Raw genomic sequence first — 144,179 nt, 5'->3', positions numbered from 1 at the left:
TATAGGGTCAAATATATCAAATATGCAATGGGAAAAAATATGCAATGAAAATCATATCTGGTTTCTTTTTTTTAATATTTTATTTATTTATTCAACAGAGAGAGACACAGCGAGAGAGGGAACACAAGCAGGGGGTGTGGGAGAGGGAGAAGCAGGCTTCCCACCGAGCAGGGAGCCCGATGTGGGGCTCGATCCCAGGACCCTGGGACCATGACCTGAGCCAAAGGCAGACGCTTAACATCTGAGCCACCCAGGTGCCCCTTATATCTGGTTTCACCTAATGTTAATAAATAAGCTTTCCTACTTGTGGAATTTAATGTATATCAATGAACACTAACACATCCACTTCTACATAATAAAAACCATACCCTTTTGCATATTCAGTGTTTAGACAGTTGTAGAACTCCATGGGATGCCTTGTATTTAAGAATATTGTCTCCATATTTGAATTACTTCGGAATAATTATTGTCTTGTTTTGTTAATGTTTAGATTCTATGACCTAGGTCATAAAATCAAATATATCAGATATAGTCATTCTAGAAACAGAATCCCCTATTCTATAATCCTTTCTCTGCAATAGATTATTCATTTTTTAAATTTTCAGTTTAACTAAAGAACGTTATTGATATATAACTAGACATTAACTATGTGACTCCCCAGGAACTATAAACCCTGAATATCGTTGCAAATTTAATGATGGTAAGAAAAATAAATGAAAATTTAAAGGGGGGCAGGATGGTTCAGTCGGTTAAGCATCTGACTCTTGGTTTCCACTTAGGTCATGATCTCAGCCCCCACATCAGGCTCTGTGCTCATAGCAAACTACTAGAGATTTTCTCTCCCTCCCCCTTTACCTCTCCCACCCCCCAGTGTGCACATTTACAGGTGCCCTCTTTCTTTCTCTCTCTTAAATAAATAAATAAATAAATATCGTTAAAAAAAAGAGGAATAGCTTCATTTTCTATTTCCTTGTTAGACATATCGTGGTCCATATATCAGACACATTAGCATCCCTTGGTGTAACTTCCTAAAAATGCAGAATCTTAGGCCCTACCCAAAACTTATCAAACCAGAATCCACACTTTTGTAAGATATTCATGTGATTTCTGTAGGTGCATTAAAGTTGGGAACACACTACTTTTTACCCTAGGGTAATACTTTGATATAAATGAGAAGAAAATAGGTCATAATGAACTTGGTTCTGCAACCTAATATTCCCTAAGTAAATTTATAAAAAGAAAAAAAAAAGACGTTAATGGGACTTCAGTGAAAAGAGAAACATCTGCCCACCACCCTTCCATTCTTTCCTTTGCTTGTCACAAAACTAATGTATTTCTGCTTCATTACCTATTAATAGTCTTTGCGAAAATACATTACACATCAACTTGAAATTCCTGACATAATAACTAATTTCTCATCTCTTAAGTTACAGTTTCAAACTTGATCATAACTTTGAAAAGGCATTTATGATCTCAAATTAGGAATGGGGAAAAAGAAGAAGTGATATCTTCTTTGCCTTAAGTTGGGTATTCATATTTATGATGCAAAGGGAAAAGAAAGGATGATATGTATACAGTGTTATGGGAATATATTGTGTACAATATGCTATTCATTCTGCTACTCTCTTTTCCAATCATTCAGAGAAATCTAAATTTTATTCTTTGTGGAGTCAATGATTTGTATAAGATTATTTTTTTATAAAAATGTTGAAGCAACTGTTTATGTAAGGCAATTAGGAACTTGCCTAGATACAAATTCATTGAACTAAAAAATATGTTCTGATTGCCATTCAAGCTTGAAAACAGCAAAACATCAGTTTGCAGAATCAGAAAAGGGCCTTAGAGAGCAATAGGAGAAGATGAAAATCATCATTCTAAGTGCACTAAGGAAATTAGCCCTAAGATAGCCCCTCCCTTCTGATACTCATTTACATCTTAAAAGGAGCCCTAAAATTGGTTTATAGATGAAAACTTTTTTTTTTGACAAAATTCAGGAGAAAAGAAATACTGGATTATAGTACTTGACTTTCTGCAGGTAAATTTCACTTTATTTTTAGAAACACTCCTTTTATTGTTACCCAATTTAAATTAAGGAAAAAAAAATGTCATTGTGACTATTAAGTTCTTTGCCTGTAAAGTATGTTTGTGAGATAATGAACCATATTTTCCCACTGTGTAAACTACATCATAGGGACTAAGAAGCACTTTTAGAAGTTGTGCAAACTCTTTTAGGTCACTGGGATACCACTTAGGAAATTAGCACTCATTATACTAAATGATACACTAGTGGCTTGGAAAGGTCAACATAGCTTTCAAAAAATTATAACTCTCCAACAGTGTATTGTTCAACTATGATCATATTATTTGCAGTGCATTTAGCTAGATGTTTGTAAATAAAGATCTTGTATAAAAATAATAGAGTATTTTTGCTGTATATGAGAATAAACTAATTCAGTTTAAAGGTGATTTTTACATTATATGTTTAAATAAATAAACCAAATGTAGTTGATCTCTTTACTTTCAAAGACAAATATTTTTATATGTTCATATAAGATCACAACTAGCAGTTTCATCAGATCTCAGTTCTGTACTTTACTCATAGACACAGATAATTTATGTATATAGAATGACAATATGCATTTGTAACTCCTGTATAAGGGTATTAGAATGTGATTCATACACATTATCTCCATCCTTATGAAAATATTTAGTATACATTGAAGTGACAGAATCTAAGGGTTATGTTGTATAATATGCATAACTAACATTTATTGAGATTTTAATATGTACCAGGTACTCTTCTAAGCACCTTGTATGACTGAACTTACTTGTTCTTCCTAATCATTCTATAATATAGGGATGACTACTATATTATGTGCTTGCATATTTTTTTAAAGATTTTATTTATTTATTCATGAGAGACAGAGAGAGACAGAGAGAGAGAGAGGCAGAGGGAGAAGCAGGCTCCCAAGGAGCAGGGAGCCCGATGCGGGACTCGATCCCAGGACTCTGGGATCATGACCTGAGCCGAAGGCAGACGCTTAACCATCTGAGCCACCCAGGCGCCCCTTGTGTGCTTGCATATTTAAGGACAGATAAGAAAACTGGCCTTTGAGAGCCTGAGTTGAATGTCTAAGTTCTGATAGGAAATTGAAGGCGAGTTTCCAAAGCCAGGTCTGTCTTAAAGTTGTTTGGATTTTTCTACCCTACATTACAAAGAAGTAGACAACTCAATTTTAAGGAGAATTAGATATTTACAAGAAGTTTTCTGATGCTCTAGAAATTTTCAAAATCATATCAACTATGGGAAAATCCATTCTAACTGTATTGCTTGGGAAGTTTTGTACAGTCATCTTAACTTGAATGCAAATGGGCCCTTCAAACACAGCTTCACTGCGCATTGTCTACAGCTCAGTGATTGTTACACTTGTCCCTATCTTAATAAAAATTTGTATTCCTTATTTTGTACCATAGCCCTTTTAAAATCAACACTAAATTTCCAACACTATTGTTATCTTAGTTTAAGACACCGGCCTCTCTTATTTGGATTACAATAGTAACTTCTTAGCTAATCTCACCCCTCTCTTGCTCCACCTCACACCATTTTCCATTTCCCAGTCAAAGACATAATTTAGGAATGTAGACTGAAAATTTCCTCACCCTTTGAAGTACTTATGAGTGTATACACAGTACATCCAAAGTGGTCAAATTCTCTATTTCTTTGTTTTATGGTCCTTCGTTATTTCCAAAATGATTTTCAATCCAGTCAAACTACCAATCAACTATAAGAGTAGAATAAATACATTTTCAGACCTACATTTACAAAGCACCGAAAAGGATAAAATAAACCCTCACGTGTATGGCCAAATGATCTTTGACAAGGAAACCAAGACTACATGGGGAAAGGAAATGTTCTTCAGCAAATGGTGGTGGGCAATCTGGATATCCACATGCAGAGGAATGAAGTTGGACCCTTACTTTATACCATATACAAAATAACTAACTCAAAATTGACTAAAAGCCTAAACATAAGAAGTTGATTTACTGGAAATGACACCAAAAGCATAGGCAACAAAAGAAAAAAAAAGGAGAAATGGGAGTACATTAAACCTAAATTTCTGTGTCAAAAGTCAAAGTCAACAAACTGAAAAAGCAGCCTACAGAATGGAAAAAAAATGCAAACATAGATTTGATAAAGGGTTAAAATCCAAAACATTAAAATACCTACAACTCAACAACAAAAACAAATAACCCAACTAAAAAATGGAAAATGGATGTGAATAGAAATTTCTCCAGAGAAGTTGTATAAATGGCCAACAACATATGAAAATATGTTCAACAACACTTATAAGAGAAATGCAAATTAAAACCACAATGAGATATCTCACACCCATTAAATGGCTAATATAAGGAAATGGAAACAGAAAGAATTGTGTTTGCCGGGGGATTGGAGGAAGGGAAAAATGAGGGGTTATTATTTAAAGGGTACTGTGTTTCAGTTTGGCAAGATGAAAAGTTCTGGAGAACTGTTACAAAACAATATGAATATACTTAACACTACTGAATTGTACACTTAAAAATAATTAACGTAGGGGTTTTACCCTGGGTGGCTCAGTTGGTTAAGGGTCCATCTCTTGGTTTCAACTCAGGTCAAGATCTCAGGGTCCTGGAATTGAGCCCCACATCAGGCTCTGCCCTCAGCAGGAAGTCACTTGTCTTCTTCTCTCCCTGCCCTTCCCCCCAGCTTATGCCATTTCTCTCTAAATAAATAAATAAATAAATCATTAGAAAATAATTAAGATAGGATAAAACCTCTAATATTTGTATTGCATTGAAAAAAATGTAAGTGGACAGGTAGGCAAGGATGGTAAAGTAAGGACCACCAGAAATACTTTTTTTCTACAAAGCAGCAAAAACACTCAAAATTTATCCAAATTAACATTTCAAAACTCTGGAAATTAACAAATGGCTTTCAATAATCTTGGGAGTAGTCAAGAAAAATGGTGGAATTGGTAAGCCATGTGGTATATTTACTTGTTCCTTTCCCAGCCCCCTTTATCTAGCTCTGCAGAAACTATGGAAACAATCCCACAATCACAGTGGAATCTCACAATCACAGTGGAAACCACAGCCTAGCAGTTATTAGGAGGGGCAAAATGGCATTAATATTCTTCAAAAGCAACATTCTTAGAGAACTGTAATTATTTGATTTGTCTGGCAATTCCCAGAAACCATTAATGCAAGGATTATTTTTATTTGATCTGACTCAGAAGTTAACCAGAAGTGAACAACCATTTCCCAAAGGTGTTTGTTAAAAATAATCAGTGCATTTTTTTCCAAGAGGGAAACTCTAAGAACAATGTTTCACTAAATGAAGGATGACAATAAAGAGATTGAAATTAAAAAACATATATAAAGCCCAGAATTGAAAAATAAAACAGAAATGTAAAATTCACGAGAGTGGCACAACAGCAGATTTCAGCTGGCAGAAAGAATAATTTGTGAATCTGAAGATAAGTCAATTGATATTATCCAGTCTAAGAGAAATAAAAAAAAAAAGAATAAATACCTCAGATACCTGAAGGACAGCATCAAAGTATGAACATAAGCATAATGGGAGTACCAGATCAAGACACAGAGAGGTAGAAATATATGAACAAATTTGTTGCTAGCAGAGCAGACCTATACAAAATACTGAAGGGAATCCTTCACTGCAAAAGGAAAGGACACTAGACAGTAATGTGAGTTCATACAACAAAATAAAGTACACTGATAAAGGTAACTACATAGGTATATTTCACATAGAGCACAATGCATTTTTGTTTGTAGTTCTTTTTGCATAAACCAATAATTGTAAAATCATGTTGACAGTGTTAAAAAGTGTAAAGATGTAATTTGGGTGATAATAAATCACAAACAGTGGGTGTGAAAAGAACCTATATTGGGAAAACAATTGTATACTCTTTTTTTTTTGAGAGAGAGAGAGAGATAGTGAGAGAGAACTCGATTAGGAAGGAGAGGGAGAAGCAGACATCCTGCTGAGCAGGGAGCCCATTGTGGGGTTCAATCCCAGGACCCTAGGATCAGGACCTGAGCCAAAGGCAGATGCTTAACCATCTGAGCCACCCAGGCACCCCCAATTGTATACTCTTGAAATTAAGTAGGTATTAATGTGAATGGATTATTTTAAATAAGATGTAATCCGCTGAAGCACTAAGAATAATTCAAACAAAATATAATTACAGAAACATTGAGATTAAAATAGTCCACTGGAAAATATCTATTGGGCACAAAATAAGTCAGTAATGGAAAAATGGAGGCTTCCCCACAAATTTAGACATATAACAAATAGCATGATGTCAAACATAAATCATACCTCATCCATAATTACATTAAATACAAAGGAACTAAAACTTTAGTTAAAAAGCATAGATTGGCAGAATAGACTTTTAAAAATACGACCGGTTTTTTGCTGTCTTAAAAAGACACATTTAGATTCAAAGTAAAGATAAATTAAAAGGAAAATGATGGAAACATATATGCCTTTCAAATAATAACCAAAGAAAAAATTGAATAGACATATTGATATCAGATAACATAAACTTTAAGACAAAAAACTGTTACTACGGACAAAAGGGATTTTTTTTTGTAATAAAGTTACCAATCTTTTAGAAAGGCAAAACAATGATCAACAAATATGTAACTAGAAAGGAACACCAAAATACATATTGTAAAAAAAGAATTGAAAGGAAAAATAGACAATTCAACAAAAATTGTTGCAGATTAATGACTTACTTTGAATAATGGAATAACTGATCATAGGATCAAAAAATAACCTAAGATTTAAGCAACACTATACCTAACACATCTATAGAACACTCTAATCAATGACATCAGAAAATTCATTTTTCTAAAATGAATCTGGAATATTCTCCATGAAAAACATCTGGTGGGTCATAAAAAGCCTCAATAAATTACACTTCATCAAATGAAATGTTTTACTTTAAAAAACATAATTATGAAAAGATATGCAGGAGAAAACATTTATTTATCACTTATCTGATATGAGCCTTGTATTTAGAATATATAAGGAAATCTTAAAACTCAACAATTAAAAGACAAAAAACGTAATTTAAAAATGGCAAAAGATTTTAATAGATATTTATCAAAAGAAAAAAAGATTGAGAGCCTCGGAGACATCTGTAGGTATTTTTTATGGTTCTTAAGTATATTCCCCCACCTACATCTCAGAGTCAGCAATGGAATATCAAATTCTCTCAACTGGAATATATCTAATTATCTTATCTGTAACATTTCTCTTACTCTTCTTCTGCAACATTTCTCTCAACCTAGCCAGAGCAAATTCTCTATTTTTAAAAGCTTTTATGATTATATTGGACTCTACCCGCCCCCATATAATCTGAGATATCTCTCCATTGTGAGCCTATAATTTTAATAACATTGGCAAAGTCCCCTTTTCCAGGTAAGGTAACATATTTATAGATTCCAGGATTAGAGTATAGATATCCCTGGGAGTGCTTGCTGCTTACTACATATAGCACCACCATTGTGGGTTCCAACAGGTTAACCAAGGAGCTGCTCTCCCACTCCACCCTGCACCTTACTCTGCAGAATCAGGCAACAGCACTCTGTAGTATCCAACTTGGTAGTTTGGGTGGAGTCTAGCAGAGAATTTATCACTTATCCCTTTCCCATGGAAATAAGTGATGTTCTGATTCTCCTACTAAGGTAGTGTTGGTAGGTCTGAGAGAGAAGCTGGTATACCATTTCCTGTTTGGGGGAAGCAGGTAGTACTCCAGTTTCTCAACCAGGGTAGTATCAGTGAGGTGTGGTGGCAAGCTGAGCCTTTACTCCTATTCAGCAGCAAGGAAACTTAACAACACAGCAAAAGGTTGAGCTAGTGGCCACTCTGAATTATACCCCTTCACCTATCACCACCTAATGTAAGGAAGACTAAACAAGGCAGTGAGAGTCCAATCTAATTAGCATCCTACTTTCCACACACAAATCTGGGATCAGTGGGGCCCAGTGAATAGCTGACCTTCAACACCCACAGGTAGCAGTGACACTGAATGAAGCAGTGTGAGTCAGGACTACTGAGTAGTCCCCCCAGAAGTACCCCCCACTTTAGAATGGCAAGGCCCAGTGGGGAGCTGAGCCTCCACCATACACCTTCTTTGAAGACAGAATAAGGTGGTACAAGAAAGGATTAGTTGGCACTTAGCTTCGTCCTTTTTGAGTCTCAGCAGGAATGATGAAGAGTTAAGCTTATATCACACAGAGATAACATAGTATGTAATCAGCTATATGGTTCCCCTTTCCCTCAAGTTTGTGAGGCTAGTAGAGAAGTAAGTTACTTTCCCACTTGGAGGCAACAAGATGGTATGAATAATTGCCTGACTTTTTCCAGGATAGAGTTGGCAGAGCCCAGTGGTAAATTGAACATATGCACCCAAACAGCCATAGTATCACAGCTTAACAGAGTTCCCAGCTTCAAGGGGAGAAATAAAAGATACATAGTTCTTGTATAGAATACCAAAATGTCCTGATTATAATTGAAAATCACTCTTCATACCAAGACCCATAAAAATCACAAGTTGAATGAGAAAAAACAAACAAACAAACACAAACACAGAAACCAATGTGGAAATGAATTAAATGTTTGAATTATCTGTTAAGTAGTTCAAAGCAAACTTCATAAAATTTCAAGAAGCAGTTAAGAATTCTTTTGAAATAAATGGAAAAAAAGAAAATCTCGGTAAAGAAATAGATGTTACAGAAAATGACAAAATAGAAATTATAAAACTGAGGGGTGCCCGGGTGGCTCAGTCGGTTAAGCGCCTGCCTTCAACTCAGGTCATGATCTCAAGGTCTTGGGATCGAGCCCCACATTGGACTCCCTGCTCAGCAGGGAGTCTGCTTCTCCCTCTCCCTTTGTCCCTCTCCCCACTTGTACTCTCTCTCTCTCTCTCTCATGCACTCCCTCTCTCAAGTAAATAAATAGAATCTTTAAAAATTTATAAAACTGAAAATTACAATAAAAATAAACTTGCTGGATGGAGCAAATACTAGAGTGGAGATGACACAGGATATAAGAAGTGAACTTGAGGATAGTTCAGGAGAATTTATCCAATCTGAATAATAGAAAAGAAGCTGAAATAATAAAGTGTCAGGGACCTGTGGGACAAAAACAAATGAGCTAATGTTTGTATAATGTGAGACCTAAAAAGAGAGGAGAAAGTAGAATTGAAAAAATATTCAAGGACACAATGGTAGGAAATTCTCCAAAATTGGTGAGATACATAAACCTATAAATTCAAGAGATTGAACAAGAGAGGCAGACCAAAGAAATCAACACAAAAATATATAATAACTAAAATTCTGAAAATTAAGGCAAAAAAAATCTTGAAAGGAGCTAGAGGTTAAAAGGAACACCTGTAATAATTGACAGTGGGTTTCTCATCTGAAACCATGAATACCAGAAGAAAACGGCACAACTTTTTTCATGTGTTAGAAGAAAAGAACTCTCAACCACAAATTCTATATCTGGCTAAAATATATTTTAGGAATTAAAGGGAAATAAAGACATTCTGAAGCAAGAAAAACTAAGAGAATGTGTTGCTAGTAAATATAGTCTTAAAAAGCTGCAGTAAGTTCTCAAAACAGAAAGATGTTATAGGAAAAAAATCTTGATACTTTAGAAAGGCATTAAAGGGACCTCTGCTCTGAACAAGATGGTGTAGACCAGAAGCTCTCTTTCCTACTAAGTAAACCATAAAATTTAAAATATTGTGAGAGATAACCGAAGGAGAGCCAAAGGTAGTATGGGGAGGGAAAACTGTGAGGGAAACTGCACTTCTGGAGGAACATCAAAGCACTAGGGCATCTTAAACTCCCTTTCTCCCCAACAGAAGACGGTGAGCCAGCAATGGCATTTCTCATCTTCAGGTTAGTAACAGAAGGCAGCTAGGTAAGCTTGTTTCCCACCAAATCAAACATGATTCTCTCTCACAGTATTAGATAAGTTTGGCATCACTAGCAAGGTAGATCAATCAAAACCCTGCTTACAAAAGCCAGTAGGGGAACAGTTATTATCCTTCCCTTCCAGGTCTGAAACACCTCCTGTCTCTGCTGAGACACTGGAGTGCCTGGGGAGGGTACATGTAATGGGGATCCTGACCTAATAAATAACCCAAAAAGACATTCCATCCACCACAAATGATTGAAGATACTGCTACAAGTACCCATAAGGGAAGCATCTTCATTTTTATATTTAATAACTGAGAAAAAATACCTAATACAAGTAAGATTTCTACACTTTACATAAGGTAAAATTTTAATACACTATGATAAGTTATGCATGTATGCTATAATAGTTAAAACAGCCACTAGAGAGGTGCCTGGGTGGCTCAGTTTGTTCAGCAGCCAACTCTTGATTTCAGCTCAGGTCATGGTCTCAGAGTCCTGGGATCAGCACCAGATTGGACTCCGTGCTCAGTGGGGAGTCTGCTTAAGGATTCTCTTTGTTCCTCTCCCTCTGCCACTTCCCTGGCTCATATTCTCTCTCTCAAATAATTAAACCTTTAAAAAAAATGTAAAGCAACTATGAGAAGACTTTGCAAAGCAATATACTAAAATGAAAATAACAACAAAACATTGAATAAATCAAGATGGAATTCTAAATAAAACATTCAAGTTTTCACAGGAAAGTAATATATATATATATATACATATATATATATATATATATATATATATATATATGAAGCAGAGGAATTAGAAGTAGAACAAACAGAAAGCAAATAATAAAATGGCAGACTTAAGCCCCAATACTTCAGTGAATACTTTCAATATAATGGTTTAAATACACTAGTTAGGGGCACCTGGGTGGTTCAGTCAGTGAAGTGTCCAACTCTTGATTTTGGCTGAGGTCATGATCTCAGGGTTATGAGATTGAGCCCCCTGTTGAGCTCCATGTTCAGTGGGGAGTCAGCTTGGAGACTCTCTCCTTCTACCCCTCCCCCAACTCTCTCCCATGCTTACACTCTTTCTCTCTTTCTAAAATAAATAAATAAATATTTAAAATAAATAAATAAATACATTAGTTAAATGACACAGATTAGCTAAGTGGAAAAAACTTGTTCCAAGTATATGCTGTTTACCAGAAAATTAATTCAAATTCAACAATATAGGTAGGCTAGCTATAAAAGGGCAGAAAATGATATATTGTCCCTGCATTAATTTTAAAAAGAAGCAGGAATGGTCACGCAAATATCAGATTAAATGGATTTCACAGCAAAGAAAATTACTAGAGACAAAGAGGCAATTATGTAATTATAAAATGAAAAATTTACCAGGAAGACATAAAAACCCTAAATGTGTAAAAGAACCAAAGAACGGAGTCAAAAAACTCATTAAGCAAAAAAATAATAGAGCTAAAAGAATAAATAGACAAATCCACATTATAGTTGAGGACACCAACTCCCCTCTCTCAGCAATTGGTAGAACTACTAGACAACATCAGCAAGAAAGTAGAAGAACGGGACCATACAGTCAACAGAATCTAATTGACATTATTAAACACTCCATAATAAAAACACATACGATATTCAACAGTAATAGAATACCCATTTTTCAAGCACCCATGGAATGTTGATTGACTATATCCTGGGCCATAAAACAAACCTTAACAGAATTAAACAAATTGAAATCATACAGGATTTTTATTTTTTAATTATTACAGAATCAAACTAGAAATAACAAAAACAGAAGGAAAATATCTGAACATATGGAAATTAACAACACACTTCTATATAATCTGGGGCAAAGAGGAAATGGAGTTGAAAGAAGATGGAAATAAAACATTAAAATATATTGGAAGCATCTAAGGTAGGGCTGAAAGGAAAATTTACAGCACTAAATGTTTACGCTAGAGAAGGATGAATATCTTAAATCAATACTTTTCTACCTTAAGAAATGAATATAAGGAGAGCAAAATAAACCCAAAGCAAGTGGGAAAAAGAAATAATAAACATCAGAACAGAAATCAATGAGATTGAAACAGAAACCCAATACAGAAATTCAATGAAAGGCAATGTGGCAAAAATCTGTTTGGAATGGTTACCTAAAACTTTTGCAGCAAAGTCGATAGACCTTGACTCCATTCCCACCAAAAATGACACATTCTTTTTGAGACTGAGAGCTCATAACCTGTAATGGACAAATAAAACAGCATATCCACATTTGGGTGGATGGATACTGGAAACTGAAATACAATCCTCCACAGGCAAATCAATGGAAGTAGAAGAAAGGAGCTGCTTTGGTGAGTAAGGCTACTCGGTAGGGCTGCCAGCGCTTTTATTTTCCATACTTATCACAGAGTTAAATGAACAACAACAAAATTTCTTAACACATTGATCTGCAGAGGTTTACTGCCTATCCCTCAGACTGTCATGCACATACTTTGGTTCACATTATTATTTTATGGGATTATTGAATGGCAAATACTGTGGCACTTGGGAGGGATTTAAACCAAATTTACTATTTAGCAATAGTATTCTTAAACCTAGATTTATAATTAATTGCAACACAGTTAAAATCATTGCCCTCTTCACTTGTTTTAGTATCATAATTTTCCCAATGTTTTATTTTAAGGCATTTCTTAATTTAGTACTGTAGGTGAACATCTTGGTTCAGCAGTTAGAGAGGAATTATTTATGACATTTATTAACAATATAGAGCAAATAAATTTTATTAGATGCATGTTATTGGTAACAAAATAAAATAGAAAATGCAAACTATGTAATCTTATATACCTAATGAATTTGTTCTCAATTTGTGTTTCATTTTGGAAATAGTGATAAAAGAGAGTGGACATAATTAACCATATATGGGATATTAATGTATGCCTGTAATAAGGATAACAGCTTTTATAGACTGGGATGATTACTTTTATAACCCAATTAAAATTTAAGAGTTAGTGTTCCTTCATTATTTAGATTGGATATTCTTTAATCCAGAAGTTTCACATATTTTGCTTTAGAGTTTATGTGTGTGAAGTGCACATTTGGAAAATGGAGGCATAATACTAGTGTTTTAATTTCTATGTAATCAGATGAAATTTAACATTGTCTTTCCCCTTTGTTTTAACCCTATGAAAATGTAATATTTCCCTGTTAATCATTTGCTTCTTAATAAAAAAGAAAAAAAATATTTCCATGGCTGAAGACCATGTCCACATAATAGCAGGTTTATCCAGACAAACTGAATGAACTAAAAGTCTGTCAAAATTAGTTTTATTTAGTTAGCATGATCTTGCAACTTGGTAGGGAAATGAGAAACTATGTTATGGGTCATAAATATCAAAGCAACTGAACTTGTCTTTCTGGATATGCATTGATTTTTAGTTACTAACCGGTCTTGTTTCTTTATATTTTTAAAAAAACTATTTTAAATATTGCTAGTTTTTTGGCTCACTTTAGAAATTAAATTAACTAAAATACATTACTCCCTAAAAAATGAATAGGGATTAATATTTCAGGCAAAATACAAATATAATATTCACTTGGAAAAACAGTGTCAACAACTTGATAGATATTTATGAAGAAAAATAGGTCTTAGATTCTGGGGGATATGTAGTTGAAACACTGCATTATATCACTAAAAATTATAGTTATGAAGTCATATGGATATGAAATATGTGTGTGGGTACACACACAAACATATACATCAAACCTATATAATTATGAAAGAAATTAAGGTTATATTTAATTCAGGTGAGGAGGTAGTCTCCAACTTGGAGAGAAAAGATAATTTGGTACTCTCACACTTTTATAAAGCTATCATTTTTTTAAAGATTTATTTATTTACTTTAGAGAGAGAGAGAGAGAGCATGCATGCACGCACAAGTTGGGGAAAGCACAGAAGGAGAGAATTTCAAGCAAACTCCCTGCTGAGCTTGGAGCTGGAACAGGACTCCATCCCACAACCCCTGAAATCATGGCCTAAGCCAAAATCAAGAGTCTGACACTCTGACCGAGACACCCAGGACCCCTATAAAACTATCTTTTAAATATCTAACATTTATGGGCACTTGGGTAGCTCAGTGGGTTGAGCATCAGAATTTCAGCTCAGGTCATTATCTTAGGGGTTATGAGATTGATTGAGCCCCTCAAATCACTCATATCATGCAGAAATTCTAAGAAATGCCTTGCAGAGAATTTAAAAGATGACAATTGATTATTAGGGCTCAAATTTATTATAATCTGGATACTTAAGTAATATATATATGTATATGTATATGTGTATGTATATATGTGTATATATGTGTATATATGTATATATGTGTATATATGTATATGTATATATGTATATGTACAGATACGTATGTGTATGTGTGTGTGTATGTGTGTGTATGTGCTAGAATTGCAGATAGACCAATCCATGGATAATAACTTCTACACTGAAACCTGTAACAGCTCTTTTACACGTGTTTTTCCACTATCAGAATGGGATATCCTCAACTGTATTTTTAAGTTTTTTAAAATACATGTTTGGAAACCTTATTTTAATTATCAAACATTTATTATTGTCATTGTGCTTTTCTTTCTTATTTGTACATGCAAAACCTCCTTGACTCTCTATAACTATTAATCACCTCCATTGTGTTTTCTCTATATTTTTCACTTATGCTACTAGATTTTCTCATCTGTCAGTTGATAATTCCCTATTCAAAATTAATTACAGATATGAGAGTTGAAAATTATAATAAATTAATTTGTTATAAAGATGATGTATATAAATTAAATTAAATGTTCATCATAGAGATAAATAATCAACATTTGTTAATCCTAATCAGAAATTCACACTTCTGTGTGTTTATTTAGTTGTAGAATTCAAATCCCTATAATTGAGAATTAACATTTTAGAGGTGGCTATAAAATGATCAACATATCTTCATCTAAATTTTCACTGGAGGATGTATTAACGGCTAATAATAACAATTTTGTTTTGCTAATTGTTTCAATCAAGACACACTTTTGCTTATGCAAGAAATTAAAATGTACATTTTCATTTGTACTAGTCTTACTCTTAAAAATACTGCTATTAATTACAGGATAAACTCTTCTATGACATAACAAATTAGTTTTACAGAGAAGACCCATTGTTGGCACTAGATGGAAAAACAGTTCATTTAACAGGCTTGTTATCATCCTAAATATACACCTAAAGTTGTGTATTACTTACTCATAAACATTAGAATCCTCAATACAAAATGTCTCCTCAACAAATACGTATGATTGCACCTCAAATACTAAACCATATGCTTTTTATCATCATGGTTGTTATTTTCTGATTTAGGTTCGGTTTTCTCTAGAGGCTATTAAAGAACACATACATTTTTTGCTGACATTTTATCACAGCAATAAAATGAGATGGGGATCTATACTCAAAAGGCCACTAAAATCCATTTGCAAGTTTACTGCAGAAAACAACTGCTTGCCAAACACTCTGAAAAAAATTTCAGTAAAGTATGACCAGATTTATGGTTAAGTGTATTGTCACACAAAACTCTCAACTCTAACATCTTATAATATTATAAATATATGTGTATGAAAGACAGCATCAATTAATACTATTATTTTAATGACATGCTTACCTTAGCATATGATAAATCATTCATGGGAAGTCAGGAGAAATTGAATTATTTTTAAAGTTTTGCTTATCAAGTCACATAAAAACCACACATATGGATCAATTTTCTTGATTATGTTCTTCCAGTTTATACTAACGTATGTTTTCATTAGTAAGAATCCTTATACCTGTCAATGTTAGTACAGATTCTCATACGATTGCTTTTATAATTTCCAGGAAACAATTGGCAGTGCTCTTAATCCTATATAATTGAGTCCATCTACAGTAGGAAAAAAAATTATTTAGAACATATTTTCCTAAGTGTAGTATATTGTGGACAGAGCTGAAATACTTAAGTAGCAAGTGCATCATTATATAATTTTAGGCAAACTTTTTTTGTATGTTTTCTTCTAGGAGTTTTAGAATTCAATCTTTAATCCATTTTCTTTCTTTTTTAAAAAAAGGTTTTTATTTATTTATTTGAGAATGAGCAAGAGAGCATGAGGGAGGGGGAGGGGCAGAAGGAAGGGCAGAGGGAGAGGGACAAGCAGACTCCCCACTAAGCAGGGAGCCTGATATGAGGCTGGATCCCAGGACCCCGGGATCATGACCTGAGCCGAAGGCAGATGCTTAACTGACTAATCCACTCAGGTGCCCCTCTTTAGTCCATTTTCAATTAAACTCTGAGTAGTGTAATTAGGGGTTGAGTTTCATTCTTTTGCATCTGAATATCCAGTTTTCCCAACAAGATTTGTTGAAGAGACTATCCATTCCCCATTGAGTATTGTTGACACTTTTGTCAAATATTAGTTAACAGGATAGTCAGAAGTTTATTTCTGGGCTTTCAATTCTATTCCTTTGGTCCATATGTCTGTTTTCATGCCAGTACCATACTGTTTTGATTACTATAGCTTTGTAATACTGTTTGAAATTAGGAAGTGTGAGACCTCCAGCTTTGCTCTTCTTTCTCAAGATTTCTTTGTCCATTCAGGGTCTTTTGTGATTCTATAGGAATTTTAGGATTGTTTTTTCTATTTCTGTGAAAAATGCTATTGAATCTTGATAGAAATTGCATTAAATGTATAGATAGATGGCTTTGGGTACTATGAGCATTTTAACAATGTTAATTCTTCTGATCTATTGGCATTGGATTTCTTTCCATTTATTTGTGTTCTTTTTTTTAGTTTCTTAAAAGAAAATGTCCTATAGATTTCAGTGTACAGTTTTCACCTCTTTGGTTAAACTTATTCCTAAGTATGTTGTTTTTGATGCTGTGGTAAATGACGATCTTTTAAAAATTTTTTTAAAGATTTTATTTATTTAATTGACAGAGAGAGAGAGAGAGACAGAGAGAGAGGGAACATAAGCGGGGGGGAGTGGGAGAGGGAGAAGCAGGCTTTCCGCGGAGCAGGGAGCCCGATGCGGGGCTGGATCCCAGGACCCTGGGATCATGACCGGAGCCGAAGGCAGTCGCTTAACCAACTGAGCCACCCAGGCGCCCCTAAACGGCGATCTTTTAAAAATTGACGTATTTAAAATACTAAAATTTCCACTTCATGAACAAGTTATGCCTCACAATTTACATAGGTTTCCTTTAAATTATTTCAGAATGTTATATCTTTCTATTTTAGAAGTCTTGCAAGTCTTTCATTAAATTTATTCTTTTATTTATTTACTTATTTTTGAGAGAGAGAGAGAGTATGAGCAGGGGTGGGGGAGAGAGAGGCAGACGGAGAGAGAGAATCTTAAGCAGGCTCCATGCCCAGCATGGACCTCAATGCAGGGCTCCATCTCATGACCCTGAGATTACCACCTGAGCGGAAATCAAGATTGAAACACAAACGATTGAACCACCCAGGTGCCCCACATTAGATTTATTCTTAAGTATTTGGTGTTTTAATATTTTTGTGAATGGTTTCAGTGAGTTTAAAAATCTATTTCTCTGGTTCTAGTATTATAGAGTCTAATATTTTTTTATTGGATTTGTATTCAAAGAACTTACTAAATGAACTTAACTCTAACTTTATGTGCGGGTGCTTTTGATTTTATATATATACATTGTTATGTGCTGATTACCATAATATTATGTCTCCAATCCCAAATCTTATCACTTTCCTTTATTTGTCTTATTTCACTAAGAACATTAACAGAAATTGCTGAATAGAAGTAACATTTTGCTTCCAAACTTGTTTTCCTTCTAATATCAAGAGTAAAATGCATTTTTTGAACATTTGGGATGTGTTTGCTTAACTTTATTTAAATCAAATTAAGAAAGTATTGATTTTTCTAACTATTGAGATGATCAGAGTTGTCTTATTTATTCTACTGATACAGTGATATGCATTTGTTTTTGAATGATAAATATTAAATTTCTAGTATAAATTGATGTATTATGTGTTTGTATGTAAGTAAACTGGTTGACTTTTGTTTTTTAAAATATGTCATTGTCTATATTCTTGAAAGAGTTTACTTTATATTGTTTTATGCAATGTTATGGTCAGAAATTTGTGTTCAGGTTATCCCGGGTCTATAGAACAAGTTGGAATTGGTTTTATGTCAGATCATCTAGCTCTTGAGCCAATAGGTTTTGAGGGGGAATTCTCTCAGAATAAGGCCATAGAACTAATTTAGGCAAGAATGTGATCTTGGATGAGACAATTTCAGTCTGATACCACAGGGAAGTCATGGAGTACATATTGCACTACAAAGGAAAACATTCTACTAATTTTTTGGAGAAGACAGCAGCTGCAAATTTCATTAGCCAACAGTGCCTGAAATTGGGGAATAACTATGGCATTTGGTAAAGGACACTCTGGTGAAAGATTTTACCCAACACAGTCTAACTCCTTGGGCCACACAGATTCAGTTGCTTCTCCCAAATTTTTTACTGTGTTTAGGCTAAGCTTCACTAAGATTCCATTTAATTATAATTTCTGGAAAAATTAGCCAAGGAAGGTTAATGTGACAAACCATAAGTCCTGTTGCTGCAGTTGGTCCTGGGGCCATAACTGATGATCATAAATACTATTTTCCAGTATCCAGTGCAGTTCCACCTCCCATTTAGTTAACATTTCTGATGATCAGAATTGGCTTGCCATCTTGGTTGACTCAGAACTTCATATCTGATATCCTGTTTATCATATTCTCATTAGACTTTATTTGTTGAACTTGCTCATTTATAAAAAAAATGCCAGGCATAGGAAAGCCAAGAATTGCCTCAATGAAACTGCAGTATTAATACTTTCTGCCCCCATTGCATAAAAGCTGACCTACCTACACATGGTGATTAGGGCCAATTATCCTCTCTCCGCTGGTTTAGTAGCAGGTGTCACCCCAAGTGGTCAGGTAGCAGATGTAGCTTTAAGTTTATCTGGTGTAATTGCTAATCTTGCCATTCATTGTTTTGAACATATTTAAGTCTACTAATCAGATTTGTTTTAAATTTCATGCCTGATGACTTAATTTTCTGGGTCACCTGTGGATCAGTTTCATTTGCAAGGTTTTCTTCTTGGTTTTGTCTTTCAATTTTTGTTTCGTATTAATACTGGGGATGTTTTATTGTATATTGTACTCTGTATATGAAAAACCTAAACAGGTCTAGATAGCTTTATTTTCCTTCAGGGAAGAATTAACTTGCTCTTTGCCAGAACGTAGAGTAAGACTGTATTACTGTGTCTCAATAAACAACCTCAATTTTTTGAGCCTGTGTTGTAAGGCTTGTCTTTATTTGGTTCACATTTTATTTTAGGGCATAGCTTTTTATTTTTTATTATTTTTATTTTTTAAAGATTTTATTTATTTATTTGACAGAGAGAGAGAGAGATGGCGAGAGAGGGAATACAATCAGAGGGGAGTGGGAGAGGGAGAAAGCAGGCTTCCCGTGGAGCAGGGAGCCCGATGTGGGACTCGATTCCAGGACCCTGGGATCATAATCTGAGCCGAAGGCAGACACTTAACAACTGAGCCACCCAGGCGCCCCTAGGGCATAGCTTTTTAGAAGACTCAATGGAATGCACGGGGTGTTTATTGCTGTCCTTTCTCCTCACCCATCTTACAGTCCAATTTTGCTTTCCCTGCAACATAAGACTATTGAAAGGTCTTAGCTTTTAGCCACTTAACAATTCCTTTCTGAATGATTTTTTGGCCTCTTGCCCCCAAGCTTTTTAGGATTTACCAGTGACCTACAGTAACAAAGCACTCAGAATTCTGGGATCACTTCACTGGGTCATTTTTCTCCGAGATTTCTGTTTCTCACATCTTGGATGTCTTATTACTTCTGGAAACAAAAAAATTGCCTCCCCCATAACAATATCTCAAACTCAAGTTTTCTGCTTTCTGCCAGGCCTTTATGCCTTTTTCTGAGATTTAGGGAAAAAATCCCCAGCATAAAAAGTAGTATAATTCTGGCCCACTGCAATTTGTTTATTTTCTTTTCACAATCTTGTTGCTTCAAGTTTCAGTTACTTGTGCTTTCTGATAGTGAATACCAGATGTTTTTGGCACTTCTTCAATTTTATGGTTGTGCTTTTCTGATTTATGCTACTCAATGGTAATCAGTTGTGGAATACCACTCTATGATTCCAATACAATGAAATCCTTTGGGACTCTTTTTAATGGGTCAGCATAGGATTTGTGTGTGTGTGTGTGTGTGTGTGTGTGTAATTATTGAAAAAAGACTATTCTTTGAAAACAAAACACTATTCTACAATTACTACACACTGGTTTTCACATAATTAAATCCTTGGTCCTATTCAAGTCGAATGAGACTTCATTTCTTTAATCAGTATTTCAGCACCACCAAAACTTTAGAGTGTATATAACTGCATAATTGGAGGTTTCATTTAAACAGCAATTCTTAGGTTATTGTAATATTAAAAATTATTTTTTAGGGGCACGTGGGTGGCTTAGTCAATTAAACATCTGCCTATGGCTCAGGTCATGATCCTCAGGTCCTGGGATCAAGCTTCACATCAGGCTCCCTATTCAGGAAGGAGCCTGCTTCTCCCTCTCCCTCTCCCTCTGCTGTTCCCCCCTGCTTGTGCTCTCCCTCCCTCCCTCTCTCTCTCTGTCAAATAATAAATTAAATCTTTAAAAAACGCATTTTTTTAAGAAACAGGTTATAATCATTAAGTAAAATCTTTGTAATAGATAGCTATTATGGGAAGAACTGTGTCCCCGCAAAAGATGATGCAGTCCTGACACTTAGGACCTGTTAATATGGCCTTATTTGGAAATATGGATTTTGCAAATGGTCAAGTTAAGATGCAATGATTAGGCCCTAACCCAATTTGCTGTCCTTATAAAAAAAAAAAGAAATGTAGAGATACAGACACCTGGGAAGATGGTATAAAGACACAGAGATAATACTATCTACAAACCAATGAATGCCTAACACTACCAGAAATTAAAATAGAAGCATAGAACAAAGTCTCCCTTGCACCCTTCAGAAGGAACTAGCAAACCTACCAACACCTTGATATCAGTTAGTCTTCTAGACTATAGAACTGGATTGCATAATCCACCTAGATTGTGGTACTTTGTTGAGGTAGCCCCAGGGAACTAATATAATAGATCAACCACCTGGAAGGTATAATCTCTAAACTTAGAACCCAGGAAAACTATGAATCCAAATCTCCCTGAACCCTTTCACTCTAGGATTCAAAGAGACAAAACCATTAATTGGTCTTTGCATCAGCCTCCAAGGACAAGTTTTATAGTTGGTGATAAAATATGGGAGTTTCAAATGCATTTCTTAAAAAATGGAAATAAATATAGGAAGATGAATAAACTAAATGGAAGAATTTTTAAAAGTTAACAGGATTTAAAGCAGCTTATATCAATAGCAATAGTAAATCAGAGTAAGAATATAAATATATTTAATTATAGTTAAAAATAGGTTAGGTAGACCAGCCTTGCCTCTCCCACCTCCTAAACCCATCTCCTACAACCACCCTCCAACCGAGGCCCCACACAAAAAGGAGATAATGTTCTCCTACTGTAGGTGAGGATAATGATTCAGTGACATTAAGCACATTTCAAAGTTCACATAGGTTTTATGAGGGATATTAGATTCAAATGCAGTACTTGATGGCTCAAATAATAGAATATTTTTTTTTTTTTAGTTTCCAAGAAAGTCAGGCTGACCATCTTATTTTGAAAGCCATCATATCCTTAATTTCTTCCGTGTTGAATTATGTTCCCAGTTATGCATATGTAGTTTCTATGGTCCTTGACATTAGGAATTGAACTCTAACTGCTATAAATATATAATGTGAAACAAATGTCTTTCATTATCCAATTATATTTGAATATATAATGAGTATGTCAAGTACCAGAGATTTTAATAACTAATTAAATATATTTCCCCATTAGGAGAAGCTACTATAACCATTCATTATGACTGAACATTGGAACAATTCTAGATGATCAAGAAGCTTTAGTCAGGAGGAAAAGGAATTAAAGAATTTTCTAAGAAAAGGAAATAGCAATGTTATGCCCCAGAATCTGGAAAAATATTAGAATTTAAGAGAAATTAGGGCAAGCAAGAATGGAAAATTTGGAAGTGAGCTGGAAAAACCACCTAATAAGAAGCTGAAAGAATTGCAGAGGACATAACACATAGATCCTTGTAGATCATGCATAGTGCTGACCATGCTGAGACATATAATGACTATACGTTAAGGATTAAAAGGGCAGGTCATAATTTACTTAATTAAAGGAAATTATAGGATCATTATAGGTCTTTAATTTTTAATTATTAAAAAATAGCTGATATGTTATAATCTTGTTCAATTTGTTGGAAGTTGAAACAGTACAAATGATATTCTAGAGAAATAATATTCTAATTTCTTATTAAACTATGTTCCCAGTTTGCATGAGTAGTTTGAGACCCTTGATATTATAAACTAATTTGTATTTGCATTTCCATAATTATTTGATAGTTTCTAAAATATATACATATACATTTTAGAAGGTGTATTTCCCTATCTAATGAAACATATAGTTATATTTCCCTTTAGAAAATTGTTCAACTTATACTCTCATCAAAACTGTATGAGTAACTTTGTTTCTAAAACCTCTTTTACAATTTTATTTTTAAAGTGTGTTTGGGCTATGAAGTTTTTTTTTTTTAATTAATTAATTTATTTGAGATAGAGAATGTATGTGTGCGAGAGGGGAGGGGAGCAGAGGGAGAGAAGGAAGCCCAAGCAGATTCCCCGCTGAACACAGAACCCCATGCAAGCTTGATCTCAAGATGCTGAGATCATGACCTGAACCTGGAAATCAAGAGTCAGACGCTTAACCAACCAAGCCACCCAGGTACCCCAGCTATGAAGTTTTTTTTGTTTTTATTTTTCTTAATGACTTGGTTGCCATTCCACTTTTATATTGTTTTTTTTTTAATTTCCTTTAAGTGTAGCTTTACATTTACAATAAAGTTGAGAGAAAGGTACAGAGATTTCCAGTATGCCCTCTGCCCCCACACATGCATGACCTCCCTCATTATCCACTACCCTACCACAGTGTTTCATTTGTTATCATTGATGAACCTACACTGACACATCAAAATCTTCCAAGTCCGTAATTCACTTCAGGAGTCACTGTTGGTATTGTGCATTCTTTGGAATTTGGACAAATGTATAATGGCATGTATCTGCTATTATGGTTTCATATAGAGTATTTTCAATACTCTAAGAATCCTCTTGTGTTCTGTTTATTCATTCCTTTTTCCCAATCCTGAGCCACCACTTATCTTTTTATTGTCTCCATAGTTTTGCATTTCTCAGAAGGTCAGATAGTAGGAATCATAGAGTATGTAGACTTTTCAGATTAGCTAGTTTTATTTACTAATATACATTTCCATTTCCTCCATGTGTTTTCATGGCTTTTTGTTTTATTTATTTTTATTGCAGAATAATATTCTATTGCCTGGATCTACCAGTTTATCCATTCACTTACTGAAGGACATCTTGGTTGCTTCCAGGTTTTGGAAATTATGAATAAAGCTGCTATAAACATCCATGAGAATGTTGTGTGTGGTCATAAGTTTTCAGTTATTTTAGATAAATACAAATGAGTGAGATTGCTGGATTGCCTGTTAAGGATATGTTCAGTTTTGTAAGAAACAGGCAAACTATTTTTGAAAGTGTATCTATCATTTTGCATTATCACAAGCAATGAATGAAGTTCTTGTTGTTCTACATCCTCAACACCCTTTGGTGTTGTCAGTGTTCTGGATTTGGGGATTCTAATGGGTGTGTAGTGGTATCTCATTGTTATTTTAATTTGCATTTTCCTGATGACATATGATGAGGAGCATCTTTTTGTGTGCTTATTTGCAATCTGTATGTCTTCTTTATTGTGGTATCAAAGTTTCAGCCTACTTTTTAATCACGTTGTTTGTTTTCTTATTCAGGTTATTTATTTTTTTTCTGTAGTTTTTGTTAGAACTCTTACTGTAGAAAGTAGATTACAACTTCATCATATACATACCAAAATGTCCCTTTTAAAATAATGTTTATAATTATTGCTTGTTAATAGCACATTAAATTTTTATGACCTAGTGACCATTGTCTCTATGATTTCAGGTATTAATATCATATTTTAGGCAGACTTTTTTCCCCTAGACTTAATGTTGTCTATTTTATTTTATTATAATACAATTATGGTTTTATTTCTTATATGCAAATATTTGGTCCATCTATACATTTTATGATGATATGTAAAGAACTGTATAGCTTAATTGTATTCCAAATGTTTATTCAATTGCTGTAATGCCAATCACTAGAAAAAAATATATATATTCATTTATTTTAAATCTTATCCCTATCAAATAATTGTATATAATTATAAATAAATATAAACTTATATACAATTAAATATATATGTTGTTTGTTTTTGTTTATCTATATTTCAAGTGTGGGTAAGTCTGTTCATTTTGCATCAATCCCCTAAAGTTTATTTTACTATATATTTTTAGTATACTTTTTGATCTATGGTATGGACTGAATGTCTGTGTCTCCCCCAAATTCATATATTGAAGTTTAATCCCCAATTTGATGGTATTTGGAGATGAGTCCCTTGGGAGGTAATAAGGACTTGAGAATGGGGTCTTTGTGAATGAGATTAATGTCCTGAGAAGAAGAGAAAGAGACTAGATTTCTCTAACTGTGTTTTCCCCATGTGAGGATACAAGAAGGTGGCTGTCTCCCCACACCTGATCTGCCAGTGCCTTGATCTTGTACTTCTCCACCTCCAAAATTGTGAGAAATAAATGCTTGTCATTTAAGTCATCCAGTATATGGTATTCTTGTTATAGGAATCCTAAATGACCAAGACAATCTGGTAGGATTGTTTTTCTCTAAAAAGTTATGAAGTATGTGATGATTAATTTTATCTGCCATGTGTACCCAGATATTTGTTCAAACATTATTCTGGGTGTGTCTGTAAGAATATTTCTGATTGAGATTAACACCTGAGAAAATACAGTGGGTAAAGCAGATTGCCCTCCCTAAGGAGGATGGGTCTCATCCAATCAGTTCAAGATCTGAATAGAACAAAAAGACTGAGCAAGACAGAATTTATTATGCCTGACTGCCTTCAAGCTGTTTTCATATTCAGACTACAACTTCAGCTCTTTCTGAGTCTTCAGCCTGCAGGCTTTCAGATTGATTAGAACTGTACTATCAGTTCTCCTGAGTCTCCAGCTTTCCAACTGCAGATCTTGGGAGTTGACAGCCTCCATAATTGCATGAGTTAATTTCTTACAGTAAATTTATTTTTATGTATGTATATAGAAATATATATATATAGTTTATATTAATTAAGATAAATATTCAAATATACCAAAGACACTTAGGCAGATGAATATCATTAACATAGAAATCTCCTAAGAAACAAAGCTCATCATTTTTTCTTTTTGTTCCTTTCATATTTAATGATAACAAATACACATTTGAAATTTTACTCACATCTGGAAGGAAACAATATTATTATATGTACTTTTATGTAATCACTTATAAAGAAAGGCAACAAGAAAAGGAGATTTTTAAAATTATTTGGTACATGCCTTGGATACATATAAAATAGAAATATATTTTTAAATCTTTTGATGTATGCCTAGGGTAGTTTTAGGTTCCTTAAAAATCAAGCATAGGACAATAGCTCAATTATAAAATGACTGATATGAAATGTTATTCTTAAATATAGCAAAACTATTACTTTTGGAATTCTATGCCTATTAAAAATTATATGGCTATCACTTAAACAACTTTTCCTAAGTTATACTACGTTTTAATTTGAGATTATTTTTACCATTTCCTTTAAACAAAGAGAATATTTCAACTAAAATACATATATCTACTCCAAAACTAGGAAACCAAAACAATATAAACTTAACTTGTGTTTTCTTTTTCTTTTTGCAAGACAAGAATGTTGGGCAACCTTTAAGTTATAGAATAAACTATTAATCCCAAATAGCTATTAATTTCATTAACATGCAGTGAAGAAACTTGAATCTTTCTTAGACTGCCTATAATATTTTCCTCTCCTCTTTATGTTAATATGAAAGACTAAGCTGTTCATCTTGATTTTATGTATTTTTGTCATTAGTAGTCCAACAAGCAACTCTGTTAAGTGCACTTAGTCTTGGAACATTGGGTTTTGACTCTGGAGAAATCCAGTTTCATTTTTTTCACTTTTATAAGAGGAACAGTTACCCAGTCTTTTTGCCTTTTCAGACATTTACAATTTAGATAGTTACAAGTAATTATTTTATTTCTAATTATAGGAAGCCATAATCCCTCAGTTACACATTATATTTGAGTCATCACATTTATAAGAGTTTAAAATGTGTTGAAAAATGAAAAACAACATATCTATGTAATAGGAACAGTGTAGCATATTATCTGCATCTCCCTCAAACAGGTAGGATGCCTTGTATCTTACCCAATAATGGCTCTCCCCAAACACTTTTATTACCTAAGGAGAGGTACTAATGTTACAATATGTGCTGGCTTTGAAAAACATATATTTTTCTATAAAATAATGGAGCCATGTGTAATACTTATATTACCATTTACAACCTTTTTTCTGAGTCACAATTTCTGTACCTTTAGAAAAGGCATTAAAACAAAAATATTCTTGATAGACCTGTGAGGCATCAATGAAATATGTGACATACAATTTGTTTTTCACAATCTTAGATTTTTATCCATTTTACTAGATCATTGTCTCTAAGACACTGGATTTTTTTTTTCCAGCTTGGCATTTTCCACATTTCCTATCATCTATTGTTGGGTTTGGCCAGCAAACCCTGAGATGGTGAATGAAAAAATTATTCCAGAAACCTAAGTAGGAGAAAGGAGAGGGCGTGGGGACCAGATGCTCTGGTGGCAGAAGTCCCCAAGTCAAGTTCTACCTCCATTTTTATTATGCATATTACTGTTACATCAAAAAATCAGGATTAGAAAGGAAAGTAAAGTTTCAACAACTAGGGCAGTGACATTTACTGCATTGTGTGATTAGAACTATCTGTGTTCATGACCTGCAGGCAGGGAGTAGGTGACTATTAAGGATTTATCTCTAACCTAAGTTAAACATCTGTCCCCTGGGAGATAGCATGGAGCCACAATTAGGATCTGGCTGTTTTCGGCCCAGAAAGCTAAAAGCAAGCCCCGTTTTCTGGTCACTCCTTTGCTTTTGAACTAGTCTCTCCCAAGGAGGATTATGTTTATCATATCTTAGCTACCCAAGCATTGTGAATTCCCACAATCTATCGTTCATCATTGGCAAATAATAGCCAATTGATAATTATTAGCTAAATATATTGGATCTGAGAAAATTATATTCTTTTTTTTAAAGGTCTATTTGTTTATTATTTGAGAGAGAGCACGAGCGAGCATGGGGTGGAGAGCAGAGGAAAAAGGAGAGAGAGAATCTCAAGCCAACTCCCCATGGAGAGCGGAACCTATTATGACATGGAGCTCGATCTCCTGAGCCAAAATAGAGTCCCACGCTTAACCGGCTGAGTACCCAGGTGCCCCAGGAAATCATATTCTTAAAATTTGCTGCTCAAATATGCCTTGTAATCAATACCAAATCAAATTAAGTAGACATTGGAAATAATAAAGTAATTCACATTCCCATTTATCAACTAGGGGAAGAATGATTTTAACAATTCCAGTGGTGTCATACATTCTTTTAGAACACTAACCAAACCAAACTCCACATTTATGAATGCATATATTTTAACCAGGTACTCAACAGTAAAATTATTTTTGGTAAACTGCTACTTTCCCAATTTAAACGCATACACTTAAACACATACAGAAAAAAATAATGTTTTTCAACTCTGATCAAAGTCGTTGCTTCTCTCAGAAATACTGGATCAATTCTTTTTTATGCTACATTTTTAATATATTAAATTGAGATAATATTAGTAGAATGAGAGATAAAGATATACACAAGGCATCAGAAAAGGACTTTATAACACTCTAACTTATAATGTATATGTTTGTATATTTATTGCCATTCTCTTTTAGAATATATACTCCTTGGGTTCCAGTACTCAGTTTATTTATACTGTGAGCACCTAGGACATTGTTTGGTACATAATATGAACTTAATAATTACTTGTTGAATAAAATAAAATTAATGTTAAATGAATGAAAAATTAATGAATATTGCGAATGACAGAGAGAGAAGACAAGTGATTACAAAGGAGGAAAGGATATCATGTAACTCTAATAATGTAAATTTAGTTATTGAACACCTTTTAAGTGCCAGGACCTATGGTTTGTATTTCACCTACTGAGTTCCTTCCAAGTGGTATACTTACATGTTTTGCATTTCAAATAACTCATATAATGCATAATTATTTTATATATATCAAAATGCTATATATTTTTATTATCTTCATTACATAGTTATTAAAACTATCACTTAGGTAAATAAAATAGCTTGTTCAAGGTTAAATGATTGGTAAATGTAGAATGATGATACTATGTTCATATTTCTATCCTCTATAGACAATTTTCTCTGATTCTCCCCATATGTAAATTAAATTGTTTCACAAGTCCCAACTTCACCCACAAAATCTACTTCTTGTGGGACATGGAACAAAATCAGTTATATTGACATTGATGATGCCCAAATCATCCCTAAACATATATGACTGATTATTTGTAAGTGGACTACGAAGTCAAATTGGCTTTGGTTCACATGTTTTTTCCTATCAAGTTGTGGGTTAATTCAAACATTTTATTTGTTTTCTATTGCTGCCACAGCAAATTGCCACAAACTCAGTGACTTTAAACAATAAAAAAAAAATATTGTCCTATATTTTGTTGGTTATAAATATGCCCCAAGTCTCACTGGGCTACAGCTGAGACATTGGTAGGGTTGTATTCTTTTCTAGAAGCTATAAGGGAGAATGTGCATCTTGGTCTTTTTCAGCTTCTTAGAAGCCACCTTTATTCCTTGGTTCATGATGACATTCCTTCATCTTTAAAACCAGTAATGCTAAAAGAGAGTCCTTTACACTCTGTCTTCTCTCTGGTTCTCTGCAGCTGGGGAAGATATTCATCTTTGTGGACATTCCTGGCAGCCTGGAGAAAAGACATGTCAAGTCATATTCGTGGAAGTTAAGAAATCTAGTTTATTGTTGGGATTCTAAAGGATTTAACTTGGTGTTTAAACCTGATAGAAATACATTTTGGTATGGGGTGAGATGGTTTTTTCTAGGTTAGAACTTATCATAAAAGAAGAACTAGTCAATCCTGGTCAGGTGAACCTAGAAAAAAATTCTTCATTAGTGATGTCCACTGCTCAGGATTATAAACCATGCCTGGCCAATGCTGTGAAGCAGAGAAGAGAAACCATGTCTAACAGGGCTGCAACAGCCACTCTAAGCATAACTCTGTGTACTGCAGCAGAAGGGGAAAGCACATATTCCTGTGTGCATGTGTAATGTTCCTTTGGGGCTCCTAGAAAGGTTTGTTTGAAGTTGGAGGGGGAGATACTTTGTATATGGACTGGAGCTCCTTCTCAGAAAAATGCAATTGATTGGGGTAACTTGATTTACAATATTTCATGGAGTGTGCAACTCAGTCCATTGTCCTGACAGAGAATTAAGTTAGGTACTTTCAAATGTAGTTTTATCATAATGATCAGGGTCAGATTTAGCATGGATTATTCTATACATTAAATATGCTAGGGAAATCCTGCTGTAAAGACTAGGGTCATTGTTCAGTGAGTGATGAGGAGATTGGTCCCCAAATTTATTTTCATCCTATAAGTCATGAAATTCAATTGATGCTACCATGGAGAAAGAGGCTCCACAATGGAGAGATATTTTGAGTCACAGTAATGGCAGAACATAGTGTCCCTTAGTTTCTGCATGCAAGAGAAATGACAAAACTGGCAAAAGTTAGAGCTATTAGAGCTGATTTCAGTAGAAGTCCAGGGACTATATAAGCTATGGACTGGAAGAAAATATTTGCAAAATATGTGCAGGATAATACTAGTATCCAAAATATACAACAAACACTTAAAATACAACAGTAAAAAAAACGAAGAATTCAAGTAAAAAAATGGACATTTCACATATTCAACCAGAATTTAGAACTTTGAAAAAAAATAATTTAGAATCTCATATTGGTCTTTCTCTATTCACTATACCATATACAGGGCTGTGTTTGATTCCTCTTTGTGCAATGTCTATCACATTATTTTATTCAGAGTAGAAACAGAACAGGAACTTTTAAATCTAAAGTATTTGCTAGATTTTTGTTTGAAATTAAAAAAAACCATAATATTTATTATACTTTAGAAACATACACACATGGGTACCAAGAACTTTGAATTTTCCAAGTCCTGAGGTAATCACTATTCTCAGTAAGCAGAAGAGGGCACTGAAGAACATTTACATATTAGTAATTACAGGAGCCAAGAGCAAATACACAAGATAAACAGGGAAAGAGTTTACTTAAGTGAAGGAGAAATTAGAAAGTCTTACTATATTTCACATCATTCCTGGTTCTTTTATTCAATAATAAAGTCCCTTTTAAATTTCCTTGGAATATAATTTTTAATAAAATATGTAAGCTCTTATAATTTTTATTTAATCTATGGAATATTATTTTGTTAGAAAATGTAATGGGTTGACATGTTATTATACACTAATTTTATTAAGTTCACCCATCACAATGTAAATTATGCGATTATTTTGTTAGAAAAATATCATATTCTATGTCCTTTTTTTTTTTCTTTCAGTGATATAAATAAACTTAACGATAACTTCACCAGTTTTGAGAATTCTAACTTAACACAAATCCTGGTGTCTTCAACATGAATAATCATTTACAATTATCAAATGAGTAAATCAATTAATTAAGGACATTAATAAGCCACTGTCATTGTCAGGGTCTATTCTGAATTTGATTACAATCTTAGCTAATACAATTTTGGAAGGAAGGCCATGATGCCTTTTATAGATGCTCAGCTCTGATGAATTTATTTGTTTGATGAGGAGAATGTGACATACAAATAAATAAGTCTCCTTCTATGCTTTAATGGTGATATCCACTTGTTCTATTTATTATTTGTAGTACACTTTGAGTTTAGTTTAGGTCAGGATAGTCCTCTAGTCCATGACTAATTACTGCTTAATTTGTAGTGCTGGAAAACAATTTCCCACTTATAACACAAAACTATTTACTCCCTGGGGAGTACTGACTATCATTGAAATGAAACACTGCTAAGGCAATTACCATTTTAAAGAACCAAATCCCTTTTAAAGAATTTCAGTTATATTTGGAACAGAACATAACAGGTTTTTAAAAATTATGTACACTTGACATTGATCCACAGTCTCCAAAAAATTAGTTGATCAATAAATTAGGTAATTACTTATTTATACTTAGTGATATTGGTTCTTCTGCTTCTAGGAAACCATGACTTTTTTTTAGCTTTTGAAAATTGTAGTTGACTTACAATATTATATTAGTTTCAGGTGTACAGTATAGTGATTTGACATTTATATACATAATGAACTGATCAGCAGTCCAATTTAAGTCTAATTACTGTCACCATATAAAGTTATTACAATATTACTATGTTCCCTATCCTGTATCTTACATCCCTTGATTTCTTTATTTTAATACTGAAAGTTAGTATCTCTTGACTCCCTTTACTTATTCTATCCATCCCCCATAACCCTTGCTCTCTGGCAACCACCAGTTTGTTCTCTGTATTTATGACTCTATTTCCTTTTTGTTCATTCATTTGTTTTGTTTTTTTGAGATTCCACATATAAATGAAATCGTACAGTCTGGTTTATTTCACTTAGCTTAAAACCTTATAGTTCCATCCATTTTGTTGCAAAGGGCAAGATTTCATTCTTTTTTATGGCTAAATGATATTCCAGTGTATATATTTACCTCATTATCTTTACCCTTTTGTTTTCTGATGGACATTTAGCTTATTTCCAAATCTTGGCTATTGGAACTAATGCTGCAATGAACATAGAGGTGCATATATCATTTCAAATTAGTGTTTTTGTTTTCTTCAGATAAATACCCAGAAGCTGGAATGCTGGATTGTATGGTACTTTATCTTTAATTTTTTGAGGAAACTTTATACTGTTTTTCGTAATGGCTACACCAAATTACCATCCCACAAGGAGTGCACAAGGACTCACTTTTCCCTGTATTCTTGACAACATTTATTTCTTGTCTTTCTGATATTAGTCATTCTGACAAGTGTGTGGTAATAACTCAGTGTGCTTTTACTTTTCATTTCCCTGATGATTAATGATGTTGAGAATCTTGTCATGTATCTGTTGGCATTTCTGTATGCACCTGTTGGCATTTCTCTGGAAAAATGTCTATTCAGTTGCTCTGCCCATTTTCTAATTAGATTGCTTGTTTTTTTGTCTGAGTTGTACAAGTTCTTTATATATTTTGGATATATTAATCACTTAACAGATATGTCATTTGCATATATATTCTCTCATTCAGTAGGCTGCCTTTTTGTTTTGTTGATGGCTTTCTTCACTGTGCAAAAGGTTTTTAGTTTCATTAGTGCCATCTGTTTATTTTTGCTTTTGTTGCCCTTGCCTGAGGAGACAGATCCAAAAAACAAAACAACAACAACAAACATATTGCTAAGCTGATACTCAAGAGTTTACTGCCTATCTTTTCTATCAAGAGTTTTATGGTTTCAAGTCTTACATTTAGGTCTTTAATTCATTTTGAGTTAATTTTGTATATGATGTAAGTGGTACAATTTTATACTTTTCTATGTACCTTTCTAGTTTTCCTAATACTATTTATAAAAGAAACTGTATTTTTCCTATTGTATATTCTTGCTTCCTTTGTTGTAGGTTAATTGACCATAAAAGTGTGGCTATAATTATATCTGGGAACTTCATTCTGTTCAGTTGATCTACATCAGTTTTCATGCTAGTACCATACTGTTTTGATTTTTGTGGCTTTATAGTATAGTTTGAAATCTGGGAGCGTGCCCAGCTTTGTTCTTTTTTAAGATGGCTTTGGCTATTCAGGTTCTTTTGTGGTTTTATACAAATTTTAAGATTGTTCTAGTTCTGTGAAAAATGCCATTGGTATTTTGATAGGGATTGCATTGAATCTGCAGATGGGTAGTATGGTCATCTTAACAATATTAATTCTTTCAGTGCATGAGCATGATATATATTTTCATTTATTTGTGTCATCTTCAGTTTCTTTCCTCAATGCCATGGTTTCCAGAATGCAGGTCTTTCATCTCTTTGGTGAAATTTATTCCTGGGTATTTTATTCTTTTGATACAATTGTAAATGGGATGGTTTTCTTAATTTCTCTTCCTGGTAGTTTATTATCAATGCATAGAAATGCAGCAGATCTGTATATTTATTTTGTATCCTGAAACTTTACTGAATTAATTAATTTTAATAGTTTTTTGGTGGGGTCTTTAGGTTTTCTATATATAATACCATATGATATGGATATAGTGAGTTTTACTTCTTTTCATCAATGTGAGTGCATTTTATTTCTTTTTCTTGTCTGATTACTATGGCTAAGATTTCCGGTACTTCATTGAAAAAAAAGTTGTGAGTTTGGACATTCTTGTCTTGTTCTTGATGTTAGAGGAAAAGCTTTCAGCTTTTCACAGTTGAGTATGATGTTAGCTGAGAGTTTGTCATATATGGCCTTTCTTGTGTTGTGGCACTTCCTCTATACTCGCTTTGTTGAAAGTTTTTATCATGAATGGATGTTGAATCTTGCCAAATGTCTTTATGCACCAAATGATATGATTGCATATTTTTATCCTTTATTTTGTTAATGTGGTGTATTGCATTGATTGATTTACATATATTGCACTATTCTTGCATTCCCAGAATAAATCCCATTTGATCATGATGTATGATCCTTCTAATGCATTGATGAATTCAGTTTGCTAATATTTTGTTGAGGATTTTTGTGTCTATATTTATCAAGGATATTGGCCAGAAATTTTCTTTTAATGTTCTTTTTGGAGTGTCTTTGCCTGATTTTGGTGTCAGGGTAGTATTGTCCTTGCAGAGTGAATTTGGAAGCATTCCTTCCCCTGTAATGTTTAAAATAGTGTGAGAAGGATAGGTATTAAGTCATCTTTAAATCTTTGATATAATTTATATGTGAAGCCATCTGGTCCTGGGCTTTTGTTTGCTGGGAGGTTTTTCTTATTATAATTCAATTTCATTACTACTAATTGGTATGTTCAGATGTTTTATTTCTTCCTGATTCATTCTTGGAAGCTTGTCTGTTTCTAGGAAATTATCCATTCCATTTAGGTTATCCAATTTGTTGGCACCTAATTGTTTGTAGTAGTCTCTTATAGTGCTTTGTATTTCTGTGGTAACAGTTGTAACTTTTCCTCTTTCATTCCTGATTTTATTTATTTAGGTGACCTCTGTTCCTCTCTTTTATGAGTCTGGCTAAAGCTTTATTAATGTGACCCTTTCTCAAAGAACCAGCTCTTAGTTTCACTGACTTTTTAAAACTTTTTTTAGTTTCTACTTAATTTATTTCTGCTTAAACCTTTATTATTTCTTTCATTACAATAAATTTTGATTTTGTTTGTTCTTTTTCTAGTTCCTATAGGTGTGAGGTTAGATGGTTTATTTAAGAGTTTTCTAATTTTGTTTTGTTTCTTTTGAGGCAAGCCTCTAATGCTCTAAACTTCCTTCTTAAAACTACTTTTGTTGTATCCCACAGATTTTGGAATATTGTGTTTTACCATTTTTGTTTGTCTTAAGTTTTTTTTTTATTTCCTCTTTGATATCTTCATCGACCAATTGATTGTTTAGTAGCATACTGTTTAGCCTTTACATGTTTGTTTTTTTCTATTTTTCTTATTGTAATTGATTTCTATTTTCATACCATTGTAGTGGAAAAGATGCTTAATAGGATTTCAAGCTTCTTAAATTTACTAAGACTTGTTTTGTAGCCTAACGTGATTTATCTTTAAGAATGTTTCATGTACACTTCAAAAATTGTATATTCTGATGTTTTCAGATGTAATGTTCTCTATATACCTATTAAGGCCATCTGGTCTAATACATCATTTAAGGCCACTGTTTCCATATAAATTTTTTGTCTGGATGATCCATCCATTGATGTAAGTGGGGTGTTAAAATCCCCTGCTAATATTGTACTACTATCATTTTATCTCTTTATATCTGTAAATATTTGCTTTATATATTTAGGTACTCCCATGTTAGATGCATAGATATTTATCATTGTTACATACTCTTGTTGGATTGATCCCTTTATCATTATAGAATTTCATTTTTTCTCTCTTATTAAAGAGACTTTGTTCTGTGGTGACTTTTAATTCTTTTGTCTCTGCTTTCTCCTCAGGAAGTTAAGGTTGAATCTCAGGCAAATTAGAATTAAGATCATGAAAAAAGAAATACAAATGAGATAAATGCACTAATATATTCCAAACCTGTGCATTACAGTCCCCCCAAATTGGAACATTGATTCAAAGAGTTAAGCAAGAGTAATCAAAATGTAGAAAATAAAATCTAGTTTAGTTTAGAAAGCAGAAAGACAAGCTGATGGAAAGGTTCATGGTAGAGAAATAGCTCAGTCTGGGCCCAGTGTTTCCTGGTTGTGACAGTCCAATGAACAAGGCCGCATCATACAGTATAGGAGATTAATTAAAAGGAAGTACAGAGAAAATGCAGTGGAAGATATTAAACAGTAGTGATTTAAAATCTGAACTAAGAATTCAAGCCTGAAGAGAATGATGGAAAAAAAGGGGGGTGGGAGGGGAAAGTACAGTGATGAGCATTTCAAAACAATAGAACTTGGGAAGTCCAAGGTAGATGAGTATCCCAGGGAATATCATTTAAGAAATCCATTAAGCAAGAATGTGCATTTCTCTAAAAGACAAAGCCTTTGTTTGAATGGTAATTTCAATGAAGGAGAAATACTTACCAAGTTATTGAGTGGGAGGCTGGGTAACTTGGCATTGTTTTTAGCAGTTGTCTGAGAAGCAGTTGATACAATTTTCACAGCAGATTTTGCTCCAAGTAAAATTCCACCATCATCTTGCTACTAAATAAGCTCTAATCAGTTCCTGATGAGGATTCTTTTTGTAACAACTATATTGAGTTGTGAGTCACATACCATATAATTTAACAGTTTTTTGTATATTCAGAGTTGAGCAACCATCATGACAATGAGTTTTAAACTATTTTAGAAAAATTTATAACATTACCTCTTAAAGAAATCCCACACCCATTAGCAGCCCTTGGCATTTCCCACCAAATCTCTCAACCACAGACAACCACTAATTTCCTTTCTGTCTGTATAGATTTGCTATTCTGGGCATTTCATATAAGTAAAATCATACAATATTTGGTCTTTTGAGACTGGCTTTTTTCACTTAGCATTATGTTGCATTATGTTTGCAAAACTTATGTTAATTTTTATTATAGCATGAGTATATATTTGATTCCTATTTATTGATATATATTTCATATTTTGAAGAACTACCAGACTATTTTACAAAATGAGTTCATTTGCCATCTTCAGTCTATGGACATCTCAGTTTCTCCACAACCTCACCAGCATTTTCATTGTCTGTCTTTTTCATTATAACCATTTCATAGTAGATACGCAATTATATATCATTGTGGTTTTGATTTCCATTTCCCTGAGAGCTCTTGATTTTTAGCATATTGTGTGTGCTTACTGGTGACTTCTATGTCTTCTTTGGAGAAAGGTCTGTTCAGATACTTTGTCCGATTCAGATCCATTTTTTAATGGGTTTTTTTTGCCCTTTTATAATTGAGTGTACTATATATTCTAGATTAACTTCCTTTTCAGATAACTAATTTAACAATTTTTTTTCAGGTTTGTAAGCAGATTTTACACCTTCTTCAAAGGGTTTATTGAAGTGTATTTTTTTTTAATAGATAAAATTTAGCTTAAATTTTTCTTGTTGCTATTTATGCTTTTTTAGACCTAAGAAACTTTGCCAATCCGTGTCCAGGAAGATTTACTTCTATATTTTATTCTACGAATATTATAAATTAGCTGTTATACTTAGGTGTTGATCCATTTTAAATTAATTTGTGTGTATAGTGTAAGAAAGTGGTCTAACTTCGTTAAATTTACATATGGATATTCAATGATCCCAGCACAATACATTAAAAATACCATTCTTACCATAAAGGGGATTAAGAGTACATTTATCATGATGAACACTAAATAATGTATAGAATTATTCAATCATTATATTGTATACCTGTAACTAGTATAACACTGTATGCTATTTATACTTCAATGAAAAATACCATTTTTTTTCCCCTGAATTGTCTGGAATCATCGTTGAAAGTAAGTTGACTATAATGGGACTCTCAATTCTATTCCATTGACTTATATGGAATCTGTATATCTTTATGGGGTTATGTGTTATGCCAGTACCACAAAGTTTTATTTATAGTAGCTTTGTAACATACTTTAAGTTTTCAAGTTTCTTTTTGTTCTCATTCCAGTTTTGTCAGTGTCTCTTCCATTTCCACATGAATTTTAGGATAAACTTGTCAATTTTTCTGCAAAAATTAGTTGAAGATTGAGGGAGATTACTTTGAAACAGTAGAGCAATTTTTGGACTATTGGCATTTTAACAGTATTGTCTTACAATCCATAAACATGTGATATTCTCCCATTTATTTATGTGTATTCTAATTTCTTGAAAAATATTTTGTAGTTGTCAGTGTATATATTTGTACTTAATAATTTATTCTTTTGTTGCTATTGCAAATAAAATTGTTTTATTTATTTTATTTTTGGATTATTCACCATTAATGTGTAGAAATAAAATTGCTTTTGTGTGTACGACCTTGTATTTTTTTTTAAGATTTTATTTATTTATTTGACAGAGAGAGACGCAGTGTGAGAGGGAACACAAGCAGGGGGAGTGGGAGAGGGAGAAGCAGGCTTCCCGCGGAGCAGGGAGAAGGGAGCCCAATGCAGGGCTCCATCCCAGGACCCTGGGATCATGACCTGAGCCAAAGGCAGATGCTTAACGACTGAGCCACCCGGGCGCCCCCTGACCTTGTATTTTATCGTGTGGCTTCCTTGGAATTTTTTATGTACAAGATCATGTCTCCTGCAAACAGGTAGTTTTACCACTTCTTTTACAATCTTGATGTCTTTCAATTTATTTTCTTGCCTGATTTCCCTGAATAGAAACTCTATGCTGACTATAAGTAGCAAGAGTGGACATCCTGTATTTCTCCTGATGGTAGGGAGGATAGTCAACCTTTTATCATTAAATATGTTATTAACTGTGGAGTTTTTGTGATGTTATTTATCACATTCTGGAAGCTTCTTCTATTCTTAGTTTTGGGGTATGTGTGTGTGTGTGTGTGTGTGTTTTAATCATGAAGGGGTGTCTAGTTTTATCCAGTGAATTTTCTGTGTCTGTGGAGATGATTGATTTTTCACCAGATGAAATCTACTATTGACCCTGTCTAGGGAACTTTTCATCTCAACACTAGAATTACCAATTAGTTCTTTTTTTCTAATTTCTATCTCTGTATTTGATAAAATATCATCATCATCATATTTTACTGTGTTTTGTGAAACATGGTTTCTTTTCATTAGATTTTTTTTTTCTTTTTTACATATCAATAATGGCTAACTAGTAGCTTTTGTTCAGTATGACATCTGGGTCCTCTCATAATTTTTGTTGCCTTCTCCCCTTACTTGTGTATTGCTCACACTTTTTTGCTTATATATATGTCTCATCATTTCTTTTCCAACCTGGACATTTTATAGAGATATTATAGTAACTCTGGCAACTAACTCCTCCTTTCTTCCAGTTCTGGTGTTGCTGTTGTTTGCTCCTATATTTGTTTAGTGTCTTGGCTGCATTCACTAGCAAAATCTATTTCTCCTGCTTTGTGAGGCCCCAAATCCACTCCTCAGAAAGCTCACCTTTGAGCCTGCAGTCATCCTGGGAGAAAAGTGGTTATAACCCGGCTTTCTTTGAGCATCTCTTTCTCTCTTTTAAGCCTGCTGACTCTGTTGGTAACAAACCCAGCAGTTAGGCTCCACTTACTGCTGGATGATTGCTCTATTTGTTTTTCAACAATCTTCTATTTCCTTGGAATTATTTGAGAATGCCGAACTGGTCTGTGTTTTAGCTTGTTGCTCTCTTGGAGCTACCAGTCTCCTCTTACTTGCTCAGTACAAAATCTCCACTGTGTTCAAGAGTACCCTTAGATTGAATTGGCACACATTATACAATAAATAAAGTGAGTTCTTTGGAGGAGAGCTTAGGAGCTTTGCCTTATGGTCTGTCTCTCACCTTGTCCAAAGCTCTGAGACAATTCTCCAGAGCTGAAAATGGATACAGTTGTTCTCTTCTTTCAGAGTGATGTCCGATTTTAGAAGCAAGATACTGAGGTACTGTTATGGACTAAATGTTCGTGGTTCCCCCAAATTCATATGTTGAAATTCCAATCTCCAATGGGATGGTAGTAGGAGGTGGGGCCTGTGGGGTGTGCTTACACCATGATGATGCAGTCCACATGAATGGGATTATTGTTCTTATAAAAGAGACCCTGCAGAACTCTCTAGCTCCTTCTACCATGTGAGAATACAGCAAGAAGTAGGCAGTCTGTAACCGAGGAAGAGGCCTTCTGCAGAACCTGAGCATTCTAGTATCCTGATTTTGGACTTCCAGCCCCTAGAACTGTGAGACATATGTTTGCTGTTTATAAGCCACCCAGTCTGTGGTATTTTGTTATAGTAGCCTGAATGCTCTAAGACAGGTGGGGTAGCCCCTGGTATTCTCAGCTTGCCTTTCCAGGCACGGAACCACACTCTGTGAATGAGCTAAGGCAAGGACAACTGGAATTCCAGTGTTTCTTGCTTTTGGAACCGCATGTAGGGCCTTTGCTCTGCATAAGGGGCTTCATGGAGAAATGGAGACCCTAAACTCTCAGCCACTTTTGCTTGAACTTTAGTCTCTGCAGTGTGTAGTTGGAAATGATGATATATGCTGGCTGGCTGCCTGTCCTGTGGAGATACTATTGCCCTTAATTGGGAGCTGGGCAGAGCAGGCATCCTACCTTCTTAGCCATAAATACCTGGAATGGGACTCTTTTTCACCGAGCCAGGATTGGTGGGGCAGATTATGGCTCCAATGCTTCAGACTTCTTGATCTTCATGAAAATATGTAAATATTCCTGAATTAATGTTTCCCCAGATACTTCACATAATTTTCAAAAATACTTTTTACCAGTTATGGTTATTTCATTAAGGAAGATGTCTGTAGAGCATCCCAGAAGCACATCTCCTCCCCAGTGATGACTTTTGTAGCTTTAGAATATACTTGATATAAATCATTCTAATTCATTATGTAATTATTTTATCATTGTGGGAAATTATATATAATATTTTCAAATTTTCAAAGCCTTTTTTAGCAGATATTAACTCTTAACAAGTAATCTTCTGTGGGAAACATGACAGTAATATGGTGTACAGTAATTATATGGAACTACTTTTCAAACTTATAAACAAAAATGATGCTCTAAGTAAAATCATTACTATAAAAATATTTATCAGACACTTAAATTTGTACAGGCTAAGAGATGTAAACAAAAACTTAAACACACAATATAAAATACTTTCTTTTTCAAAAAATTAAAATCCTTACCTAATAAATTTGTTTGTGCCTAATATTTGAAAATAATATGAACAATGTGACTGATGAAAAGTGAAGGCCATATTTGAAAATAATATGAACAATGAGATTGATGAAAAGTGAAGGCCATACAAGTGTTGGAAATGTTAGATTACCCCATGGAATTTGAAATTTTTCACAATATGTCCTCTCTCTTTCTTTCCTGCAAGCATGGAAAAATTCAATTTCAGTATTAAATGATAAAAGTAATTGCCTATCTTGATATTCATTTCACTAAGAAATTTTGACAGTTAGTATAAACAAAAGCATAGACATAAAACTTTTGATCACATCAAAGTTATTGTTACAGAGGAAGACTAGAAGTCTGCTAATTTCTCCTGTCAAAGAAATGACTCAAGTTGTTAAAATTTTTTTAAAATGGTATCATTTAGATAGATATCTATGACATAACAGCGTGTTATAAAAACATTTTGGAGGATATTTTTTAAGCAAATCCATGGTACCAAATAGTGTTTGGTGTTAGTGAACAAAAGTAAGAACAGATGATATTTTAGTGCATTAAGTGAAATAAAATAAATGACAGATATTTATTTCAGTTGCTATGTGAACTTTGTGACTGGATGTTAATAAATATGTCACCTGATCCAGCATGAATGCTTGTGTCATTCATCACCAACTCTCTGTATACAAAGGCAAATCTGAGGCAGAATATTTGGTGTCTCATCACCCGGAAGGTAAATAAAAAGTATCAAAAAGAGAAAAAAATCTAGGATTCTATCTCTATTCTATTTTGATTCTAGTTTATTTCTCTCATTGTTATTTTGGGAGATTCATCGGTATTTATGAATGTATCCAAAGTTCATTCATTATCTTTACTGGTTAAGTAACCCTTGCTTAAAATACACCACAGTACATATTTATTTATTTTTACTGTTGGTGAGTTGTTTTCAGTTTTGTGTTATTATGAGTATAGTGATGTTATAAATCCTCTTATGTATATTTTCATGGGATATGTATATATTTCTTTTGTGTAAAAGTCAAGAGTCAAATTCCTTTATCAGAAGTATATATATATGTGTGTGCAGCTTTAGTAGACACAGTCAAGTGTTTTACAGAATAATTATACCATTGTACCAATTTACAATTCCACAAATAGAGTATGTATTCCAAATAGTTGATATTCTTGCCAACACTGGTTATTTCCCGTATTTTTAAATAATATAGTTTTTAAAAGTTTAACTGTTCTGGTGGATATTTAGTTGTTTTATATAAATGTTTAATTTTAATTTCTTTTATGACTAATGAGCACATTTTCATGTTTATGAACAATTTAGGTGAACTACCTTTTACAGAAATCTGTCCATTGTTGTTGGGCTTTATTTCTTTTACTTACTGATTTATATATTTTGGAAATTAGTCCCTTTGCAGATTTCACTCGATCTCAGTGTCTTGGGATAGAGCCCAGCTTTGGGCTCTGCACTGAACAGGGAGTCTGCTTGAGGATCCCTCTCTCTCTGTCTCTGCCCCCCCCACTCACGTTCTTTTTCTCTCTCTAAAATAAATAAATGTTAAAGAAAATAAAAAAAATAAATGTAGTCTTATTTATCAATATCTCATGTTTAGCACTTTTTAATTATAGTTTAAAAATAATTGTTTATATAATTATCATAAACATATTTTCCCACATTTTAATCTAAAAACCTTATTGGTTTTTAATATTTAAATCACAATCTCTCTTAAATTGATTTTTGTGCATATTGTGAGTTAGGAATAAGATTTATTTTTCCACGTGAATATGCTATTGACCTAACACAGTTTATCGGAAAGACTATTCATTACCCATTGCATTTCAATGTCACAGTATCAAATATAAGGAAGTGATTAATGTAAGACTATTTCTAGACTATCTCCCAGGATCTATTTATCTGTCATTGTGCCGACACTCATTGTATTGATTAGTATAGCTTTAGGGTGAGTCTCAACATCAGGTAGTTTAATTCCTGTAGACAATTCTCACAGATTGTTCTGGGTTTTTGCTCTTTATATTTTCATAAAACTTATAGTAGTAGCCTGTCAATTTTGACACAAACTTTCCTGTGATATGATTGGGATTGCTCAAAGGCAATAAAAATGCATAGTTAAGAGCTGAAAGTAGTCTAAATAAGAAAGCGATTATAGGGGTGATAACTTTATAAAAGATACTTGTTTTATGAGTTTTCCTTTATATCATAGCATAGTCTTTGCATAATTAATGAGAAGAGAAAGAACATCATGAAATAGAGAAGACCAGGGGCGTGGGGGTGGCTCAGTCATTAAGTGTCTCCTTTCAGCTCAGGTCATGATCCCAGGGTCCTGGAATCGAGCCCCACATTGAGCCCCACATTGGGCTCCCTGCTCAGTGGGGATCCTGCTTTTCCCTCTGCTTGTTCTCTTTTCCTCTGTCAAATGATAAATAAAATCTTTAAAAAAAATAGAGAAGACCAGCAATGATCTTGAGAAATAGTTTTACATCAGCCGTAAAAATGGTCTGGAGACCTTAGATTGATATTAAGGAGGCTTGATTGAAAGAGATGGTTCATTGGTGCATCATCGAAAGAGAAGATACTATCAGTAAGGGCTGGTTGGAGGGTCCTAGTGGCCGAGGGTGGCAGCAGCAGAATGAACAATATTGCAATAAGCTTAGGGAAAATGTGATATGGACCAGATTATACTTTGAAAAACTTTTAAAAATCTGATTTTTATCACACCTTTTGCACAGAGGTCTAAAAAAGAACTGTATTTATTCTTTATTTTTATTGGTGTTAGATAATCTGTTATCTATAACATTAAGTATAATATCATTTATGTACTCTGTAGTCACACTATTTCCAAAAGTGAGCAATGAATGTAACTTAAATATTGCTTTTTAATGAAAATTAGTAAGAACCAGAATAAAATTTATATTGCTATTGCTACCCTTCCTCCTTTCTGCAGTCTCATGCCATTTTTAAATTTGGTATGTGTTAAATGTCTTAATATATATGAAGTCTCCATATCATCTTTGTTTCAATAATTGAGCAGACCATACAACAGTATGGGGGTAGGTAGGGCAATGTGGTTTGGGGAAGGTAACAGAGGGAGGGGAAAGGAATGAAAATGATTTTTTGTTTGTTTGTTTGTTTTTAAAGATTTTATTTATAGACACAGGGCTCAGTTCCAAGACCCTGAGATAATGACCTCAGCCAAAGCCATACATTTAACCAACTGAGTCACGCAGGCGCCCCAAAATGAAAAGGTTTTGTGTTAGAGGAGAGAGCATTTGGTACAGAGCATCACCCATGCGGAGGGTCCATGAGAACAGAGCAGCCTAAGGGCATCAGTGATGGAAAAAAAAAAAAAAAAAAAGACTAGAGAGAAAAGTAAAGAGAAAATGAGAGAGAAATAATCTACTTAAAAATTTCCTGGGGCTGGATTCTTAGATTTCTGCCATACTTGAAGGAGGATAGAAGAGAGGAGGAAATACAGGCGACTCTTTCACATACTCTCTGAATTTCACAGATGGACAAAATTACTCCAGATATCTAATCCTGGGAGAGGAATTCAGTGAAATTCCATGAATTTAATTTTCAAGAAAACTATTTTCAACTTAACAATATGAAATTAAAGCAGAAATAAAGTAACCTCTTCCACTGAAAGATCACTGACCTCCAGAAGAGAAACAGATTTGTAATATAATTGTAGCTTTTGCATTTTGTAAAACATTTGAATGTCCAAACATTTTATGGTCACAGTAGTCCTTTGAGTTTTTGTGAATGAAAACCCTGTTATTCTTAAATTGTAAATAAAGTTACTGAATATCAAATTAAGGAGTTTTGTAGGAATATATAGCTAACATGTAGCAGGCCATAGTTTAGAACTTGCATTTCTAACTCCAGAATTTACTTTCTAGTTCCTCAGATTACAATTTTGTAATTTATATTATTTTGAAAAAATATAAAATATTGGATCTCTCTTTTTAAAGAGTTGGCTTTATAAAGTAAATCTCTTTTTTTAAGATTATTTATTTATTTATTTATTTGAGAGAGAGAGAATGAGCGAGAGAGCGCACATGAGAGGGGAGGGTCAGAGGGAGAAGCAGAGCAGGGAGCCCGATGCGAACTCGATCCCGGGACTCCAGGATCATGACCTGAGCCGAAGGCTGTCGCTTAACCAACTGAACCACCCAGGTGTCCCTATAAAGTAAATCTCTTAAAAACAAATCAATAGTTATATTCAATTGCATAATATGATGAGACAGAGTTTTAAGTTACATAGAGACAAAGATAATTAGTAAAGGATGAAAAGAATAAAGGTTGAATGAAAAGAAAAGAAAGGAGAGCCAAGAAATACTGACTCTGCTTCTTGGATAGAAGGAAGTTCTGCTTTTCTCTGCTGACATACTGTGTGAGCGCAAGGATTAGACAAAGGAGAAATTATGAAGAGAGGTCTTCCATTTTAACAGTTGGCAGATCTATGTCATGTTTCTTATTTTAATTTCTAGTAATAATTCTAATCATCATTAGCCCTTCCCGAATGAAATTAATTAGATTATGATTACAATTAACCCTTTTTAAAGATAACTTGTTTATACTATATGTTTTGGTGTAGTTTACCAGTTCCTTAATAGGCTGCAAGTTTTAATAGGACCCCAGGTTTAAGTGCATTTTGGAGAAAAAAAGAAAAGCATGGCTGGAATATTTGAAAATAATCTGTTTTAAAAATAGTTAAAAGTTTCAGTGAAGCAAAGATTAATAACATATATTTGTATTCACAAGAAGACTTTGTTTTCTATGAGTAATGATGACATAATATACTGGTCACCAAACATGGGAGAAATCTACAAAGAAAAATCAAATTTTACCTGCCAGAGAACACCAATGTATTTCTTCAATATAGTTTTTTTTTTAAGTTATTCATGGATAATCTGAAACCCACTAAAATGTCTTAATTTCAAGTAATACTAGAGGTTCAGTCCCTCCTAAATATACTCATGGAATCCATATTATCACTATTTTTTAATGATCACATGACAAATTGGCTTTAATTAAATTATATTTTTAAAGTAGTTTATTAGGGGTATCAGTAACAAGAATCGATTCAGAAATTGGGTTTAAAAAGCCCCTTTGAACTCTCTATGTTGGAAAAGTTTTGCAAGCAAGAGATAACATTTTTGTAGTAAGCATATCTTGGAGGACAGAATTTCACCCACCACCCCCACAGAAAAAGATAGTAATAGCCAACCACACCAAAAAAATTCATGAAAATAAATATATTTGCAGAGACACTTCACATAAAAACAAATTGAAAAAAAAAAACAACTTTGGACACAATTAAGCTCCAAATATGATAATAATGATGGCAAAGATGTTATGTTTTCCTCACCATCCTTGCATTTGAATAATATATTTAAACTTTAGACTCAGATATTTCTTCAGGCATTGGATAACTATTCTGTAAGAAGCACTGACCTCTTTATATTCTTCAGATAGTGATGTTTCTCAACATGTAATGCTAAAAAGATATCCCTGCTATTTGTATAATAAAATCAGTAATCATGCTGCCTGGAGGATCTTGCTTTTCAATACTCTTCCCTGCTATAAACAGGCTGTAACAGGCTATCTTTGATACATAGCACGTCAAAGTAAATTCAAAGAGATTGCTTTCTTCTTCTTTTTTTTTAGGTGACTACTGTTTAATTTATCATCTTAAAGATGGTTTAAAAAATTCTAAAACCACATAGTTTAGCATGGGGTATATTTGAATGTATTATTGCATATAATCCTAACTTACTGACATTCCATTCTTCTTTTTCTTACTTATCCATTCATTCAACAACTAATTATGGGAAATCCCTTCATGAGGTAGGAATTAATAGGCCCAGAAAAGTCAAAGATACATCACTCTCTGAAGTCTCACTGCCTAGAAAGTGCAATAATGAGCACAGTAAAGTATTTTGGTATAGTGACAACAGTGTACCAACATAGAGACTTGTTTTGCTTTTTATATTGTCATTTAAATATATATAACACATAAAACACAGGCAGATCTCATTTTATATTAGATTTATTGATCAGAAGCTGGGTACCTTTTTAACTACTCTTTTCCAATTATCAACATCAAAATATTCATTAGTGATTTAGACACTTGTCTTAGTCTGACTGCTATTAAAAAACATTCCATAGAGTGAGTGGCTTAAATATAATGAACATTTATTTTTCACAATTACAGAGGCTGGGAAGACCAAGGTCAAGGGACCAGGAGGTTCAGTGTCTTGTGAGAGCCCACTTCTTGGTTCAGAGACAGTGATCTTCTTGCTGTGTCCTCACAGGGCAGAAAGGGGAAAAACCTCCCTTAGGGTCTCTTTAACAAGGTCCCTAATCTCACTTAGGAGGGCTGTATCTGCATGATCTAATCATCTCCCATATGTTCTACCTCCTAATACCATCACATTTTGGGTTAGGATTTCACATATAAATTTTAGGGGAGCATAAACATTCAATCCCTTGTAGCCTCGTTAATATTTCCTCTTTCCACTCATATTTTTATCACCTCAATCTCTCAGCTGTATTATTCTGGTGATTTTCTGCCTTTTTTTCACTTGCTTTTTTCTCTGTTCAATTTCTACTCAACTTTACAAATGGAGTTACCTTTTCAAAAAAGTGATTTCCAGTAGAATTTCTGTGATGATATAAATGTTTTATATCTGCATTGCCCAGTTTGGTAGCCACAAGCCACATACTGGTATGGAACACTTACAATGTTGTTAGTACAACTGAGGATCTAATTTTTAATTTTAATCAATTTAAAAGTAAACAGCCACATGTGGCTAGTGGCTAACATATTGAATAATACAATTCTAGAGCAAAAATGTGATTATTTACATGCTGATAAATGTGAAGTCCAATTATTCAACATGAATAAAAATATCAACGATGGCCTTTGATTATATATTCACTGCATATCCACTCTTTCTCCCTTCATGCCACACAATTTATGGTTCAGCCAGACTTAATTTAGTTTCCTGAATAGATTATACATTTTTCTATACTTAATAATCTACATGTCATTTTGTCTGCTTGGAATGTTTCCCCTTTATTCACAATAGACCTGAGGAGCCAGACAGTGGATTCTCCTCAGTAGAATAATTTCAGTGCATTATGAAAATGGGAAGAAAGTCACTATATTAATTTTCTATTGACTAGAAGCCAATCACAGGTTCTGACTGCACTCAAGGAGAAGGATTCTACTAAGGTGAATGCTAGTGAGTCAGAAGAGTTAGAAACAAGGATGTGACTTGTTAATAGTCACCTTAGTTCCCTTAAGTTGCATTCTGCCTTCTAGCCCCCAGTGTTTCATAATCAAATGCAAAATACATTTATTTCACCTCAAGTCTCCAAAGTCTCGTCCTATTTAACATTATTACTAAGTTCAAAATCCCATCATCTAACTCTGGTCCAGGAGCAAATGAGGCACTTGGTTATAGTGGCTTAAACACAGCTTCTGGGCACAACCTCACTCTATTGCTAGACGTGTAAATCTAAACAGACAAATTTATCTACCATAAAAAAAAACCCAACATACAATGGCAGTACAAGAATAGGACTCCAGCTGTAGATATTCCAGTCCAAAAAGGAAGGAAAAGATGATAAAGAGTCCCTGGTCCTGGCAGTTTGGAAATACAGCTGGAATAACCCTAAGTGGAATTCCTTGATTAGGTTTTAGTACCTGAAAAATCATCCATGGCTTTCTGCTATGCTCTCTGTGGTTTTAGTTCCATCTGTTGAGTAAATCTTCCTATGATATGAAAGTTAACACTTGTTGGTATCTCAGTATTATTAGCCAGTTTCCAACTATTAGAATGCTGCAGATAATAAAATTTCTTTTCTTTTTTCCTTTCTTTTCTTTTCTTTTTTTTTTTTTTTTTTAGTAATTGTGTGTTTTCTGTCCATCCTGGTCCACCTTAGTGGTGTTTCTGCTGAAAAGATTTTTAAGGAAGTTTATGGCCCTTCTGTAGATTTCACTGGTATTCCCTACATTGGACAAAAACAAACAAACAAACCAACAAAAAACCACATGATCACAGATCTTTCTGTGAGAATACTTTCTGTACCTTGGCCTCTTGTTGAGATGACCAAGGAACAATACCCTTAAGCTTTCTAGAAACCTCTGATTTGATTGAGACCTGTAAGTCACACCCTTCATCTCTTGAAAAGACGTTCGTGTGACAGAATTCGATTTATTTTTTATCCTTCTTAAGTTTTAGTAAAAGGTTGAATAGTCATAGTCTCACTCTCAGCCTTGACTCTAGAGCACACTTTCCCAACAGTGAGTCTTAATTCTAATGTCTTTTGGAGTCTGTTCTAGAGAAGTGATAATTCTGAAAATCATCTAGTCTTGGTTATTACTTTTTGTTTAATAATCCTTACCTCCATCTATTTCTCATTTCTTGAATTTCACTGTTAGCAGCAGGAAGAAATCAAGCCCCATCTTTAATCCTCTGTTTGGAAATCTCCTTATTATGTGACCAAATTCCTCACTTCCGAATTCTGCTTTCCACCTCAGTGCAGGTGAGAATTTTGTTAAATGTTCTGCTATTACATAACAAGGATATCTGTCCATCCAGTATCTAATAACATACTCCTCGCCTCCTTCTAAACTCTCACCAGCAACACTGAATTTCAACAGTCTGTTCATGTGATTTAGACTTTATTATGCTCCTCAAAATTATTACAGCCTTAGTCCATTTCCTATTTCCAAAACTGCTCCCACATTTAAGACACCTCTTCTGCAGCATCGCACTCTCATTTACCAACATTCATATTCGTTTTTTATAGATGAGAAGTAAGTCCCAGGTTTCACTTATACTGAAGGGTTTGATTCACTGGAAGTCACTTTAAGGAGTTTCCACCATGCCATATACCTGTTTGTCTCAATGTCATTTGAATACATGCTAGTAAGAATATATTTAAGAAATAGATAATATTGAAAAATTACACTTTTAATGTCATGTGATATTTTACATGCATTTTTATGTAAAGACATGAACAATGAGAAGAAATTATACTAATAAGTTTACTGGAGCAGTTGATGCATCAACTAAAGATTATATAACTCTGATGTGCTGTGAAATGCATCATGGTAAACAACCAATTAGATGTTAATTTCTGATAAACTGTTTATCTTAATAGAAAAGATAATAATCTGTTATGTCATCAACCTTAACAGATACTGCTTTTTTCTATACAACAAAGTAAAAAGTAAAAATAAGGGAAATATTAGTGTTTCTATGTAAATGTAGAATATACCGGAAAAATGTTCTGTAAGGATAAGATATTCTGAATTAAATTCAGTTATTTAAACATTTGCAGAGTACCTCTTATTGGCCAATCGCTGTGCTAGGGAACACAAGTGATGAAGTTATTGTGTTGCCTTCTAGGAAATAATAGTCGAATAAGAGATATGAAAAAATAAGATATCACAAGTCAGATATAAAGAAGGTAAACAAAAGATACATTGGGCATGGAAGAGCAAATAGAAAGCAAGTAGATTATTTCTCTTCTATGAAGAAATGTGTGTGGATAACATAACTGCCTGACACAATCAGGACCCACGGGAACTGCATGAGAACTTGAGTGAGCCCACTTTACAAAGATAATAAAGCAGTTCTCCACAAATCACTTACTTGTGAATTCTGTGAGAACACTTGACAGGAGTTGAAATTCTAGATTATATAACTGTTAGGTAATTTATATAAATCCTTCTAGAATAGTCCATCACTTCTCTTCAAATGAACAATACCAAGAGAAACCATATCTTAAATGCTTACCAGCTGTCATCTTATTTGTCTGCTAATAATCCAGTAATATTTTGCTGAGTAGTAAGGAAATAGAGGATCCACTCCTGTTTGCACTGGGATTGAGAAATTGAGGAAGAAAAAAAAAAAAACTAGGAGAGGAAACTGGTTCTGGGGAAAGAGGAGATAGATGCTAAAATGGAAGTTTGAGTTTATCTAAGTCCAAAACAATTATATTGTAATTATATCACTACAAGTGTTTCCTTAGCATGAATAAAGGGCTAGGCAATTCAATGTTTATCATATATAACCTCACTTAAATATCACAATAATTTTGTTAAATAAATATTATTTTCATTATCCGAATTTATAGTAAAGAAATCAAAGAATACAGAGGTTAAATAATTTGCTAAAGGTTGTGCATCAGGTAAAGGATGAACAGGCTTCAACTCCAGAAGCCAGATTTCTTTAGTTATTTAGGGCTCATTGCAGAGTATATTTCTCTAAATATGGACCAAGCTTACTTGAATTCTTTATTATGATATCTCTGGAAGAGAGCCTGGAATTTCATCTAAAACCAAGACATGCCTGGATCTCTGTAGTGGATGTCTTTGGCTGAAAACAAATAGAAGGAAAGAGTAGAGCTTATTAAAACTATTGTTCTGAAATGAATTCCTTAGCAGTTACCCAAGTTCCATCCCATAATCTTATCTCAGGGGAAAAACTATGATCATATTGATTACTTGATAAAGGATTAACATTTTAACAAACTATGAAAATGCATTTGCTTTGTATACATATTTGAAATTTAAGTTATTTATGTTCTAAGGAAATATGAACTATCTTTGGACACTAAGAATCCACATAAACTACATACATATAATTTTTAGGAACACTGTTCAAATCCTAACTCTACCAATGTTATAAATGTTAACTACTTAATGAAACAGTAATCATGTGAAGCAAACATTGAAGTTTCTGAGAAAAAAAAGAAAATCTGTTTTTAGTTAGTAATTTTACCACAGAAAACTTAAACTATAATAACATAATCTTTCAGATTAAAATATATTTATTTTGAGGGCACATGTGGCTCAGTTTAAGCATCTAACTCTTGATTTCAGCTCAGGTCATGATCTCAGGGTCCTGAGATCAAGACCCAAATGGAGTCATGGAGCGCCACAGTGGGCTCTGTGTTCAGAGCAGAGTGTCGGCTTGAGATTCTCTCTCTCCATCTCCCTCTGCCCTCCACCTGCAGAGTCTGCTTTAGATTCTCTTTCTTCTTCTCCCTCTGCCCTCCCTCTGCTCGCACCCTCTAAATAAATAAATAAATACACAGAATCTTAAAATTTATTTAATTTATTTAATAAGCAATTCAATGTTTTTTTGTATATAATCTCACCTAAATCTTTATTTAATAAAGATAAAATTCAGGGATAATTATTTTTATTTAGGTTTTCATTTATTCATTTGGGAAAGATTTAGGAAACACCCGCTACGAAAAGATCGACCTGATTTTAATCTGCATTATTCAGTCGTATAATTATTCCTACACTGAAAAAAGAATCTGCATTTGGTGTACATACCAGGTTTGTGTCTGTAATTGTGTACTGAATGCTTCAATCTAAAAGAAAATTGGCAATGGATGTCATGCAAAATATTTATAGGACCTAAATGTATTTTTTTCATCTTTCTTACTATAAAGCTTCTTTAATCATGAATTAAAAAGAAATAAGTTTTGTGTATTATTTTCCTGTGGAAATACATTCTTTTTCGATAAATGTCAATTCAAATGAAAACTCCCTGACAATATGCTAAGTTCCTCCCCAAAAAATAATTCTTTTCAATTTATGGATTAAAAAATGTGTTCTGTATTAGCAGATAATTTGGTCAGATACATTGTAAGTCCATTTGACAAATATATAGGAATAGAGAGCTTACAATGAGATATCTAGCTATTTTGTCCCATGGTGTTATTATTTACATTAACACCAAATTTGAGTACGTCCTTCCCAGGATTTGCCAATGAACTCAACTGATGAGTCCAATAGAGACTGAGTTAATTGCCCACTGCAAGAAGCCATAGCAATTTTATATTTTTTACACACTTATTTGTATAATTAACAGAGTTTGAAAAATTACAATGAAATAGTTTCTATATACAACACATTTCATCATAATATGTCAAATAAATACAAACATTGAAGGGTATATTAAGATCTGACATAGGTCAAATTCCCCAGAAAACATATTCTGCTCCTCTGAAATTTGAAACGAGAAAATGTATTGGGAGGTGGTCTCAGGAATAGCCTCTACAAACATCAGGCCGATGGAAGAATTTGAATTATAAAAGATTCTATGGGAAGACCTGGAGCTGGGAAGGACATAAAAAACTATTCCAATTGAGGCAGAAATTGGGACTTTGGCTCCCCATGTTTCGTTCAATCATTGGATGAAGGTAATCATTAGATATCTAATCATTGTAGAGCAATCTTATATGAAGAAGCTTTGTGCAGATGATAGAAATTACTGGAGAAGAATTCAGCTCATCAACAGCCAACATTCTCAACAAGGAGGATGAGTGCCTCTATTCTACAGAGCTATCTAGGCAACACATTATTGTAGACCACCACATGTGCTGCTCAGAAATTCTAGCTGCATGTGGTGAAGTCAACATTTGTAGAATTGTTATTCCAGCACTCTGGTTAATATATTTTTTGGAAAATCTCACAAGAGGAAGATGTACGGATAAACCTCTGTTGCTGGATCTTAAGTTCATGACTGCAACTTACTCTCCAAAATTACCTTCCTCTGTCACTAGTATCACTGTTGGTATTAAAAGCTTACAGGAGAGATGATCTATATTATCATCCCTGAGTATTGTGAACCCCTGGGCACCATGTGTTTCTCAGGCTATGTGGTGCTGTACCACTCCATTGGCTATCAAGAATCAGGAGGTGAGTACGGGGATACATCATCAGATCATCTTGGTACTCAATGTATTATTCTATGCCTCCATTATGTAACAAAAATGCCAACTTCTTCTTAAGGATAAGGTAAATTCCCCCTTCCTGGATGCTGTGATTTCTTTTCTTGATTACTTTCCACCTTGTCACAAGAAGGTATAAGTCATCTGTCAGTAAGTGTGCCTCATAGCTTAATGGGAATGTTCTTGATGGAAGTGTTCCACTATTGGGAACCACGATTCCTAAAGTAAGAAAACCTAAAATTTTAGATCTGGGATATATACATTCTCCAAGTGCATCACCAGGGGTTTTGATAAATTTAGCCATTCATACTTGACCCTTGTTTTTCTGACCCAATTACTCAGTCTATTGGATGCAATGTTTATCGATTTAGGCTGTGAGATTCTTTTAGGAGGATGGCACCTCATCTTATAGTATATTACTTTTATGATGTTTCCTCAAATACAGTCTTTAAGATTTTTTATTTATTTTTTTATTTGAGAGAGAGAGAGAATGAGAGATAGAGAGCACGAGAGGGAAGAGGGTCAGAGGGTGAAGCAGACTCCCCGCTGAGCAGGGATTCCCAATGCAGGACTCGATCCCAGGACTCCAGGATCATGACCTGAGCCAAAGGCAGTCACTTAACCAACTGAGCCACCCAGGCGCCCCTCAAATACAGTCTTAAAAGGGGTTTTCATCTCTCTATTAGACCAGCAGCCTCTGAGTAGCATGGTATGATAAGATTGGGAGATCCAGTTCTGTTTTGGTAAATGTATAACCATCAATACTTTGTGTGGGGGAATGTCCTGATATATAGCATTTGCCAGTTTCCACATCATAAATACTCCCACGGTGGCCAATTTCAAGCTACCAAAGCAATAATCAACTAGCTTGCAATTTTCCTGAACGTTTAAGGATTGGCTCTGTAATGAGAGAGCCTGGGTCTGCTTCATATACCATTTAATGGCTCCCAATAGCATGTGCCCACTTCTACATGCCTTCTTCTGCAAGTTGTGTCTCTTGTCCAATGCAATATTATGTAGGATCTTGTGTTAAATATACACTGTAAGCCCATGGAGAGTGGTACAAGCGTAAGCCCTCAGGTCAGGAAAGACAAACCAATTCCTGAATATATGTCAATTTCAAGCAAGATGAATCACCACCATTTCTTGCTGAATGCTATTCTAGTTGACTACTTCAGTGATCCAAAGCAACTTGTTGGTCCTCTTTGAGGAATGTTGTCTTGTAAGGGGCTCAGCAACAGTGGCTCTCACTGGCCAGTTTGACCTCCATCAGTGGCAGTAGCTGGAGCAGCCTTGCTGAGCAGAGCCCAGGCAGTTGCAGTCATGCAGAACCTGCATTCTTAACATCTATGTTCTCCAAAGATGAGTTTTGTGTGCCTGCCCTCTATGACCAGCTGACATCACTTATTGTTTAGTGACTCTTCCATTTAAGAAGTGAAGTTTCTGTTGAAAGGCAATAAAAGAGTTTTACACTTTGTTCCCACGTACATAGGTCCATCCACATGCCTCCTATGCAGACATCCTTGCCCCTGGTAGTTTTTTCATTTTTGTGCTTCCATGCCTTTGATAATCCAAAAACAACATTCAAAATTGCCCAAGTTTGCATATATGTTAAGCTTGGACCACTTTTTTCTCTCACACCAAATGAATGACGGTGTTTGCCCCCAGTGTTGTCTCCTAAGGCCACCTGAGCTTTCATCCACACACTGAATCAACAAGTTTGACTTTTATCCTTCTCTCTTAGTCACAAAACCCAATAAAGCTCTCTAGACCCCATTCACTATTACCAATGCTGCTTTAGGCATGAGCTAACAGAAGAGACAGTGGGCGGCAATGTAGATGAATTGGTGGTCTGAATCTGCTTAAAGAGCTTAATTGTAAAATTCAGCGAGCTGAAGCCTTGGATATATAACTGTCTTAACTCAGGTTATCACTGGGCCAGCCCAATATATGCCTGGGTGGGACTGACCATACCCAAATGATGGGAAATTCCTGCTCCGTGGTCACTTATATTCCACTGTCAGATATTCCATCTCCATCAGGACACTGTAGCACTACTGAAACTATATAAATCTCTGCTGCAGATGATACAACCTTGTTTCTTAACTATGGATCTACACTTTTAAGCTGAATTTGAGGTTTGCTATAAACCTTGCACAGGATCTTTTCTCACCATAGGTAACTAACTCTAAGATTATAGGATTTCCTGGACTATTGGGCCCGAAATACAGAGCTATGTGCACCATGCCATGGACCTTCTGCAAAGCCTTTCTTGCTCTAGGCCCCAAGAAATCTGATAGCCTTTTTTAATACTCAGTAAATGCATCTGAACAGTGGTCTGAGATGTGGAATGTGCTATCTCCAGAACCTGATAAGACCTATCAGGTGCTGTGCTTTTTTCTCAGGGGAGAAGTTATGTAATGCAAGAATTTTCTTTATTTTTCAAGAAGTAAACCAGCATGCCCCTGATAATTGAATTCATAAAAAACTTAAGTGATGTATTGGGCATCCAAATATTTATAAATTCATCTCCAGCCTTTAGGGGAACATGCATCTTATAAAGGCCTCTGATGTGTTTGCCACACCTTGCTTTTCTGGTCCAATTATAACGATGTCAAAAGTAGAATGTACCAATATGATGTGTTGTGGAATGTCCAGATGGTTCAGATTTCTTTAGTCTATATTACAAAAGAAGGCAGGAAAGTTATCATAGCCTTTGGGTAAAAAACTGTCCATCATGTGTGAATGTGGCACGTGTACTCATCTTCCTTGATAGGAATAGGAAATAATGCTTTTCACAGGTTGAGGACCATGTACCATGTTCTGAGGCTATTAATCTGGACTAGCAAAGATGATACATCTGACTCTACAGCTGCAACAAGAGCTCACACTCACCACATGCTAAGTTAAATGGCAATATTGTGGGGACAATCATTCTTGCATATTTGGATTAATTGCATTTATCTCTGGCATTTCCCTGGCTCATGATAATTGCTTTCAATTTACTCTCTTGGTCAGGTAGGGGAGAGGTAGTTTCCCTGGCTTCCCTTCAATCTCTCTATAAACCTCAAAATTATGTGGGAATCTGTCAATTTTCAAGTCTGTTCATTACACTCATACATTTTATGTATGTATATGTGTGTTCAAGAGTGTGTGTGTGTATGTGTGTGTGTGATGAATACTGGATTTATTTATAACCTGACATGGGTATGTCCCAACTTTAAGTGATGCTGTGAAAACACTACACGTACTTCAGTATCAATGACTATTGAGATTTTATTTTTAATAGTCTTTGAAAGGTTTTGTTTTCAAGTGGATTAAATGGCTTAGAATCCTTTGGAGGAAAACTGCCAGAATCATTATAGGATACGTTTGCCTTTGTGTTGTAGGGTAATTTCTCATGGGGATTTGGCCTTTCATTTACAATCTGAATATTGATTCAACCTCAGCACCTGGGAAAGGGGTCGACATTTTATTAGGATGTCTTCCGAAGGCTTCTGATTATTCCTTCTTAATTTCTTTTGTTTGCATAGATTGAGCAATACGCTGTTGGTTGCCAATTTGTCTTGCCCCTCAGAATATTGTTTTTAACAACCATCCCCATTGATCTCTGTGGTTCTACCTAGCCTCTTGTTTGCCACCTGCTGTATGGTACAATAATGTATCTACCTCTTTATTCATACTTAAGTATCAATATGTGACTTCTATTATTTCAGGATTTAATGTCTCTTTTCTCTCAGAGATTCCAGCTCTGTAAGAGTATCTTCAATAGTTGTGGCCTGCAGAGGAAATCCAACATTGAGCTTTTAAATGAAGCTTGTTTTCACTGAGTGATAAAACCTCAGGTTAAAACTACATTTTGTGTTCGGAAAATCACTGAACGTGCAATACCTAGGGAACGTCATACAAGATTACCCTTCATGATTAAACTAATGAAAAGCATGCCTGGTATAGTTAAGACATGTGGCGTATACACATATATATATAATATTTATAATGTATATATATGTGTGTGTGGGCATGTGTATGTATATGTATGAAATATATATATGAAATTTACATATGTGAATATATGTATTTAATATGTATATTTCATATATTATGTTATATATATGATAGGTCTATTCAGATATATGTGTGTGTGTGTGTGTGTGTGTGTATATATATATATTCTACAGGAAAAGATCTTGAAGGAGCTCAAGAGCAATTGTAAGAACTTTAATTTTATATTACATGAAGTATGAAGTAATTCTAGAATCTTGATAGGATGACTGACATCATCTTTCTTAAAATAATCTGTCTCCTGTTTTGAAATTATACTGTAGTAAGTGAAGGGTAGAAGCATCAAGTTCAATTAAGAACCCGCTGCAGAAATTAAATGAGAAATGGTGGTTGTACCTCAGACAGTAGCATTGGAGTTTGTAGTTAGTGGTCAACAGTGGATATATCTGAAAGTAGAAAAAATGGAATTTCTTGAAAGATTGAATATGTATAGCAAGAGAAAGTGAATATTTAAGGAAAGTGATAGTTTTGGAATGAGCAGTGCAAAACGAAGTTGCCATTGATGTGATAGGGAAGAATGTGAGAAGTAGTAGGTTTTAAGGAAAGAGTAGTAGTTTGTTTTTGAAAAATTTAGGTTAAGCTGTCTTTTAGATATATAATTAGTGACAATGAGTATGTTGTTTTTAGAAGTATATAGTTAGAGAAAGGGTTCACAATTGAAAATATAATTTTGGATATCATTCACATATTGATGTTATTTATTTAAAGCAAAAATGTGGATGAAATCACAAAGTATGTATGGATAATAAAAGACCCAAGAAACAAGGGCTGTTCCTAGGGCTACAGTGGATTTTCGAGGGATTAAGTCAGGATGTACTGAATGAAGGAAATTCAAACTTGTTTTATTTTTTAAAGATTTTATTTATTTATTTGTCAGAGAGAGAAAGAGAGAATAAGCAGGGGGAGCTGCAGGCAGAGGGGGAGGGAGAAGCAGGCTCCCCGCTGAGCAAGGGGTTCGATGCCACTCAATCCCAGGACCCTGGGATCATGACCTGAGCCGAAGGCAGATGCTTAGCTGACTGAGCTACCCAGGGATCCCTCAAACTTGTTTTAAATATTTTGTTCAAGAACAATATTTTTAACTGTCATCTGCAAATTAAAAAAAAGAAGCTATTTCTCTTTTTCCAGTGAAAAGAGGAGTAGATATGAAATTATAATGGATACTTCAGAATGATTAGGTTACCCAGTAGATATTAGTGCAGATCCTCCAAAACACAAATTAACACATCCACTCCCAGGTGTATCTCACACTGTTACTGTGTTAAGTTGATTTTATGTGAGAAGAATACTCTGAGTGAAGCAAGCCCCCAACTCATCCTAAGCACTTGAGTTATTAAATATACATCTAAGGTATTTTTCTTAGAACTGTTTTGGGACTTAACAATATTAGCAAGAAAGAAAACAGCACAAGTCACCATGAGTTTTATTTATTTATTTTAAAATATTTTATTTATTTATTTCAGACAGAGAAAGTGAGAGAGAACACGAGTGAGGGGCAGAGGGAGAGCAGACTCCCCGCTGAGCAGGGAGCCAGAGGTGAGGTTCGATCCTAAGACCCTGGGATCATGACCCGAGCCGAAGGCAGATGCTAACTGACTGAACCACCCAGGCACCCCTCACCGTGAGTTTTAAAACATAAAACCATAATAAAGTAAATAGATGTGAAAAAAATATTAATGGTAATATGTAAAGATTGTTACACACACGAATACATGAGAATGTATATAGATTTTCCTATATACAAAATATATCTGATTTTCCATTCTTCCTAATTGTTAAAGACACAAAGAAATATTTATTGAATACTCATTATACAAGGTGTAGTAAATATTGTTGATGATTTTCTTTGGATCAAAGATGTCTAAGATACATTTTCTGCCTTAAAAACCCCACAGTCAAGGAAGACATATATATAACTAATGATATCCTATCCCAAATATAGTGATAAGAATATCTAAGGGCCTATGTGAAAATAAATATTGTATATATTGGAACTGTTTCCACACAGTATACATGAAAAAGGATAAAATCTTGCCCCTGTTCATGGATGTGTGGATATGCTGAAATAATTTTATTCCTATTACTCATATGCTTTATATTGGAGTGTTATTTTAGAGAAATGAATACAAGCATTGAGCAATTGGTTGAACACATGGGTGATGTTTTATCTGAGGTCCTAAGATCGAACTCAGGGGCAAAGGCACTGTTGGAACTCCATAGAACAGTAATGTGCGTACAAACCACCAGCGACAGGTCGGCACAGTGGGGTTCATCTGCAGTTTTCCTTCTGGGAGAAATTTCAAAGAGGCTTCAACAAAGTAGTAACCACCGTGTAACCTGGACCTACATCTTCCCTTTCTAGTGAGTTCACAGAAATCTCTATAATCAGTTCCTCAAAATTGGAAGTGAGCTCACTCTGAGAAAATTGACTAATGTTTGTTTACCTGCTGGGTGGAAAAATTGAAAAATATCAACCTAAGGACATATTTGTTTTGATCTTGCATTGTGCTTGGTGATTACACAGCCACTGGAAACTGGCTATATGGCAAGAAATCAGGAGGCAGCCCATACTCAGAGGAGCTCAGTGCTGGCAAACAGATATTTCTTGCTGCCAAAAGTTTCCTGCTCACCACAAAGCTGGGTGACTCCAGGATATTTATATACCCAGCAGCTGCAGCATGGTTTATGGCTCAAATACCAGGGAGAATCTCTACATCTCTATGAGTATTTCAGAGTTTAAGAGGACCTAGCTACAAGAAGACATCTTTTGATTTAATGCATCTTAAGTTTGGGTTTAAGCACCAAACCTTTTACTGAAAAGATGTTTGGGAGGAATAAAGGAGAATTTGGGACTATTGTAAGCCTATATTAAGCCACATTAATTCAAGTATACTACGAAGATCCATGTTTATCCGAAACCTCTTTGCATCTGTCATGAAAAAGTCAGATATTTCTGTTTCAAAATATTCAATTCAATTGCATTAGTGACATATTAAAAAATAGAAGAACTCAGGATGTTTTTAAAAAAGGATGAAACAATGTTAACTTTAAAAAAGTTTGCATAGCAAGAAGTTACAAGTCCGAAGTATGCTGCAGATAGGTTTTCAAAGTGGATTGAAACAGTTTACATGTGTCAAGCAAGGAAAATAAATATAATCCAAAGTAGGCAGAGGGGTTTACATAATAGGGAGGAATTGAGTCCATCAAAATTTAATGGAGTGCAATAGGAATGAAGCACAGAAGAGAAAAGGAGATGTATATGCTTTCTTCCACCTATGAGAAATGTCCCATTCAGCAGTCATAATTAAGCACTGACACTTAAGAACGTGCCAGAATATAAATTCCACGTGAGTAGGAAGATTTATATGTTTTGGTCTTTGCTCCGCAGTAAAATAGTGTGTGGCTTATATTGTGCTCACTACGTATTTGTAGGGTTGAATGAATGAGTGAAGCTGGGAATATGAGACCTTTATGGAAGCCAAAACAAAACAAAAACACATGAAAAATGGAAAAGAAACTATTTGCAACAATATAAAAAGCCACATTCTTTTGGAAGTGAATTAAAAATAAATACCAAGTTGAGTCTGAGGAGACATTAGATGAGACACCTCATATTTGTTTGAGGTGTCCTTAAACCTCCTATGACCCTCTTCCTTGACAGAGACACAGTTCACAATTTTCCTAGACACATATTTATCTACCTTACTGCATCTCATTCCATCCAGTTTTGACTGTGTCTAAAAGTTCAAGACTTTATTTTCCTCTTGAATCTTATTATGTATTCCATTCACTTAAGGATGAGTTAACTTTCTAGCTGTTAAATAGACTCATTATCACTATATTAATATTACTAACACTGAAAAAATATACTTAGCCAGCTCTCCCTGGTATGTATGCTCCTTATAATTAAGCTAGCTAGCTATTTAGATGATAGATGGTTGGATAGATAGATAGATAGATAGATAGATAGATAGATAGATGATAGTTACACAGATACATAAAAAGATGGTATGTATAGGTATATAGGTAGTTTCAGATATTTAGAGGTTTTCAAACTTCAAAATCCAAATGAACAATATAGCCATCTCTAGTGTTCTAGGAGGTTGTTCATGAATTTTTAAAAAGATGATCCTCTAGTTACTCTCAAATCATATTATTAAACTCATCTCCACAGTTTCTTATAAAAAAGTGAAGTTACATTAATAATGATAAAGATGGAAGTTCCAGATTCTCTTGAGATCATTTTCACCCTGCATAAAATGAACCTGGGAAAACCCGTACTTAAAATGTCAAGTTCTAGGGGCACATGGGTGGCTCAATTGGTTAAGCATCTGCCTTTGGCTCAGGTCATGATCTCAGGGTCCTGGGATCAAGCCCCGCGTTGGGCTCCCTGCTCAGTGGAGGGTCTGCTTCCCTCTCTGACTCTCTTCCTTTTCGTGCTCTCTATGTCTCATTCTCTCTCTCTCAAATAAATAAATAAAATCATTAAAAAAGTCAAGTTCTAGATCATATGAAGATTAAAATGTTTTTTTCTATAATAGGCCATTATGAATTTACACTGGGAAATTTTTAGGAAATAATTCGTTTACTATATATTATAGTCACTGACCATTCATCTATATCACTCTGATCATTAATTTTTATGATAGCAGAATGTCAGAGGATTCTATCTTCACTTTTCATTTGTTCTGCAATACAAAGAGAATGGCCTTGCTGTTTCAAAGTGTCTTGACAATGAGTACGGATCTATTTCTTCTAGGTATTTTATCATTTCACAGATTATAAAATTTCATTAATTGCCAAAGTCTTAAATATTTCTATTTTTTTTTGTAAGTAATTAAACGTAGATCATCCTATAACTGGGGAAGAATATGGAAATCACCTACATCCTTCTTATTCTCACCAATTTATTTGACTAATGAAGAAGCTGAGTGCCACAGAGGTCAACTGATTTGGCTGAACAGGTCGGGGGGTGGGGGAGGTGCTCTGTCAGGATTATAACACAAGCTTTCTAAATTTAGACCAGTGTTTTATCTGCCCCAGTAGTCATTTTCAAACTTTTCTCAGACCACTGAAAAGATAAATTGTTTGTTTGTTTTTTAAGATTTTCTTTATTTATTTGAGAGAGGGAGAGAGAGCATAATGGGGAGGGACAGAGGTAGAGAAGAAAATCTTAAGCAGACTCCCTGCTTAAACCGAAACCCAACTCTGGGTTCCGTCCCAGGACCCTGATATCATGACCTGAGTAGAAACCAAGAGTCAGATGCTCAACCAACCAAGCTACCCAGGTGCCTCAAAGAAACTGTTAAGATCAGGATTCTGGAGTTTCTGAACACCCTGGTGCCAGTTCAACTGGATGTTGTGTTTTTATTCTACTCTATTGCTTTTATGGTATATTTTGCTAAAAATAATTTCTCTTGCTAAAATCTTCAGAACTTATATTCTAGAAAGCATCTCTTAAGTATATTATTTAATACACATTCTTCTTTTTATGACAGGAACCACCACCACTTCACCCATGGACACATATATGAAACTAAACATATCCCTGAAATTAATGACAGAAATGTTTTCTGTTAGCTATCAGGGATGCTGTCTGACCATTTGATTCTAAAATTCTGCCTTTGACCAGTAGAACATACCATTAGATTATATCACTTGGAGGATATTTCACAAGAAAGCAAAAAAAGTGAAGTAAAGGAGTCTTCAGATGTGGATAAAGCCCAGATAAGTATGAAACAAAAGCATTTCCGTTGAACACACAATACAAAGGATAGAGTAGCTGGTCATCAGACTCCAGGCATTGCTAAAAAAAATATTAAACAAGAAGAAAAATATGGAACAAACAAGAACAAAAGTTTGTGGATATAGTTTAAAGGATGACATATTAAGGAGAAATTTTGTGTATGCTCCAGAGCGTTTCATTGGGACTAAGGGTAGGGTAGGAAATGCATAAAGAATTATGTCTTCCAATTCTAGATGGTTTGGCTTTCAAGTCCATTCTTTCCTCAAATCTTTAGGCCAGATTTTAACTCTGACTAACCAACTAGGATCTTTTATCCTCATTTAGTGCCTAATGGAGCACTATAAACTGTATGGAAAGCATAATCTACTCCCCACTACTTGATCCTCACTCAAATGCATCCACTTGTTATTTTCAAATCAGTTGAAGCACAAAGTCCTATCTACTTTAGGGGATACTTTATTATTATTTTTTAAAATATTTTATTTATTTATTTGACAGAGAGAGAGAGACAGCGAGAGAGGGAACACAAGCAGGGGGAGTGGGAGAGGGAGAAGCAGGCTTCCCGCCAAGCAGGGAGCCCGATGCAGGGCTCGATCCCAGGACCCTGGGATCATGTCCCGAGCTGAAGGCAGACGCTCAACTGACTGAGCCACTTAAGTAGATTCCATGCCCAGTGTGGAGTCCAACATGGGGCCTGAACTCACGACCCTGAGATCAGGACCCAAGCTGAGATCAAGAGTTGGATGCCCAACCAACTGAGCCACCAAGATGCCCCTACTTTAGGGAATTATCATTCTAATTGGTTTCCACCTATGTGGAGGATTCTATAAAAAGATTAATTTTCTCAAACTCTAGTCAAAGTTTCAGGAATCCTCAGGGTCATGGCAAATTAATTATCAATGATTATATATTTTATTTCAATTATGATGTTAATTTATGTAACCTCAGAGAATTCATCAAGTATTTCCCTTGAAATACTTTTTTGACTATATTATTGTAGAGATTCCCTCTTCCAGCCATGACAGAAAACTGGCACCAGATTTATTGTCTAGAAAATGTCAACGTCAAAATTGGACAAAGCATATTAGCCAACTATTTTTAGTAATTGAACAACAGCTTTGCTGGATTGTATTCCTTGGCAAAAGTTAATTGCATGAGATGAATTCCAAGGTCACTCCTCAATAAACTTGGCATTCTCTCTGAAAAGACTTTTGAATCTGGAAGCAGGAAGATAAATCCCAAATGGAAGACCCGACCTCAGTGAGCTTAGGATGCCGCTAAAGCTAATGGAATTGGCAGGGCAAGACGTAAGAAGAAGCTACACAAAGTGATAGAAGTTTCTAGATTTCTCCCTGATTCTTCCTCAGAATACATTAAGGGTTCTTGACTGAAGTCTGAACTACACCTGCTAAGTATGAGACTCTAAAAGGCTGTTGGCATGCTGGAATTTTCTTCAAGTTTAGATAAAGTTGAATTCAATGTCTCATTATAAAAGAAGCACACACAAAAAAAAAAAAGGAAGCACAATTGCACAGTTAGCCACAGAAGCTCCAGCACATCCATAGGGGACAAAGTAGTTGACAGAGGCTGACTCAGTGAATTGCTGTTATATCCTGGATATTCATGGATAATTGGATCAGTACAAAGAATAAAAAGCAAGTGTACAAATAAGGAAAAAGGGAGCAAGAATAAACCATATAAGTAAGTGTTAAACATTAGAGAAAATATTTACACATATATAATAATGCAGTAGAATTATTAAGGAAATATGGTCAGTGTATTAGATTTGTGAAATAATTCATAGGATAAATCTGAATAAATGACTTCTAGAGAAAAAAATGGAAATATACCTCCTTTGTAATCCCTCCCCTTGAGATTGAATGTAGCAGAACATGATTGTGTTATAGGGCAAAGGTGAAGGAACTTTGCAAGTGTAATTAAGGTGTCTAAATAGTTGACTTTCAGTTCATCAGAGAAAGATTATTTTATATTAGCCAGACATAATCAGGTGAGTACTTAAAAGACAGAAGACAGACAGATTGCAAGCAGTGGCACACTTTCTTCTGTTGATCCTAAAGAAGCAAACCACCATATTTTGGAGGGAGCCATGTAGCAGGGAACTGCAAGTGACCTCCAGGAGCTGAGTACCTCAGTTCTATACCTGAAAACAATTTATTTCTGTGGACAATCATTTAGCTTGAGAAAGGACACAGCATCTCTGATGATATTGCTGATTGGCTGACATCTTGATTTCAGCCTTATGAGATGCTGAGCAGAGGACTTAGCCATCCTATGTGCAGACTCCTGGTCCACAGAAACTGAGCTAATAAATGTGTGTTGTTTTAAGCCACTAAATTTGTCAGAATTTTTCACACAGCAATAGAAAACCAGTAGTAGAAATTAAAAATGAAAAGCTGCACAGCTTTTAATAGAAAGCTCACAGAATCTTGATAATACATCTATATAAGGAGAACATTAATATAAAGGAAAAGAAAAATGGCAAGGCAGCAGTTTATTAAGACTTCACGCACCTAACACCCCTAAGACAATCAAATAATGTATTCTATTAATCTATAAAATTTTTCTCTTACAGATGCCAGCAGTATCTTTTCACCTAAATTAACAACAATTTATGTGGGAAAATTTTCAGTATCTGTGGAATAGAAGTTTAGTAACAAGAAAAGTCTAGATGATATTGTAATGAGTCTAAATCCAAATTTCAGTGCCTAAATACAACACTGGTAGAATACTAACTCAGAAATTCTGGTGGGAATAAGACATCTCTTTAGGGCAAATATCCTTCCCTATGGTGACTCCAGTATCCTGGCTGCTCATTTCTTATGTCAGGGCAGATCTGTACCATGGACAAAGCAGGATATAATCTAATTGCCATGCAAGCAAAGTTTTTATGTGGACACGGGAAATAGGGAGAAGACACACTAATGGAATGTTTCCCCGTTTAACATTTTCTAACATGCTCTACAGAAAATGTGTTATTTGAACTTTTTTTAGTAAACTGAGACATCTGTAAGACTTAAATGTCCCAAAGTGCAGTTTTGTGAATATTTCAGATCTGGTCCTCTGCGGGAATACATCCCAAATCCCAAGTCACTCTAGTGAAAAATGTTTACACCATAGATAAAAGAAAAATAATTTATAACTTGATATGAAAAAATTCCAGCAAGGAATTATAAGAAATACTTATAATCTATTGGGGGAAATTTTAAAACATAAATAGAAGTTTCATATATGAATTGTAAATGCTCTAGTCTGAATGTTTGTGTATCCTCAAAATTCATATATTCAAAACCTAATGCCCAAAGTGATGATCTTAGGAGGTGGGACATTCTGGAGTTGCTTAAGTCATGAGTGTGAAGCCTTCATGAATGGGATTAGTTTTCTCATTAAAAAAAAAAAAAAAGAAAGAAAATAAAAAGACCCCAGACAGGTAGTTTGTTTTTTCCATTGCCTGAGGACACAGAATTCAGCAGTCTACCTCCCAGAAAAAGGCTTTCACCAGATACCTAATTTGCCAGACTTCCCAGCCTCCAGGACTATGAAAAATAAATATTTATAAACTATCCAGTATATGGCACTTTGCTATCATAGCCTGAATGGACTGAAATAATAAGTATAGAAATAAATGTAAATTGAATCATGAGATGTGATTTTCATTGGTCAGATTAGCAAAAAAGACTCTAATATGAAAATCCATACTTTCACATATATGCACTATGGGAAGCATACCTGTTTCCAATATTGAAAAAAAATGGAAACTGTATGCTTGATATAAGTGACCTTTAGTGGGGAGGGTCATTAAAAAATTGAAATTGATAACCAATAGAAGGATTGCAGCTGTATGTAAACAGATGAAAAATAAAATCCTCCAAGACATAGTGTTAATTGACATAAAACAGGTCATCTTTGAGGAAATAAAATATAATTCAAAATAAAATATAGAAGCCAAGTATCTATAAATAACTGTAAATATTGCAAAATTATGTAGAAAAATAAATGAAACCATTAAGCTATAGTTATTATAGTTAACAAAGTTAACTCTGAGGGAAATGTGGTTTTATTCAAAACACTTCTGCATGTGCTCATATGTCTTTCAACAAGAATGCACTCATTTTACTCACTACTTGAGTAATTTACAAAATACAAATAATCTAGAATTATTTTAAACTAGAAAATACACTCTTCAGCCATTTTGGAGATCAAATACTGTCAAGTTAGTATCACTTTGGCAAAGATAAACAATAAACTTGTACTGTTCCTTATGGTATGAAATGAGGCAATGTCAATCCTTGGCCTGACAATTTTCATGTTTGGTATTTATACATTCTCGTAAGGATTATGCTTACTCAGAAGACATGTAAGGCAAATTTAACTAAATATGAAATAATTTATACATATTGCAAATTTTTATCTGATTTGGAGTGATGCCGCAGTTACCTATGTATTATTTATCTTACTCTAAATCTTAGTATTGGTCAGAAATACCTGGAGCCAGCTTCTATACATCATGATTTTGTTAATATAGAATAAAGATTGGCAAAGAAATATTATGAATTCATAGAGAAATAAAACATCAAGGAATGAAGCCTCAACTCAGAAGACACAGCCCCCTGTCTCAAGTAGTCAAATAAATTACATGAGAACATGTTAATCACAGTCTAATACGAGCAATTAAGAGAAGTTGAAGTAAACATTATGAGCCAAGAACTGAAACAATATGGTGTAGGAATCCTGGCTAGAAGCCTGAGAATATTAAGAGAGACTTAGATGCAGAAAAAAAAAGATGAATAGAACACAAGTTTAGATGTGCACGACATATTCCAAAAACCTCAAATAACAGGGTATAGACCGGGTCCAGTTCCTAATTAGAGGAATAGACATACAAAGTTCTGTGCTGTTACAGGAGAGCATACACAGCAATGGGAAGTCAGGCTATGTTCACTCACTGTAGAGAAATTATTTTTTCTGGCCTGGAATTGTGCTTCCTATTTGTGAGATTTCTCATGGGCTGATGGTTGTTTGCTGGTAGGTGGCTTGCAACAGCTGTTTGTGACTACAAGTAGAAATAGAAGCAGCCAATAAGATTTCCTCAGAGTTTTGATCTTTGATCACTGTGTTTCTTTTAGAACATTCCCTACCAGAGCCTGGACCTATAGACAAGGTTCTGAATATGCTTCAGCTAAGAGTAGAAAACATGACTATTCCTGATTTTTCATAACAGCGCACACATACACACACACACACACACACACACACACACACACACACACACATAAAGGCCACCACAGGGAAAGTGAGAGAAAGTGGTTGTTAATTAACTTCTTTCTTTTGGGGGCTCAGTCAGTTAAACGTCTGCCTTCAGCTCAGGTCATGATCCCAGGGTCCTAGGATCGAGCCCCGCATCGGGCTCCCTGCTCAGCGGCGAGTCTGCTTCTCCCTCTGTTCAAGCTTGTGTGCTCTCTCTCTCTCTGACAAATAAATAAATAAAATACTTTTTAAAAAGGAAAGAAAATATTACTCAGGTTTAGCACACAACTTCAAACAATTTTTAAATGAGTACCAGAAATGCTTTCTGATGTTTATATTAAAAATATAAAAGTGTATCTAAATTTTAACTGAAAAACATCATAGAAAAGTTTTTATAACTCTTCATGTTTTACACACATTAGGAACACAATAAATGTATTGAGTAATTGCTTCATCAAGATACAAATACTTATATTGTTTTTTTTTTCTTTTATAAACCTATAAGTCAGAATCTTACAACCGCAAACCCAAATCTTCAAGAGATTTTGGCTGTGGAGATATTTAGTAGTGTTCCAGTTCAGGAGCAAAGCATCCATTATAAACTTAGTGTCCCCAATAAGAAGAAAGCTATGTTCTTCTCTTATCAATCTATGTATCTGTATCTATGTCTACCTACATATATATCCCTTAAATAGGAAATATCTTATTTGAGTAGTAATTCTGATTAAATGCTGAGTGTAAAACCCCTGCTTGTTAAATATAGAGAAAATGAATCTTGATAGAGAATATTTTTTTCCTAAAAAACTCCCAGCTGTCAGCAAAATTGACAGTGAAAGATATGAGCAAGACAGAATATAAAGTGGTTATCAACTAAAACACTTCAGATTGCAAGCTATGGCTTCAGAACAAGTTCAGATTGCTTTTCAAACTCTATATTGGCTTTTTCTCTACGTGCCCTCAGCACCTCAAACTATCTAAACATCTGATAAGAAATGGAAGTTCTGAGCTGGTCTGTCCTGATTTTTGTGTACAATTTTTTGTCAGAGCAAACAGCTGCCAATGTTTTATGCCCAGAAATATTTTCCCTTTTGTGTGTGTGTGTGTGTGTGTGTGTGTGTGTGTAAGCGAAGTCAGAAAGTTCAACTAACTGAATAAATGCTCTAATATCCTTAAATATTATTTATTTATATAGTAAAATACTTCATTTAAAATTACTCCTCTAATGTTTACCAAGGATTACAATTTTAACCAAAATAAAGATTCAACTACAGCCCAAAATACAAACAAGTAAAGATTATAGCAACTTATATTGGGAATAAAAAGGAAATAAAAGGTAATACCAAATATCGTGAAGTCAAATTGGCGATCAACTCTCTATTGTCTTTGTTAATGGGACAAGGTAGTGGCCCAGATAATACTGCATGTCATTCAATGGTTCATTTTTATTGGCCTAGTGATATATTACCTTATTTTGTTCCTGCATATTTGTAGTGTTAATTATATTTTGATATTATATTATTAAATTAAATGTGCATTTCTTGAACACATACCAGGCAATGAGGAAGAAAAGCTGAATGTGAAAGACTTTTTAATGGAAAGTGGAAAATACTCTGCCATTAAGATTTTATTATTTTAATCCAGAATACAGAGAGCCAGCACAAGAGTAAATGAGACGATAACATTATTTTATTAATGCATTTCTTCTCATTTAGTATATTATATGATTCCACAAACTGAGAAAAATTTTGTCAGTCTTATAAATGCCGCCCCTTATGGTTTTTGATGAAGGAATATCAACTGTGTTGGGATATATTTCTCATAAAAACATGGATACACATACGTAGGCAAAAGTAGCAAATATCTTAACAGTAGTAAGCAAAATATAGCCCATGTCTCCTAATAAACACGAGCATATATATAGAAGGAGGGATGGCAAGAGAATGAACAGGCAGTTAAACAGGAGCTAGATCATTAAAGGTCTTATATACCATTTAAAATGATTCAACTTTATGATAAGAGCAATATATAAGTAAAACATGATTCAGGCAAGAATGATCAATGATTGTTCAATCTAGAAAGTCAAAGTTTAATGAGTAATAGAATTTAACATTGTCTCAAATACCTCATCTAAGGAAAAAAAATACCTCATCTAAGATTATTTATTAAACACAAAATATAAAAATAAAAAAGTAGTGACTACATAGTAACTGCTCAACACTTTAACTACATGATCAAAATTAACTTGACAAATAAGATTAATTAAATCACGTGCCTCTAGCTGTGTTACCGTGAGAACACAGTATCATTTAAATGGTTTTTCAGTCAAAAATTAAAACCTTCAACTTAGTCATGAAAAACACCAGAAAATCATAAATTAAGAAATAAATAATGAAACCAGTGGTTTTTATTTTTCAAAAATGTCAGTTATATGAGAGACAAAGAAAATTTTTGGAAAGATTCCAGATTAAAAGAGATTAAAGTGAATAACAATTAAATGCAATAAAAGATTCTAGACATGAACTCATACAGGGAAAAGTAATTACTTTGAAGGATATTATTGGGGCAAGTGATATATTAAAAATGTGACTGTAGATAATGAAATAATAATATTAAAATATAATTTTTTTTAATTTTAGAATTATAGTTATGTAGGAAATACCTTTTTCTCTTAATAAATATGCAGTGAAGCACTTAGGGGTAATGGTGCATGATACATGTAATATACTCTAAAATTTTCCATAACAAATAATATGAATAATGTAGATGGAGAGGGTAAGAGGGAAAGGAGAGAGAATGCTAAAACAAATCTGGCAAAATGTTAGCAATTTTGAGAAAAGGGTATATGGCACTATGGGTACAGTGAGGAGCATGAATTAGGAGAGATCCTGTGGGTTATAGACTGATCAGCTGGGAAGGTGTAGTAGTTATCCAGGTGAGTGATGATGCTATCCTTCCATAAAGCTTTGGGAGCAGTAATGGAAAGAAGCAGAATGAAGAACTTGGTGGTTTCCTGACAATAGCAAAGGGAGAAGGAAGTAAAAGAAAGTACCCAGGCATTTGATATAGTGAGCTCTTTTGATGGTGATGTCAATCAGTGCAGTAGGAACCAAAGACAAGGAACCCAGAGAGAGGAGGTACTCAGTTCGTCTGGGATGTGAAATGCCTACAGAACTATTACATGAGAATAGTCAAGAGGCACTGATCTACGTGGATTTATAATTCAGGGGACAGATATTGTGGAAATATACTTAGGAGCTCATATTTTATCATTTGAAATATGCTTTTTGAATCATAGCAATGAGATCCCCTGATAAAATCAAATGTTTTAGCATTTGCCAAAAGAAGAAACAGAAAGAAAACTGGCATAGAATGAAATGAAAGGAGAAAATCAAGAAGTGGTCAGATTTTCATATAAATAATGCAAAAGTCAAATAATTTCAGCATATTACTTTGCTAGAACTACTGTAAAAAAAAAATGCCACAAACTTGAGTGACTTATACATCAGAAATACATCATCACAGAGTTTGGGGTGCTCAAAGTCCAAGACCAAGATGCCCTGTCCTGTTTGCAGGATTAGTTCCTTTCGAAGGCCGTTGGAGAAGGATTTGTTCCAGGCCTGTCTGTCTCCTTGGCTTATAGATGGCCATCTTTTCTTTGTGTCTTCATATTTTCTTCCTGTTACATGTGTTTGTGTCCAGATTTTCCCTTATTATAAGCACACCTGTCATATTGGATTAGGGGTCCAAACTACTCTACTGTGGCCCCATTTCACCTAGTTTGATCTACCGTTACCCTATCTACAAATAGGGTCATATTCTGAGCTACTGGGAGGTGGGACTTCAGCATATGAATTGGGGGGGGCACTATTCAAAACATAGCATTGAGGAACAACACGTGTTTTTTAGATTGAACAAGGATGAATAGTCCAGGTTAAGAGGTTAAGAGAAGCAGTGGGGAAACACCAGATTATCACAGTGGAGGAGGGAAAGTGAGATGAGAGATTGAGGACTGCAAGTAGATGCTACATTCTGAAGTTTGAAGCTTATGGAAAAGACAGGGATTTTAAGGAAACCCATTTTTTTTAAATGAAGTATAGTTGGCACACAATGTTACATTAATTTCAGGTGTACGACAGTGATTGACAGCTCTATACATTAAGCTTATGCTCATCACAAGGGTAGGGAGTTCAGTTTTTAAAGATGGAATTTAAAAAGAAGCTTAAATTCTGAAAAGAAGGATTTAGCTAAAGCAAAGGTACAAATGCAGAATGGTGAGGGTACCAAAAGAGAAACAAACTTGTAGGAAAATGAGAATCCATGAGCCCAAAGGATTTAGACAAGTACAGGATCACCAGCACCACAGTAAGAGAGAGACAGATTACAAATTATTTATGTCTTTACATAGCATAGGTATTTCAATAAAAAACACATGAAAATATTTTGTAAGTAGTAATATGCTGTGTATATAAGTAATATTTATATTGTTTTTATTATTATAAACAGCTATATCTTATTAAGTATCTTTTGTAATTCTTATGTGGAAATTATCCATGTAGAGAATGAGATAATTTTTTGAGTCTACATAGTAGATGTAAAGATTTGATACATTGTATTGGATCATGCTGACACTTGGATATCAATAAATTTTTATTATAGTTTTGCTCTTCCATTGGACTATTCAGTGGACTTATTTCTGAAATTGAGAAAACAACCCCAGCTTTATTTGGCACATGCAATTTTATGATAGCCAAATGAGATTAAAAAAAAATATTTCTTCATTTAAATGTGTTAAATGATAAAATACTAGCTGTATTTGTTCTGTTTCTGTCATAACACAAACACTCCCTAGAATATAAATACTGTGTGCTTTTTGGTCAGTATTAGCATGAGTTTTTCTAAGTTCTAGTTTTCTGAGTTTTCCCAAATACATGCCTGAAAGGCTGAAATTCAGAAAATTTGGTTAAATGTTAGTGATCTAGCTCAATTATATGATTAAATTAATGTGGGAAAATATATTTTTAAGTAAATTCGCTTAACTAATAAATGCCAACACAAGAATAAATTAACATTTCATTTTTTATATAGACTACTGTTTTTGTTGATAAGCTCAGGATCCAAAATGGTTCATATTATTTACGTTACTTTACAATTCTGGCATCCATATTCATTTTGAAAACAAACAAACCAATAAAACAAAACAAATTATATATACTTGTGTCAACTAGAACAATACATTGATTTTAGATTTGAAAAAGCTGTTTAAGTATTTGAGGGTAAAATTTAAAGAGTATTCACCAAAAGGAATATTTATGGAGAATAATCTACTGCATCTTTATATATATAGACATCAATGATTATTATAGTTTAGTTTTGAGTTCCTGGTCTCCTTGTTGGGAATCACTGAAATCTATTAGGAAAGGTGTGGGCTAACTATTACCGCTAAATATAACCTATATTATTCCTAAATACTTTTTGAAGTGAATATTATATCACTAATTGCTATCTCTAATATTTTACAAAAAATAGTGAGTATTAAAAATCTCCATGGATGTTCTTATTTTCACTCTCTCCTGAATTCTCTGGGGCCTCATTATCACTAATTCCCCAATCACATGATTTTCTCAAATATTTGATAATTTTCCGAACTATACTTCTACTTTGAGACAGCACATTCAGGACTGATCTATCTGAAAACAAGATACCTCCCACAGGCTTGCTCACACTTTCTCATGAAATCACAGGTCAAACTCTCATTTTTCCTTTTAGTCTTGCAAATGTCTACATTTGTGGCCTTAACGATCATTTGTAACTCCTAATCATCACATCCTGTTTGGAATACTGATTTCCTCAAAAGTTCTGTGCCAATAAGCAAACCCTTTACCTTCTGGGGCACCTGGGTGGCTCAGTCGTTAAGCGTCTGCCTTCTGCTCAGGTCATGGTCCCAGGGTCCTGGAATCAAGCCCCGCATCAGGCTCCCTGCTCAGCGGGAAGCCTGCTTCTCCCTCTCCCACTCCCCCTGCTTGCGTTCCCTCTCTTGCTCTCTCTCTCTCTGTCAAATAAATAAATAAAATCTTTAAAAAAATTGTTTACCTTCTTTCTTTTTATCTTCAGGACAGGGTTTGAGAAAACCTGAATTCTCCTTCTGACTCTTGTACTACCTAATAGTATTGATCGATTGATTGATTATTTAACTTTTGTCTTTAATTTCCTCATTAGTAACATGAAAGACATTGGTGTCAGCTCTTGTTCCTCTTGGAAAACCACATCATAGAAAAAAACATTGACTTTGGAGCCAAAATGAAGTGGGTACAACCCAGTAAGATAAATTAGTATGAATGAGTGGTGCCTGGGTGGCTCAGTCATTATGTGTCTGCCTTTGGCTCAGGTCATGATCCCAGGGTCCTGGGATTGAGGCCCACATTGGGCTCCCTGCTCCACGGGTAGCCTGTTTCTCCCTCTCCCACTCCCCCTGTTTGTGTTCCTTCTCTCTCTTTGTCTCTATCAAATAAATAAATAGAATCTTTAAAAAAAAATTTAGTGTATGAACATGGTAAATCTACATAATTACTCTGAAGCTAATATCTCTTATTTATGGAAAGGGAATAACATCAGTTCTTCAGTATTTTACTACTTTACCTTTTTTTTTTTACTACTTGAACTTCTTAGTTATACTATGATACAAGCATTAAAGGCCATGCTGTTTTAGAATCTTAAACTTACACTCATTAGATGAGTATTACCCTAACTACAAATGGATATCAGGACTTTATTTTTAATCATGTGCATGATTACCCAGGATGCCCAGGATAGCAGACACATTAAAGCTCATCTATATTCAGTTCATCTTTTCTCCCAGACACAAGGAGGTTTTGAATGCTGACCTTCTTGTGTACACAGGGGTCCAGTAGCTTGCTTTAGACATGCAAATGTGAGTGCAAGCAACATGCATCACTTCCAGTTAGAAGAACTAAATTGCTGGCGTGAGATTCTCTAGCATGTGTGCATGTGGGTGTGGGAGATGACAATATCCCTTTACAAAATTCAGTATATAATTTATTGTCCTTCATCTTCAGGAAGTAAGTAAAAGCACTGAATTATTTTCTCAAACCAGAAAATTATAATTGGTAAATAAATTAATTTCAGATAACAATTCAGTTTAGGGTGTTTTTATACTCAAGAGAGTTGAATCTTCATTAAAATTTGACATCGGTATACACTAGAGAGTGATCACCACCAAAAGTCTGGTCACCATTCATCACCATATAATTGACCCCTTCACCCACTGTGCCCACTCTCCATTCCCCTTCCCCTCTGTAACATCAATGTGTTCTCTGTATCAGTGAGTTTGTTTTTGTATTGAGTTTATTTTGTTCACTTGTTTGTTTCTTTAGATTCCACATATGAGCAAATCATACAGTAGTTGTCTTTCTCCATCTGACTTATTTCAGTTAGCATAATGCCCTTAAAGAACCAAAGAAACAAAAAATATTTTTAAGAAATATTTGGTTGAGTGTAATCATATCTATCTTTCCAGAAACAAAAATAAAAGTCATAACAATGGTATAAATTAAAACAAAACCACAATAGAAAAATATTAAGTAAAATAAAAATAATTACCCATGATTCAGAAAAAACAAAATTGAGAATATTACTCAAACTTTTTATGGAACTACTAGAATAAAGAAATCTATGATAACAGACAAATCTATGACCTTACGCCATAAAACATTAATGGGAATAGATTTTGGTATCTAGACTCCTGGATAACCCTGAAGAGTATTCCAAAGAAACGCATATCAAACTACAGACAAAATGATACGCACATAATTTTGAATGTATAGCTGACTTTGCAACAAAGTAAAGGTAATCCTAGATATGTACCTTGAAAAACACTTGCATATACTCACAAAGTAACATCACTAACAATAATTTCAGCATTTTACATAATAATGATGGAAAACAACTTAAATATATCTTAGCACAGGACTGGAGAAGCATAAAACAATATAAATGAAAAAGTAAATTGCAAAATGATATCTACAATGACACATACATTTATAGTATAAAATGTACATGATGGTATTACATAACATTTAATGGTAGTGTGTATGTAGAAAATAACAAAGATATGCATAGGGGTAATATAACCTCAGTACATGATTATGATTGCTCTTTGAGGATAATGAGAGAGAATATAATTTAAGAGGGTTTGATGAAAGCCTTCAATGTCACATGCCATCTTTTATTACTCATCCTTTTTTATCTTAAATATGTTATAATAAAAAAACAATGACAAAAGAAACACATTTAACATTAAAGTCAAATACAATTTTTAAATGTGTAAAAAAACAAATATCCAGAATTAACATGAGAAAAGGATAAGAATCTATACTAACAGAGAAAATTAGCATAATTATTTGCATAATTAGCATAATGAATTTGACCTCTTTGAAAAATCTAGAAGAGATTATGAATTTATTTTCATGTACATGTTTATAATTCAAACATTACTTAAAAACAACATATGGATAGAATCTTCTTTAACCAAGATATATGGAAATCAAAAGGCTGCTTATTTTACGTTTAATGAAAACGGATTTGAAAGATGACTGAAAAATCATCTTCTTTTCTTTAAATGTACTGAGGACTAGCTACAGGAATTTTTCTTCTTTAAATTTTGACAAGTGTCTGGGCTGAGTTTAATTTTTGGTTTGTTTGTCTTCTCCACTAACCATGAGCCATAAGTGCTCTTGTGATTTATTTCCAGCAATGCAGTTATCATCAGCTACACCGTGAATGTTCTGTTTATGTGTAGTTATGAGAAGATCAAATAAATCTGTTGTGTTCAAGGGGAACTTCTGCTTAAATTACATAAACCCCGGGACTGCACATACTTCTCATTGTTTCAGCACAATAATACCTTAACTTGAATAGTAAAAACTATCCCTGCAACTTCTTTGAGGAAAGACTTATGATAAAATGTGATATTTTACAATTTATTCTTACTATCACTCTTAATGAAAATGGAATGACAGATTTGCTGCATGAAATGGAAATGGGTTACTGATGTGTTATATATAATGTCAGGATTAAACTCTACTTTACATAGCATTTAAAATCTCTGGAGTTTTTAATGTCTACTTGTATCATTACGATTAATGTCATAAACTCACCTGTTACTGTTGATATCATCAGCCCGTTCTTCTTTGTCACTTTCCCCTAATACTAACTTTACACATATGATATGACAAAGCATTTGTGGCTTCATGAGAAGAGATAGAAAAGAGAAAGAAACTTGTAAAAGAATAACTGATACAAGCTGTTTTTTCTCCCCAAGACCCTGGCGTTGGTCTTAACTGTAGGCAGTCCAAGTGATATGACTAATTTTAATCACAAACTAGTTGGATTGTGACTTCTACTAAAGATTTTTTAAGATGAAGTAATGTAATATTGAACATCTTATCAAAATAATTAATGGGAATGAAAACTGGAACTCAGCCAGGATCTCTTAAACTCAGTCCTCATGGCCTCTATTTACTTTATAAATCACTCATATTTTAAGGAGGAAAAACCACTAAGGAGGAAAACTGTTAAGAATAATTATATTAAAGGAGTGCCTGGGTGGCTCAGTTGGTTAAGCAATGGACTCTTCGTTTAGACTCAGGGCATCATCGCAGGGTCCTTAGATCAAGCCCTGCTCAGCAGGGAGTCTGCTTCTCCCTCTTCCTCTGCCCCTCACCCCTGCTCATTCTCTCTCTCTCTCTCTCACTGTCTCTTTCTCAAATAAATGGATAAAATCTTTTTAAAAAATGTATAGATTTGTCCAATCACTATGTTGTACACCTGAAACTAATGTCACATTGTGTGCCAACTGTAATTAAAAAAAAAGTTAATAAGAGGGGAAATTCATGTATCGTTTAAGGACTATTTTAAAATATTGGTAGTTGAGGGCGCCTGGGTGGCTCAGTTGGTTAAGCGACTGCCTTCGGCCCAGGTCATGATCCTGGAGTCCCGGGATCGAGTCCCACATCGGGCTCCCTGCTCAGCAGGGAGTCTGCTTCTCCCTCTGACCCTCTTCCCTCTCGTGCTCTCTATCTCTCATTCTCTCTCTCTCAAATAAATAAATAAAATCTTTAAAATAAAATAAAATAAAATATTGGTAGTTGAAATGAACTCAAAGTGAAGCTTACAAAATACTGTAGTGTTCTCATAAGTCATACTTTCTAATGGTTAATGATAACTACTTGTCAGAAAGTAATATAAAAAGTTAATCAAAGATATTTTATTTTCGTGAGATATGCTTATTCAGAACAATAAGTATAAATCTGAATGATCCTAGCATTTAAAGGTTCACAATTTTTTAAAAACAACAGCATAACATCTTTATTTCAAGCTAAAGATGAGTCCAGCTTTAAGATTTAAGATTTAAGATTAGATGGAATAACTGTATTGCAGTGAATTATGTTGTGCAATTTGCTCTGTTAATAAGACACTATCCAAGTTTTGTGGGAGTTTGACAATAGACTGAATAACTCATTTCAAGGCACTCATCTCTAGGGAGTAAATTAGCTCCATCATATTGCTTGCTTGTGATGAGGGCACTTAAAACAGGGCTACTGAAATCAACTCATTCCATTTAGTCCATAAAATGATGGTTAAGTCATATTTTAAGAGTAGATTTTTGAAGTGTTTCAGTAATGAAACAGAAAAATCTCCAAGCCAAATCACACATTTGCTTCAAAGTTAAACTCCATGTAAAATAGATGAACATAGGCACATGTTAAGTACATTAATGTTTTCTTTCATACTTTTAATTGTCCCATAAATATAAATTATAGATATTAGAATGTGGTGCAGTGGTACTGGAAATGGTTGAAGGAATGAAAGTGTTTGAAAATAGCTTTAAAAATTCTCTGCACGTGATAACGGGTTAAGCAGTGTACAGATCGAGTTCAAGTGAAATGATCTATAGTTTTGAGAAAGCATGACATAAATCATGCTATGCTATAAAAGCTATGCTATAAAAGATTAATCTTCTTAAAACAAAAAATGGTACATATGACTTTTCTGTTTAATATCATTTGAAATTACCTAGAAAAAGATTTACACTGCTTACTAGTGCATGCAGGGCCCATAGAAGACGAGCTGGTCAATCTCTCTCCACTGGGTTCCTGTCTTGCTACTATGCTTCAGCAACACAGATCTTTCATGCCATTCTATGTCTTGCTTCCAGGGTTTTGAACATGCTATTCAACTTGTAAAGGACACTTTTACATTTCCTTCCTTTAGTGTGTTCTCTCCTGATTCTTCAAAGGATCTTCAGGTTTCTAATTACATTCCATTTTCCTAAAGAGGTTTCCATTGCTCCCACATATTTCTATGTGAGTTTCTTTAGTATTTACCTAGAGATCTTATTTGATTTTTTTTTTATCATTTCTATCTTTGGAATTTTTATTTCCAGACAGGAACGTGAACTCCACGAAGGCAAGCACTATACATTAATTTCTTATAGTAAATAATTTTATTTCTTTTTTTTAAATAAAAAAGTAGCATTTCACATATAGTTTAGGTTTCGAGATTACAGCGTATTATTTGCCAAAAGGGACATTCCTGAAGGAGAGAGAAACTTCGAGCTCACTGAGTGAGCACAGGGAAGCAGAATTCACAGGGAAACGCAGTGGAAGTAGTTCCTTTAACACTTCACAATGCTATTTCCCTGTTTCTCAATTCTGCCACCAGGGCTTTGGTTTGTAAGAAAACCCACCACCATCACTTGGTGGTATCAGTTTTGAGGTAATGTGAATAGGAAATATCTCAAGAATGAAAGCACAAGGTTCTATGATCCAGATTTCCCACAGTAATCATTATTTATCTGCAGGAAGAATATGAGAAGTGAAGAGATTTTTTGTTTTTTGTTTTTTGTTTTGTTATATTTCAGAAGGTTTTTATGTTTTGTTTTGTTTTTTAAGAGGACTAGAGAATATATATATATATAAAATTAACTCTTGATCTCCTAAAGCCTAACACATTATTTGATATAGAGTAGGGACTCAGTAAATGTCAGTTGATTAAATGAACAAATATTAACTTGAAATGTGTAAAAAAAAGTAATAATACTGTGGCTATAGCCTTCTGAGAGAGTCCCAGGTACTCCCACCTTCTGGTATTCATGCCCTTGTATATTTACCTCTCCCCTTGAATGTGGACTGAGCCTAGTGACTTGCTTCTAACTAATAAAATATAACAAAGATGATGAGGTGTTATTTCCATGTTGAGAAAAATAAAAGATTATGTTAACAGACTGCTTTTGTTGATTCAGTTGAAGCAAGTCGCCTCTTGAAACAAGGTGCTCATATGAACAGGAACTGGAGGTGGCCTTTGTCTGGCAGCCAAGAAACAACTGATACCCTCAGTCTACTAGCTCTTGCGTAAATAAATCCTGCCAACAGACACATGAGTGAGTTCAAGAATTGTTTCCTCTCCAGTTGAGTTTTCAGACGCAATCCCCACCTCAATCCACACCTTGATTGCCCCCTGGTGAGAGACCTGAAACCAAAAACTCAGTTAAGCCATTCATGACTCATGGAAACTGTGAGATAATAGAAGTGTGTAGTTTTTTTTTTTAAATTTTATTTATTTATTTGACAGAGATAGAGAGAGAGAGAGCACAAGTAGGCAGAGAGGCAGGCAGAGGGAAAGGGAGAAGCAGGCTCTCCTCTGAGCAGGGACCCTGATGCAGGACTCGATCCCAGGACCCTGGGATCACGACCCGAGCTGAAGGCAGCCGCTTAACCAACTGAGCCACCCAGGCGCCCTAGAAGTGTGTAGTTTTAAGTCTCCAAGTTTTGAAGTACTATTATGCTGTTACAGATAACTGGGACAAATTTTGTCCATCAGAGAATCTGCAAGGGAGCAAGTCTCACTATAATACAAACAAAAGCATGATAGTGAAGGTGCTTAAAGAGAAGGAAATTGGGAGAGAATGATGACTTTTTGTGAAAAGATGCGGTAATCTCTGCTTCTGATTCCTTTATGTTATTTTACTATATTTCTTGGCCCGGGATGCCAATAACATTTTCTGGTTTTTGATATGTAAATCCCTGCTTTCGTAAGCTAATTTTAATAGGTTATTATTTATTGAAAACTAACATTGACTAAGACAATGTGCACATTTATATAATGGAAAATATAAGCTAGTTTAACTAATTAAGAAAAAGGGGAGAGAAGCTATGAATATTTGGAATGAGTGATTCTTGAGGGTTAAGATATAACTTTGGAGAAAGTTCAGAAGCAGAAGTTGAATTTAAGAAAAAGAAGATGATAGGGAATAAGCAAAATTCAGAGTGATGAGGGAGTGGCGCTAGTTGAGGAGACAAGGAAGTGATTCTAATTATTTAACTTACAGGATAAATAAAATCAATGCTCTGGTAATTTAGTTGATTAAGCATCACTTTCCATTTTAATGCTCTATGTAGCTCAAATTAGCCATGTATTAGTTCAACTCATTTGCATGCATGGGAAGAAATCTGAAATTGACTTAGCTTAAAAAATAAAGGATTAAGAATTTCTGAAGGAATTTTCCTGTGTATTAAACAATTTTATTGAAAGAAAGCTAAGGGACAGAGATGGACTCGGGAACCACTGAAACCCAAGGCTTTAATAATCAGAACTGTATTTCAGGAACTTGTCTCTGATTTTCTTATATTTATGTGATCCTCTCCAACTGCAGCTTTTCTCCATGAGGCAGGAAATATGGCTACCAACAAGATAATAACTTTATATTGTATACCTCGGGCACTGTCATTGAGAATGTCTGACATACTCAAACTCAAATCAAGAGTCCCATGGAAGATACTCATAAATCCAGATTGAGTAAGGTGTACCTAATTGGACCAATCAATCACATTGTAAGAACACAACACTAGAGGTGGCCATGGGAATGGAGGACATGAGAGTTCATGTATATTTACTCATATTTAGTGTTAGAAATAACACGAACTGCTTAGGCAACAAAAGGGAAAATTAGATAAATTGGATTTCATTAAAATTTAAACTTTTACATGTTCAAGGACACCATCAAGAAAATGGAAAAAAAAAACTGTCTTCAGAATGGGAGAAAATATTTGTAAATCACACATCTGATAATCTAATATCTAAAATATATAAAGAGTTCTTACAACTCAACAACAAAAAGGTGAACAACCCAATTTAAAAATTACTAGAATAGATTTTTCCAAAGAAGATTTACAAATGGCCAACAAGCTCAAAAAAAGATGTTCAACATCATTAGTCACTGGAAAAGTGCAAATCAAAAAAGTGCAAATCAAAATCAAAATTATAGAGATACTACTTTACATTGGAGTGGCAGTTATCATCATATCATCAGCATCAGAAAATAACAAATGTTGACATGGATGTGAAAAACTAGAACCCTGTATTTTCCTGGTTGCAATGTAAAATTGTGCAGTCACTGTGCAAAGCGGTTTGGTAGTTCCTCTAAGAGTTAAACAAAGAATTACTATATGACCCACTAATTCTACCCCTAGATATAAACCTAAAATAGTAAAAAACAAGTATTCAAACAAATTGTTTTATAAAAATTTTCATAGCAGCAGTAATCACCGTAGTAAAGAGGTGATATCAAGTCAAATATGTCCATCAACTGATGAATGGATAAACAATCATGGTAAACCCACTCCATTAAATATTATCTAGCCATCAAAAGAAATAAAGTGCTGTTATGCCACAATGAGGATGAGCCTTGAAAATATGCCTAATGAAAGAAACCACAGAATGTTACATGTTGTAGGATCGCATTTGTATGAAACTTCCAGAAGAGGTAAATTCACAGAAACAGAAAGCAGACTAATGGTTTCCAGGGGCTTAGGGGATGAGAAAGGAGTAAAGACCACTTAGTAGGTGTAGAGTTTCCTTTCATGTCTTCCTAAGACATGAAAATGTCTTAGAACTAGGGAGAGGTGATGGTTGTACAACATCATGAATGTACTAAATGCCATGAAATAGTACACTTTGAAATGTTTAAGGGATAGTTTTGTTATGTGAATTTTGCCTCAATAATTTTTTTTAAATGTTGTGAGCACTATCACACATATATGTAATAAGAAACATATTCTGATTTATTATTTTTAACTCTTCAACTATTTAAACATAATCTAAATGATCTAGTAAAAGATAATATATGAACATGTATATGTTTGGAATCAAGTAATACATATGTATTTGTGCATGTGTGCACTTTAGGTATTACAGGGTATATGCATTTCATCTCAATTTAAAAAATAACATAAAAGAGTAACATTATTCTACTTAATTACACAGCCCCATGGTCATAAACTATACCTCTAATTCTAACTATCTGATTTATATTTGGCTGTTCTTAATCACAGGCTAATGGCAAAAAGAAGACAGGTATATGACTTAATTCCATATAGCCAGTTTGATACAAAATCTAAATGGATTCTGAAGTTGATCGAAAAATACACTTTTAAAGCATCAATATCTATTTTACTATGTAGTGTGCTATGATCTGTTGTGTAATACATTTACTGTAATGCAGTTTGGCTAAATAGAAATGTGATTTTAAAAATTGGAACAATATATTTTAAAGGAATTTTGCATTTGAAGCATGTTGAAAAAACAAGTAATATTTAAAAGATTCATGCATTTTTTCACATTTTTGAAGAAAGGATCTGAGGAAGGATGAAATTTGAAAACTGCTCATATAATGGTTCAGTAACCCAGATTATAATTGATTATACTATTTTTTCTGAATATTGAAAAAATAAGTTGGCTACCACTGAGAAAGGATATTTTCTGTGAAAACAAGACACAAATGCTGAAGGCAATTACTTCAACTTGTCCTCCAAACTATTTTGAGTTACAACATTATTAATGAAAACAAATGACCCCATATAACTACACATGTAAAAGTTATCATGTTTGTGTGTGTGGTGTTTATATTATTCAATAGTCTTACCTTGTATTCAACAAGAATAGCTTAATAAGTTAGTCTAAAACTAATATGGTCATCTATTTCTTTCTCTTATATATAATAGTTGTGTGTATGCAATATGGTGTGTGTATGTATACACACAGTTATTGAATTTGAGAGCAAAGAAATTTGCATTTTTAACAATATCCTTATTGCAGAATTTGGTTCCAAGAAAAAACCTTATGTGTGACTCTTCGACCATAGACAATTACAAAAGGTTTACCTGGCAGGTCTCCCAGGGCAAAGCTGCTCTCCCACACCGGACTTGACGTACAGCTAATGCATTACAGTCCCAGAAGGGAGTTTCAGTCAAGCACTCAGCCCCCCCCGGCCAGCCTTGCTGTCTGCATATTTCCATTGCTAACTCAGGTTTCTCCATTCCCGCTTCCATTTGGTGAAGGCTCTTTATTTTTATTTTTTTTAAGTTTTTATTTAAATTCCAGGTACTTAACATACAGGGTAATATTAGTTTCAGTTGTACAATATAGTGATTCAACACTTCCACACATCACCTGGTGCTCATCACAAGTGCCCTCCTGAATCCCCATCACCTATTTCACCCATCCCCCTGCCCACCTCCCGTCTGGTGACCATAGTTAAGACACTGTTTCTTGGGGCACCTGGGTGGCTCAGTAGGTTAAGCGTCTGCCTTCAGCTCAGGTCATGATCTCAGGGTCCTGGGATCAAGCCCCACATGGGACTCCCTGCTCAGCGGGGAGTCTGCTTTTTGCTCTCCCTGTGCAGCTCCCCCTGCTTGTGCTCTCTTGCTCTCTTCCACTCTCTCTCTGTCAAATAAATAAATAAAATCTTTTTTTAATTTAAATTTTATTTTATTTTATTTTTTTAATTTTATTATGTTATGTTTTAAAAAAAACAGCTGTTTCTTGGTTTGCCTCTCTCTCTCTTTTCTCCCCTTTACTCATTTGTTTTGTTTCTTAAATTCCACATATGAGTGTAATGATATGCTATTTGTCTTTCTCTGACTATTTTGTTTAGCATAGTACTTTCTAGCTCCATCCATGTCATTGCAAATGGCAAAATTTCATTCTTTTTGATGGCTGAGTGTATATATAGATAGATAGATAGATAGATAGATAGATAGATAGATAGATACACACACATAATGTATATATGTATACCATGTATAATGTGTGTGTGTGTGTGTGTGTGTGTGTGTGTGTGTATATTATCCATCCATGAGTTGATGGGCACTTGGGCTGTTTCCATAATTTTGCTACTGTAGATAATGCTACTATAAACATCAGGGTGCACGTATCCCTTCAAATTACTACTTTTATATTCTTTGGGTAAATACCTAGTAGTACAATTACTGCATCATAAAGTAGTTCTGTGTGTAACTCTTTGAGGAACCTCCATACTGTTTTCCAGAATGGCTGCACCAGTTTGCTTTCCCACCAAACAGTGAAGAGGGTTCCTTTTTCTCCACATTCTCGCCAACACCTGTTGTTTCTTGTGCTGCTGATTTTGGTCATTTTGAGAGGTGTAGGGTGATCTCTCATTGTGGTTTTGATTTGCATTTCCCTGATGATGAGGGATGTTGAGCATTTTTCTACGTGTCTGTGAGCCGTTTGTGTGTCTTATTTGGAGAAATGTCTATCACGTATTCTGGCCATTTCTTTACTGTATTTTTTTGTTTTTTGGAGTGTTGAGTTTGAGAAGTTCTTTATTTTTGGATACTAACCCTTTATCAGATATGTCACTTGCAATTCTCTTCTCCCATTCAAAGTTTGCCTTTTAGTTTTGTTGATTGTTTCCTTCGTTGTGCAGAACATTTTATTTTGGTGAAGTACCAGTAGTTTATCGCTTTTAGTTCCCTTGCCTCAGGAAACATGTGTCGCTACAACCACTGTCAAAGAGGTTACTGCCTTTGCTCTCCTCTAGGATTTTTATCATTTCAAGTCTCACGTTTAGGTCTTTAATCCATTTTTGAATTTATTTTTGTATATGGTGTATGAAAATGGTCCAGTTTTATTCTTTTGCATATTGCTATGCAGTTTTCCTAACACCATTTTTTTAAAGATTTTATTTATTTATTTGACAGAGAAAGAGATAGCGAGAGAGGGAACACAAGCAGGGGGAGTGTGAGAGGGAGAAGCAGGCCTCTCGCGTAGCAGGGAGCCTGATGCAGGGATTGATCCCAGGACCCTGGGATCATGATCCTAGCCGAAGGCAGACGCTTAACAACTGAGCCACCCAGGCGCCCCACAACGCCATTTTTTGAAGAGACTGTCTTTTTCTCATTGGATATTCTTTCCTGCTTTGTCAAGGATTAATTGACAATATAGGGTTGTGGGTTCATTTCTGGGTTTTCTGTTCTGCTCTATCAATCTGTGTGTCTCTTTTTGTGCCTGTACCATACCGTTTTGATCACTACAAATTTATAATATAACTTGAGGTCTGGAATTATGATGCCTCCAGCTTTGCTTTTCTTTTTCAAGTTTGCTTTGGAGCTTATTATTTGTGCATATGAAGTTTAAAGAAGTAAGTCATAATATTATATGAAGGATGTACATTTTAGGATATGTTTTGGTAGCAATTAGTCACTGTACCTTAAATATATGTAATCCTTTTTAATACAGCATTCATTCTCAAATGATCTAAATCATACACAAATAATAATGGAAAAAAGTATGAGAATAATTTTGACAAAATAAAGTTCCAAATGAGCTAGGAACCAAAAAATTAAAATCATTTTTCATTAATTAATATAGCAAAAGTATACTTATTTTTTTATTTTAGCACCCTCTTTCATTTTCAGTTTTGTTCTGTGATTAATGATAAATTTTAACATCACCTGTCTTAATGTTTAGTTCTGAAATTACTCAGTTATTAGCAATTAATATCAAAGACTGCAAATGTACTTGGAAAAAATATATTGCTTTTGAACTCATCTATGTATCTTGTCTTCCTAGGTGTTTTATTTTGGGTTTATACTTTCATTGTTAGCATATGTTTCAACAACCACTAAGTAAAAATGTGCATGAATCTTCTAGTTGTATAATCTTGGACTTAGGGTTTCTCTCATCTCATTACTCTATTTTTCCCCTAAAAACAAAATGTGAAGCATCATGTTTAGAATAGTCCTCAGAAATAACTCATTTTGCATTACTCTTTTTTTCTTAGGCATAAAACATGAACAAAAAAATATAACTAGCATTGTTCTGAGAAAATTCTCCACTTAAAAAATGAAATAATTAAATATTTTTTAAATGAAAACAATAAAAACAAAAACTGATGGTCATTGAACAGAATATTTAATTTGATTCATAAAAGATTGAAGAACATTCATATATTTGCAACTAATAAGTAACACTTATTAGGAGCACATGCAAGAATAAGTGATATTATTATAAGGAAGTTCATGATTATCAAAGAATTTGACAAAATGTTTTATCTTCTGGACAGTAAATAACTAAGCGTATTTTAAGAGTCTGAGAAAAGGAATGGAGTGTGTATCAGTTATGAATTGCATATGTACATTAAATGCCAGCCAACTATTTTGCACTGTTCATCCCAAAGTCATTGAATGGTTTTCTTTTATATCAGAAGTAATAGAAGTTGGCATAGCTAGGGAAGAAAACGGGGCCTCTGGTGATAGAGTCTGCTGTGAAATAAAAGTTACAATCTGAATTTGAACTGAACTGAAATTGGTGCAAGCATCCCAAATCTAAATTTCTAGAAAGAATTGGATATAAAATTTTTGAAGTGAAAACATATAAATGAGTCTAACCCATAGTTATTTGAGGAGGAAAATAAACTGCTATAAGCAAGATAGTATTTAGATATACCCATATCATATATATCATAGTTTTATATTTTTTTATTTCTTATTCTGATACTCTATACATAAAGTTTATTTAAGGTACAGTAATAATTATCATCTTACTCTTTTATTTTATTGTTGTATTTCACTGAGATACAAATAAAAGTTTCTTTTTCTATTAGCAAGTTATTATATATATATATATATTTTTTTTTTTTTTTTCCTTCTCAGCTTCCTCCATTGAAAAGTAAATATTGCAGGGAACAACATAATTGTTATTCTCTATGTTTCTCTTGTGTTTAGATGTGGAACTAGGAATATTTTCCTTTCCAGTTAATATGATAGGAAAATTTTATGACATTGTAGACTTTTTTATTTTCCATCAACAATTACCTACCAGCAAAAAACTATACTATGTCCCTGAATGATAATTGAATTGGGGAATAGGAAGATATTGGTGTGAAGAGGAGATTTTCTAATTAGTAAATATAATTGAATGTGATAAACCTATATTAATTTCAGCATCCAGAATAAACTATTGTTTAATTAACTTCTTATACATACAAATTAAATTTTATTACATTAAATGTGACCAGCAAAGCTATACATGTAAATAAATTTACATGTATAAATTGCAATTGGAGCAAAGTTATTTTTCTCAAGAAATATTTTTATGAGTATAGAAAGTCAAAGTAAGCTGATAATTTACAGAGAAATCTCTTGTTCCAATTTATATTTATCAACATGGCCATGATATATCTGATCACTGGTATGCCAGTGAAGTTTAACAACCGGCTCTCTGAAGAAAGAAAGAATATATTTACTGATTGTGTGGTATAACTGTTTTCACCACAGACAACTGTAAGCTACTGACATGACATCACAGAACATGGAGCTGGGTAGAAATGCCCACAGCGGATTGCATGAGTTGGTACAAGCCAGCTCTGGCACACCACTGTCACTGATGATTATTTTATTATGATCAAATCATAACCATTAATGAAATTGAAAGAGGACTTGGGTCCTGCTTCCATTTTGGCCTCAGACTTTCTGGCTGGGTTCTCCTTGTCATCTTGTCCCTTAGCTTAGGCGGAAGACCTGGAGGGCAAAGGGTTCCCTAATGGGAACAGAAACTACCCCCTCAAGCAATAGGGACTATCCTGACCCAGCAAGATCTCAGGTGATTCAGCCCAAGACAATGATCAGCCTGGCCTTTACATGTAACCACTAACCTTTGTCTCATATTTTCCTTATATAAACCTACAAGTACTTTTAGTACTTTGGAGACAGTCTTTGAGGCATAGTCCACTAGTCCACTGTCTTCCTGGTATTGGCCTTACTGAAATAAATTCCTTTCTTGTTTCACCACCACTTTATCTCTGCCTTTGGATTTTGTCAGTGGTTAGTGGCCAAACTGGTCTGTTTGGGACCGCTGGAGTCAGGTGCTCTTGCAACCCTGCACCTCACCTACAAAATTGTAGGTTATGTGCATAAAAGTGCTAAATAAATAATAAGCAGCAAAAACATAGAAGAAATCCCTAATGATCTAATGCATGAGAAATCAGAAACACAGAACCATTTTTAATTCCAAAGCTCACTCAGACAAAAAAAGTGTCACCCATTGTGTTGACTCCCTAAGTATATAATAAAATGGATCATCAGCATTGACTGAAGGATATTTAGAAAAATAAATGTATCAGCAGAGCTTGAAAATATTAAACAAGCTATTAAAATTCTCCCAAATGATCAATACTTTAAAAACTCTATGGGAGAGAATACTTAAACTGTTGAAAGAGTTCTAAGAAATAAAAATAAATTATTGTCATGAATTTTTATTATCAAATCCCTTCCTACATATCCAGACTCCTCCCCCACCAAATTTCCTTCTGCTTCATTTTGTTCGGTGCACCTCTGACTTTTCCTACAGTCTGATGAGCTTCTTCCAATTCCAGAAATTTCAGGCATCTTGCAGTGATCTTCTGATATCCTCTGTCATCACTGAGACACTGTACCCTTCCTCTTATACCCAACCTATATTGTACTTCAAAGCACTTCTTGTCTGAAATTGTATTATTAGCTTAGGCTCAGGTATTTATTATCTGTCTCCCCCAATAAAATATGAATTCCATGAAGAGAAGTGAATTAGTTTTCTAGTGCTATGTAAGAAGTTATCACATAGAGTGGCTTAAAAGAACACAAATTTATTTCTCAGTTTCTGGAGGTCAGGATTCTGGGCAGAGGTTACTTAGGCTTTATGGTCAGGCTAACATCAGGCTAACATCAAAGATATGAAACCAGGGCTATGACCTCAGAAAGGCCCAACATCCTCTTCTAAGTCCATTAGGTGTTAGCTTCATTCACTTTCTTGCAATTACAGGACTAAGATCCCCGCTTTCTCTCTGGCTGGCAGCTTGGGCCATTCTCAGCTCCTAGAACTCACACACCATTTCAAGGCCAGCTGGAGAATCCTAAGAGAGTCTCATATAAGTAACAGAATTATCGGAGGGACTATCTGCAGTATAATAAAAAAAAAGTATATTTGGTTTGTCCCTAGTTTCTTGTACAGAGCTCCTAAAACCCTTGGAATTTCCTGAGTGATAGGAGGATAGGAGTATCTTTTGTGTGTTAATGAGATGATTCAATTTGTGTGTGTGTGTGTGTGTGTGTGTGTGTGTGTGTGTGTGTGAGTGAGTGTGTGGTGAGGGAGGGATCTAGATAGCTTCAGAAAAATTAGCCACATGATTAGAGGGTTAGAACTTTCAGTTACACTCTCAACCTCTGGGGAAAGGAAAGTGATTGAGTCCAGTCATCAATAGTCAGTGATCAAATCAATCATGGTTATATAATGAGACTTTTATTTAAAAAAGTCAGAATGATAAGATTTGGAGAAGCTTCTGCATTGGTGAACATATCTACCTGTGGGAGGACGATATGCCTTGACTCCAATAGGACAGAAGCCCTGTGTTCAAGACCCTTCTGGACCTTGCTCCATGTCCCTATGTCCCTATTCATCTGACTGTAAATTTTATCCTTTACAATAAAACTGTGTTCATAAATATGTTGCTTTTCTGAGTTCTGAGAGTTATTCTAACAAATTATAGAGCCTAATGTGTGTTTGTGGGGACCCCCAGTCTGTAGTCAGCATGGCAGAAATATAGGTCACCTGGGGAACCCACCTGCATCTGGCTGTGAAATTGGGGTAGTCCTGTGGGATGGATCCCTTAACTGAACTAATTCCAGGGCCAGACTGATTTGAATTATACTCCGTGGCTGTTAGAGAATCAGAGAATCAGTTGTTGTAGGAAAAAAACAAGCAATCTCTTACCACCTTTGCCATATAACATAACCAAATCAAATTGAATATTCTGTCATATTGACAGGTCCCACCCACAACTCAAAGGAAGTGAATTTTGCAAGGACATGTAAAATAAGAATCCGGCACCATCATAGAATCCTTCCAAGCACAGCAGAGGGGCTATAGGCCTAGTCATATAGCATAGTCTTAAACAATGCTTGACATATATAAATGGAACAGCATAGATTTGCTTCTTGATGGTGATTTTTCTTCACTTGGCTTACTGTTTATACAAGCAAAACAATTTTATTTGAAAATAGTTAAAATATGTGAAGTCATTTGATATAGGTAGACATTATCCACCTTGAGGCTGATGCAGTCCTTGCTCTATATTAGATTTTAGATGCTGGTGCTACAAAGGTAACCAAGGATCATCTAGTTATTTTTTAATCATTTTGAAATTTTATGGTTCTATAAACTGTAATCTTGTAACCACAGGGAATGGGCGATATCATGTACAAATTGCTGATGCCTGTTTACTAACTATATAAATTCTCCTTTTCTAGTTTTTGCTGTGCTTCAGAGACCTCTGAAATTCTATGGTTAGAGGTGAGATTTTTTCTTTCCTTTTTAATGTGTGTCAAACAGCTCCTGAGATACCATTTACCTGAAAATGGAACAGCTTTTACATGCAGCCAAGTCTCAAGTTCAAAGTTAACAAATAAGTATAAATACATGTGAAAACCCTCTGAGATAGTTATCATTTAACCATTCATTAAAAATGTTTAATAGCTGTCATATGGAAAAAATGTTCATACACACACACACATACATATATATGTATGCTCATATATGTTTTGTTTTTATATATGTGTTTGTATATATAAACACACATTATATATATAATTATTTTTAAACTTTGTAGGTAATCTAATCTTACTCTTCTTAAGAAAGTCACTGCAAGTTAAGGATTGATAGTTTGGGGTAGATGATAATGCTGAGTGTTTCTGAGGATGTGAATCACCTTTAAACCTAGGGTATTGCTCTGAATATGTGGCCACTGACCCTGGGGGCTGGACCACAACTCAAATTTTCCTGAACCTCAACCACTACTTTTAGTGACAAATGGAACAGATTCTACAAACTGCCTCACACAAATAATGCTTTTGGATTGCTTGTTGTGCTCACTTGCAGAGTTGAGAGAACCATTTTTCTTCTAATCCTTAAGGACAAAAATGCATTAGTCTTTCCACTTCTAATCCAATCAGTGACATTTTTCCTCTTGTGAGTAAATGGTTTTGTGGAGTCTCTGTTGGTCATTATAACCACTGGCTTATGAAAGCTTCAATGCAATTCAGAACTTCTATACTCTGTAACCTTCAATACAACACTTTGGCGGTCTGTAAATGAGTTAGTTCAGAATAAAGCATCTTAATCTTGCTATTACGTTATACAGCTATTTAAAAGTAAATGTCATACATGAATAACACCATATAGAAAAATAAAAATATCAAGGACTTTAAAAGATTTATATATAATTTATTACATGTAAAAATATTATAATTTTATTAAAAAGTAACATACTACATTCTTTAAGAGGATGGGTTACAAGTAGTCTGGCTCCTGGATCTATCCTTTTAATATAAAATTTGTATTCATTTAAAACCCTCATTTAATATCTTATGTATAGAACACTATACTAAGTACTTTTGGAAAATTATGCTAATTAGCATCTGATGACATATTTTTTACTATTAATGCCATTTTGAAAAAGGGAACATGTTCAGTTAAGTCAGTCAGCACCCTACAAGGAGAGGTTGAAGAAGTTTCTTCCAGAAGGAAAGTCTAATGTCATCTCCTTGCAATATCACACTCACCAATTATCAATGACTACTACTATCTGATCTAGAACTGCCTCAGTCAAGTATGTCCCACTGAACACTAACAAGCAGTGCTGGAAAACCTTTAATGAAATAGCTAATGAGATTTTTCAATCACTGTCCTTGTACATTAATACAGAAATAAATAACTGACTTATTTTCAATCATCTTATCTTGCAGAAGCCTTAGTGATAACTCACAGAATTCTGGTTTGATATACTTCTTTCTAGAGTTAAGTACTTACCTAATTCTTACCAGAGTATTGCATGTTTCTTCTAATTTTCATTTTATTTATAGGAGATATATTTAACAATTTCTCAAAATTATTAATAAGGGACAATTTGAACACCTTTTCATAATTTTAGTTCAAATAAATGATATAATTACTTTAATATCCCATATATTTAAATAGAATTTTTCTCCTAAACGTGACCAGTGGGATCATGATACTGTGATTTTGTGATTTTGAGAAAAAACATAGAAAGCTCTTATAAGTTCTTATTTTAAAGAAATATTTATGATGAACTCTTACAATATTTGGAATTGTATTCAAAATATTGAGTGGATAGTGATAGTTGAAATAGTATAGATCAAGTAAAAGTGCAATAAGTTGTTAATTGCCAAAAGAAGTAATGAGGTTTACATGTTTTATTTTTTATATATATTTTATAATTTTTATAATATAAACAAAAAAACAAAACAAAAATGATATTGAGAGCTTAACCATCCAGTTTAGAAACATCATCTCATCTAGTGTTCTAATACTCAGAAATGTTAGTATCAAATAATGAAACTCTACACATCTACTTTGTCATTTTATTAGTAGTAAACTCCTTGTTAGAGAATATTTTTTGTTTATTTATTATGTATGTATGTATTTATTTATTTATTTTAAGTAATCTCTACATCTAATGTAGGATTCAAACTCATTACCTCAAGAACAAAGAGTCACACGCTCTTCCGACTGAGCCAGCTAGACACCCCACTCTTGTTAGAGAATAAAAGCAAAAAAAGTGAGCAAATACATGTTTCCCATTTAGCAATTTGCTAGTTGAAGTGTATTTTCCTATTAGATTACATACTCAAAATTAAAATAGTCATTTCATTTCATTTTTAACTCCCTTTGGAAATAAGTTATATGAATTGTAACTGTTATGGGCTGAATTGTGTTGCCCCCCAAATTCCTATGTTGAAATTCTAACCCTCAGTACCTCAGAAATGTGACTGTATTTGAAGTTGGAGTCTTGAAGATGATAATTAAGCTAAGGTAGGATTTTAGGGTGAACACTAATTCAGTATAGCTGATGTCCTTGTAAGAAGAGGAGATTAGGACACACACAGGTAGACCCCAAGCAAGTACACATGCAGAGACCACCGTGTGAGGACATAGGGAAAAGGTTACCATCTGCAAGCCAAGCACAGAGGCCTCAGGAGACACCAAACCTGCCAAGAGCTTGATCTAAGACTTTTAGTCTCTGGAACGGTGAGAAAATGAAGCTATGCAGTGTGGTGTCTTGTTGGGGCAGCCCTAGCAAACTAATACAGTAACTAATAAACTAATAGAGTAACATCCCCTAAGTTTGTCCTCTCTTTCATATCATCACTTTTTTTGTTTAATATGTCTATCAGTGTGCTAGGACTGCCTTCAAAAAACACCACAGATTGGATGACTTAACCAACAGAAATTTATCATTTCACAGTTGTGGAGACTGGAAGTCCAAGATTAAGGTGTCAGCAGGTGCTGTTTGTTCTGAAGCTTATCTCCTTAGAGGTGGCTGCCTTCTCCCTGTGTCCTTACACATGGCCTATTCTCATGCACATTCATCTCTGTCTCTCTTCCTCCTCTTATAAGGACACAGTCATATGGGATTAGAGCCCCACCCATATGATCTCATTTAACATTGTTATCTCTTTCAAAGCCCTACTTCCAAATGTAATGGAGAGTGGAGAGAACTAGGGCTTCAACATACAATTGGGAGGTGACACAATTCATTACATAACAATATGTATATTGAATTGGCAGTTCACATGTTTATTTGATTTTAAACATACATTTTCATATTTAGGAAATGGGAAATGATTAAAAAGAAATTTGCATAAAAATAACTGATTATCTGACTATTGCTCCAGAATCTATTTTTACTCTATTATGAATAACTGTGGCATTTGGTAAAATAGTCCACTTTCTATTATTTATTATTCCAGGATGCAGTGCCAGCATTTTTAACATATTTTCCTGTTATAAAATTCAAAAATCACTAATTTTATGTCTCTACTTATATGATGGATGATTTGATGACCCCCTCTCTTATAGCACTCCTCCTCAATGTGCACCTATATTTTTTAACTGAGAGGAAATCCTAGCACCATTTCTATTGAAAACTGCTTCCCATTTAAGTCTCATGAACTGTGAAATATAGTTTGGATACAAGGAACAAGATAAATAGTTTTCATCTGTAGCCTACAGATAATGTTTTTTTTCTTCTCTGGGAACTAGTAAATCCAAAAAATACCCTGACATAAATTCTTTTATTCTTTTAATAACACTAGACATTTAAGTGGATGGGTGAATTCCTTCAGACTCCATGTGATATGTGAGAACAAATCTTATCAAAAAGGTAATGCTTCAGACAATATTTAACATCAGTCCATTTAGGACTTAAAAGGACAAACTTTTAAGATGAAAACAATATTTGAAAATTTTTATGGATAATTTCTGAATCTTAAATATTTATTTTCTCAATAATTATTCTCAATAATAAGTAGTAATAATTAACAATTATCACATATATCTCTTCATCCTTTAATTTTAGATTGAGAAAATAATTTCCACTTCTGTGGAAAAGTAAGGCCTATTAAGTTTTAGTGCTAAGCTACTCTTACTTCTACCCTATATGTCCAGAATTATGTGGAAATCAAGATGTCACCACAATTGTGTGTATTAAAGAAAAAAGACTAGTGTCTATGCATAATTCATGTTAACTCCATTGATATGTATCAATCTCATCAGATTATTGGTTTATTCACATATTTGTCCCTCTTATTTTACTATAGTATTAGCTGATTTTCAACAAAGTTGCCAAAACAGTGGGGAGAAATAGTCTTTTGAGTAAATTATACTGAGGAAACTGGGTATCACATGAAAAGGAATAAAGTTGTATCCCTATCTCAAATCATATATAAAATCTAACTGAAAAAGGATCACGGAATTAAAGCTAAGAGTGAAAACACTGAATTTTTTAGAAGGAATATAGAAGTAAATCTACATGAGCTTGGACTAGGCAATTTTTACCTCAGTAAGATACCAAAAGCACAAGTGGCAAAAGAAAAGACACATAAATTTGACCTTTGTCTAAAAAATAAGTTTTATATATATATATATGAATTATCTATAGATAGATAATATATATATATACCAATAATGAGAATTTCATTTCTGTTAAACATATAGACCAATTATTTGACTTCCACATTCCACCATTTTGAAAAGTCAGTACACACAAAAAGCAATTAATATGTGTCAGGCATTATAAATTTCACACATAAAGAAATGTGCTAACCATTTCCACCTTTAAGAACAATGGATCTCCAGCAAATATTAGTTGTTTTTTTTTTATAAGGAACTACTACTTTAAATAGTATAGTAGGTATTAAAATAAACAAATTCATCAAATACATATTATATTAAATTTTTATCAGTATTTTTATACTAGTAGGCCCAAGGCTATAGAATGTCTTGTTCTAGGAAACACCCTTTTTGATTTCAAAATATACTAAAAAGCTACAGTCATCAAAGCAGTATGGCACTGGCATAACAACAAACAGCTTAAGAGCATAGCAGAGTAGACTGGCATAACAATCAACCAATGCAATGGAACAAAATAGAGAGCCCAGAAATAAACCACACTCATGTGATTATCTGATCTTTGACAAGGGTTCCAAGAACACTTGGTGAAAGGATAGTCTCTTCAATAAGTTGTATTGGGAAAACAGGAAATACACATTTAAAAAGACAAAATGGGTGAAGGGAAGTAAGAGATATAGGTTTCCATTCCATAACATTCTAACCATTATGGAATGAATAAGTCATGAAAATAAAAGGCACAGTTTAGGGAATATTGTCGATGATACTGTAATAAGGCTGTATGCTGACAGATGGTAGCTACACTCCTGGAGAGCACAGCATAAGGTATAGAAAAGCTGAATCACTATCTTGTACACCTGATACTAATGTAACATTGTGTGTCCAATATATGCAAACAAAAAAGTTTAAAGAATGAAATTGGACACTTATACTCTACACAAACATTAAAATAGATTAAGGACTTAAATGTAAAGTCTGGAACCATAAAAATCCTGGAAAATAACATAGGGGAAAGCTTCTTGACAATGGTCTCATCAAAAATTTCTCAGAGATGGGGCGCCTGGGTGGCTCAGTTGTTAAGCATCTGCCTTCGGCTCACGTCATGATCTCAGGGTCCTGGGATCGAGCCCTGCATCGGGCTCCCTGCTCTGCAGGAAGCCTGCTTCTCTCTCTCCCACTCCCCCTGCTTGTGCTCCCTCTCTCACTGTGTCTCTCTCTGTCAAATAAATAAAATCTTAAAAAAAAAAAATTTCTCAGAGATGACATCAAAAGCCTAGGCAACCAAAGCAAAAATAGACAAACTGGTACTACATCAAGCTAAAAATCTTCTGTACACCAAAGGACACAATAACAGTACAAAAGCAGCCTACAGAAAAGGAGAAAATATTTGCAAACCATATATGTATGCTAAGGGGTTAATTTCCAAAATATATAAAGAACTTCTGCAGCCTAAAAAAACAAAAATCAAATTATCCCCTTAAAAATGGGCTAAGGAACTGAGCAGACATTCCTCCAACAAAGACATACAAATGGCCAGCAGGTATTTGAGAGTATGCTTAGCTTCTTCAATTGTCAGGGAAATGCAAATCAAAACCCTAATGAGATACTATGTCATGCTTTTTAGATTGTTATTATCAAAACAAAACAAAACAAAACAAAAGCAAAAGCAACAGATAGTGTTGATGAGCTTGTGCTTTAGAACTCTTGTGGACCATTCATGGGAATGTAAAGTGGTACCACAACTATGGAAAATAGTATGACAGCTCCTAAAAAATTTAAAAAAATATAAATGCCATATTATCCATGAATTCCACTTCTGAGTATATACCCAAAAGAATTGAAATCAGGATCTTGAAGAGACAGCTACGTTCCCATATTTAGTGTGGCATTATTCACAATAACCGAGATATGGAAACAACTCAAATGTCCATCAACAGAAAATGGATGAAGAAAATGTGGTATATACATGCAATGTGATATTACTCATACATAAAGACAGATGGAAATCCTATAATTTGTGACATTGTGAATGGACTTGGTAGACATTATGCCAGGTGAAATAGGATAGTCACAGAAGGACAAACACTGAATGATTTCTTTTATATGAGGCACCTAAAATAGTCATAGGTACAGAAGGAGACAATAGAATGGTGGTTACCAGGGGATGAAAGTACAAGGAGAGAGGGGGAGTGTTGAGTGGGTATAAAGTTACAGTTACACAAATGAGTAAGAAATCTGCTGTACAATGTAGTGCCTATAGTGAACAATGAGATATTAAAACTTTGAGGGCAGATCTCAAGTTAAGTGTTCTTGCCAACAACAACAACAACAAAGCAAACAAAATAATAAGAAGACACAAGAAACTTCTGGAAATTATGGAGGTTTATTACCTTGATTGTGGTGGTGGTAACATGAGTATATACATATGTCCAAACTCACCAAATTGTATACATTAATTATGTGCAGTTTTTTGTAAGCTAATTATACTTCAGGAAAGCTGGAAAAAAGAAACATATTAGGAAATCTCCTTTAACCATTTTTTTATTCTTCAGTGTCCTTCTTAATCATTATGATAACTGACTTTCAAATAATTGTTCTGGGGTTTTTCCTGACTTCCAAGTAATTCCATCAGGCAATGTCCTCAGTGGTTGACGGGAAAAGGAACAGGCTGTGACCATGAAATATTCTGGGCCTTCTGCCTACACTCTCATTAGAGTATTTGGCCTTTATCTATTTGACACCTTGGACATATGCTAAACAATTGTATAAAGAAAGGATTTATCAGCTTCAAAAATGTTTGAAAGCATCCACTTGAGAATATAAAGTACTTTATTGTAATATGAAGAATTTAGGTTTGAGTAAAACATAGGGAGGGAATTGTTTCTGAAAACTAAATGTATGAAGTTCATGTAAAATGAATTCAATTTGTGATTTATAGTTAAGGATAATTTTGTTTATTTTTGTTCATATTTTGATCATTTTCAAGATTAACGCTCTCTCCACTTAGTAATATGGAGTCTTCATCTGCAGAGATTTCTCTAGATCTGCAAGAAATTAAGACATTAATTTTGTTTGTTCTTCTGTTAGCCGTTCTAATTTCGGTTCTAAGCACCACCAGGAAGGTGCTTAGATCTGAAGGAATATATATATATATATATATAGAATTGTCTAATCAAGAATCCAGTTTTCTGGATTGGTAGATATACAGGCTAAAGAGTTTGTCAGAGGTCACACTGGAAGAACCACATTTGCTCTTTAAATTAGCACCTAAACCTATCCATTCCATCAATATCATTATGGTTATCATCCCTCATCAAATGGAATGTTGGATATTCACAGTCTCAGAACTAATATTTTGAGGCGTTTTATTGACTAAGCAGATCATCTATTTCTTCATTTCCCTACTGTTATGGCATTAGAAGACGGGGGAGGGACAGTAAACTATCCTCCAGACAGAAAAGGCACTTGAAGCCCAAAGGACAAAGCAAGCCACTCTTTACCCTTTCCCCAGATTTTTATTCAGGGTAACTTACTGATGGGGAAATCTGACAGACAAACAACCTAATGCAATGCACTATAATGCATACATTGTGCAATGTTATGGCCACAATTTCCACTTTTTCTAGATCAGGTATATATTGTGATATGTATACTCTCAGTGACTTCAGAATAGAACACTTCATCTGATTCATCAAACAGATAATATATGTTTCCACTATTTTATTTGATTGTATCATATGTAACCACAACAATAAGATAAATCATACTATGAATAATTTAAATGACAGCCACTTATTTTTTATAATGAACACTTTATTTTGTTTCATTTTCTAGTTAGAGGCAAAGTTTTTAAACTCCTATTTTCAAAATTACAAGAGTGCAAAAAATAATTATACATAAATAATAACCAAAAAACAAACAAAAACAAAACTATACCTAACCGTTATTTTATATATGTTCTCAAAAATATAAAAATATGCATAAGAAAATAGTATTGATAAATACGAAATAAAAGCAACTTCACCACATCTAGAATGTTGATATCCTACATGTGGCTTTATTAAGAAGGAAATCATCAAAACCTGCTTATACTGTCAAGCACCTCTTGATTTGTTTTTTCTTGTACTTATGAGGCAGAACGTGGTCTTGAACTTGACGATAGGGCTCCCCAAACAGAAACTGGTTAAATTAAAATTAATTTTCCAATAAAAAACTTTCTAGTGAATATGCTGATGGAACTGTTTAGATAGATCTCACAGACTGAGGTAGGCACTACCCCTTTACTTGCAATGGGACTATGTGGATAATTGGGGTGGGTTTGGGCCATGAGAGACTCTGTCTGATAATGAAAATAGCCTGAAAATAACCTGGAGAAGATAAACCTGCAGTATAATTTATAAAAGCATGGGCATCCCAGATACATACAAGCCCATACATTGTTTAAGCAGTTGTTTAGAAACTACTTCAGCAGCACTGTTTCTGAGCAATATTTGTGAATCATTCAGCAATAACATTCTGTAAAGATTTTCAATGAAGTGGCCTTGGTAAACTGGACCTCAGTGATTTCCTTTTGGGTCACTTCCTCATAATCCATTTATACTTCAAAAACAAAACGATTATCGGAAAAAGTGGAGATTTTTTTCCTGTAACATGGTTGACCAGATGTTCTGAAAAGTCTTCCTGCAATGAAACATTGAAGATTTGCTCTTAAATAGTAATTAACATCATATTTATGCTGGCAATAAAAAAGGGATATTCAAAGCCAAAATTTTATTTTTTATTTATTTTTTTTAAGATTTTATTTATCTGACACAGAGAGACATAGCGCGAGAGAGAACACAAGCAGGGAGAGCAGGAGAGGGAGAAGCAGGCTTCCCGAGGAGCAGGGAGCCCGACGTGGGGCTCCATCCCAGGATCCTGCGATCGTGACCTGAGCTGAAGGCAGACGCTTAACGACTGAGCCACCCAGGCGCCCCTCAAAGCCAAAACTTTAAACAGGCAAAATCAAGCAAGCTAAGTATCTCTGAAGCTAACAAATGCCCTGTGAAGCTAAAAGCCTTTACTTTTTAAGGCAGGCCTGAGAAGAAAATACAGTTTAGGATAACACCTTGTGAGGTGTAAAAGCTAAAACCTCCACATATACTCTGAGCAAAGAATTGCATACTAATGAAATAAAGAGCTAGAAAATAAACTTCTTAAAAGATGTTAGCAAGAAAATAAATGTGACCTTGTCTGTAAGCAAAATGCTAGAAAAAAGTCTCCGCAAAGAATTTAAAACAGCAGTCCACTCCCCAGAGACTGCGCCACTGGTTATGTCATTATGTACTCCCCAAATAAAGGATGCATATTTTATCCTTTATCATAAAATAATTTATTTTGTAACCTAAAACTTTTCCACAAATGTATATGTAGCTCCTCATGCTTTTACCGTTGAGTTCTACCAAACATTCAAAGCAGTTGCATATATTCCACAAACTCCATCAGAGAAATAGAAAAAAGAAAATACATCCCCCTCTCATTTTAAAACACCTTAATATCAAAACCTAACAAGAACCATTAAAGAAAGTAAAGTTGTACTCCAAATTTTCTAATGAAACTAAAGGCAAAACTTCTAAACAAAAATATTGGAAAATCAAATCTCACATCAAACAACAACAACAACAACAACAACAAACTAACCAAACAAAATACTACATTAAGAAGGATTTATTTGGGACTTCAGTGGTCGATTAACATTTAACCAATGTAATCAACAATGTGAACAGAACAAAGAGTGAGAAAAAAAAATCATGATGATCTTGAAAGATATAGAAAAGTACTAGATAAAAATTCAACATCCACCCATAAATATAAATTTTATCAAACAAGAGAGGGGACCATCCATATTGATAATGACTAGTTGCAAAATCAAATAAAAACGTCATATACTATGGGAAAATACTGAATGCTTATTCTTTGAGATCACTGAGGAAATCAAGTTGGGGGCTATACCACTTCTAATCCAAACTGTCTGGAATTCCAAACTATTGCAGTATGGCAAGAAAATATAAGATCCTTGTAAGTTCAGGGATATAAGAAGGTAAAGTATTTTGATGGAAGAAATAAACTTTTATTTTTCACAGATGATTAGATTTCCTGAATAGAACACCAAAGTTATTTTATAAAGTAACAAAACAGGAGAAGTTAACACACTTTGCTTGTGATAAGTCTGAAATAAAAACTTCAAATATATATTTGTATCCATAACCAAAATTAGAATATATAATTAAAACACTTTAAATGAACAATATCAGCAAAAATAAGGACATTGAGATAGGAATATAGCAATGATATGGAATTCAGTTATGGAAACTTATTTTAATTCCAGTATAGTTAACATACAGGGCTATATTCATTTCAAGTGTACAATATAGAGATTCAACAACATTCATCAAATCCTTTAATTCTCAATAAAGGTTATTAGAAAATATTTAAGTATAAAGGGACAAATAAAATGCTCATGGTTTGAAAGACCCATTATAAGTAAAGATATCAATTTGCTGCAAATTGATCAACTGAATATAATTTAAACATTCTTACAAGGAGTTTACTTTTAATGGAAATAGACAAGGTGATCTTGAATGTGAGAGAAAAAGTAAAGGGCCAAATACAGTCAAGACAGTCCTAAGGAAGAGGAATTAAGGTGACCTGTCTTTCCATTACCAATCTATTATAAAATCCAAAATTAAAGCATTGTGTTATTTGCATCATCCTAGAAAATAGACCTATGATAGATACAAGAAGGCCCAGGAATTAAATATTCCTAGATGACCTAGGAAGTAGAGTGTGTATCAGGTTCCTAACACTGCCATAAATACCCAACCTGTCAGTAGCAAGGTGGTGCCACCTTTCTGCTTTGGGAGCATTGTAAGAGGAGGACTGCTAAATGCGAGCCTTAAATAAGGTTGAGTGTCTCACCACATAACATAAAACTGTTCAAATTTCAGTTAAATATCATTTATCATAGCAAGAATCTGGAAGATCCCAAGTTTAATAAGATATGAAAATCAGCAGAGGTTAACACCAAGATGACATGGTTATTAAGATTATCAGCCAATGATTTGCAGACAACTATTATTAAATATTTCAACAAGCAATTATAAATACCTTTGAAACAAATGAAAATAGACTGAAAAGATAAAGACAAAAACATCTTGAAAGTAGACACAGAGAAATTACACATTATTTATAGGTAGTGAACAATTTGCATGACAGTGGATTTCACATAAAAGAGAAGAAGAAAGTGATAAAACAGTTTTGAGTACTAGAAAAAAAGGGACTGTCAAACTGAACATTCCGAAGCCAGTTAAAATATTCTTCACTAATGAAGGAACAAAAAGCATTCTCAGATGTGTGAAAACTAAAAGAATTTGTCACCAAATGACAAACTCTTAAGTAATGACAAAAAAAGTTCCTCTAAGCCGAAAAGAAATGATAAAAGAAAGTAACTTGGACAAGCAGGAAAGAATAAATACATAAAAGGAGGGAAAGTATAGTAAATATAACAGACTAAAATTTTTGACTTCCCTTTTCTTAATTTTTTTCATTGATGGAAGCAAAAATTATAACAATGTCTAGTATGGTTCTCAGTGTATGTAGAGGAGATATTAAAGGAGATTATAAATAAGGAGAGTAAAGAAATAAAATGAAGTAAGCTCTCTACACTTTACTCAACTGTTAAAATGTCAACAGCATTAGACTATATTTATAATAGACATTATTTTATAATACCTAGAGCAACCACTAGAAAATCTATACAAAGAGATACACTAAAAAATAAAAGAAACTCACTATTGGTAAATAAAAATAAAATTCTAAAAAAATGTTCAAGCCAAAAATAAAATGTAAACTAAAAACAACAACAACAACAAAAAACTCATAGAGAACAATCAGAAAACAAAACAAAATTGGCAGACTTGATCCCTTAACACACATCAATATTTACATTCAGTATAAATGGTCTAAATATCCTAATTAAAGTCAGAGATTGGTAGAATGGATAAAATAATGTGATCCAATTGTATGCTGTCCAGAAGAAACTTACTGAATTATAATGATAACAGAGTGTGAAAGAGAAAGATTGGAAAAAGATAAAGTAAATATTAATCAACAGAAAACAGAGGTAAAAATTTAATTTGGGGTAAATTAGCCTTTAGAGAAATGAAAGTTACCAGGAACAGAAAGAATATTACATAATGGGGGCTGGGGGAGTCACTCCAGAAGGAAGACATAGCACTAAACAAGAGACCTGCAAAATATGTAAAGCAGAAACTGATAGAACTGAAAGTTGAAATCATCAAATCCACATTTAACGTTGAGGACTTTTATACTTCTCTCCCAACAACTGATGACATGAATAAGGATAAAATCATCAAGGATATAAGACAATGACCATAACATCAGTCACCAGGAACTAATTGACATTCACAGAACTCTCTACTGAACAGAAGAATATACAGTTTTTACATTCCTTCCAGGGCCCTGGTCCATGGAATATATGTCAATACATACTATATCCAGGACCATAAAACAGACTTCAAGAAATGTTTAGTAATTAAAATCAGAGACAAAGTGTTTTCTGATCATAGTGAAATCAAACTAACAGTAACAAAAGGGAAAAAAAGAATATTTCCATATTCTTGGAAACTAAATATAGTTCTAAATGCCATTGGCCAAAGAAGTAATCTTAAGGGAAATTGAAAAAGAAATTGAGTAAACATGAAAATATAACATATCAAAACAGTGGGAGGGAGGCGCCTGGGTGGCTCAGTGTTAAGCGTCTGCCTTCGGCTCAGGTCATGTTCCCAGGGTCCTGGGATTGAACTCCACTTCGGGCTCCCTGCTCTGTGGGAAGCCTGCTTCTCCCTCTCCCACTCCCCCTGCTTGTGTTCCGTCTCTCGCTGTGTCTCTCTCTGTCAAATAAATAAAATCTAAAAAAAAAAAAAGAAAAAGAAAAAGAAAACAGTGGGACACAGCTAAACCAGTGATAACAGGGAAACTTTATAGCACTAAATTCCTACATGAGAAAAGAGAAAAAAAAAAAAGAATCAAATAAGTAACATAAGTCCCTCTACCTCAATGATACAGATGTAGGAAAATAAGATTAAAGTAAACTCAAATTGAGTAGAATGAAGGGAATACTAAAGAAAGGACACAAATCAATGTAAATGAAACCAAAAAACTATAGAGTAAATAATAAAACAAAAACCTAGCTCATTGAAAGGATCAATCAAAAAGGAAAACCTCTAGGAAAAATAAAAAAGAGAAAAGACCTAAATTACTAAAATCTTCAGTGAAACAATATGTTCTGCTTTAGACATACAAACCTCGAAAGGCCATTCCAGAAAGACTATGGACAATGCTACACACATCAATTTGAACATTTAGATGAAAAGGAAAAAAATATATTAAAAGTATAACTTATACAACTCACCCAAAATGAAATAAGCAATTTGATTTGCCATATAACTGTTAAAGAAACTGACTTGTAATTTTAAAACCCCTGATAAAGAAAGTTCCAGGTCCAGGTGGTTTCACTGGGGAAGTATATCAAAACTTTGATAAAGAATTAATATCAATGCTACACAATCTTTTTCAGAAAATAGAAGAGGATGAACTATTATTTATCTTTGAAACTAATATTATGATAATATCAAAAAATCAAAAAATACATATAAAAAATTGTTTCCATGTCCTTGTGTGCCATACCTAAAATTATTCCATGTAGTTTTTGAAGTGCAATTATATACTTTATCTTCAATTTTGCCAACAAACATTCAGTATTGGTATATTAAAGTGGAATTATTTTTTTAACCTGTGACCTTGCTAATTTGTCTGTTTATGAGTGTGAGTGTGTGTAGATTCTTTGTGATTTTCCTAAGTCGATATTCATATTCTCTATAATACTGACAGCTTTATTTTATTCAAACTATTTTATTTTTCTTTTCTTTTCTTCTTTTTCTCTTCCTTTCCTTTTTTAGTGCACTGGCTGGAGCCCGCATATGAAGTGATTAGAAATCATGAGAGTAATTATCTTGGCCTTGTTCCTAACCATACAGAGAAGTTATCTCCAGAATATCTGGCTTACAAAACCTGGCACCTAATATGTGTAAAATGTGCACGAAAGATACAATAAATAGTCCCCATTTTAGATATGACAAAGTTTAATTTCAATCTTTTCAATATTATTTTTCAAAAACTTTTCAAATATTGTTTAGATACCTACATACCACGATGCTCTCTGTAAATATATATGTGTTTTTGCACGTTTATGCTTAGAGACATGCCCATTAATGAAGGATGGGTTTCATCCTTCTCGTGCCCCATGGAGTGTTCTACAGAAATGTCCCCCTGGTTGCATACAACCCACTCTGCAGGCTACCGCCGTGTAAAGGGAAATCCAGCCTCTCTCCATTCTCATCTTGCGCCATTTAACAGGGAGAGAGCGCGCGCGCAGTAAATGCATTTCTGGAACTTAAATAATAATAGGGCAGGGTAAATTCCTGAAATATGAATTTGTTTTTTGGCCTTTCTCTGGTCGACTACTTTCTATCTGCCTAAACGCCAACAGGTATTATGCTCCTTTGCTTTGTTTCTTAAATTCCACATATGACTGAAATAATATAGTATTTGTCTTTCTCTGTCTTATTTTGCTTAGCATAATACTTTCCAGCTCCATCCACATCATGGCAAAGAGCAAGATTTCACCCTTTTTCATAACCGGGTGGCATATCCTATCATTTCTTTATCCACTCATCAGTCGATGTACAGTTGGGCTCTTTCCATAATTTAGCTATTGTGGATAATGCTGCTGTAAACATCAGTGTGCATGTATCCCTTGGAATTAGTATTTTTGTATTCTTTGGGTAAATACCTAGTGGTGCAGTTGCTAGATTATAGGGTCATTCTATTTTTAACTTTTTAAGCAACCTCCATATTATTTTCCAGAGTGGCTGCACTGGTTTGCATTCCCACCAATAATGTAAGAGGGTTCCCCTTTTTCTGCATCCTCACCAATACCTGTTGTCTCCTGTGTTGCTAAAAAGAAAGAAGAAAGAAAGAAAGAAAGAAAGAAAGAAAGAAAGAAAGAAAGAAAGAAAGAAAGAAAGAAAGAAAGAAAGAAAAGAAAAGAAAGAAAAAAGAAAGAAAAAAGAAACAGAAAAAAGAAAGAAAGAAAGAAGAAAAATAAAAGAAAGAAAAGAAGAAAAAGAGAGAGCCAAACCAAGAAACAGATTCTTAACTATAGAGAACAAACTGATGTTACCCGAGGGGAGGTAGGTTGGGGATGGGTTAAGAGTGGTGGTGAGGATGAAGAGGGCCACTTGTGATGAGCACCCAGTGTTGTATGTAAGCATTAAATCACTAAATTCTGAACCTGAACTAATATTACAGTGTATGTTTACTAACTGGAATTTAACTAAAAACTTGAAAGAAAAAAAAAAAACAATAAGCATGACATTTATATTTCCTGTGTCAGCCAAGGTTTAGGTTGCAAGATCCAAAGAAGTATACACCTGGAAAAAAAATTCTTATTCACTTCTTTGAATGTTTGAACTTCTTAGAAGATTATATCATGAGGGAGTGGTTTAGGAGAAGGTCTTGAAAGTCTTCCAAGTCTAGAAATGAGTATAGCTCAGCAAGACCATTATGCGTTACACCTGTCCCCCCACAGAGTGTGACCACTTCTCACCAGTTCCTCAGCTAGGATTCTGGAGTCAGCTTTATCACATCTAATCTCTTTTACTGCAAGAACCTCCTCAATGGTCTTGCTGTTTCCTCCTGGATCTGGCAAAGCACAGCAGGTAAAGTTGGATTTTTTTTTTTTTAATAATACATTTTGGAAATGTTAGTAGATTTGAGAAACTACTTCCTGAATTGCAGTCTTTTTTGTTGTTGTTGTTAAGAGAGGGAGAAGCAGGCTTCCCGCTGAGCAGGGAGCCTGATGTGGGGCTCGATCCCAGGACCCTGGGACCATGACCAGACTGAAGGTGGACGCTTAACAACTGAGGCACCCAGGTGCCCCTCAAGTTGGATCTTTTGAAATAACCTGTTCAGAATAAAATCAAGCCCCTTGTTCTCTTCTGACTTTATCTCCCACCACTACAAAACTATTGAAATGGAACAGAAAACCAAAACCTAGCTGTGAGTTTAGTGGAAGCCAAAGCTACAGGAGAAGTAGACAACGTGGATTTCATTATTTAAAAGACAGAGTCCTATGTGCCCCATGCCAGAACTTTGAATTTTAAGAGAAGAGATATTGTCCTCTTTTGTATAATTTGTTTTGGATTTGCTCTGCAAAAAGCCACTTCTGAATGAAATCCTATTTTTCTTTATATAGTTGGGTTTGAAATTGTATTAAAAATGGGATTCATATGGCAATCATAAAATTCCCTCTATGTGCAATCATTTACAGATTAGCAAATCATTCAAACCTTTAATTCAAAAACACAAACTGGTTGAATGAGGAAGCACTCTCGCTATATTTATGTATATTTAGTCATGATAGGTAGAGAGATAAGGAAAGAAAGAAAGTGAGAGAAAGAGAAAAAGAGAAAGAAAGAAAGAAGAAAGAAAGAAAGAAAGAAAGAAAGAAAGAAAGAAAGAAAGAAAGAGAAAAAGAGAAAGAAAGAAAGAAAGAAAGAAAGAAAGAAAGAACGAAGAAAAGAAAGAAAGAAAGAAAGAAAGAAAGAAAGAAAGAAAGAAAGAAAGAAAGAAAGAAAGAAAGAAAGAAAGAAAGAAAGAAAGAAAAAAAAGAAAGGAGAAAAATAGTAGGTGAATAGGTGAACTAGAGTATAGAGTGATTAACAGAAATAACAGAAAACTATAATTTATAAAATGTACCCCTTAATTATGCAAGATTTCAAATTCACTAACTGATGGGTTAGCATTTGCTACTGTGATGTAATGAATAATTGGGTGGAAGTTAAGCTGCTATAAAAGACCTAAAAGTAGTTAAACTAGCTATGTTATCTCCCACCTAACTGTTTAGCTGAGCTGGTGTCTTGATGGTGTCAGGGACCCAGTCTCCGTCCATTTTGAGTTCTGTCATTTGCACACATGCTACTGTTCATAGGGTTGATGATACCCAGCCAGCTGAAATAAATGAACTGTTGCATTCTATAATTGAGTTTTCCTAAGAAATCTTCCTTTCACTCTTTTCCTTTAGCAGGGCACTTTTTTAATATCCCGCAACAGCTGATTGCCTGATTAATGTCCCATAAAATGCATAACTTGCTATTACGAATGACCTGAATTTTGGCAGGAAAAAGTATAGACAATATTATATGCGACATACTAACTATAAATTATCTTTTGCTAGCATTGAATCCAAGCTTAAATATGCAAACATTCATAAAAAAAACTTTCCCTTTTGAATATTTCAAAAAGATTTTCTCATAGCTTAAACATACATCAGACTGCGTTGCTCTTAATCTCCTATTAAAGATTATATCTGCTTGATAAAACAATGACAAAATCAAGACTGTTGCACTTTTCACATACTGAAACAGAGTAGTCTTATGTTTTCAGTCAATAGAATAAGCTCAAATATGTCACAGGGAAACTAGGCTAGTTACCACTAGAATAAGATTCTACTGAATGGCCACTTCTAAATGTTTTAAGACAAGTTTGATGGGGTAGGGTAGTTAAGAAAGGAGTATCAAACTGTATTTTGAATATGTAATAGTCATTTGTCTTTAATGTTTGACTGATTTGAATAAAATTGTGATATAACAAATCCAAATGTTGAATATCTATTATAATATAATCTGTTAATGCAGATGAGACACTTAAAAGTGCTTGACACATGGTAAACATTCTATAAGCATTAGTTACTGTATATCTCACTTGTAAATGTCTGTTAAACAGAACAGATAACTTTGTCATGTTTCCTCCTAGTTGTCATAATTACTTTAAAAATAATTTTAATGCTTATGACTGTTCCAAAATATTTTTTAATTAAGGCAAATTAAGGAATGAAACTTACCTTCTACCACCTGTGACTTTCGGTGTGATTCATATCAACTGAGCCACCCAGGTGCCCCCCAAATAGAATTTTAAACAATAGTGAAATAATTGCTGAAATTTTCAAGCAGAGAGGCAAAATATTTTTCTAGTTAAGAATTATTACATTACAGAAAGCTTTTTGGTTTATTACCATACTTAGCCAGAAAAGTCTTTTTTAAATATTATTTAATAGTAGTAGCTATAGTTTCTGGGGGAAAAAAAGATTATTCTTTCCACTTTGTTCTTTGTTCTATCCTCATACATGTATTTAAAAACTAATAATAAATTTATAAAACCTACTAATCTCTACATGAAATTATGTAAAACACATTTCTCTATTTGTTATCCTACTTATTATATAAATATATTATTAGTAAAATATTGAGAAAATAAAAGTCAAATATTTATAATACATCACAGAGTCAACTACAATCAATGAGATTTCAACTTGATAATCAAAATTCTATTCATATATATTATAAGATACTGAAACTAAGTAAGAAATTATAAGTGCATTGTTATTTTCTTCCTATAAAGGAAAAAATGGCACTATTTTTCTATTATTTTCACTCCTACAATTTCTCTAAGTCTCAGCCTTTCCTTGGGTTAAATGGAGTCAGTATCACCTATCCCTGTATATATAAGAACAAAGACATTAAGTTAAATAAACACATTTTGAACTCTTTGAGGGAAAAAAATCAGCATTCAGTTATATAAAAATACAAATGAGAAAGACCCTCAAAATATATATTTATGTATTCCATTTAAATATGCTACTATGGAAATTTTCTTTTTTGCTGCAAATGTGAGAATATTAATTTTTACAATTTAATTAAATGGTCCCTTATATTAAAATAGATTCATTTATAACATATAAAATGAGCTTTAATTTAATGTATTTTTTATTGATAAAGTTCTCAGAAAACTTGCTTTATGAGGCACTCTATATTTAAAACCAAGTCTTCACATAAACAGAGATTACATTTCCAAGGTCAGTTTGCCTGCTTTTTTTAAATCTATAGAAGAAATATATTCCTTTGTTCTTTTGAATTTGTTTACTTTATTATATATTCTAATAGGAAGAGCAATGTAGCCCAACATTTGATCTTTCCTGTCATATCTGCCAGAAATCACAGAACAAATGAGTGTCCCAATTGAGTGATTTACCAGATTCAAAAACTCACTGTTGTTTTTTATTATTTTTGTTGTTCTACTCTTATTTTATGGTGGTCTGTTTTAACTCTATTTTAACCTTGTGGGCCATCAAAAACGTTTTCTGGAAGAATATATATATATATATTCGGAATATTTATTTGGACCAATATATATATTCAGAAACATACATATATACATATGCATACACATGAGTCTATGTATGCATCCATGCATGTAAACAGATTACATAGATGCTTAAATATAGATAATTATATAGGTGATATATCAGAGGTAGAGGAACTTTTTTCTATAAAGGGCCATACTAGTTTAAGTATTTTAATCTTGTGGGCCATGTAGGTCTCTGTTACAGGTACTCAACCGTGCCACTGTAATGCTATAATGCCTAAGCAACCATAGACAATGTGTGAACAAAAAAAGCACAGCTGTGTTTCAACAAAACTTCATTACAAAACCAAGCAGCAGGCTAGATTTGGATCTTTAAAGTGTAGTTTGCTAATCTCTAATACAGGTAGTAGATACAGATACAAAATGGGTAGGGATCTGTAACAGCCTGTGCACTCATCAAATACTCACCATACATTAATCTCTTCTGACCTGTTTTTTCACATATGTTGTTTGCCAGATTAAGTTGTGTTTGATTTGACACCTTAAGGATAAAAATAAGAAAGCCAAGCAAAGCAGAAAGGGAAAGTCAGGAGGTTGACAGAAGAGCTTGAAAGAAAGCCACACTAATCCTATGAACAAATAAATAAATTCAAAAACACTGTGTGTTGAGAAAATCGATACAATCGATAAGCTTTTAGTCAGACTGATCTGAAACAAGAAGATACACATTACTAAGACAGAAATGATAAAAATTGGAGAACAGAGAAAATGTAAAACCAACTACCACCACCATCTACAACAACAAAACCCTTGTTGGTAATCATAATTGGAGATAGTTATATTAGTGTTGTTATTCTGAGGCAGCTATATTTCAATGTGAAATAAAGCAAATGAATTATGTGATACTCTCACTCTGTCATCTCCTTGTGAACCAGAATTATCGTGTATGAAATAAATGTGACACCAAGGTAATATGGACAAAGTCATATAAAATTCCATAATTTTGGATTGGAACAGAGCTGGAAATATTAACATGACCTCACAAGTCATTTTATTTGTATAACTTCATCTGTACCTATTGATCCTAAATCCTCTGAAAAGGCAAGAAAGAATGATCAACTCCAATTGTAGTGCTTTCCAATTAAAAGAAAAAATGGGTTCCTTGAAGAAATAGATGATTTCTTGTCTAGGAAAGAAAATGTACAAGATGAGTATGGACCATCTTGACATAACAGATAATAAGAAAACTATTAAGGGTCATGTCTTAAGGATTTAAGAGCCAATATTCTGAGGTACCCATTTGTCAAATATGGGACACTTTGAGATTCAGAACGGATAACAGGTGTGATGGATTAAAACTCATCATAAATCCATGAGTTCATATTAATGTGAAAAATAATAATTGCCCAACTCCTGAGAAAAACAGTGAACCAATTCATTTTTTGAAAGCTGAGTAAATGATAGAAACGATCCAGGTGATTGTCTTACTGTTCCTGTATGAACGGTGCCATTGGGTAATCAAATAGTGGATGAAAAGTAGCATTCCTTTACAAAATTATTTTATCTGAATAGTTAAAATAAAATGATAGAATTAAACCACTACCATTTTTTAAGGTCCAGTGGAAAATGGAATGAGAATTTGAGTAGAAATGGCTGATACAAAAAGAGCAAAAGCTAGGGACAGATATTCAATGCTTCTTATTTAGAGAATCCATTGTCATGGATAAAGACTACCAAGTCTGTCTGAAACATTTTAAACTGCTTTCTGAGTTTGCAATCAACATAATTCAGATTCAGGGAACCTTCCAGATCAAACTTCACAGGGTCTAAAATAGATAAATTGTAAAGAATAGAAAAGAAAGGAATAGAGATCTAACCTGTAGAGTAAAAGACACAGCAAGCTAAAAAATGGGGAAAAAAAGTTCTGGTGCTAATGATACACACATGCTTAATAAACCAGAAAGAAATTTAAGGAACCAATTGCTATAAATATCAGGATAATAATTAACTATTGGAAGGAGGAATGAAACTGTGATTGGTTTGGGGAACCAGGAAGGTCTTCTGGAATGGCCAGGAAAGTTATATTTCTTAATCTATGCAATGAATGCAAGTATGTTCAACATATAATATTCACTAACCAAAAAAAGACAATGCATTTGACTGACTTATCAAAACCTTAAAACAATCAAGTTTGAAATAAAGTGGTTTTATTGCATTCTTCCATTTGCTAAATAAACTTGTTTAATCATGGCACTTATTTCCTAAGAATAAATGTAAAATTATTGACTATTTCATTTCCATCCATGAAACCTCACTCTCCTTCATTTATCATGTTACTTCCTTTTCAGGGAACTAGGGGAATAAACAATATATCATATTCTATATCTGAGAACAGAAATCTAAGAGAATACATGATTTTAACAACTGAACACGTGAACAGACTTAGAAAAACAATACAAATCATCAACTTAAATTTAGTGTTCTTTCCTCTACTAAGGGGAAAATGAGGATGGCTACAACATAAATTCTGTGATAATGATATGCCATTTTTGGCAGAGTAATTTGTATTGCTCATTAAGTCCCTAATATATGACTTTTATATGCAATTACTAAGTGGTTAAGAAACAATCAATGAGAGTATTTCCTACCAATTAATGCCCTTTCTCATTAAATATTTAATTGCTTAATAGGACTAAACATCACATGTTCTTCTCCACATAAGTTCTGAGAGATGATAGATGAAACAGAATTTCTCAGTGAAATGTCATCTCTTGCATCCAAATTGCTTTCCTTTTATTTTTCAATGATCTCTAATTCCTTTGATTAAATTCCTCTGACTGGCCTGTGGTGTTTCAATCTTGTAAGATTTTTAGGGAATCTTCCTAGGGAAAACTCCTTTTACATAGGCACCAATTTTCAAGTGAAATTTATAATTCTAAAACCACATCCCTTGACCCAATATAAATCTTGGTTCTCACAAGTTACCAAAATCTAATTTTAACCTCTTGCTGAAAATATTGAATGCTAGAATAATACTTACTCCTGCTCATTTGAAAAATAAAAAGTAGAGAATGAAAACCATTTATATGAATTATGGTTAGCAAACTTTTTCTGTGAAGACCCAGACAGTTAATATTTTTGTCTTTGCTAACTTGACATCCTCTGTCACCTCTACTCAACTCTGGGGCTGTTGTGCAGCAGTTGCCCTAAACAATGTATGAACAAACTTGTGTGGTTATGTTTCAATAAAACTTTATTTACAAAGAAAAGTGATTGGCTGGATTTAGTATAGTATTTGGTATAGAAGAAAAGCTCCCTCTTTTCTTGTACTTATTTATTAAGTCATTCAACAAATATTTATTATGTATCCTTTGCATATTACCTTGGTAGTAGCCTAGCAATAAGCAGATAAACAAGTGAATGTATGTTGTCAGACGGCAATCGGCATTATGAGGAAAATAGAAGCAAAAACTAGGGAAATAATGCCAAGGCATGGTTGAGGGGAACATTTCATATGGTAGTGGTTTAGTAGGAGGACGAGTAGTAGTAGGAGTAGGAGGAGTAGTAGTATAGACTGCACTAATAAATGACATACCATAGAGACATCAAGGAAGAGTATGATAACAGTTATCTCAGTGAAGACAGCATCAGGCAAAGGAAATTGCAGGTGAAATGACCATAAAGTTAGAACAAGCATATTATGGTTAAGGAACAGCAAGACAGATTAATGTAGCTCAGACAAGAAAGAAAGGCAGAGAGTGGTAAAGTGGAATGTGCAGCTGGGATGCAGTGTGTGTTGGGGGCATGGTGTTTGCGGTGGACATCACATAATACCTTCCTGGTAGTTTAAGAACTGTTGATTTCTATCCTGATAAAAAGGAAGACCACTGGAACTTATGAAAAGTGAGATGACATGATGAAAATTTTATGTTTTATATGAATTATTCCAGTTGCTTTGTTGATAATAGACTGCAGAGAGGCAAGAATGGAGGCAGGGAGAAGTTTTAGGAGCTATTGCAACAATCTAAGTGAAATGTCATGGTGACCTAGATGAGGGCAACAGCTGTGTAGGTGATGAGAAACCATATTAGCACTGACTGAAAATAATGTGGGCTTCTGGAATAAGACCAGAAAACAATTACTTTGAATTTAAATCTGAAAACCATTTAAATACATTATTATTAAAATTTTTATGTATTATACTATACTTTTCACTTAATGATATTTTGATTTATTTTGGTATAGATGAATATTCCCAAAGAACAGAAAATGAACAACACAAAAATATAAGCATCATAAAGTTTAATATATTTTATTGGATTTGCACCTGAAAAACTGTGGCCACAATCTTTCCAGACTAGGAGGAAAGGTGCTAAGAAAAAGTGTTTTCTATTTGAGAGATTGATTCAACAGAACAGAGGTTAGAGAAATGTTTCTGGTCGATTCAGTGCCCTGACAGCATTGTTGGAAAAATTCAGGCCTGATTAATCCTTCTTTGGATATTTAACAAAATTATTTCAGTGATTAGGCTGGCATGTTTTTGCATTATGATCATCTTTTGAAAAGTATGAAGAGCTATTGAGGAATGAGCAATGAAGTATTAATTTGAACTTTCTAAGCTAAGTGCTGTTTCATAGATGACTATCTATAATAAATGTTAATGCAGTAAGTAAAGACTGCTAAAAATAAAATCTACAAAAGTTGGAATTTCTTAAATGAATAATCATTTAAATTATTAACATTGAATCTACATGTATCTAATTTCAATTTCTGAGCAAAGCAATAAAGGAAAAGTGTAGGAAGATTTTACTTCAATTGCAGGAGAGTCTCCCGACCCCACATTTGAAATAATTGCTTTTACTTTAAATCTCTTTACCAAGGATAATCAACATTTTGAATGTTAATGAATAGATAATATTTCTCATCATAGTCAGCTAAAGAAATGTTGGTTTTAAATGTAAATAGAAGAATATTTAGTAAAATAATCATTGCCAACTTTTGAAATGGCAAATTTAGTAAAATCTAAAGGATCTTTTACTTTTTAAAAATATTGATAGGGTTATGATTGCTTCACAATATTTTAGGCTCAGAATATGGGAATAAATATAATAAATATTACTCAACTAGATGTTATTCAATTATTTCTACAAACTTTTTTTTGATATTGTTTTACTTAAGGCCATAGAAAAATATTCAGGGAGGATAGAACATTGAATATCTATCATTACAATTTAATGAGCTCTATATCATTGATTTGTACAATGAGATACTCTTAACTTTTTGAGTAATATTATGTTTGATAAAAAGCACTAGTTAATACCTCTGGCCTCACAGACTGCAGAGGGAGAGTCACACCTAAAACAATACAATATTAGAGCGTATATAATGATGTGGGTAAAAGTAACTTGTGTTTCCGAAAGAAAACTAAGGAAGAGATTAGTGTAATTTAGAAGGTTGTGGAAGGTTTCATCAAGGAGATACAACCTGAGGGGTGCCTGAGTGGTTAAGTGGGTTAAATGTCTGACTCCTGATTTTGGCTCAGGTCATGATCTCAGAATTGTGAGATCAAGCCCCTCATTGTGCTCCATTCTCAGTGTGGAGCCTACTTAAGATTCTCTCTCTCCCTCTCCCTCAGCCCTTCCCCTCTCACCCCCCTCCACCAGCTCAGGCATGCAGGTGCTTGCTCTCTCTCTCCCTCTCTCTCTCTCTCTAAAAAAAAAAAAAAAAAAAAGATGACCTGAGCTGACCTTCAAAGGATATGGAACATTGAGGTGACTCTTTGAGTTTCAGAGAATTACCATAAAAAAAAAATTGGGATTACGTAAATGCAACTTGCCCCAAATGAGATCTACTCCACTGGATTCAGAATTGCTTGTGATTCTCCCCAGGTTTGTTGCTGAGATGATGGAAGTGGGGCTGGTAAGGGAGAGAAACACTGGAAGGTCAAGAGAATACAAGAGATAGAGTTGGCTAAGAAGTAAGTTCCATTCTCAGCAATTAGGAAAAACAAAATATTTTGAATCTTTGATTTTCTCTATACAGGGTAATTTCATTACTTTCTGAATGCATTTATTTTATTCACAATTGAGAGCTTATGTGAATTATATAATCATGAAGATGTATAACAACATTGATTCTAATTATATGTATTGTTTCTGTATCTACAAGTTTTGGTAAACATCAATTTTTAAGAAAGAGAAGACTGAGGGATCATTATAAAATAATCTCAGTGAGTAAACATTGCTAGCTTCTTGAGGTTAGAAAGAAAAAGTATTCACTAATAATCACTAACGTCACTTTTTTCTTTTATCCCTGAAGAATGGCTGAATTGAGAGGTAACTGTGCACAACTCCTCTTCACAGCTAAAAAACAGGAATTTAGTAGAAAGTGTATAAAGTTCGTGAAACACAAATTTTTAACCAGGGAAGAGAGTAAGTAAAGTCAGGTGGGATCTGTTAAGTAGAGCAGCGGAAAACCACTGAGGCCACGCATTAATTGTGTAACTGAAGTTAAGCGTAATAGATCACGTGGTAGAGAGAATCGTGTCCCTCCCCCATGCCCCAAGATGTTTATGACCTCATCTCTGCAAAAAAAAGTTAAGGATCTTGAGATGGGGAAAATATTCTGGACTATCCCACTGAGCCCAACGTAATCATTAAAAATCTTTATATGGAAAAGAGAGAAACAGGAAATTCAGAAAAGGAGATGTGAGGACAAAAGCAGAGGTCAGAGTGGTGTGATTGCTGGCTGAAAGGGGGCCTCGAGCCAAAGGATGTGGGCAGCCTCTAGAAGCTGGAAAAGGCCAAGAAACTGATCTGCGCCTGAGACTCTGGTGGGAGCTCAACCCTACTAACATCTTGATTTTAGCACTGTGAGACCGCGTTGAACTTCTGATCTCCAGGAACTACTATAGACAATGACTTTATGTAGTTTGAAGCTACGAAATCAGATAGATGATAGATAGATAGATAGATAGATAGGAGATAGATAGATAGATAGATGATAGTTTTGTTTTGTTTTTTACAGCAGCAGTAAGAAACCAATGCAGTGGTGCAGGAAGCCTTGAAACGCATTTTGATATGTTTGTGGGAGAGGAAACAAGTATTTTGCAGGATAGCACATAGTAGAGTGCAAAGAGGAACTGTAGAAATGTTTATTTTCCCTCAAAAGCCTCAAAAATCAGAGAAAAGATTAGGTAGTAAAAGGAAGATCACACTGGTAACAAGTTCCAGAATAGATAAAAAAGATCTCCCTCAAACTCATCTGCTTTTAGCTACCAAACTCCTCCCCTTCTCTTTTCATGCAAATTTGTAAAAAGAGTTCTCTACACTTTTTATCTATAGTTGAATATTTTTATTTGTTCATTTAACAGTCCTGGAGTTTTACCTTTACATCTCGATTGCACTGATTATCAATGATCTCCAGATTCCTTATAAGATTTCTTAAAAGATATCCATTGTTACATTGTCCCCCAAATTAAAGCAAGATGAGAAAACATTAAAAAAAATATTTTCCCAGTTTTATTGAGAAATAATTGACATACATCACTGCATACACCTCGATGGCTTTGTTTACATATATCGTGAAATGATTACCATAGCAGGTTCACCTAACATCCATTTTCTCATATAGATGGGATAAAAAGAAAAGAAAAAAAAAGGAAAATGATTTTCTATTTGTGCTAAGTGCATTAGGATTTACTCTCTTAACATCTCTCCCATATATTACACAGCGGTGTGAGCTCCAGTCATCATGTTGTACATTATACATCCCTAGGACTTACTTGTCTTATAACTGGAAGTTTGTACCTTTGACCACTTCTCCAATTTCCCCTGTGCCTCTAGTGACCATTAAGTCTGACCTCTAAGAGAAACACAAGAAGGGATAATTTTTGAACCTCTCAGGTTAGCAAAAGGAGATTTTTCCAATAAAATGTAGAATATAATCATACATTGACCATCAAACTAAGTCCTTGAGAGGTAGTGTGAAAGCATCCAGTTACTCCATGATTTTTATATGAAGTATTTGATGTACTTATTATATCGATTATGATTTCAAATGTATTGAAATATACTGGCTGAGGCTTTTGTAGATGCTATCATTCACTTTTATCCTATTTTCATTATGATCACAGACTATAGGAAATAAAAATATTTTTATAGCAAAACAGCTTTTTTCTATCCCCAATATTATAGTAGGGATGAGTTAAAATGTAAGAGAACGACTGAGAGATGTGTAATAGCACTTCTGCTGGGACTCATACTCTCTACTGATCAGTGGAGTTACTTACATGAGAGCACCAAAAATTTAGCAAAAGCTAAACCCAGGCAAAAAGGTGGGAAGGTCCACAGCTTTCTATCTCACCTGAATCAGGTGTTCACAGACAGATTTAAATATTCTATGTGTAATATTGTGATATTACATGCAGTGATATTTAAATAAGAGAAAAACAACTTCTCCTCCCATATACATTGTTAAATCATATAGAATCTGGTAAACTTTTCAGAAGTTTGACACAATTACTACATGGGTTATCCAAACATTCTAAAATATTATCCATCCACTGCACCATTCAGGAAATGAAAAGAGATATTGATTATTGCATTATGAAAATATATATTTATTTTTTGGTATTCATATTAACAAAACTGATTACCCTCAACTTATCAATGAAGTATCTGATAATTATTATGATGTAATGAATATAATGATTGATGTTCTAATAACAGTAATGATACCATGGTATTTCCAACTAACATTTAAAACTATAATTACCATGACATTGAGGAGAGAACAATTGATAAATACATGGAATTTTTATTATGCTTACATTTTTATGTTATACATCCTTCTAATTTATTTATTTAGCATTTAAATAATGTTGCAAAAGGGACATTGTAATGAACAAATCAACTTAATTTTCTTCCAGTACTAGCAATACAAATGACGCTAGATTATATTCTCATTTTCTTTTAAATCAGGCAGATAAGAAACAGCAGGATGAAGAGTAATCATTGAGCTCTTGTTCATTTTCATAGTGAAGCCACAAGGCAAGAATTTCAACACCCAATTTTTCGTTGCCCCCAAGATATTTTGGTGACAGGTAGTAAAATTGCCAGGAAGCACTTTAAGAACATGTCTGATAACTTTTGAAATTTATCTTTGTTTACCATTTTCTTCTTCCTTCCTTCCTCCCCCCTCCTTCCCTCTCTTCTTCCCTCCTTTCCTTTGTGTTTATTGTGTTAAATCTATTTAGTTGAGCATGTCAGAATGATTAGGAAAGACAGTTCATTTGCATCGGTTACTGTTTATATTCACAGCCACAGGTTGCACTGAAGAGCTTCCTCTAATTCATTTAAAGAGTCAGTAGGTAATAAACCTGATTAAAGACAACAGACACAAGTGAAATGCAAAATGAGGACAATTTCTATTATTTTGCCACACTCTTATCTGTGATTTGTTTTCACTCTTGTTTTCTAAGTGTCATGTGTGTGCCCAGATGAAAATTATAAAAGAAACAAATAACTAATAATTAGGGGCAGGTAAAAAGAGAGAGAAACTCAAACACAGGTGTTCTCTTCATACACATCCTACTTAGCAGCAAGCTAAGTATTTTACATTTTCTCATACACTCCTGTTGAATTTTTTAGATTGCTTATGATAACTGAAATTCTTGCAAAGGCTTTAAAGAAGCCTCTTCAAGTTTGAGCATTTTACCCAGTAGGGCTGCTTTGACAGAAAGTGCCAATGAAAAACACTAGAAAAAAAAGATGGGGAGAATTTGCCTCAAAAAAAACACAAAAACCACAGAACATTTTATTAATATGGGTTAAAAGAGGGGAACAGATAACTTTTGAGTCAATTTTCTGTATAGTCTTTGAAAATATTTTTGAGACTCAACAGAATTAGAGCAAACAAAAATAAAAGAACTTGTAATACATACACACAGCTACAAAAATAGAAAAGTCTAAAGCAAATAAGGAAATAACTATGATAGTATTTGTAAAACATTTATATATTCTTGAAATTTATGTCCATCATACAAATGCAGTATGATATTCAACCATTTAATGAACTTACAGTCACTAGTATTGTTCCTATAAACATTCATAGGGTAGATCTAAGTATAAGAATAGATGCATTCCCAGAGTAAAACTGAAAAGAATACACAGAACAGAAATTATAGGATTGTTATTTGTATAAGAAAGAACACATAAGTAAAATATATACTTCCTATCACTTTGCTTAAGGAATATTACTACTACTTATTTATATCAGGGCTTACAATAGTGCAATGTAAGAGATAACTACATACTTCTGTGGCTAAAGAGCAATTTATAAGTATCAATCTTATATTAGAGTCTTATCTTGGTTATATTTTATAGTATACGTTTATGATGTTAATGTATTTTTTAAGATTTTTATTTATTTATTTTAGAGAGAGAGAGAGAGAGGGAGAGCACAAACAGGGGGAGCTGCAGGCAGAGGGAGAAGCAGGCTCCCCGCTGAGAAAGGAGCCCTATGTGGGATTCCATTCCAGGACCCTGGGATCATGACCTGAGCCAAAGGCAGACGCTTAACCAACTGAGCCACCCAGGTGTCCCAGAAGGAGAGAATCATCAAACAGACTCTCCCATGACCCACGAAATCACTACCTGAGCTACAACTGTGCCCCACAGAATGTTAATGTATTGATACAATTTGCATACCCACCAAAATACTTGAAAACTAGAAGGATTTTTATATCAGAGTCTCACTCAGAGAGTCAAATAGTTTTAACAGTGCTGATGGGGTACATTTGTTAGAAAAAGAGTTTGATCTCCGCATGCACTTAAAAGAGCAGAGGATACATCTGTGGTATTCTCTTATGATGCTCTCTGCTTCCTAAGAAATGCACCCATTTACGGTAATAATAGAGATAACAAACAGATAGTAAAAATAGTGATAGTTCAAATTAAGGAATAATGAGGCCTTATCTAACATATAAAATATCTTTAATGAAATAAAGTTTTCTAATATTCAAGGTGACTCAATTGCTAACTAACAAAACAAAGGGAGGAATTGAGAAAATATATTTTGAAAAGTTATACAAAAAGCATGAACAGTGAGGGGCGTCTGGGTGGCTCAGTCAGTTAAGCGGCTGCCTTCAGCTCAGTTCATGACCCCAGGGTCCTGGGATCGAGCCCCGCATCTAGCTTCCTGCTCAGCGGGAAGCCTGCTTCTCCCTCTCCCACTCCCCCTGTTTGTGTTCCCTCTCTCGCTGTGTCTCTGTCAAATAAAATCTTTAAAAAAAAAAGGCATGAACAGTGAATGATTTTATTGAAATATCAAGAAGGACTAAAGAGTATAGAAAAAGAAGTAATAGAGTAATGAATAAAAAATAACTTTTCATTTTTACATCCCTTGATACTTGGAATTTTAATACTTGGAATTTTAAACAAACACGTATGAGTTTAAATTTAAATTCAGAAGTATGACTTAGTTCTTCCGTTTCCCAAAAGAAAAAAAAAACTACAAATATTACTTAGAGTATATATTAAATATTATTGACAATACCAATTTAACTATGCATATGTATTACTTGATATGGGTAAATAGAAAAATCACCATGTCCTCGATTAAGGAATGTTATAAGGAGAGCAAATCTCACCAAATTAATACAATATCAATCAAAATACCATTTGAATTTTTTTGGAACTTAGTATTTCTAAATTCCATGAAGGATGAAAGAATTAGAATAGTCAAAACATATTGAAGCAAAACTGAAGAATAGTATGGGGGAGGTTCAAGGGGTTTTCATGATCACTCATGAAATGTATATTAAATTTGCTTTAAAAATAAGTTAAATAAACAATGTGGCATTGGAAGATCCATGTAACAGACAAAATTTTGTACATTTAATAATAACAGCTGACATTTATTGAGTACTTTCTGTGTATTCCAGGTACTTAAATATATTATATACTGGTTGGTACCTATAAGGGCAACACTATGATTATTTCAGTTTTACAGTTGAGTAAACCCAGTTTCACCGAAATTCATATCTCACCCAAGATCGATGTCATGCAGCTAAATACTATCTGATACAGGACAGGCTGCCTTCAGAGGAATGTCAGAAGTGCTGATCCATTGGCCAGGAATGTCCTCCCTACTTGATCTCTTGGCAAACACATTTTCATTTTTCAAGCCCTTTTCAAGAATCAGTAAACATTTTCCTTTCAAATAGGATGTGGTTAGGCTTTAGAATCATTTGTATTTTTTAATTCTTAAACCATGTTTTATTTGAAGTCTGGTTCTTAAGTGTCATAACTCTTGAATTATTTCAATGTTGCATTTCTCCTTCAACTATGGTGTTGAAAAATAAATATCACCCCTAATTTTTACCTGACAGCAACTTACAAATTTCACATGCACAAAGTGAGACTATCAGATTTGTGAGTCCTAGTATGAAACCATTACTTGACTGAAGGTATAGAAGATTTAAGGAAAGATTCTTAGGGCCAAAATTAATCATATTTCAGATTTGTTAATTCTAACTCTATATCCCCAGGAAGATCACAGATAACAGGAGTTATTTCAGGCAGCTCCAATGTTGTACATCCTTAGTGAAGTAAAATTACTCACTGCAAAATTATTCAGAATGTATAGGATCAAGACAAAGTAGGTTAGATGTTCTTAAGAAGATAGTTTAATGAAGTGGTGGAAGTGAAATGGTTAATCTCACCTCAAAAATCAACTATATTCTGTACTTTACAACAAATGGCAAAATTACTGCTGAAGATTTGACTTTCCAATGTCTGTTTTTACCTGTCATCAAAATTACTTTTACTTCATGCTAAGGAGGTTACAAATGAATAGATTCCAGCTTATCTTGTATCTTTTCATTATAACCACTGATGCCTTTCTGAAGATATATCAGGATCCCTGTCAACATATATATGAACCACTCCCATCTCATTGCAAAACATCTCCTTCCCTGACGGCTAAGCACACCAAGTTATCTTGAATTATTAGCTCTGTTTTAGATGTGAGAGTCTTCTGAACTGAGACTTAATCATACTATTTATTTGGAATAATCTGAGTATATGGTAAGGTATAAGCTTAATATAAATATGCTATAACTAATTTATGTCAGTGTGAGTGGAAGATGAAATTTATACTATTTGGCCAAATGCAGCTTGGTAAACATGAAATATAAGTCAATAATAAGTATCCTCAAATATTGGTGCTTTGATCATTCTTAATTTTGATGCAATATGGATTTATATAAAACCTTTTAGTCATTTTACATGTATTTCTAGTTTTCGTGGGTTCAGCAGACCTTTCCCTTATTTAGAAAATGTTTTAATTTCTATTTTAGTTTTCAAATAATCATTCCTCACATTTATTATTACAAATATTTAAAATCACTAAATGTCTACAAAATCACTGTCTACTTCGTGCATGTGAAATTTATAAAGGTGCTGCTGCAACTTCTCATTAACTAGGGATTTGATTGTTATGTGTTGAAAATTTTGAAGATTAATTACATAGATATATCTCATTTTGTAAGATTATCTTCTCTTTATCCATCATCAATCTTTTCTAATTACATATACACTTGAATATAGGGAAAGAGAAAAGTATTTTAAGGTGTATTTAATTTCTGGAGGGCAGATTGAGAATATTATTTAAATGATCTTTTTTATCCATTTATATTTTGCTTCTTGTATTTGGTAAAAAGATGCTAAAAATTATATAACTTATCTGGAATAATTTCTTCCATGGTCTGATATTTATTTGCCCTAACCTATTCCCTATTGCTATACCTTATGTTATTCAAGGTAATTCTGTAATAAATATACAAATCTGAAGACATATTGATTTATGGATGCTTGCATATCTACATTCTGCTTGTGGAACATCATATGTTACTTGGTACCCTGACTTCAGCCAATTCAAAAATTGGCAGAAGTAACATGTAAAGAGAGTTGATTTTTAATTTTATAAGTGATTAATTATATTAAAAGCTATATTAATAACAAACCAATGAGTCCAATTTAGTTGAAGGGCATCGCAATGAAAAGGTAGGGATGGGAAGTAAACAAATTTCAGCTCTACAACAGGAATTCTAAATGACCAGAAGCTACTAACTGGACACAGGTGGCTGTTTTCTCAGGAGAGCACTTCATAATAGGTTTTAAATGAGGAAATGGGAATCATCAGTTTTAGATACTTTTGAAATCTCGCAAGTGTGAAAGCCTTCATACATCATAACTGGAATAATGGGAAGTGATTAATAAACGTCATTTACATAAATGAGTTGCCAGATGTATCCAATCCTCAAGTGAGCAAGAGAAAAAAACGCAAAAGAACCTCATAAAGCATGTCATAACAGTTTGTGACAACTTATGTTAAACCACAGAAATGATTCCAGTTTCCCAAATAATGTAATTTTAGAAAGCTATTTATTTACGAGAACAAATCCAAGTTCCATATTTTAGCATTTGAAAGATTGCATTTTTTCTTCTATCTCAAAGCATAATTATAAACAAACCAAAAACAAAAATATGCATAAAATATAATGAATCCTTCAATCAAATTTACAAAGAAGAGAGGAATATATAAATGTACTCCGGTGAAAATAAGAGATTTAAAAGAAAAAATAGTCCCTTGATATGTTTACTAAGAAAAACAATTTAAAGTAGTTAATTTCTTAGATTTTAATTTTAAAGCTAAATACGAATTTAGTTAATCTATGCCATGCTGCATGTTATTGGGTGGTCATTAGAAAGTTAAATTTTAGAAAATCATGCTAAAATAGCAAGTTTTACTTTTCCTATAAGAAAACCAATCTCTGGCTAAGATTCAACATTTTAATATATTTTATAAGGAATAGGTTTTTTTTATTTTAATAGAAACTGTGTGGCCCAACCACAATAAAAGCATAATAAAATCATATTTAATAAATATGATGATTTACCCATTTTCCTATCAGGTAAATTTTGGTCTCATGTCAATGGGTCTCTCAGTGGTCCTCAATGTCAAAACAAGTTGTGCTATTTTTAAATATTCACAAAGGTTTTATTTTACTTTTTACTGATGGGAATGATAGGGATTTTTAAATTAGAGTGTGTCCCACCCATAAAATTTTTGGATTTATGGGGAGTGATCCAGGCATTGTGTTACTTTATATGCTCTATAGTTTATTTAACATGGAATGAGTGTGAGATGCACTGTGTTATTTGATACTAATCAATATTTCTTTGCCGAAAACAATGTGTGTCCATTCATTATTGTGCATGTGTGTGTTTGTGTTTTAGAACATATCAAATGCAAGACACTGTGTACCAGGAGTAATATAACATTAGATAAAATGCTGTCTTTTTAATTAAAAGCTTTAAAACTAGTGGACACTCTTTGGTCATTTTATCTTCTCTTAATATTAAATATGGATAATGCTAAAATCAATTTTTTCCAAAATAAAACTGGCTCTTAAACATCCATTTACTGCTTCACTCGTGAATGTTTCACCTGAATATAATGCCAGCGCCCTAAAGTCAATATGCCCTAAGTGAAACTGATCATCTTCTTCCCTCAAATATTTATTTCTTCTGATTATCTTATCTCCTTCAGCGAAGGGATTGTCCCATCTTCTGCCCTCCACTGTACTGTCTGGAATATCCTGTGATTGCTGAACCTGGAGGAGCCATCTTGAATAATGAGTTGGCCTTGGGAACACAAAGAGAGCACCAAGAAACAATGACATAGAGGAGGCATATAGTTTGTGTATTTCAGCAGCATGCCACCACTTTCTGATTTTTATAAGTAAATCATGCAAAAAATCTTATTTTCCCAAAATTATTTCATGCTTTTTGTCACTCATATTTAAATGTAATTTTAACATACATATTCACTATACCTTTCCCCTTTCTTGTATTATCTACAAGTAATCCTAACACTAAACTATCCTACTTGTTTTTAGAGTATATCTTAGCATTCATTTTTTCAAACACACATTTAATGTTTGCCAGCCAGTTTACTATGTGCCAAGCAAAAGAAAAATGAAAAGTTCTATCATCATGGACCTTAGATTTTAGTTGGAGAAGATAGAAAATAAATAATAAAATTTACAGTATGTCAAATAGTGAAATATAGAATATAGTTTTTCTTTGTATGACTTTATGATATGAAAAATTACATATACTAGAATTATATTTACTTGATCAAGCAATGCTTTCTTTTACTACTCAAATGAATTTGATTTAGTGCCATAGAGGGAAATATGGCTTGAAACTTTGTCTTCAGAAATAGGTGGATTCTAAGATGACTTTGCTGAAATCTGTTTGCATACAGAGCTTTAGAAGATGTGGGAAGAATAAAACAAGTAAGTAAGGGGATCAGGTAGGATAAGCTTCTTCAGAAACAATTAAAAAAAATCTGTGTAGCCATTAGTTGAGATAAGGGATTAAGAACACCATGTTCTCAACCTCTATCTGGGTTCTGGGGAAGAAAAATGATAAATTCAAAAAACAAAATTAATAATTATTTTATATAACCAAAGGATATGCAAGCATCCCTGTTTTTGTTTGTTTTTTTTTTTTTTTTGACATATTTCTATCCATGTCAACCAAAGGGGAAAGTCCAATTTTCCTTCCCTTTGCCACAGACCATTACCTAGATTCAGCCCTTGGGTGGTCCAGGTCAGCAGATCACATTGTAACAATAGCAACTAAGCCATTATAATAGAACCAGAGCCTTCTGTTTCTAGCCACACCTCTGAGCCATGGAAACACTTGTCATGCTTTTTGTCAAAGTATTGGCACCACCAGTGACTTCAAGGAGTATCCATTACTTGGCATTGGATCAGCCTCAGAACAAGGCTGTAATTCATCAGTCTGAGAGAAGTGGCAGAGAATATACCATGACTGAGAGCAGATACCACAGTAAAACCGTAAGACATACTTTACAGGTTCTGCAAAATTTTGGAGTGGGAGTCTCTTGCTGGGAACTGGAATTCCTACATAAAACGGTGGTGACAAGAATAAGGATAATCTGAGTTTGGTTTGTTTTACCTGTACACATTTGAAAATTAGACTGGCTTTGCTTTTTTATTAGTTATGATGCACTACATTAATGGTGCTAGCATAAAAAAAAAAAAGAATGGCCCCAGCATATTTATCCTATGAGATCAGTTGCATTAATATTATCTTTGCGATGTTTTGTAAGATTTTATATAACCCAGTCTTTTCCTAGAACATTTTGAAAGGAAATGTGAGAAAAAGTATGTGCCTAATAGTTTAGAATGTTTTTCCTCTGTATTTTTTTCAGTTGCTTTCCAAGTTTTTTCTTTTATAAATATGCCCATCTATGTTTTTATCTAAGTTTTAGCATGTTTAGGTCTTTGATGCTTGTTTAGTTAATCTTTGTGTATGGGGTAAAGAAGTGGTCCATCTTCATTCCTTTGGATGTGAATATGTAGTCTTCCCAGCATCATTTACTATTTATTGAATAATCATTTATTATTTCTCCACTGAATTGCCTTAACACCCTTGTCAAAATCAATTATCCATAGATATAAGGATTTATTTCCAGATTCTAAATTCTACTTTATTGTCCTCCTATGTATCAGTCATTATTCAGGTATCACCCTGTCTTGATTACTGTAGCTTTATAGTAAGTATTGAAATAGGAAGTGTGGGTCCTCCAAATTTGTTTTTCTTTTTCAGATTGGTTTGGCTATTCTAGGTTCTTTGTATACTTACTTGAATTTTAGTATTACCTTATCAGTTTCTTCCCAAAAGTCCAGCTGAGATTTTTATAGGAATTGTGTTGAATCTGCAGATTAATTTGTGAGTGTTGCCTTCTTGGCAGTATCAAGTGCTCTAATCCATGAACACTGGATTTTCTTTTTTAGGTCTTCCTTGATTTCTTTCAAAGACATTTTGCAATTTTCAGTCTACAAGTTTTTCCCCATTTATTCTTTCTAATGATACTGTAAATGGGAATCTTTAAAATTTCATTTTTGTATATTCCATTACTGTGTATAGAAATTCAGCTGAGGGGCACCTGGGTGGCTCAGTCCTTAAGCATCTGCCTTTGGCTCAGGTCATGATCCCTGGGTCCTGGGATTGAGCCCCACATTGGGCTCCCTGCTCAGAGGGAGACCTGCTTCTCCTTCTCCCACGCCCCCTGCTTGTGTTCCCTCCTCGCTGTCTTTCTCTCTCTTTCAAATAAATAAGTAAAATCTTTAAAAAAAGAAATTCAGTTGACTTTTACATATTAATCTTATAGCCTGTTTTCTTACTGAACTCATTTATTAGTACCACTTCAATAAAATGAGTATCACAATAAAGTGAGTCAAATGAATTTTTTGGCTTCCCAGTACCTATAAAAGTTTTATTTACACTACACTGCGGTCTCTTAAGTGTATAATAGCATCGTGTCCGAAAAATGTACATACCTTAATTTAAAAAAAAAATTATATTGTTAAAAAGTGCTAACCATCATCTGAGATTTCAGTGAGTCATAATCCTTTTTCTGGTGGAGGGTCTTGTCTTGATGTTGATGGCTGCTGACCATGGTGGTGTGGGCTGAAGTTTGCGTGGCTCTGTCAATTTCTTAAAGTAAGCCAACAATGACATTTGCTGCATTGATGAACTGGCTTCAACCTAAAATCACCAGGTGCATTAGTCCCTAACAAGAGAGTCAGTCTCTCCTTTGAAGCTTTGAATCCAAACATTCACTTCTCTTCTCTCTCTATGGAAGTCCTAGATGACATCTTCTTCCAATAGAAGGCTGTTTCATCTACACAGAAAATCTGTTGTTTAGTGTAGCCAGCTTTGTTAATTATTTTAGCTAGATCTTCTAGATAACTTGCTGCAACTTCTACATTGGCACTTGCTGCCTCACCTTGTACTTTGATGTTATGGATATGGCTTATTTTCTTAAGCCTCATGAATGAACCTCTGCTACCTTCCAACTTTTCTTCTGTGGCCTCCTCACCTATTTCAGCCCTCATAGAATTGAAGAGAGGAAGGACCTCGCTCTGGATTAGGCTTTGGTTTAAAGGAATCAAACTATGGCTGTTTTAATCTTCTAGCCAGACCAGTAGAACTTTCTCCATATCAGCAAAAAAGCTGTTTCACTTTCGTATCAATCATGTGTTTACTAGTTTACTGGACTAGCACTTTTAATTTCTTTCAAGAACTTTTTCTTTGCATTCACTACTTGGCTAACTGACACAAGAGGCCTAGTTTTGGCCTATCTTGTCTTTTGACAGCCATCCTCATTAAGCTTAATCTTTTCTAGCTTTGCATTTAAAAGTGAGAGATGCACAACTTTTCCTTTTACTTGAACACTTAGAGACCATTATGAAGTTAGTAATTACCTTAATTTACATATTGTTGTATCTCAATGAATAGGGGAGTCCTGAGAAGAGGGAAAGAAAAAGGGGAATAGCAAGTTGGGTAGTGAGAACACACATATCTACTGATTAAGTTCACTCTCTGATGAGCGTGTTGTTTGTGGTGTCGGGAAGCAATTACAATAGTAACATTAAAGATCACTGATCACAGACCACCATAACAACTAAAATAGAAACAAAGAAGTTTGAAATACTGCTTATTTACCAAAATGTGACACAGAGACATGAAGTGAGCAAGTGCAGTTGGAAAAATGGTGCTGATAGAATTGTTCAATTTACAGTTGCCACAAACCTTCAATTTGTAAAAGAAAAAACCAAAACAAACAAAAAAAGAACACTTTATGTGCAAAAGTTCAGTAAAGAGAGGTGCAATAAAACCAGGTATGCCTGTAGAGATTTCCTTCTTCCTTTCCATACTTGATGTTCTTTATTTCATTTTCTTGCTTAAATGCCCTGACTAAAAACTTCAGTAAAATGTTGAATAGAAGTGGCAAGAGAGGACATCACTGTGTTGTTCCTAAACCTACAGGCAATGATTTCGGCCTTTCACCATTAAGTATGATGCTTTCTCAGGGAGCCTGGGTGGCTCAGTCAGTTAAGCGTCTGCCTTCGGCTCAGGTCCTAGATCCCGGGGTCCTGGGATCGAGCCCCATATCGGCCTCCCAGCTCAGCAGGGAGCCTGCTTCTCCTTCTCCCTCTGCCTGCCTCTCTGCCTACTTGTGCTCTCTGTCAAAAAAAATAAATAAAATCTTAAAAAAAAAAAAAACCTTAAAAAAAAAGTATGATGTTCTCTCTTTTTCAGTAAATCTTCTTACCGTGGTTCTATTCTTCACCTGCTTCAGATGGGACTATCCCACAGGGTTGCTGAGAGCTTCTGCAGCTATTACATGAGGGCTTTCTGTATCTGGTTTGTATCCACTTGCATTCCTTCCTGTTCAAATCCACAATCTCCCTCTGGTCCACAGGCATCCTTGAACGTGTCTGCATACCTTTTTCAGAGTTGGGGAATTTTGTTGGCCTTCTGCCACCATTCTCAGACGGAAGTAAACATGGTTGGTGGCGGTGATATGTAGGATCGCTCTTCTATAAGGACAGGAGATTAAGAAAAGATGAAGTAAAATTTTTGTGCAATAGTGATGTTTTGTCTTCTTCTCTCATGCCCATACCCATGATGCTGCCATTTCTACTTTGACATGTTCTCTGGAGATGCCTCTGATGCTCTTTACCAGGGACTGGTTGTATCCACTGCTAGATGCTGAAAGCCTGACAAAAGATCCTATATGAACATCACATATTTCAAGAGAGATTCCTTTAAGCCTCTCGCCAACATTCTGCCCACCTTGTAAAGAGAGGGCCCAGGGCAACATACACTCTCCAGCTCCCTTCTGGTTCTTCCAGGTTAAATAGCTCCGTTTTAATTTGGAGATGAGAGTACGAGTAAATAAAAACAAGCACCCAAGTTTCTTTCTGCTTGAATATGAATATTCAAACTTAAAAGTTTCCTAGCTCTTTTCTCTGGTGTCATTTTAACACCCTCCTCTGAGAAAAATCCCTGCCCCAAGACAGAATGCAAGAAGATTACAGGGAAATAAAATACATCAATTAATAGCTCGTCATCATGGGCGCACGCGCATGCGTACACACACACATACACACACTCCTAAATTCAGACTTTGCTGAATGTAATTGAAGCTTTAATTGCAGTTGAACTCAGGATTTTCTACAACCCATGAAGGCAGAAGGTTTTACTGTGCATAGTGGGTGAAATAAAAATTCTAATGAATATTAGCTTAAAAGGGGTAATTTTATCTAATAAAAATTTGTTTTAGAAGAAAAATATATCAGCATTAGAATTGTCATTCTTACGGTGCCTTGCCATGAGCCATCAAGTCAATGCTCTGATTAAATTACTAATTAAAATAAATGTCTTTAGAAATATAAATTCTTGGGACGCCTGCGTGGCTCAGTCGGATAAGTGGCCGACTCTTGATTTTGGCTCATGTTGAGATCTCAGGGTCCTGGAATGGAGCTCCACATCAGGCTCTGCGCTCAGCAGGGAGTCTGCTTGAGGATTTCTCTCTCCCTCAGTCCCTACCCCCTTTCATGCTCTCTCTCTCTCACCAAATAAATCTTTTTAAAACAAATAAATCTTTTTAAAAAGAAATATAAATTCCTCTAACAGAGTACAATCTGTACATTCAAAAGTGTGTGTGTGTGTGTGTGTGTGTGTGTAATTGATTGATTAGTTGATTAGGCTTATTTTTTACAATGGAAGTGTATTCTTTTTTCAAAGTATGGTATTCTCAATCTGGAGACAGAGAAAGAGTTAATTCCTAGATTAAAAAAAATCTAAGCTATTTTCCAATTCTTCTAATTTAATTAGTATACTCTTCCAGAGCTGTAGTCAAATATGTTATGGTTTGCCTACAAAATCTGGTCTTTATAGCTAGCTACACAATGCTTATTTTTTGAAGTAAAGTGTATTATTCATTAGTCTTGTTGTCAGTACCCAAAGTTGTGACAATTACAGGGTGACTGTTCAATGCATATTTATTGATGGCAAAAATCAATGAGACTTGGCATTGCCTCAACTTATCAATACCTTGCTTATCATATTACTATGGTAACTATTTGGTAAACCTTTTTGTGATTCTTCTTTTTAAAACTCTAACTCTGATGATGAGGGATGTTGAGCATCTTTTCATATGTCTGTTAGCCATCTGGATATCTTCGTTAGAAAATTGTCTATTCATGTCTTCTGCCCATTTCTTAACTGGATTATTTAATTTTGGGGTGTTGAGGTTGCTATGTTCTTTATATTTTATTTATTTGTTTGTTTGGTTGTTTATTGAGAGAGAGAGAGTGCACATGTGAGCAGGGGAGAGGGGTAGAGGGAGACAGAGAATTTTAAGCAGGCTCCAGGCCCAGCACAGAGCCCAGAGGGGGGCTCCATCTTGAAACCCTGAGATCATGACCTGAGCTGAAATCAAGGGTCAGATGCTTAACCCTCCAGGTACCCCAATAAGTTCTTTATAGATTTTGGATACTACCCTTTATTAGATATGTCACTTGCAAATATCTTCTCCCATTCCATAGGCTGTCGTTTAGTTTTATTGATTTTTTTCCTTTTCTGGGCAGAAACTTTTATCTTGATGAAGTCCCAGTAGTTCATTTTTGCTTTTGTTTCCCTTGCCTGTGGTGATGTGTCTAGTAAGAAGTTGCTACAGCCAAGATCAAAGAGGTTTCTGCCTGTGTTTTCCTCTAGGATTTTGATGGTTTCCTGTCTCACATTTAGGTCTTTCATCCATTTTGAATTTATTTTTGTGTATGGTGTGTGAAAGTGATCCAGTTTCATTCCTCTGCATGTGGCTGTCCAGTTTTCCCAGCACCATTTGTTGAAGAGACTTTTTTCCATTGGATATTCTTTCCTGCTTTGTCGAAAATTAGTTGACCACTGAGTTTTGGGTCCATTTCTAGGTTCTCTATTCTCTTTCACTGATCTGTGTGTCTGTTTTTGTGCATTACCATACTGTCTTGATGACTACAGTTTTGTAATAGAGCTTGAAATCCAGAGTCATGATGCCCCAGTTTTGTTTTCTCTTTTTCTTTTTCAGGACTGCTATGGCTATTAGGTGTCTTTTGTGGTTCCATACAAATTTTAGGATTGTTTGTTCCAGCTCTGTGATAAATGCTGGTGGTATTTTGATAGGGATTGCATTGAATGTGTAGATTGCTTTGGGTAGTATACACATTTTAACAATGTTTGTTCTTCCAATCCATGAGCATAGAATGCTTTTCCATTGCTTTGTGCCCTCTTCAATTTCTTTCACAAGTGTTTTATAGTTTTCAGAGTACAGATCATTTACTTTGTAAAATATTAATAGATTTATTCCTAGGTATCTTTTCATCAGAGAAATACAAATCAAAACCATGATGAGATACCACCTCACACCTCTCAGAATGGCTAAAATTAACAACACAAGAAACAACAGGTGAGGATGCAGAGAAAGGGGAACCCTCTGGCACTGTTGGTGGGAATGCAAACTGGTGCAGTCACTCTGGAAAACAATATCGAGGTTCCTCAAATGTTAAAAATAGAACTACCTTATAATCTAGACCTAGAAATTGCAGTACTAGGTATAAAAAATACAGATTCGAAGAGGTACCTGCACCACAATGTTTATAGCAGCATTATTAACAATAGCCAAACTATGGAGAGAGCCCAAATGTCCATCAACTGATGAATGGATAGATAGATGATAGATAGATAGATAGACAGATAGATAGACAGATAATTTCATGCCTTCCCAGGGGCTCTTAAGAAGTTTTTGTTGTAGGATGATTGTCTATTTCTTATACAAAACTTTAGCACATTTAAAAAGATGTTATTATATTCAATTAGCCAACATATAGTACATCTTTAGTTTTTGATGTAGTGTTCAAGGATTCATTAGTTGAGTATAACACCTAGTGATCATCACTCTTGAGCACTTTTAAGAATAATGTTTCTTGAGGTATAACTGATATACATTGTATTAGTTTCAGGTGTACAACATAATGATTTTATATTTGTATACATTGCAAAAATAATCACCACAATAAGTCTTGTTTACATCCATCACCATACACAGTTACAGATGCTTTTCTTGTGATGAGAACTTTTAAGATCTGCTGCCTTAGCAACTTTCTAATAACTTCTATACAGTTATTAACTATAATCCCTGTGTTGGGCATCATATCCTTTTATAACTAGAGCTTGTATTCTTTGTTGAAGCTCTCATTGTATTCCTCTGTTCTTCTTCCAAGTTTGGTGAGCATATTTATTACCATTATTTGAACTCTCTATCAGGTAAATTACTTGTCTCCATTTCATGAAGGTTTTTTCCTAAGGTTTTACTTTTTTTTTCTTTTGATTAGAACATATTTGTTCCTTCATTTTGTTCAACTCTCTGTGTTTGTTTCTACATGTTAAGTGAAACAGCCACCTCACTCAATCTTGAAACATTGGCCTTGTGTAGGAGATAAAACTTATCCTTCAATCCTGCCCTCGCGCTTGAATTGTCTCTCAATCCTTTGTAATTATCCAAGCAGCTTATTTTATTTTTAGTAGTTCCCTGTAGTTGAGGGTATGTCAAGATCAGTTAATGTCCCAAATGGGAGTCTAACACCTAGATCAGACTGATTGGAAACTGGACCCTCAGGCAGCAGCTTTTAAAGAATGAAAATATATATGGTCCTGTGGGATCACAAGCATAAGCCCCACTGGCCACCAGAGCCGGGTGATCTGGAGATGTCTCCTGGGTTGCAGTGGGAAAAATTTAGGGCTCCAGATGAATGCATAACCTCCTTTCTGGTAGATAACAATGAGTTGTATCAAAGTAGAAGGACAGTGCCAAGATGTTATCCTGAGCCTCCATTCTGTGAGAGTGCATTCGTAGCCTCTAGATACCAAACATGAAGGCTGCTTTTAAGGCTGAAGCTCCTGGTCAAAAAAACAAGCTTCTTTCACAGGAAGGCTGCGGGGTGGTGTTTCTGTGGACTGTCTGTGCAGTGCTTTGGGGGTGGTTGCCTGCCAAGAACTGTCTCTTTGATTGTTCCAGAGCCAGTGGGACTGAGGAATAAAAGCTCCCCAAGCCACTGGGGCCAGGTGATCAAAGTGTATCCCTTGAGGAGCAGCTGCAAAAGTCAGGGCATCAGATATAAAAAGTGGGGAACCAGACACATGTAAGAGCTCCCCTCTGAGATATGCTGGTGCTCTGGAGCATGGCAGATGGAGTCTAGAATCATTCTTGGAGATCATTTTGATTCTTTCCACTTTTCTACCATTATATTAAGAGCCTAAATAAATAGATAAATAGGGAAGGCAAGAAAGCCAGAGAGAAAGAAAGAAGGAGTGAGGGAGTAAGGGAAGGAGGGAGGGAGGGAGGGTGGGAAAGAAAACAAGTGTGCTATGGTCTCCAGTTTTGTAACATGAATGAAGCTCAAACAGGAGCAATAAAGTTTCAGCTAAACAAGATAAAAATAAGGCAGCAAACTAAATAGTTGAGAGGACTTTTTTTGTTTCTTTCCTTCACTTTCTATTTTCTTGTATCTATGGTGTGTGTGTGTGTATGTGTGTGTGCATGCTTGTGTGTTTAAATCATTCTTAGGATGTAACACAGCATTATTCACTGAGTGAAGGATTCCCAGGAAAAATAAAGCCAGTGGTGAAAAAAATATAGTTGTAATTCTAATGAAGACAAATAACCATCCTGCCTACAAAGTAAAATAGACATGTTTCCAAAGAGTATACATAACTATGATAGTATTATCTTTGTATCAACAAATCGTTTTCCAAACAGTATGTTTTCCCTTATCATATAATAACTGAACAATACAGATATAATCAGATATATTTGAGAAAAGGTAGAAAGTAAAATAAGAAAAAAAAAAGAAAGTAAAATAAGAAAGTTTGTGAAAACAGAAATGGTAAACCATGATGATTATTTTGTGTTTTCTCATATCTAGCCTAATCAGATCTAATGTTCATTTTCTGTGCTATAGTTTGATTATACAGCAACGCTATGCAAAAAAATCTCGATGTATATTCGTGAGCAGATATCAGAGTTCTTTTCATTTTAAGTTTTATAAATGTGATTCAGGAAACATATATTGTTTACTAAAATAAGCAGGGTCTAGAGTAAAGCTTTTCATTTGAAAGAAATAATTGCAAACTTTGTTTTTTATCGTAAGTGATATCTGTTTAAAAAACATTATCACAGGAAAAGTTCCAGAAAAAGTCATGATTTCATCCTATAAGAAAATAATTACTGTGTCATTTTTAGTAATAATAAAACATGAAACTTGAAAACCAAGAAATCAATAATTACTGCTAAGGCATTACTGTTCATACAAAATACTTTTGTATAAATATCAGTTTATATCTTCTGTGATTTGCTCCAGTGAAATGTGTATTTTTCTATTTCTGCTTTAAATCAAAAGTGGTTTAATTAAGTACTGACAAAATAATTGAGAAATATAAAGATAGAGAGACAGAGTAACCAGAAAATAGGGAGAAAGACACAGAAATAATTAAAGGGATTTCTGACTCTGTTTGTTCATTCAAACGGTAAGAATAATTTTATCAATGGAATTCAAAGTCCTGACCCATCAACTTCATGATCTATTTCTCACCTTTGTAGAAGCTATTAGACTAAGAGCAAAGCACCAGAAGATATCTTTGTCCTGGTCAATCGTCAGATTGATTTTTCTTACCCAGGAGCTTTGGACAAAGTAGACGGGTAGAGGTTTCTCTATAGAAACCACAGAGTACCTCAGTATATTCAGAGCTCTTAAATTCCACTTTTATATTCCTTTAAAATGTCCAGTAAACCTATGATCTCTGAAGGAGAGTTTAGATAATAAGTTAGTTCTCTAAGTAAAATAGGAAATTTGAACCCTCTGAAATTTAAGAAATGTTTGAGAAATTTCTTATGAATTAGGTTCTCAGCATTTGTCATATACTTGTGATTTCTGCACTGATACATGTTGGGAGATGTTGATTTCTAACACTTGTGCTGCTCCTTACATATGTGCAAAGGGATTGTGAATGGAAAATGGAAGAGTTACTTCTAAAATGCAGAGTGATCATCCCTGAAGATGGTTTCATAGAAACAGTGTTTACTGGGATTTTCTCAGCAATGACCGAGTCCAAAATATATGGAGGAATATACAAAGTCATTCTTCAAAATTCACTATTCATCTTTTCCATTCATCACTGGCACTTAGCCTGCATTTTCAGCTATTTCATTTTGAAGTCAGGTTTTTCCTGGATTGTACAAGGAATGTGGTTATAATAAGCTGAGGATTTTGTCAACTATAAGATTATTTTGGTAAAAAGCCTTATGACCATATAGCTCTATAATTATTGTTTTAGAATTATCAGAATTTGCAGAGGTTCCTAGAAGCTTCTCAATAAACTGAAACTTACTATTTAAAAGATTAAATGACAAGTCACTCATTGTTTGTGCAAGTTCTTTCAAGTGAGTATGCAGAGGGGACCAAATGTGTGTCCATCATTCTTACTTTCAATTTAGCAAAGAGTAGTGACTGTAACACATGGCAAATCTAAAAACAATAGAATGATTTTATAAATGGACAAGCAGCATTTTTTTTTTTAGAGAGAAAGAGAAAAACTCTACACGTTGGATTTTGTTTAATCTCTCTAACCTATGAGTTAGCTTGTATTATTGACATTTTCAATGTGCAGTGGGATAGTGAGGAACAAATCAATACAGGCAGGACCTCAACAGCATCCGCTATGGAGAATATCACCCTTCTCCCTCCTTCCACAAATTTTCCCACAACTGCTAACCTCCAGTTGGGAATATACCTGGTGATATAATGGGAAAGGATAATCTAATTTTAATAACAAATAAACTTCCTACATGAATAGGGTTTCTACTCTATTATTCGATCATATAAAATAAATATGCAAAGTTTATTTGAAATGTTACTTAGTCACTCTTGTTTCACAAATCATTTTGGGGGAGTATCAAATACAGTACTATCTGATGAATAGCAGGAGGGAAAATGACTTTTAAAATATAATGAAACAGCAAAAAATTCCAACTAAATTGCAATTAACTCTCAACTATATATATATGTGTGTGTGTGTGTGTATATATATATATATATATATATGCATTCACCCCAAATATACATAAATATGCATTAACCCCCAAACACTGTTAAACTTGTAGAAATGTAATTCCAACATAATATAAAGCTGGGAAAAAATAGTTGACTATTACAAGAAGACTGAGCGTTGTAGCCAAGAACTTCATCCTAGATGATTTGGAAAAATGGTATCATGAAAACAGTTTTATTGTCTGCAAAATTGTGTTTTGGCTAATTTCTATTGTCTTTCCCAGAAATGTTTGCTGTGATTGTATAGGAGCTTGTCTGTGTCCAAGTAACCAAGTAATGCTTAACTAATAGCTCTTTAACTCCTCTATGTTCAGGTGTAACTAAATATAGCCTATATTTGACCAAGAAAATTATTCAGTAATATGGCCCCAAAACATTACATGTTATTCATGATAAATTACTTGTGTTAGTTTGGAAAATTAATCAGATAATAAGAAATATATGGCAGCATACCTGCTCTCTTATAAAATTTGTCCACTAAGACAAGAACACAGTGGCCTTCCCTGTAAACTTCGATTATCACTACACCAACATTGAGCCCACCTCCAGGGAGGCAAACTGTTTTAAACTGTGACACACACCCCTCTTCTGGCAATCAGTCTTGGCTGACATAATGAGACACAGTGAATCCCAGAACACGTGGAACCACAGTAGTTAACTTGCTCAACCATGCCTGTAACAATTCAATTAGCAAATCCCTGTGGACATTCTGTACTTCAGCAAAATTATCTAGGCATAGTTTTACTAGGCTTGTTTTCTAATCACGTTGCCAAATCTAACTGTTTGTACAAGAGAATGTTATTGCCCTTGCCAAGAGGAAGGGTCAGCTTTATTAATGATCCCATATGCCTGCTTTCTTAAATTGTCATTTCATGTATGTGATGGTGATTATGGTTAAGCAGGAGCTTTAAATCTTTGCTAGAGGATAAGAGTCATAAGTCATATTCCTTTTGTTTACTCATTTCTTTCAGCAAGAAATCTAAACAAATACTAAGTCAGAAATAAACAAGATTTAAGGTTAAAAAATCAGAGTTCATGGGAGGATTAATATAAAAGTAAAGGGCACCTGGGTGGCTCAGTTGGTTAAGCGACTGCCTTCGGCTCAGGTCATGATCCTGGAGTCCTGGGATCGAGTCCCGCATCGGGCTCCCTGCTCGGCAGGGAGTCTGCTTCTCCCTCTGACCCTCTTCCCTCTCATGCTATCTCTCATTCTCTCTCTCTCAAATAAATAAATAAAAAAATCTTTAAAAAAAATAATATAAAGGTAAGTATTCATGCAAGGTCAGACGTTAGTGAATAAATGAGTTAGAGCCTATGAAAACCAATACACATAAATGGAGGGTTAGTTGCAAAACAATCCAGACCTCAAAAATACACTTCAAAGCTTTTAAAATTATATATAAACAAGAACAATTTTTCTGTGGCCCTTTCTACTTGTGGATTAAATATTATAAAATTTAAAATAACTCTGCTTTATTGTCAATAAGGACAAGTAAAATATTTACTTAAAATTGTCAAGTACCACACAAGAATTTTCATTTCTATGAATTAAAATTTAATTTGTATTGCTATTATAAGAAAATAAATAGCAATACTAGGGACTATTCATGAAATACACATTATCTGTTAGCCCAAGAAAATATGAATTCCAAGCAAAATTGATCCATTTCACATCTTTTCTTCATTGAATAGAATGGGTGCCTAAATTTCTGTTGCAAACTTACTACCTCCTGGCATATCCAGTTATTTTTTGCAAATAAAATTATATATTTTCCCAGGTCACCCTTTTTTTTAATCTTTCCTGTATATCTTTATGTACAAAGCATATTGAGAGATGGGAGAAATTTCTCCATGATCAGAGTGGACTCTAATAAAGTAGCAACATTTCTGTTCTTCTGGATGAGTATAACTATTCTAAGATCTTACTTGCTATTTTTTATATTTCTACCTTTAAAATGAAAATGTATTATCTTACAAAAGTCCACTGATACAAGGGGCTAGATTTTTTTTAACAAACTTTGATTCACAAATTTACTTAAAACAGAAACTACAAATTCCTAACTTTCTAGTGAACAGACCCACCATCATTTATACCTCCAATGTTAAGGAAAGAAATGAGGAATATTAAGATATATATCATGTGATTAAATTACTTTGAAGAGGGGATTACTTTAAGTTCTATTTTTTTCTAATCAAATATACAGGCGCTCACATATATCTCTCCTTTGCGTTATGTACTTTTCTTTCCTAGCAGTTTTAGATACCAATGTTCTGGGACTTTCATTATCAAAGAACATGTCTACCTTTTCCAAACTCTTAGAGAACTCAAGAAGATATTCTTCACTTTTAATTTTTCTCCCAAGTCCCGTAGGCTCTGTCCAACATCCTTTAAAGACCAGGTCAATCCAGTGTGTGTGTGTGTGTGTGTGTGTGTGTGTGTGTGTGTGGAAAGAAACAGAGAGGCAGAGACAGAGAAATCTCTAAGTATTCTATCTACAAAGACTTATTTTGAAACCTTGACAATTTCTCCCTGCACTGCTTATTAATCTTTGCAGTATATAAAATTTCAGTCTGGTTCTTTCTGAAGATTGACCTGGTGTTATGGTGATTCTCTTATTCCCTCCTTCTTTCTCCATTCTCTTCTGCAAAGAAGAGTTTCCTATTCTTCCCCATTTATTTATTTATTTATTCCTAAATAAAATGCCTGACCACTATTTTGATATTTGACTGCTGACTTCTTTTTAGGTCACATTCTGTCTTCCCTTTTGGTTTCACAGCTGGACAGGTAGATAAGAAGGCTGAGGAGTTTGCACTGGTGGGAAATTTAAATCTTGTTTGTAGGACCTTTTACCCCATCTAACCTTACTTATTATAAAGGCCAAAACCCACTGACTCTGCTTTTAACCAAGCCAGTCTGGACTTGCTTGCATTCACCTAGCTGTCCTCAGGAGTCTCTTGTATTCCCTTCCTGGGTGTCATCAACTGCACATCTAAACCAGATTCTCTGTAGGAATCTTGCCTGCTTGTTCAGGGCTACCATATAATCCCTATATATACTTATGCAAATTAGGGCTCATAAATATTTATTTCATTTTATGGGTTAAAACCAAATGCCATTTCTATTGCATGTGCTGCTCAACTCTTCTCAGTTTTGACCACTGGGAGCTCTTTCAGTTTGGCTCTTTTGTTCCTTTGATTACCTCCATTTTATTTAGTACTTCCTTGATTCCTGAAATCACGGGGCATGCTCAAGGTTCATCTTGTACTTTCCTTGCCTCGGCCCTGGAATGAACTCCTTTTTCAAGAAGTGTTAGTTTCTTTTATTAGAGAAATATATTTAGAAAGTAAGATCTGGATGTTACATTGGCTCTGTAGTGCACAGCCTCCTTTGAATATCCTATGACAACATCTTAATGAATACTGTAGAGTTTTCACTGATAAATCCAAGTCAACATAGGCCTATACATCTGCCCTTCAATGTTACAACTTAAGTAATATTCACCTTATTTTTAATGTGAAACCCTTTAAGGTATCAGCTTACATGAGGGGTGGTTTAACATAGTTCACTATTTTGTTGTGTGCTGAGCTTGAACTTATAAGGCTCCCTATCTTTGTGAGATCACACAAAGTACAACTCATACTTGCAACTCTCCCTTCAAGATCAGAAAATGAGCTCGGGGAAAAATCTATTTTG

The sequence above is a fragment of the Eumetopias jubatus genome, unplaced genomic scaffold (genome assembly GCF_037043125.1).
Source record: "Eumetopias jubatus isolate StellerSeaLion01/CBP00866 unplaced genomic scaffold, mEumJub1_p1.0 scaffold_1, whole genome shotgun sequence".
In the NCBI taxonomy this organism is placed as follows: Eukaryota; Metazoa; Chordata; class Mammalia; order Carnivora; family Otariidae; genus Eumetopias; species Eumetopias jubatus.
Note: the sequence above shows the minus strand (reverse complement) of the source record.